General features: G+C 41.5%; 1 protein-coding gene across 2 annotated transcripts; it reads left to right on the top strand.

Moving 5' to 3' along the window:
- The first annotated feature begins 49,627 nt into the window (after window positions 1-49,627).
- On the top strand, window positions 49,628-124,159 carry LOC114648940 (ephrin type-B receptor 4a-like). Of its 2 annotated transcripts, none has more exons than XM_028798295.2 (16): window positions 49,628-50,490; window positions 74,988-75,058; window positions 75,818-76,478; window positions 92,231-92,386; window positions 93,674-94,009; window positions 98,286-98,410; window positions 98,746-98,908; window positions 99,939-100,041; window positions 101,518-101,582; window positions 104,143-104,256; window positions 114,834-115,081; window positions 115,187-115,402; window positions 115,800-115,949; window positions 117,945-118,115; window positions 120,982-121,137; window positions 122,462-124,159. In XM_028798295.2, exons 1-15 carry the CDS (start codon window positions 50,427-50,429, stop codon window positions 121,111-121,113), a joined length of 2,775 nt encoding a protein of 924 aa, XP_028654128.1. In that variant the 5' UTR covers window positions 49,628-50,426; the 3' UTR covers window positions 121,114-121,137; window positions 122,462-124,159. The 2 variants fall into 2 exon arrangements, with proteins under 2 accessions (XP_028654128.1, XP_028654127.1); XM_028798294.2 differs by having other exon boundaries at window positions 117,945-118,138.
- The last annotated feature ends 20,020 nt before the right edge of the window (window positions 124,160-144,179 follow it).

Genomic DNA, 144,179 nt, shown 5'->3' with positions numbered 1-144,179 from the left:
ACGATCTAGATCACAGTCACTCCATGAGCCAAAATGAGTGACGTGCAACACATAGAATCTCTAAAGTTACTTTAATCCAAGTCACTGCATCTCCATGCATCCCATGTACCGGGATATAGATTCTTATTTCAGTGATTGGCTGCCCATGTGGCATTCATCCAGATCACAGTGGCATCATGAGTCTATGAGTGGTCACTATGTGGGCCAGAAAGAAAAGGTTGTGAAATCAAGTGAACCATTTTTTGTTTGACTCTATGCAAGTCGCTTTATCCAGTATGGGGACTATATAAACCTGTTATAGCCAGAGGAAAGATTGTCTCCATTTCCTGGGCTTACCAGTGGCGTATACAATGATGGCAGCCACCATAACAAGGTTCACAGAGCCAGAAAGAGCCTGTGACACATATGGCACATGCAGTTCTTGCAGATGCATACGGTGCATCATGACAGGTGTCACTGAAAATATGCTCACTGACCAAATTATTAGGAACACCTGTACACCTGTTTATCCATGGAATTTTCAGATCAGCTAGTCATGTGGTACCAGCGCAATATGTGAAATTATGCAGATACAAGTAAGGAGCTTCAGCTGATTTTCACTTTAAATACGAATGGCGAAAAATGTGATCCAAGTGTTTTTGACCGTGGCATGATAGATGGTGCCAGACGGGCTGATTTGAAGATTTCTGTTACTACTGATCACCTGGGATTTTCACACACAACAGCCTCTGGGGTTTACTCAGAATGGTGTAGGAAAAAAAAACATCCATTGAACAGCAGTTGTGAAGACAAAAATGCCTTGTTGATGAGAAAGGTCTGAGGAGAATGGCCAGACTGGTTCGAGGCAACAGAAAGGGTAAGAAGAAGCAGAAAAGCATCTCATAGAGCAAAGCACGTCGAACTTTGAGGTAGGTGGGATACAACAGCAGAAGATCATGTTAGGTTCCCCTCCTGTTAGCCAAGACCAGAAAGCTGAGGCTGCAGTGGGCACGGGCTCTGTAAAACTGGACACTTGAAGACTAGAAAAACATGGCCTGATGAATCTTGATTTCTGCTGATGCACTCAGATGGTAGGGTCAGAATTTGGCAATGAAACTCTTTACCCAGAGGTCACTAGGTACTGTATACAGGGGCCTGTCATGGTTGTGGCGCTGGCCCTGACCTTATTGACTATTGTTATCAGGTAACTTTATCACTCCATGTCCTTCAGAGTGACAGGCATGTCACAGATTGAGCAAACAGTTTATAACTGTAATGTCACTGTGTCAGCCTTTGACTTCTTGAGTCCAACACAGGATCGTTCAATGGCCCAGGAGTGAAACCAGATTTACCCCCTCAGGGCTATAGCTCAAACTGCAATCTTGAACAAGTCAATCAGCCCCTTTGTTTATCATCCCTCAGATTGTACCCCCCACCTCCCCTCCAATAGCTAATCTCCACTCAACCCCAGAAGCCCACTGTGTGACAGAAGTAAATCATATCACCTCAGCGTGCTCCAGCTCTTCAGTCATGATGTGAAAATAGGAGGCCTACTGGAAGTGTGGCCGCTGCTAATGCACGGAGTACACATTCATCAGTATGAAGTACTAAAGGATCCCAAAGGAGTGCAGAGCACTATACAAATTTATATCTCATCATTATGTGTAGCATTGTGAGCACTCTCATACATACTTTATGGGGATTTTAATCTGACTTATGTAAGGAGAAAAAATTAAGAGCAAGCCATGGGGGATTTCAAAGCTAAATGAGATCATTCTGCAATGTGTGGGAGAAACAGAAAAGTTCACCTGCAAAATTAGACTCCACTATGTAACATGGATTCACATCAAGCTATGGTTTAAACCAGGGGTTCTCAACGTCAGTCCTGGGGACCCCCTGTGGCTGCGGGTTTTTGTTCCAACTAGCTTCTGTTTTTAATTGGACTCCTGGGCTAATTAAGTGAACTGTTATTTCCCACATTCTGTGTTTTGGGAGCAGTATAGAAATTGGAAAACTGAGTTTGGTAAAAACTATAAATATATATAATAAAATGTGCCCAGCAGTTATATGGAAATAGTATATATTTTTTTCTTTTTAACAATATTTTCATCTTGATGTTCATTCTGTTTTTCCAGGCGTTCTAATTGTTTAATTAATTTATTGTTTTCTAATTAGTGAGTCTGATGCTAACGTAGTCGCAGTCTTTCCTGATTCACTGTCTTTTGCCTGGGTGTCTGCTCTGTTTGTTTTTAATTGTCATTATTAAGATACAATGAAGGGAGTAAGTCACAGAGAAAGGGTAAAATATAATGAAAGCAACAAAAAAGAGTTAAGCATTTAAATCTATAGCAAAAGCAGAAATATTTCTAAATGTCTTATAAATGTAAAAATCATGCCTCTGTGCTGGTAGTGAATGAGCCTACCATTAGAAAGGGGCTTCACAAATTAAACCTACATGGGAAGTGTGCCAGAAGGAAACCAAAAAGAACATCAGGGCAAGGATAAAGTTTGCTAATAAACACCTAGTCAAGACCAAGACCTTTAGAACAATGTGCTCAGGGCAGACAAGGCAAGGATAGAGTTACTTGACCACAGTACCAGAGGACAGGTTTGGAGATAAACAAACACAGCATTTGACCTAAAGAACCTGATATTAAATGCAATGGATGATGTTTTGTTGCATCAGGGCCTGGGTAGCTCAACATCATGGAATCCACTATGAATTCTTTGTTGTACCAGAGGGTGTTGTCACATGACTGAAGCTCAACCAAAAATGGACCTTGCAATTTGACCCTAAATGACCCTAAATATACCAGTAAATCCATCGAGTAATGGCTGTAAAGAAAGAAACTGAGAGTTCAGCAATGGCCAAGTCAAGTTCCTGGATCTGAATCCCATTGAGATGGTGTGGGGAGCATTTGTAATGGGCTATGCACACAAGATACCCCTTAAACATCACACAGCTGATAGAATTCTGCATGAAGGAGTGGAAAAGCTTTCTACCAATCGATTTCAGAGGATGACTGACATTTTAAGGAAATGCCTACTTGAGGGGGCAATACCAGCAGTTAGATCTAAGGATGCACTTACTTTTTCTACAGATGGAAATGGCATATCTGTTCTTTCATTGAATACATTTTTATAGTTTGTACTTTTTTTCAGTTTCAACACCTTTTACTAAGGACACTCTTTAAATGAAGATCAAATCCTGATATATGTGCCCCCATACATTAAAAAAAGAAAAAATAAACATTATATGGGGTGTACTTACTTTCACTTATGGCTATATCCATGTAGATTCTGTAATTTCTCCCAAATCTGCTCAGATACGATGGTTGGTTTAACTAGCAGCTCTAAAACAACACAATTCTGGATGCGTATATGAGCCCTATGATCTAGGACTGGCACTGCCAGGATACATTGTGGTCTACCACCATTCGGCAGCCTGAGAATACAGTGTGTGTATATAGCATCTGTGTAGTGATGGCTTCCCATGTTTAAAATGTAATCTCTGGTTTCCAAATGAAGGAGGTAGGTGCACATGCTTGTTGGTTTCTTGCCATATTGGATTTGAGGAAAAAAAAAGAATAATAAGAGCATGTTTGTTAAAGAGGCATGAATTTGGACCAATCCAAATCTTCACTATTCAGTCTACCATTTTGTTACAATTGATGATACGAGGAATTGATTTTCAAAAGAGTCGGGTCTTATTGACTCTGCATGGCTTGGACTACTAGTGGTACAGTCAGGTCCATAAATATTTGGACACTGATACAATTTTTGTAATTTTGGCTCTACATAATGCCACAATGGATTTGAAATAAATCAATCAAGATCTGTGCACTTTCACCTTTAAGAGGTTTACTTAATATATCATATGAGCCATTTAAGAATGATATTTTTATACATGGTCTCCCTATTTTCAGGGGCTCAAAAGCATTTGGATAAATTAACATAATCATAAATGTAATGATCATTTTCAATATTTGGTTGAAAATCCTTTACAGTCAATGCTAGTCTGAAGTCTGAATCCATTACCATCTCCAAGTGCTGGGTTTCCACCTTAGTGGTGCTTTGTCAGGCTTTTACTGCTGCTGTCTTAAATTGCTGCTTGTTAGTTGAGCTTTCAGCAAGTGAAATGCATGTCTAGTTGGGTTGAGGTCAGTTGATTGACTTGGACTTTGAAGAATCTTCTACTACTTTGTGTTGAAAAGCACAGTATGTTTTGGTTCATTGTTCACCTGTACTGTGAAACATCATTCTATCAGTTTTGCAGTGTTTGGTTGAATCTGAGCAGACAGTATAGCCCTGTATACATCAGAATTCATCCTGCTACTTCTGCCAGCAGTCATGTCATCAATAAATACTAGTGACAGACTTCCATTGATATTCAGTCATCCCCATGCCATAAAACTGCATCCACCGTGTTCCAGAGATGAAGTGGTACTTTTTGGATCACGAGCTGTTTCTTTTCTTCTCCATACTCTTCTCTTTCCATCATTGTCTTTGGTGATATTCCAGACCCCCTGGTGTTGCTGAGCTCACCAGTATGTTCCTTCTTTTTAAGAATGTACAAGATGGTTGATTTAACCATTCCTTGTGATTCTGCTATCTCTCTAAAGGGATTGTTTCATTTTCTCATCCTAATGATGGACTGTTTTTACTTGCATGGACAGCTCTTTGGACCTCATATTGAGAGTTTACACTTCTAAATGCAAAGTCCACATTTGGAATTAACTGCTTAATAGTTAATGAAATACTGTAATGAGGGAACTGTGAGAGCTTTTGAAACGTGTGTAGATGTAAAAAATGGAAAAAGGTATCAATAGCATTGTGTTATTGAAGAATTGAGGCAAAGGTTAAAGGTAAGTTTGTTAAGACAGTAGTAAGACCAGCAATGATCTATGGAGCTGAGACATGGGCAGTAAGAGAAAAAAATTGATATGGCAGAAATGAGAATGTTGAAATGGATGTGTGGAGTTACAAAAAGGGACAGAATAAGAAATGAGACAGGGACAGCAAAAGTAGGAGATATATCCAAGAAAGTACAGGAAAGTAGAGTGAAGTGGTATTGACATAGTGGTATGGAGAGAAAATGATCATGTTGGAAAAAGAGTGATGGGAATGGAAGTACAGGGGAAGAGAAAGTGAGGGAGGCCAGTGGAAGTGAATGGATAAAGTAAAAGGAGATCTGAAGGAAAAGGGCTTGACTGGCAAGGAGATACAGGACCAAGCTGTTTGGAGAAGGCTGATCAAGTGCATCGACTCCACATAGAACTGGGAAAAGAAGAAGAAGAAGAAGAAGAAGAAGAAGAAGAAGAAGAAGAAGAAGAAGAAGAAGAAGAAGAAGAAGAAGAAGAAGAAGAAGAAGAAGAAGAAGAAGAAGAAGAAGAAGAAGAAACATTAGGTCTAGTCATATTTCTGAAGTCTTAGCCAGAGTTCCCCCCTGGCTGGGGCTCAAATTCATGTTTTAGGTCTCTTTTGTTTGTTTATGTTGATTATGTGGACCATTCTTTATGTGTAGTTCTGTCTATGTATACAAGCTACCTTTGATATATTCCATGTGTTTTGTGGGTGGCCACCTCCCAATCTCTGCCAGGAACTGCCCTCCACCCTATAAATCTGAAGGAAGGGTCTTTCACAGTTCCTGCTTGTTCATTGTGAATACACTAGGAAGTTGGTGTGTGTACTTGTGTTTATTATTATTTTTTTTGTGAATTACTGGATCTCTGATCTGCTCTGTGTTTTGACCTTGCAATTGACATCTGTATTGGTACCTGTTTGATTTGGATTGCCTTCATGTTACAGTCAATTCCATTTTGCATTTCTGCTCCATGGTACTTCATTGTGATCGGAATACTTTTTATTTGGAAAATAAATCTTTCATTTTATAAAGATCCAGTGCTTATCCTTTGTAAATATAGAGAGCAGGAGACTCAGAAAGGTTTAGGGATGGGCACCTCATATACTGTAAAATATAGCAAACAAAAATGTGGTTACAACCAAGTTCAAAACAGAACTGAATACAGATGGGAAAACAGAGACATTTATATGGCAGAGACAGGAAGGGGATGGTCCAGGATGGCTGGAAGAGGAAGTAATGGTTTTGGTAGATGGGTTCTGAGAAAGAAGATGTCATCAGGTAAGAACAGAAATGATGTCATCAGAGGGAGGGTTGGTGGTGACGTCTTCTGCTGGCCTGCAGAGGGACAAAAGGAGAGGGGGTCAGATGATAGTGCCAACCCCTGGTGAGGCAGAGAAACAACATTATTTGAGCCCACAAAACCAAGCGCATACGTGTGACACCCTATTACTAGCCAGGGTTTGATGGTGATATCCTACTATTGGGACCATGTGTTTTGGAATTTTTTAGTTCACTGGGACCCCTAGTTTCCGATAATATTACATTTTGTCCTTTTCTGTATTTAAGTTTTGCTGATACTCTAGAATTTACTTTTGTTATTGACGTAATTTTATATTTAACCTTTTGTTTAGGAATTTTTGTGATGTTTTTGAGGTTTGAATTTCTGTTCTTTATGAATTATTTTCATGCACTTTTGAATTTTGAAATTCAAATCAAATCAAATTTTATTTTTCACATACAATTAATTATACACCCAGTGAAAAATGTGGTGGGATGCTTAGTTCCAGACGTTCAACTAATATACAAATATTATAACAAACCCCAACCCTCAAACACACATAAGATCTTCTGGTTTGGATAATAACAGAGCTGCTGTCGTCTGATAACAGGCTTGTAGATGGGAGTGCGATGTAGTCAGATCTTCCCAGTTTTACCACAGGTTTACATTTGAAGACATATATTCTGCACTGGGAACACCAACAAAGTGATTTTAACTCATACCAATAGAAGAAAAAGAACATCACAAAACTGATGGAGAAAGGATGGTCAATTACAATTAGTCCATTTTTCCTACCCACTTTTCTAGTTTAGGGTTGTGGGATGTCATCATTGGAGAAAGGAGTTGTACTCATTGCGATTTTTAAGCTGGTTTGTCTTCTTAAGAGCAAACAGCTGCTGAAAGTATAGAAAGGAACACATCTGAAAAAGAGTCTCTAAGCCACATTATAGAAGGCAGGAAAATATGAAGAGTTCCATCGCAAAATGCTACAAGCACCATATTTGAATTTTAGAAGCATCACCAATGGAGAGTCCCAATCTGTACTAAACTCAAATGTTAGAAAAACAGGATTCTATTGTCTACCATTTTATGATGTATGATTTTATTTTGGAATGTAATAAATGGCACTTCCCTTTAAGCACAATCTGTTATAAATAAATTCAGCCATTCGGGGCACTTGAAACATCCAACATGACAGTACTGAGCTGAAGACTTTATTTATTTGTATTGAGGTATTGATTTGCTTGATGTTAATCATTGTACTCTACTCATATTTGCCTTTTGCCTTTGTGCTCTTTCAGCAGAGACTGCAGTTTAATCGAGACAGACTGCTGTAGGTGACTTGTCAGCTTTTATGAAGTCCCACTTAGGAGCTAATTCATTTGTAACAGTACATGCACTCTAAAACTGAAACACTTATATGGTGCACTGGAACAGCTACATAATACTGTGAAATTCAGACAATGTATACTGAGATTGGCAGCCTCACCACGTCACAATTGTGGCATGCTGAGTGTACGGCTTTAATTGCAACAAATGGAGGAAAGCATTTAGCATTGCGTGCTCTAACATAAAGAACATTTAGTGGCGGACCGTGCATTTCACACATAGGCCTTCAGTAGTGCTCCGTTTGAATCAACCCGCCCCTCAGAACCTAATTTATGGTTATAAAAACCATCTTAATATGCAGAAATACAGTATAAAGAGCCGTTGCATCGCAGATAGATAACTCCTGTAGCCACAATAAATGCCTTTATTGAATAGACAAACCAGGGGTGAGCAAGTTCCTTTCTACTGCAGCTACAGCCGCGACACACATAAAAAACATCAATAATAACTCATAAACTTGCAATATTATTTAGGAAAATCACAACATTTTACTCACCAAAAACTCAGATTATTTGTAAACAGAATCCATCCTCCTCTCTTTCCTCAAAAACAGTTCAATTACTCTGTCATACCGATTATCCAAGCACTTCAGTTCCATCACGAAGTCCCTTTCTATCGCCATCGAAGCTAATATTGAAAGTCGAACCTGCCCTGTCGTATTTCTGGCATAAGTTTTAATTCGCTTTAGGGCTGAAAATGTCCGCTCGACAGAAGCAGTGGACACGGGAATGGTCACTGCCAAACATACCAATGTATAGAGCTGCCCCATGATGCTCTCATTCAGATTTTTCTGATGAAGGAAGTCAAGGAGATCAGTGGGAGATTTTCCTGCAAAATCATCCATGGCATACTTACACCATCCTATCCAATCAACAGGTCTGAATACGGTGACGTTGCTGTATGCCTGCTAGAGGGCCCTAGTGACACCAACTCAAAATCTGAATGGTTGAAGCAACAGTTTAATCGACATCTATTTTGTGTTAGTGGGCCTGCAGAACGGATTGTGAAGGTCTCCAGGCAGACTTCTTTGACTTTGACCCTGCCTGGCAACAAATGATGGCTGAAATGTGATTGGTTAAATGCTTTAATATGAAAATACATGTCTGGAAGCAGCACAACCATCGGAAAAGCTATGAAAGGAAGTGGACAGACTATTTGGAATTATTTAATAAGTATTCATGGAAAAATATAATTAACATCAGTTTGTGATTCAGATATTTTTTTAGGCCAGCAGAGAAGGCTTTGCAGGCCCTGACGGCCCACCACTGAGAACATGGCATATTGTCATCTAGTCTGCATCAGATCTGCCCATATCCGATCATAGGTTAATATCATTTAATGTTAACCTTAACACTCTCCAAAACTACCTTATTTTGCAACATTAAGAATATCCACTTATACCTACTCTTTGCAGTGGAAGTGATAACCTCCCATGTACAGTAGAGACAATATTTTTACAACCGATGAACTGATTTCCTGTTATAATGATGGATAACACAGTCTCCTAGATAATCTTGCCCCTTTTAAAGCTCGGTCTGTTTCTTTGACCTACTCTGCTCCTGGGTACACCCCTGAGCCATGCCAGCTTAAAGCTAAAGGCCGTAGACAGGAACGTTTGTCTGCTCAGACAGGGTTTCCTGAACATAGAAAAATGCAAGGTGATCATTTACTTTTTTATAAGTGTGATCTTTCTATGGGCGGCACGGTAGCGCAGTGGGTAGCGCTGCTGCCTCTCAGTTAGGTGACCCGGGTTCGCTTCCCCGGTCTTCCCTGCATGGAGTTTGCATGTTCTCCCCATGTTTGCGTGGATTTCCTCCCAAAGTCTTGCAGGTTAGGTGGGTTGGCGATTCCAAATTGTCCCGTGTGTGTCCTGTGGTGGGTTGGCACCCTGCCCAGGATTGTTTCCTGCCTTGCGCCCCGTGTTGGCTGGGATTGGCTCCAGCAGACCCCCGTGACCCTGTAGTTAGGATATAGCAGGTTGGATAATGGATGGATGATCTTTCTACTGTCAAATCCGCCTACTATGCAGAAAAGTTTTGGTTAGGTGACGGGAATTCTAGAGCTTTGTTTTCTACTGTTAATAGGGTTCTACAGCTGTGATATCTTTATGCAACTTTTTCATTCAAAAATTAACAATATTCACCAGAAACTGATATCATCGGTATGTATACTCCACCAGGGGTCACCAACTCCGGTCCTGGAAGACCACCATGGCTGCAGGTTTTCATTCTAACCCTTTGTTAATGAGTTCTCTGTTTGTGCTGCTAATTAACATCTTGTGAATTTTTTTCAATTGATTTGTTCCCATGAATTTTTTCATCGTTCCTCTGAATTGCTTCATTCCTTTCCTTAGATGGTACCCAAAGAGAAATGAAATGTGAAGTGAGTGAGCCAACAAAGGACCATCTCAGTCAGGGCCTCAAACTCCAACCAATTTCACTCCAACTAGCTGGTTAATTAGGAGCCGATTTTTGTTGTTAATTAAACCCATTCTTTAATTTCTGTGGCTTGTTGCTGCTTTTGTGGTGCATTAGCAGACATTTCCAAAATTGTTGATTTTCTCTTTTCTAAGAGCACTGATAAAATGTTTTGGGGACCTGAGCAGATCGAAATTTCTGAGACCTTCACCTTTCTTTATTTTCAGATATTGTATGATGGAGACCAGTTGTTTTGGCGCATTTTGTATCTCATTATTGTATGGCTGCTAATTAAGGAAAAAGAAACAATTCAGGGGTCTGAGTCTTCAAGAGCAAGTCGATTCAAATTAGTTCAAAAGAAGTTGATTAGCAGCAAAAACAGGTCACTAATTAAGAAAAGGGTGAGAATGAAAATGTGCAGCCATGGTGGTCCTCCAGGACCGGAGTTGGCAACCCCTGAACTACACAATATTTTTAACTTTGTCTCTGGTAGGTCCTGCTCAAATTCCCTTTCGTCCTTTATACTCCCTACTGTCTCTGAAATCTCTGTTCTCATTTAAAAAATGTAAATCTTCCACTTCTCAGTTAGTTACAATTCCCACTCATTTAGTAAAAGCTTGTCCGCCTTCTATTGTTTCATTAATAACTGATATTGTAAATTCATTGCTTTCTTCTGGTATTGTTCCCTCAGCTCTTAAGAAGGCTGCCAGAGCTCCTGTTTTGAAGAAACTAGGTGCTGACCCTGATAGTCTGAACAATTTCCGAAACATTTCAAACCTGCCATTTTTATCTAAAATACTTGAAAAAACAGTTGCAGCACAGGTACAAGCATATCTAACTAAAAATGATCTATTTGAGCTGTTTCAGTCTGGATTTCGCCCTTTCCATAGTACAGGGATAGCTTTGGTTAAAATCACTAATGATTTGCTAAAGGCCGCTGACTCTGGGCTGCTGACCATTTTTATGTTGCTCAGCCTGAGTGCAGCATTTGATATGATCTCCCATAGTATTTTGTTAGAAAGATTAGTCTCCATTGGAATCTGTGATATTTCTTACACTTGGTTTATATCATACACAGTTTGTTCAACTCAAGAATTTTAGATACCCAGCTACATTTATCTACCAAGCCCGATTCTGCTCAACCTTTCTGACTGCCTTTCTGAAATAAAAACCTGACTCTCTTCTAATTTTCTTAAACTTATTAATAATAAAACTGAGGTTCTCCTCACTGGCACTAAAACTGCTCTCACCAAACTTGTCAGTTTTTCCTTCCCAATTGATGGTTCTATAGTTTCTCCTTCTTCTCAGGTTAACAGCTTGGGTGTCATCCTTGACAACACTTTGTCTTTCAAAACTCACACTAACAATATTACCCGGTCCTCACATTTTCACCTTTGCAATTTAAATTGTCTCTGTCCATTCCTCACGCCTAATGATACTGCTGTTCTTGTACATACTCTTGTAACATCACATATAGATTACTGTAATTCTATATTGGCTGGCCTCCCTCACAAGCTTCCACATAGGCTTCAGCTGGTCCAGAATTCTGCTACTCAAGTTATTACTGGAACAACCTCCATAGAACACATTACCCTGGTTCTTTATCAACCTCACTGGCTCCCTGTTAAATACCGCATTGATTTCAAGATTCTGCTAGTAACATTCAAAGTTATTCATAGCTGGGCACATTGTACTCTTAGATCTTCTTACTTAAATCTCTTGGCTATGCCTTGTGATCGTTTATCTACCATGGGATCTTGATCCTTTAGCTTTGTTGATCCTCGTCTTTGGAACTCCCTTCCTCAAGATATCCGCAGCATTCATTCCCTTCCCATCTTCAAATCCAGACTTTTTAAACTTGCCTACTCTCCTTGATTTTGTCCCTTGATTGTACAGTGTTGCACTTTTATGATCACATATACTGTATATTGTGATGGACAGCTGGTGGTTCAGTCCGGCCTGGACATCCATGAAAGAAAAGAATGGAGGAAGGCAGCCTTTTCAGGGCACTGCATCCCCCGGGACGCTAGGTGGAAGCTCCCCTGGATGGCAACGGTTCCCCGGATTCTCTCAAAGCATCCTGGGACATGGAGTCCGTTTCCTCAGCCCTGTTGAGTGCCGTGGGTGCCGCCAGGGGGAGCTCACAAAGAACCTGGAGACTACTACTGTTACAACAACCCGGAAATACTTTGGAGTCACGAGAACAGAAACCCGCAGTACTTCTGGGCTACGTGAGGAAGAGTGATGTGGCGTTGAACCCAAGGGAAACACTTCCGGGTCATGAACTATTTAAAGGACTGGCAAAGACCCAGCAAAGAGAGCCGGAGTTGGGAGGTGGGGTGACTAAGCTGCTGGGAGTGGAGGATTGTTATTTTATTGATTATTGTTTATTATTATTGAGTATTGGAGAATTGTGGAGTGTGTGGTGCTTTGTGCACTGTATTTGAAGGAAATTATTATTTAATTCTTCTTGGTGCTTTTTATAAGTGTGTCTTGGACATCTGTCTGGTGGGTTTCACAGGGCAACAGCGCCTCTAGCATCCACAATATATAATGTTATTTTAATTGTATATTGTTATTTTTCATTGTTTGGTTTTTTGTTTATTTATTGTTTATTTCTTTCAGTATTTATATTATTTTATTAATCCATTGATTTGGAAAATTTTCTTTTGACTTTTTGTTCTCGAGTGCCTTGAAAGGAACCCTTAAATTAAATGTGTTATTATTATTATTAAATTATTATTATTAAAACATAGTAGTTACATTTACAGCTGATAAGGGAACAGTAAACTTGCAGATTACCTGCTGGCAGCCTTTTGGAGTGTCCATCCTCCAACATGGTGTCGCGTGCATAAGCATGTGCTGACTGCTTCACATTCAACACAGAGCCCTGGCCAAGCGCAAGCATGGAAACAATGGAACTGAAACAGATAGGATTTGGGGGTTTGGGTGGGTGGGTAGGGGGTGGGGTGGTCGCTTTATTGCATGTTGTCATTATTGTTTCATTTTAACATTGTTAGCTTTGGTTATTGGTGGGTTCATGTTTTATGTTTGAGTGAATAGGACTTGTGAGCTTTGTTGGGCTGAATGGCCTGTCCTCTTCAAGATTGTTCTAATGTGTTTGTTTTAGCCTGTGTTACTTTCCATATGAGTTACAGTACTGTGAAGGCAGGATTCTTGACCAGTGAATGAGGGGGAGAGGCAGATCTTAAGTTCAAAAGCATAGAATTATGGGAATGCACCTTCCTTGTTCATCTTCTACACTGAGTTTTCTGGAAGTATGTATTATCAATATTTTAGCAAAAAAATGCATGCATTTTTCAGATTTTGAGCATACGAACAGATGATGAACATGTGTGGATTATGCAACACGATTACTGTAAGAATTTCTTCTCTTTTTTCCATGGACGTTTTTATTCTGTTTACCATTGTCTAAAGCTGACCACCATTGGGTTCCTCTCAATTTGAATCCTTGCTATATCTTTTCTCCACAAAAATATGAGACTAAAACTTTCTATTGGCCACCACTACAAACTACAAGGGATAAATGACATTGTAATATATGAGACAAGACAAGATAAAGATTTGGGGAACCTTGAAGGCAAACCCCGTATACAGTAACTGGATGGAAAATAATCAAAAAAAGGAAAAATAGCAAGAGGTCTTTTCAGACTGGAGTCAAGATAGTGACTGATTCAAAATGGCACCTGTGCCCCTTAAGTAGAAGCCAGGCCAGAAGGAATGGGGCCAAGAGGTCATGACCCACAAGTGATGTCATTTGGTCTGGCAGTCATTTGATCTGTAGGAGAGAAAGGAGGAGAAACATTAAGCAATACCACCAATCCTCGACTTGAGGTGATATTACCATTAGATAAGCTTTCAAGAGGTCTCTCAAGCACACATATAAAATAAAATCTCATATTTTGGGTGGGGTATTCTTTTAAAAGCCAATGGTAGCATTCCTGGTGCATGTAGGGTGCTGAGGCTTTTACATCTGCTTTATAAAGGCTGGGAGAGCCTTAAAAGTGGTTGGTCAAATGATTGATGGAGGACTTGTTGAGAAAGAGTGAGAGCTTCTGTACAAGGTGAAGCTGGATGGCTTAGTGATTAGCTACAAAATAAGGGATGTAGACACTTCTATAAGCAATGAAAGGCCTCTGATTTTTCTTCCTTATTAGATGAGCTTTACCTGATTGCTTTTGGGATATTACGGGGCCCATTCTTTTGTGGATTTGGAGGCTGTTAAAGTGTCCATTTCTTTGTATTTAAGCAAGGTAAGAGCCATTCAGCTTAGGGACATTTAGTTTATTGCATATAGCACAGTGAGGTATTTTTATAGCCTTTCATTTCCCACTTGTGTGTTCTTTTTACTTTTGAATTACACCTTTTTTTTCACTGTAAATGTTTCCACCACAAATCACGAGTCAGTTACCCACTGAAGTAGAGGTGGGTTAGGATTCTTCTAGATGAAGAAGTCTACGTGCCAATAGTGATGTAAAGGCAATCACAGTTTGCTTGTCCTTCTCCACTTTAAGCCCATCTGGAAGTTCACCAAACACAGCTGTTAGAGGATTACCGGGAGGGCATGGGGGGGCTGGGGGGGGTTGACGGGGGGGAGGGGGATGGGGGTTGTGAAACCAAGGCTGTCTGAAAGGCATTTAAAGATTTTGGTCCAGAATGATGTTAATATGGTGCAGGCCCAAAACATGTGGCCCAGTGAGGCCGGAACTTGATTGCAGCGTTCGCAGGTTGGATCTTGCCTCTGAAACATTTTGGACAATTTTAAACGAGACAGATGCGCTCGATATATAATTTTAAGTTGAATAATTGTATGCTTTGTGCATATGGAGCTTGAGTGAATTCTGTGCATTGCTACCTTCCACTCCTTTTCTGAAATGTTGAGTGAAAGATCCTTTTTGCCACTGTACTCTGGGATCTTTGAAAAAGAGGGACTTGTATATGCATACATTTTTGAACTTTAATTGAATTGTCATTAACAGAACTGTGGTGTGCTTCAATGCACTGTCTGTTTTATAACTTTGTGCAATTATTTGTTTAAAAAGTTAGTCCAATTAAAATTATCCACAGAGACACTCTCAGATGTGTGGAAAAGGAACTTTAAGAATATGAAAATTGATTCGCTGAATCCATTACCTTTAAATACTGATTGACACTCGTGATAGCCAATCGAAAGAGCTCTGCTAAAGAAGGTGCAGATGTAAAAGTGAGCAGATGCAGCTATTATCATGTAATTAATAGGGAGACGATAACCTTAAGAAAGGGGGACTAAACAGGAGAGGGCCATCTGGTCACCTGTTTTAGCCCACCATCACCACCACCCCCAGCCCCCCATTTGTTTCACGTGTTTTAGAAGCCTGTTTTACAGCCCAGTTGCTTTAAGCTCCCTTTGGTACTCAGACTGAAATAGGCTCACGCAGAACGTAGAAAGGAGTTCGGAGTCGACAGCTTTCTGAAGGAGCGAGATTATTTTTCACGCCTGATTTTCTTCTCTCAAACCTCTTAAAAGTCTGATGCAATATATTTGCCTTTTTTAAGTAGTGTGAAGGGGGGAAGGCTCGAGTCTTGCTTCTTGATTGCGCACAGAAGGGCGAATGGGGCCACAAGGGGGTCCTGTCTCGTTAATGCGCCTAACAAGCGCGATGCGCACATCCTGCTATTTCGAAGCGTGACGGATCGCAACAAGCCGCTTCTTCTCATCCTGCGAGGCTCGGTTTCAAATTCCATCACCGTGGCAGCCCTGTTGCAGTCAGCTTTGGTCGCAGCGCCTCCGGGGAGGTGGGGAGGGAAAGGACGCCCTGGCTTACTGACGCCAACAGGTGAACGCGCTATGAAATGTTCGCTCCGAACGTCGTGCTCTCCCCGAAGTGATTTATTTTTCATTAGGGTTTGGGAGGCGAAGCGCAGATGCGCTTTCTGGAAAGCTGAGCCTGTGACTAGAGCCGGCTCGTGCTAACATTTTTAAACGGACCTTATTAAATGAGACCGACCCGCAGTGTGGCACAGTCATTAGCAAAGTACTCGTTAACAATCGGGGCGGAACGGGTGGCATGATCGCCTTGTGCAGTTAATACACTTGCAGCACCGAGGACAGAAGCAGGTGTCAGCTGAATAGTGATTAGGGAATCTTCACTATTCGAGATCTCCGATCCGAGAAGAGAAGAGAAGAGAAGAGAAGAGAAGAGAAGAGAAGAGAAGAGAAGAGAGCCAGCCGTCCGCCCGCCTCGCCCCGCACCTCGCAGGCAGCTTCACTTTGAATTGTGTGCCTTCAGCAATCCCACCCGGGCAAACACTGGCGTCTCACAATATTGGCAATAACTTCAGTTTGAAAACAAACGCTCCTTCAGTTGAATTGAAGAAACTCTTCACTTGAGGTTCTCTGCAAGAAAGTAATTTTGAATCTCATACCAGTAATTGATGTAGGAGACTAAAGTGCTGTTTATTTTTTGCTCAAGGTTTTGGGAGATACATTTTACAAAGTATACTGGGCCTCCACCACAAGTGCCTAATTATAATAATAATAATACATTTTATTTATATAGCGCCTTTCCCATACTTAAGGCACTTCACAGAGTTTAAGAAAGAACGGCAGGGTATGCAGTATTGTACTAAACCAAATAAATAAATAAAGAAGAGTAAGATAGTAAATTCAGAGAAAAGCCTAACAGACAACATAATTGATGGTCTAATACACACACACAGGTTACATGAGCAACTTGACATTGAGGTAAACTGAAAGAAGGGTAATAAAGTCAGGTAGAGCTAAAAGCCTTCCTGAACAGATGAGTTTTGAGTTATTTTTAAAATGAATTCATGGAGTCAGCTGACCTGATTAATTTCGGTAGGTCATTCCAGAGTCTGGGCGCTATACAGCTGAAGGCCCTGTCACCCATGGAGTGTAGATTAGTGTGGAGTACAACAAGATAACCAGAATCAGAGGACCTTGGTGGACGGACAGGCACATAGTGATGGAGAAGGTCACTGTTGTAGTTCGGTGCAAGGTCATTTAAGGCTTTGTAGGTTATTAGCAGAATTTTGCCTAATCCTCCTCTTGATCCTATTGGATTAGCTTAAAACATGAACATTTTTATTTTGTTTTTAGTGGTAGGGTGGCATGGTGACACAGAAGTTCCCACTGCTGCTTCACATATCCTTTGTGTTCAAACACCATTTTGGATGATTGTCTGTGTGGATGGCTGGGTCTCCCTGTGTATGTGTGGGTTTTTCTTCACCATCTCTAAAAATGCAGATCTCTACAAAGTGTTCAGAAAGGTTACACATGTTAAACAAATTGATTAAATAAGTATTCACCTCCTTCAAGTCAGCATTTAGTAGATACGTCTTTGGCAACCATGATAGCCTTTAGTCTGTGTGCACAGGTCTCCATCAGCTTTGTACTTATGCACACTGACATTTTTCCCCAATCTTTTTTCCAAAACTACTCAAGCACTGTTAACTTGATGGGTATCATGAACTTTTTTAAGTTCTAGCCATAGATTCTCAACTGGACTGAGTTCTGGACTCTGGCTCAGTCACTCCAGGACATTAATGTTGTTCATTTTTCAGCCATTCCTGTGTGGCTTTGACTTTATGCTTGAGTTTGTTATCTTGATGGAAAGAAAATCTTCTCTCAATGTTCAGGTGTCTGTCAGACTTCATCAGGCTTCCCTCCAGGATTTCCCCAAATTTTGCTGCCTTCATGTTTCCCTCTACCCTCACAAGCCTTCCAGGGCCTTCCAGCATCCATACCACATGCACTTAAGAAGAGGTCGACCACCTGAGGCTAAGCACGTTCGGCCCTGGCCAGTACTTGGATGGGAGTCAAACCAGGAAAACGTGGGTTACTACTGGAAGTGGTGTTGGCAAGGCCAGCGGGGGGATCTTACCCTGGGGTCTGAATGTGAATCCCAGAGCCCCAGTACAGTAATGGGGACACTGTGCTGTAAAGATGGCACCGTCCTTTAGATGAGATGTAAAATTGAGATCTTGACTCTCTGTGGTCATTAAAGATCCCTGGGCATCCTTCATAAAGAGTATGGAGTATCCCGATATTCTGGCTGAATTGCCCACCATGGCCTAATCATTCTGGCTCCCCTATCATCCCCTGTCTTTAAGTATCTACCTCTCTCACCACTTAAGCTAATGTGTGGTAAGTGTACTGGCACAAAATGGCTGCCAACGCTTCATCCAAGTGGGTGCTGCACATTAGTGGTGGTTGAATTGGCTCCCCACTCACTATGTAAAAGCACTTTGTTTAGTGAGAAAAGCACTATATAAATGTAAAGAATTATTTATTATTATTATGATGATGATGCAGAGAAGCATCCCACAGTATGTTCAAGCGTGGCATTTAGTCTGATGTCCAAAAACACAAATTTTGGTTTCATCAGGCCATTGAACTTTCTTCCAGCACGTTTCAGAGTCTCCTACATGCCTTTGGACAAACTCTGAGATGTCATGTGTGTTGTTTCTAACTGTGACTTTCTCTTTGATACATTCCCATAAAGTTGCAACTGGTGAAGCGTTCAGCCAAAAGCTTTCCTCGCTGTCTCTCCAATCTCAATCCCTGCAGCTTGTAACTCCTTCAGACTCCTTCTCACGGGTCTCTTGGTGGCCTTTCTTACTAGTCTTCTTCTGTCATGATCACTCAGTTTTTGTGGATGGCCTGCTCTAGCAGATTTCCAGCTATGTCATACTATGTCTGTATTTTTATGATTGATTTAACTTGACACAAAGGAATATTCAACGACTTGGACATTTTCTTGTCTGTATGCTTTGTCATGTGCTTTTCAGTTGTCATTTCATGGAGTTGCTTGGCGTGTTCTTTTGTCTTTATTGTGTAGGTCAGTCCACCACACAGACTCACCACTAGTTTGACTTTTCAGATACCTACTGGTGCATTTAGACTGTAACCAACTGAGACCACAGACAGGCAACCTCTATTGAACTAATTCTGTGACTTCTAAAGCTGTTGACTGTACCAACGCTGATTCAGGTGTGTCATATTAAGGGGGGTGAATATTTATCTCATCTATTATTTTGTGTTTTATATGTGTATTTAATTTAGATCAATTCACAGAGATCTGCCTTTACTTTAATATTAAAGACTCTTTTTCTGTTGATGTGTATCAAAAAAGCCAACTTAAATCCACTGTGATTCAGTATTGTTTAACAATGAAATGTGGAAACTTCCAAGGGGGTGAATCCTTTTTTATAAGCACTGTATGTACAGTATGTATGTTGGCCCTACAATGGACTGGCACACTCTCTAAGGCTGCCCAGAGTTGTTTGGATAAACCAATACATTCTGTAACCCCAAAATGGATTAAGTGAGCTGAGAATGTTCCGCTTTTTATGGTTATATTGTGAAGTCACCAATACATTTCCTGCATCAGCTTAACCCATGAGTTGTTGGGGGGCTGAAACCCATCCTAGCAGAACTGAACAAAGGGCACAAAATGACCCAAGAGCATAATGCAAGTCTTTCAGTATAACATCTCACCATCTGTAATTAGGTTCCGTTCATTCTGGAAGTACTCTCTGCAGGACTCTTAGGATGTGAACCCGGGTCCAGAACATGCACAAATTGTAGAAAACGGCTGTCTTTGCCAGTCAATCCAAAGGACAGCTCTGCCATCCTAAATAAACTGATTACAAGAGTGTCTTCCATTTGAGCTCAAGTGAACTGTCCCCTCTGAGGTGAAGTACTTCTCATGCTGCCTCTCATTGTAGTGTCTGGGTCTTGGCACCCATGTAACCAGGTGATCTTTGTTCAAGCAGTCCTCCCTTCACAGTGCATCCCACGTTGGGCTCCCAGGATGCAACAGAATGCAACTGTCTTAGTCCGACAAGCCAAAGGAGGACTAACACTGGCTTACCTGACTAACTGGGCCTCTAACTGTCAGGGATTCCATCTTTTTAGATTTGAACTGACTTCTGGCTTTCAAAACTCCAAAAGCTGATTCAGTATATTCATAGTGGAGGATAAGGGTGGAAGTTTAAGGGAAGTGCTTTTAAGACAGACACTACATGGACTACACGTAGGCAGTGACTCGGCTGGGATGTACACATAGAGCTAACTGCTGTGCCGCCTTAATTAACATAATATTCTAAGACCTGCTTTCTCCAGTTAGGGAGCCTCAGAATGTATCCTGGCAGTAATTAGCACAAGGTAGGAGATGTGCCTGGTTAGGGTGCCAATCCATCCCAGGGCCCAGTCATTCTCTCACACACATACTGTGGACACTAGAGGTCGCTGTTGCCCTGTTAAACCCACCAGACAGACGTCCCAGACACATGTGTAAAACACCAAGAAGATTTTAATAATAATTTCTTCATATAAGTTCCCAAAGCACCGAACCTTCCACAATTCTCAATAAACAATAGTACAAATCTTAATACATAATTCGCCTGCCTCCTCACTCACTCACGTCCGTCTGAAGCCGAATGCGCAATCGCCTTCTGCGCAGCTACCCAAAAAACCTTACGAGACCGACATCCAACCTCAACATCGTGGCAGGCGGTGGATTTACGGCCACAAAAATTCAAAGAGAAAGGCGACTTCGATTAAAGCTCTAGAGGCTTGAAAGGTGATTTCGACTACAGCTTGAGGCCTAATTATGCATTCTGATTCAATTACGCATTCATTCAATACACCTATATCAGGTTTATGATGCTTTTACTTATTACTGTTCCATATTGTACTGGAACATTCATCATTCAATAGTATACTATAGGCCTGGAAAATTCATCAACTAACAGTACAAGCCTGTACAGTAATGAGTAAAGCGGACTGCAATCATTGCAAAACAACTTCTTCGTTACTTATCATTTGTTCTTCATACACTGCTGACACAAACTCGTGCCCGTTTCATCTTACGTTGTCAAAATGGGCTCTTTGTCTAGTCAATAATAATCAATAACACAATCCTGCAACTCCCAGCAGCTCTGTCACACTCCCACCCAACTCTGGCTCGATCTGCTGGGGTTTCCCAGAGTCTTTTTAAAGTAGTATTTCTTCTCTGGGTCACCAACACATCTTTCTTTATCAAGCTTCCCGGAAGTCCTGTGGGCTTCTGTTCTTGTGACCCCGAAGCACTTCTGGGCTGATGTCCTCGTAATATCCCCCTGGTTCTTGGTGAGCTCCCCCTTGCGGCACCCACGGCACCCAAAAGGGCTGAGGATATGGACTTCATGTCCCATGCTGCCCTGCGGGAATCCGAGGAGCCATTTCTATCCTGGGGAGCCGCCATCTAGCATTCTGGGGGATGTAGTGTCCTGAAAAGTCTGTTTTCTTGCATGGAGGGACGTCCCGACCGGACTGAAATGCCGGCCGTTCACCACAACAAACACACACACATATTCACACTTTCTGTCTCACAATTTTAACTTTTGAATCACCAATAAACCTAACATGCCCATCTTCGGGGGTGTAGTAGATAATTTCACACAGACACTGTGACATCCACCATATATACAGTTCCTTCTGAAGGTATTCAAAGCTCTTCACCTTTTTACATTTTGTGTGCAGCCTTGTGCTAAAGTCTACGGTTATTTCAATAATTTTTTCCCCTCATTAAAACAACACATTAAATCCAAATCATATTAAGTGATATGATCTACTGTTAAATTCTGCTCCGAACTAAAATTTTTATTTTTATACTGTATTGAGGATTTGTTCTGTTCTGTGTATTGTACTGTATTGTATTGACCCCCTTCTTTTGACACTCACTGCACGCCCAACCTACCTGGAAAGAGGTCTCTCTTTGAACTGCCTTTCCCAAGGTTTCTTCCATTTTTCCCTACAAGGGTTTTTTTGGGAGTTTTTTCTTAAATTCTTAGAGAGTCAAAGCTGGGGTGGGGGGGGGGGGGGCTCGGGGGTTGGGGGTGGTTGTCAAGAGGCAGGGCTAACCATCAACCCCCTGACTGTGAACAAAAATGACAGCAAAGGGGATTTATAATCAAATATTTATTAGCAAGAATAGAAAATTAAGCAAAAATGCTAAACAGAGCAGAAAAAATGCAGTAGTACTTATCTACAGCAAACAAGTCCAAGTATACAATCCAAAAAAAAAGGCAAGAATTCCACATAAAAGAGTAAATCCAAACAGAAACAGCAGTACTCACAAAACTCTACAATGAACAAAGTGATCTCCTGCTCCTGACCCCCCTCAGCTGACTTAAATAGCCAGAGGGAGGGCTCAGGAGTTGTGATGTCAGGTTGGCCCCACCCTCTTGGGTCTCCACCCACAAAGAACTAGGAATAGACTCACATGTAAAAAAGACAACACATAATAATACTCAAAATGGAAAATATTGTAAATGTACGACTCAATAAACCCAAAAGAGATGTAGACATGGTATAATGTAACAGTTTATTTGTGCTTATTCTCAGATTATATAATGTTTTTATGTACAAGAAAACATTTACTGCTAGATAACGCTCTTTAAAAATAATTTTATGGGATGTCCAAGGACTTTTGCACATGTATACGTTTTAATTTGCAGTTTTAATATTGCATTGTAGTTCTGGAATGTTGTTCTCTACAGAAAGCTGCCATACTGACGTTCTGTATTAAATTACTTTTAACCTGCATTCTCAGCACTTGCTCAATTGTGATAGAATTCAAGGTTTTAGTTTCATTTTTTTAAATTAGTTTTTATTTCTATGCTATTTTCACCTGTCATTTCATTTTCATTTAGTTTTATGAACTTCAGAATTATTTTTATTTAAGTTTTTATCTGTGGTGATTTTCCTCAAATACATTTTATTTTGAGATATTCATTTCAATTTAGTTTTAATTTTAGTTTAAAAAATGGCTATTCATTGAAGATTAGGTAACGCATACCATGCCAATATAGACAAAGGGTTTCAGAAACACACAGATATGCCCATAAAGACTTGGTGTGGCTCTTATTGTTCAAGCCAGTATCTTCTGAACTTTTTATAAACCGAGAGTCACCTGCTTTGCAGAACTATCCATGTGCTCACTTTTAAACTTCAAATCAAGAACGTCATGGAGCCTTGCGAAGGCAGGGAGTTCACAGCACCTGCCAGACAGTCATAAATGGCAGTGCCAACACACTTTCTCATCATATGTGTTGTCGTGGATGACCAGGGCCCTTGCCTGATCAGGAACACCTCTAACATGGAAGGACAGGGGGAGCAAGTGTGGACAGAGCACTACCTCCCCCAGAATGCTAGATGGTAGCCACCCTGGGAGGGAGCCGTGCATCAGACTCCCGGAGGGCTTCATGGGAGATGGAGTTGGACACAGCCCTATTGGGATCTGAGGGTGCCGTCAGGGGGTGCTGCAGCTGTTCCTGAGCCTGTATGGGCAGTTTTTTCGCCACACCCGGAAGTGCTGCTGGAAGTGGGGCAACAAGCACTTGAAGGACTTCCAGGTGCCTTATGTAAGGGGCCAGCGGACAGAGTCAGGTGGAAGGTGGATGAAGCTTTCCAAGGAGGAGTGGAGGAGAAAAGAGAGAAGGACAGGATAGAGGAATATTGTGCTTGTGCTTGGGACTGTGTCTTGTGCTTGTGGGAATGGGGAAGGTATTGCCCACGAGTGAAGAAGGAACAAAATAAAATTTGGGTGTTTTATCAGTGTGCCTCCTGCATCTGTCCGTATCAGGTTGGGTGGCTGGCAGGCCCCCTAGTGGTTTTGTCACAGTGTTTGATTGACTTGGTGGACCAAATAGCCAGCTGCTTTCTACAGAGACAAATGCAATTTTTTGACCAAAGCATCCTTTCATTTTATCTTTATTGGTGTCTCATTCCTTACCCTCTTCATAGACTTCATTATGAAAGCAATGTAATGGTGTTCTGAAACTCTTCAGGACTTTCTCTTTAATTGAGTTCCACAAACCAGGTGACCACATCATCGATCCCACCTTTGCTCTTGTTATTGGCAGTGTCCTACTCTTAGTGCTTCCAGACATGACAACAACAACAACAACAGCAGCAACATTTATTTCTATAGCACATTTTCATACAAACAATGTAGCTCACAGTGCTATACAAGATGAAATTAAAAGAAAGATAATATATAAAACATAAACAAACAAGATTAGACAATAATATTATACAGTATGTAACAAAGAAAAAAGTAAGGTAGGATTGTCAGGAGGACAAAAAAAAAAAAACTCCAAGTTAGGCTGGGGAAAAAAAACAAAATCTGCAGGGGTTCCAAGGCCAAAAGACCACCAAGCCTCCATTGAGCATTCTACCTAACACAGATGGTCTGAATCAGTCCTCATGGTTTACAAGCTTCAGAAGAATTTGATAATGGTGATCATGTGGGCATCTGGAACACCCACCATTCAATCCATAAATGTAGGGGACAGCATGGAGCCTTCATCAGGTGGTGGTGGTGCAGATCCCCACCACTTAAGAACTGGAAAAGACAACAGAGAATAGTACAGATTGGTAGGGATTTGCAGATTCCAGAGGAAAATGATAATTCAATGCCCATATAGACTAATAGGGATACAACTAAAATTAACTAAAATACAAAAAAGCTGTTTTAAAATAATGGGATTTTATCAGTTTTTAAATTTTTCCACAGTATTAGCCTGGCGAATTTCTATAAACATAAGTCAGTGTTGTGCTTCACATAAGGGAAGGCAAACAAAATGAATGACCTTCCTGCTTATGACTTACTTTGGCACGTGTCCGTGTTCCAAAGCATGTTCCGTTGTGGCAGGCGGCTAGGGGTGGTACCCAGCCGGGACGCCCAAGAGGACCAGAGGAGGGCTTGCACCTCCTCCAGACCATGAGGGGGCGTCCGCCCAGGTTGTGTTGGGGACCATGGGTACAGGCCTGTGAAGCTCAGCCCTGTAGGGGCCCTTGGTCACCGCCAGGGGGCGCCCCCATGCCTGGACAGCCCTGGACGTCAGCACTTCTGCCACACCCGGAAGTGTTGGGGGGAAGAGGAGCCGAGACACCCGGAGTGCTTCCGGGGATGCAGCCGGCACTTCCACCACACTGGGGTGTGTCGGTGGAAGATTGCCAGAACACATCTGGAGCACATCCGGGATTATTATAAAAGGGGCCGCCTCCCTTCATTCAAGGCTGGAGTCCGGTGGAAGAGAACAAGGTCTGAGAGGAGAGAGAAGGAGGCGGTCTGAAGGAAAAAGGCATACTGTGGTTTTGGCCTGGACTGGGATAAAAGGTGCTATGGCACTGGGGTTTGTGCATATTTAAATAATCATTGTTTGTAAATATTGTAAATAAACGTGTGTTGGGTGACTTACAAACGATGTCCGTCTGTCTGTGTCTGGGGCTCGTTCCACACCGTCCAGACTGGTGACGGCCATCATTTTCATTAAGCCACACAGCCATAGCCATTTAATGAAAATGGAGGAGCAGTCAACATCTAAGGGCCTTGTAAGGGCTGGGTTGATGTTACATTACCATGTGAGCACTAATTACTACTATACAGTATAATCATCTATTTATAAGTAAGAATCTGAAACAATTTGCATTGACTTTATGTTTATTGAAATGATTTGGACACAAACTGTTAATTGTTTCATTCGTGAAGCTGAACAGTTATATTTAATGTTGCTCATGACCAGAGGTTAAAATGCAGAGGGAACTTAACCACATTTTTTTTTCGTTTTAAATAGTGCATTAAAACAAATAAATTGACCATCAATCTATTTAATGTTCTACCACATAATGTTTTCCATTCAATCATCCATTGTCCTGATCCACTTATCCAGGGTAGGCCCTTGGGGCAGCTGGAGTCTATCCAAGCAATTGTTGGGCCCCAGACAGGGCCAGGACACCCATCATCACAGGGTGAACACACACACGTATGGCCAGATTAGCAACACCAAGTCACCTTAACATGCATGTTTTTGGTACATGGAAAGAAACCAGAGCACCCACAGCAAACCCATGCAGACAAAGAAAGCACAACTCATTGCAGGTAGGACCCAGGGTTCAAATCCCAGTTTCCTTAATGGAAGGCAGGGGCACTACCATGACACCAGCATGCTTCCCACCCACTCATTCATTTACATACAATTGAATCACCACAACTGAACCTAACAGCATCAGGGCGCAATGCCAAAATCAAAACCTGGCACACAAATGTAAATTCCCAAAAAATATTAAAATAATACAAGAGACTGAAAAGAAGAGAAAATTCCTATATTTTATCACAGCAAGGCTTTTGGGGACACCACTCCTCAAAACATACACCTTGTGTAGAATCTTTTTAATGTTTACCCCTCAGTGTTTGTTTCAACCTCTGGACTTCACTTCCCAGGCTGCCTTTATAGGACTGGGGGGCGGTCCCTTAATGGTGATAGATGGGTGGCCCCTCCTCTTGGGGATCCACCCACAAAATGCAAGGCACTGAAAAACACACATGGATACTACATAATAGCTAAACAGAATGAAATAAACAGATTCTGCATAATTACACAAGTAATTAATGGACAGAACTATATTAGAAAAAGAAAATGGAAAACAATGACTAATACTGAAAAGTGAATAAAGAAGACTAAAAAAGAGGCCATTTAAACATAAGCCAAGAGAGGAAGCGCATAATACTATCTCTCGAGCTTTTCTCTGATTCTCAAAATTAAATGTCAGGCCTTTCTTCTTATTTGTTGCAATATTTGGTCAGCGAGGTTTCCTTTTTTGTGCTCCACAAACCAGTTACTTTAAAGTTAATAACCTCCAAACTGTGCATGAATAACATAACAGAACATGATGGATGGCAACAAGACAAACTACTTGGGTCACTTTAATGTCAAATTTCAAAGTATTCCCCCATGGGCCTTCAGTGCGAAGTTTTAATAATTGATTACCCAGAGGATGGCTGTTGTGCTGTCCCTCTTTTATAAAAATCCGTCAGGGGAATTTTGCGACTCGCTGCTTTGTGTATTTCTTGAAAATGTGATGTGCTGAAACTTCAGTTGTGTGCGCTGCATGCATGTGCACCTCAGAGGGAATACCAGCTAACTTGAAGCTACATTTTCACCCATTTAATTTTTTTCCAGTTATTTTGAATAACTGGTTTTAATTTCAGTTTAAGTTTTCTTTTTTTCTCAAAGTTTTTATTCAATTTTCATTTTTTTTAATAGAATATTTTTTAATGGTAATAACCTTAAAAGTGATAAGCAGTCATTGTATAACTCCATCCATTATCCAACTCGCTATATCCTAACTACAGGGCCACGGGGGTCTGCTGGAGCCAATCCCAACCAACACAGGGTGCAAGGCAGGAAACAAACCCCGGGCAGGGCGCCAGCCCACCGCAGGGCGCGCACACACACACACACCCACCAAGCACACACTAGAGACAATTTAGAATCGCCAATGCACCTAACCTGCATGTCTTTGGACTGTGGGAGGAAACCCACGCAGACACGGGGAGAACATGCAAACTCCACGCAGGGAGGACCCGGGAAGCGAACCCTGGTCTCCTTACTGCGAGGCAGCAGTGCTACCCACTGTGCCACCGTGCCACCCATTGTATAACTCATTTTGACAATTTGGCCTTTTTGTAACTATAATTTAGTTTTACACTTAATAAATCAGATACTCTTCAATAATTCGGGAATCTTTATTAATCTTTACTTCTCTCTATTCTCTTTTCTGGTTCTTCTGTGCCACCACCACCTGACAGGGCGGTCTTAGCATATGGGCACAATGGGCACTACCCGGTGGCCCACAATTCTTTCTGATGCCTATGTATGTTTTTGTGTTGCTATCAAAACAGGGGCCTCAGCGCCCTACTTTGCCTATGATGCTGCTAAGATGGCTCAGCCCACCTGATCAAAGCCCTGTGTTGCCCCCAACCTGCCACAATATTGAATCCTGTAAGACGAAACCCCCCCCCCCCTCCCAAAAAAAAACAACATTAAGGAGCTATTTAAAAACATCCATATTATGTAGGTTGCCCAGTTGAGGCAGGGTGATCTTTTGGCCTGGAACCCCTACAGATACTTGTTTTTTTCTCCAGTTTTCCAGCCTAATTGGAGTTTTTAATTTTTTTTATGTTCACCCTGGCCAACAGACCTTATCATTGGACAGTCCTTTAGAGACTTAAAAAATGCAATATTTATGTATTGTGGGCAAGAGCAGGAATTACAGAGGACCTCAGAATAATTTGGGGCACCAACCAGGTTGTTTCATTTAAAGAGAGATTAAAAATAAAGAGGACACCCGTCATGGCATTACTCTGTCTTACCTTTTGGCAAAAGAAAATTGACAAAACAAAAGTTTCAAGAATTCAGTCACACTTTGGGAGGTCTGTCTAGCGATGTGTCTTTTTCATAAGTGACACCTCCTTCCGGTAGTCTTCTGGATTTGTGTTTTCAGGACTTGGTGCCCTCACTGTGCTGTGGGGAGAGAAGGAGAAGACAGCATTAGCAGCAGTGCCCCCTCATGGTCTGGCAGGTCATTACATACCTTGACAGAGCCTGTGAGGAAATCCATAGACATGCACGCGTGACAGTATCTATCTATATTATGTATGTGTGCATTATTTATTTTTTGTACACTGTTTATTCATTATTATTTTTATCTAAATTTTAATTTGTTTTTCTTTGAGCTTGGGAAAGGTGCTATATAAATAAAATGTAATATTTTTATTATTATTTGCATGTAATTACTTCTTTGACATCTTGTAAAACACTTTGAACTCCATCGTTTGTATGAAAATGTGCCATAGAAATAAATGTTGTTGATACCATAACATAACCTTTAAAAAATGTTTACTCCTGTTCAGGGTCATGGGGGTTTGGAATCTATCAAGGCAGAACTTAACATAAGGCAGGGCTTGGCCTAAAATGGAGATACTAACCAACAATTAGAAATGTCTTTCATTTTTAAAGCATGGGGAATTCACCCCAAAATACAAGAATACCAATAAGCAGTGTCAGCACCGTTAAATAGAGATAGTGAAAATAAAAACCACTCAAGCAAAAAATTGTAATTTTATTTAGTGTCTTTCACTGTTCACGTTATTACAAAGTATTTTAGAGTAGAGTACAGAAAGGAACAGCTTTCAGGGTCCAATAAAAAAAGATAGAGTCATTAAAATGATAAGTATAAACATCTACGAGGAAGGATAAAAGAGGACAGTTTTAGTTTCCAAGTGTCATATAAAAGAGTTGTGTCTGCAGGCAGGATCTGAACACCCTAACTTTAGGCGTGTGAACTTTCATGTGAGGGGCTTATATACCCCAATATGTCTTAAGGAGAATCTTTGTGACATCGAAAAGATGAACGTGTTGAGATTTCAGTTGATTTCTGAGATTTGAAGGTTGAATAGCTGAGTTTAAAGTGGTTTATAAAATGGAGAAAGGGGTTCATGCAGGGTGAGGGGAGCATGCAGTAGTGTTTGGATACTAAGCAGCCTTTGAAGTCCCCATCTATTGTCAGATATTACTTTTGAATTTTGGAGTCTTTCTTGTTTGAATTGGCTGAAGATACAGCGAATGTACACTCTTTTCAAAACGGTTCAGGTAACTCAACATAAACATATTCTGAACATGAAAAGAAACTGGAACAAACAGTAAAGATTCACGGGATAAAAGCAGGATAAGCAAAACCCACAGAGGTAATGGACTGGTTTGGAACTCAACCCAGATCTTTATAATTATGAAGCTTAGCACTAACCACTGTACTAACGTGCACAATTTGACTTACCTGGATTCTATTTATAATGAATCGTTAAATAGTTTTGTTGGGATACCACAGTGAAAAGTGTTTATCGTTCCATCTGTCACTTTATCAAGCCACTTCATCCAGTTTTAGAGTTAGAGAGAGTTAAAGTCAATCCTGGTAACATGTAAGGCAGAACACAATTGGCGTCAGTGCACCACATGGTACCCTCAGCCAGTCATCAACACTACTTCAGTTAGCCTAACCTGCGTGCAAACTACAAAAAAAAAAAAAACTTCACTAAGTTCAACCCAATATCCTGGAGCTGTGAGTTAGACGTACAAACTGTGCCACCAAACTGCTCATAACATATTCAGATCAATCAGTCCAATTCATCTATGTCTCATCTTTTCCAAGTGCCCTTCAAAAACAACAGGCACTGAGAAATACTTGCAAATATGCATCAGTAAACTGTAGATAGATAGATAGATAGATAGATAGATAGATAGATAGATAGATAGATAGATAGATAGATAGATAGATAGATAGATAGATAGATAGATAGATAGATAGATAGATAGATAGATAGATAGATAGATAGATAGATAGATAGATAGATAGATAGATAGATAGATAGGTCCTGAAAAAAATTGTAAAAGTCACAAATAAGCCATGAAGAAGTTTGGTTAGGAATATAAGTGACATGGTAGTTAATTTTGCAGATGATACCAAACTACAGTAGGTGGATTGTCAGATAATCTTGTGGCACCAGGCTGGGGGTGGTACCCAGCTAGGACGCCCAGGAAGACCAGAGGAGGGCTTGTGCCTCCTCCAGAGCACGAGGGGGCGACCGCCCTGGTTCTTTTGGGGGCCACGAGCCACCACCAGGGGGCGCCCTAATGCCTTGGGGACCCTGGACCTCAGCACTTCCGCCACACCTGGAAGTGCTAGGGGGAGGAGGAGAAGGGACACCCGGAGTGCTTCCGGGGATGCAGTCGGCACTTCTGCCACACTGAGGCGTGTTGGTGGGAGGTTCCCGGAACACACCTGGAGCACATCCGGGTGCTTATAAAAGGGGCCGCCTCCCTTCATACAGAGACGTGAATCGGGTGGAAGACGGATGAGGTCTGGGAGGAGGCAGGAGGTGGCCTGAAGATAAAGTGAAGGCATTGTATGTTGGCCAGGACTTTGGGGTAGTGGGGTTTGTGAGCTTTATTGTGAAATGGAAGACCTCAATAAACGTGTGTGGGGTAATTTTAACATGTCTGCCTGTCTGTGTCCAGGTCATATTCCACAATCTATAATCTGTTATATCATTGCAGAAGAACTTGGACAGTATACAGGCTTGGGCAGATTTGTGTCAGATGAAATTTAATGTCAGTAAATGTAAAGTTTTACACGTAGGAAGTAAAAATGTTAGATTTGAATACATAATGGGATTTCTGAAAATCAAGCGTATACTTTATGAGAAGGATTTAGAAGTCATAGTGGGCTCGTCACTATCAACTTCCAGACAGTTTTCAGCAGCCAGTAAGAAGGCTAACAGAATGCCAGGTTATATGACACAGTGTGTGGAGTACAAGTCCAGAGTTCTGCTCAACCTTTATTACACACTGGTGAGGCCTCATCTGGAGTACTGTGTGCAGTTTTTGTCTCCAGGCTACAAGAAGGACATAGCAGCACTAGAAAAGGTGCAGAGAAGAGCGACTAGGCTGATTACAGGGCTACAGGGGATGAATTAAGGAAAGATTAAAAGAGCTGAGTCTTGTCAGTTTAACCAAAAGAAGATTAAGATGTGCCATGATTGAAGTGTTTAAAATTATGAAGGGAATTAGTACAGTGTATTACAGTACTGTTACTTTAAAATTAGTTCATCAAAAACATGGGGACACAGATGGAAACTTGATAAGATTCAATTTTGCATACACATTAGGAAGTTTTTCTTCACACAGAGAGAACCATCTGAAGTTGTTAAAAGATCCCTGTCTCAGAAACTGCGAATGTGTGTTTATTCCATAGGATGCATATTTGGGTACTATCATTGCATTTTTGTTAAACATGTATTTATACAAAAAAAAATTATAATAAAGATGTATTACATAATAAGAATGTAACACAAAAGACAAACAGTTGTGTTGGGGATCCCCAAGAAGAAATGTTTCATTTTTTTAAGTTTATTACTACTATGTTTTTGGCCTTATCCAACTTGACTTCAAAGATCATATTACATTACAATTATTCATACACCTGTTATCTAAAGTTAGATCATAGGCAAGTCACTGAACAGGCAACTATGGGGTCTCTAGCCCATCATCTTTGCCACCAGGCCATACTGCATACTGCAACATCCAGCAATAAAAGAAAACCTATCACTTGTCAAATAAAATTGCAGACCATTCTGATTCCTGATTAAGCCCAAACAACTCTTCACAAGCTTTTATTATTTAACTAGCTGTGTAAGCCCGTGCTGTTAAAAGCCCAGGCTCCTAGAAACTTTTGAAATCATCAGAAAAAATTAAAATGCAGAGTTGGTGTTTTCATTTTGTGGACGAGCTTGCCCCCCCTTGCCTATCAGCGGCTAAGTGAGTTTCTGTCGCCTCGGAGGTTTCGTTTTGCCGATGTGCTCGCTTCGTTTGTGTATTAGCAGCTAAGCGAGTTTGTCTTTTGTTGGCAGTTTCACTTTGGTGATGTAGTTGCTTTCTTTCAGCTTCATGCTGTAGCCTCGCACTTCTGAGCCAGACAGACAGATAGACACACTTCCACACGTAGATGTTTATATATAAGATTATTTAAATAAGTTTTCCTGCACAAAAATTGGGAAAGTAGCAGTTTAATTTAAATTTCTTTCAGTCCCTCATTCTAAAATGATTTTGGTGTGAGTAGTGGGATTGAAACCCATTTTATAATATAAGATTTTTTGGATTTATTCTTGGGAAAAAGGAGAAAGTGAGTCCTGACTGAATATGTCACACTTCACTTGGTGGTAATTTATTGCCAGATGGATTTTGCTGTGACTGATACCTTAACACAAAATACTCAGACCTTATCATCTTAAGAGCTGACAGGTTGAGCCAAGTAAAGAACATGAATTGAGTTGCAGTTCTGAATTGTTGGTCTCCTCAAGTATGACACAAGTATAAAATGTCTGTGACTGTAGGACATATAACGGCTTAGCAATTCCTGGACAAAGTAGAGCCAAGGATTACATGTAGTAGTCATCTGGCTTGTTACTGCCTAGGAACCTGACTGAGTAAAGCAGAAATAAAACTGGTCAGGGTCACTTTCCACAATACCACCCATTACTTCAGATAAGAGCAGTGTTTATGGATCAGGAATAAAATACTCCACTTGATAAGACTTAGACAAAAATCTGCAAATCTCTCATAAAACTAAAAAAAAAAAATGTTGGAATAATCTGAAATGTGTTTTAGGTCATTTTGCTTCAATTCAGGCGCCTTATCTTATTACTCAACATCAAGTGCTGGATGGCTGCAGTGGCTTCAGGCTTTCTTCCAGCTAACTTTTTAATTAGAAGCCAATTCCTTTGGTTTATGCTACATGCCATTTAATTAGACGTTCTGCTCCTTGAACCGGCGATCATTCTGCTCTATCATAAATTCCTCCCAAACGGTATTGCACTTCTATATACATATATATAAATAAAAATGGATGGAACTAAATAGAACCACTAAATCTCTCAACTTTCTTTCTTTCTTTCTTTCTTTCTTTCTTTCTTTCTTTCTTTCTTTCTTTCTTTCTTTCTTTCTTTCTTTCTTTCTTTCTTTCTTTCTTATTAAAAGCAGTTTTTAATGATGAACACAAAAACAAAAAACATATTTACTGTAGCTTAACTAATAAGCTCTGATAAGTTCCTCCCTATGTTTTAACTGCCTTCTGGTTTAATAATAATTATACCTCAAATTATGAACATAAAAGTTAATTCAATTGAGGAAACAAGAAGGAAAATTAAGAGATGGCTGTGCAGTAAATGTCATTTTCAAAGAGAAACAGAAATCATAACCTCATGTAACATTCTCAAACCCACTTAAGTAAAAGTTGTTGGGACTGAAGCCTATCCCCGAAGTCAGAATATAAGAGCCCACCACAGATGGGGCACCAGGTCATAGTGCCCATTCACAAACACACCCTCAGGATCAGTTCAGAGTTACCAATAAACATGTTTGTGTGGATGTGATAGGGCAACTGGAATACCTGAAGACAAGACCTCTTTATCGATCACTCAAGATAAGAACCTTGGAGTGACAAATGGGCAACAAAATTAAGCAGTTTGATGTGCTGTTTTAAATAGAAAATCGTCCTCTTAGTCAGACATTGTAATATAGATTTCAGGCTCAAATCAGCACAAAAGCCAAGTCCACATCAGAATCCAACGCCACCCTCTGTCATTGCTCTGCCTTTATATTGTGCAGACTGGAAGGGGCGGGGCTTCTTTCAGTCCAGTGTCATCAAGGGGTGATTTCTCATGACAATTAGGGAAGAAGAAGACAAGTCTGCTAGCGGCACGACCCCCTCTCATTTTGGGGTGGTACTACTTACTTTAGGTGAGCCCTTGACGTGCATGCATGACAATATATATATGAGTTGAGAAACAAAAATAACCGGACTGGGTTTGGGGCTTTCCTGGTAAACCGTCTGGAGGTCGGCTATATCCCCTCTTACATGCCCTCTAAAACCACTGACCAGCTAGGTATATCCTGTGAATGGCCCAGTCAGTATTTGCACAACAATCGTTACACGAGTTGCCGCTATAATGTCGGGTGAAAAAATCGAACAGCGAATTAACATCAAATTTCTTGCAAATTTTCTCTTTTTCCATAAAGCACTTTTTGACTGACAAAAACATTCCTATCCTTGATCATCCTCCCTATTCGCCTGATTCAGCTCCCTGTGATTTTTACTTGTTACCGAAAATCAAAAGTGACCTGAAGGGAATACATTTTTCTTTAATGGATGAAGTGAAGACAAAAACGGCAAGTTTGTTGAAGAGCCTCAGGCAAGAAGACTTCCAGCACTGTTTCCAATCAATGGAAGAAATGTATGGAGTGGTGTAGAGATCGGGAGGGGGAGTATATAGAAGGTGACAATGTTTAGAATGCTATAATTCATCAATAAATATGATTTTTGTGTCTCGCCTCGTATACAGTAAGATGACTGACTCACTGACTCACTCACTCAATCATCAACAAAAACACTTTTCTCATTTAACTATGAAGCTGAAATTTTGCAGGATGGAACATGTAGGGCATTGGGCATCCACTAAGAAAGGATATTTCGATATATCAATATTTAGGAGTAAACTTCCCTCCACACTAGAAAACCTAAATACCACAAAATCTCAAAAATGCCTTGACAGATTTGATTGAAATTTGGTGACATTACAAAAAGAAAAGAAAATTAGCCAACATGAGTTTTTTTATTGGTCCATTTTTGTCAGAAATAATGCTTTATAAGTATAAGTAGCGACCGTATCACTTTTTTCAGCTGAGCTCCCAGCAGGAAGGGATAGAAGTCACACAGAGAAGTGGTGAGAAGAGGAGGGGTGAAAGTTCACCAGAGCTCAAAGTAGACATGCCTAGCAAGTCGCCTCCTTGGGTATACACAGTACTCCCTATTCTGTCAGCTTCTTGTTACCCATCACAATGTGCTATAAAATACAGGGTGAGTCAAAATTATGTTAAGATTTGAATGGCGGAAACAATTTATTCACAAAACATTCTTCATATGTGCAAGACGATTTATAGAAATGTCTCAACCTGTTCGCCATCATGTTCAACACATGTACCATATGTGGCACATAAATTGTTCACAAATATTTTATATAAGTATATACATAGCAGTACCATTAGTAACATAATTTTGACCCATCCTGCATATACAAATTTGAAGGCAGGAGATTGTCTCCTATGGATTGTTGTTTCTGCTTACTGTATATTCAGTACATATACTTTGAAAAACTGGGTGGGGGTGAAAGGCCTTTAGTGGTGAAATACGTTCAGTATTACAGAGAACTGGGTAGTACCCTTGGAGGTCAGACTGTGATGTGCCACTGTACTCTGGTTCACAAAGCAGGAACAATTAAGGGCTGGTATGCTGACCAGCCCACTTCGCGCCCCTGGGTACAACACAAGCTGAGAGTGATGGCATGCCTTAGTCACTTTAAATGCTTGATCAGCTCTGTAAAGGAGCCCCCATGGACAGAACATGTAGGTAGGTAGACATTGCAGTGCTTTTTTAGTGGACAAAATCCAGCATACCCCATCCCCCCTGACTGAATGTTAACATAGCCTGACGTTCCAACTACCCCCTTCCCCTTCGACTAATATAATGTCATATAAAGCTGATAATGAAAGGCAAGTAGGATCAAGATGCTGGCTAAACAGAGCACTGCCAGTAATTTGGCTCTTCTTCAAGCACATTGCACATAGTTCATGATCTCATTTCTTTCCATCTCTACTTTTTGTGCAGTGCTAAAAACGTTCAGCTCATTGAATGGCATGTAAACGTCAAAGCCGTAGGTCGTAAGCTGAAGTAAAACTCAATTCAGCTTATATGACTTTTGATGTAAACCCTCTCAAACTCTGCAATGGCACAGGAATACTGAAAAAAGTGTAACATTTAAATCTGACTGAAGTTCCCATTTTTACAGAATCTTCTGCAGGGTGAAATTATATTTTTACCCAATATTCTGATTATTTCTACTAATTATCTCTCAGAATTCAAAAAAAGAAATGGGCAGACCTCAGGTGGTGAGAGCAAGCAATTGCTACTCCAACACTACCACTGTCAACACAGGAGTTCCACAAGGCTGTGTACTGAGTCCTCTGCTGTACTCTCTTCACACATGCAACTGTGTGTCCAAACAGTACCACAACACCATTGTGAAGAGGCCTATCTGGATGAGGTAGAGAGCCTACTAGCATGGTGCCAGGCTCATAACCGTTTATTGAATGTCAGTGAGACTAAGGAGCTAGAGGTGTATTTCAAGTGGAAGCATCAGCAGATCTATAAGTCCCATCGGCATAAGTGGAGTTCCTGTTGAGAGGGTGAATGGCTTCAGACACATGAGTGTGCACATCACCAGGGAACTTTCAGGAATGAAAGACATCACCTTTATCACCTGAAGTGGCTGAGGAAATTCAAGCTCTCCCCACCTTTTCTGAAAACTTTTTACAACAGTGCCATAGAGAGACTCCTAACACAGAGCTGCACATCATGGTGTTGGAACTGCACAGTCCGAGATCGCAAAGCCCTGCAGAGAGTGGTGCTTTCAGCACATCGCATCATAAGGTCAGCACTGCCCACTCTGCAGGATATCTACACCAAGCGCTGCAGGACCAGGTCAATTAAAATAATTATGAACGCTCCCCACCCCAGCAACAGACTGTTCAGCCAGTTCAACTCAGGCAAGTGGCTGCAGAGCCTAATGGCGAAAAATGAAAGACCCAAGAGGAGCTTTTACCCTCAGGCCTTCAGAATCCTGAACTCTGACAGGCCAACAAACATCGAACCTAAAACATATGGCACACTCACTGGAACTTACTGCACAATCACTTTATACTTTTTGTGTTTCAGATTTCAGATTTTAACTTCATTTTAATCTAGTTTAAGTTAATTTAATTTAATATAGTCAATTTTACATAATTTAGTTAATTTTATTATCTTTTTCTTAATGTTCTTAATTATTCTATTGTGCGTTTGCTTTTGTTTTCACACAATCTTGGAGTAGACCAGCTTTTCATTTTATTGCACATCGTACCTGTATAATATGTGTGAGATAAACAAACTCTCTTGAATCTTGAATAATGCAGTTTCCTGTAAGAGTGTGTTTTCCAGTGACCATCAACAAAAGTCAAAGTCAGTCACTAGGAAAAGCAAGAATTAATATATGGCGGGAATGTTTTACTCAAGGGCACTTGTTTGTAGCGTGTTCAAGAGTAAGGAGCTCCAGTGAATTAATATTAGTCAGTCAGTCATTGTCCAACCTGCTATATCCTAACGCAGGGTCACGGGGGTCTGCTGGAGCCAATCCCAGCCAGCACAGGGAGCAAGGCAAGAACAAATCCCAAGCAGGGCGCCAGCCCACCACAGGAATTAATATTAGGCCCTGGTTAAAAAAAAATAATAATAACAAATATCATATACAGAAAAGTGCTCAGTTAGGTACATAGTACTTTGGATACATCCAATTAACAGCATTATAACCGAGGGCTACTGTCTTAGAAAATTTCCCAGGCGAGGCTAGTAATAGCACATACAGTATATATACTTCACTCAACAAGATGGACTTTAATAGTGGAGGAACACTCTTTAGTAAGCGTTTCTCTTTAAGTGCTGCATCTGTGCCCCCTTTCCTGCTTTTATGGCCAGCTTTTCCAGGTAACCCCTTACCTTTTGACAGTCCACAGTCACCTGAGCAATGTTTCAGACCAAGGACATTGCAAGATATATTGTATATGTGTGTACATACTGTATATATTTAGGCACTGCCTATAAAAAGTATTCCCCTTGGAGGATTTCACATTTTATTGTTATATAACATTGAATCAGAGTGGACTTGTCTTCCCTATCTGGAAAGAAAAGGGTGATCACCTGGATTGCGGCAAGTACAGGGGGATAACAGTACTCTTGGTGCTGGGTAAGGTCTTTGCTAGGGTCGTCCTCAGTAGGATCCATGATCACTTGCTCACTTACCAGCAACTGGAGCAGTCTGGTTTTATGCCTAAGAAGTCTACCATCGACTGCATCCTGGCACTAAGTGTTCTCATGGAGTGCAAACTTGAATATTGGCAGAGTTTCTTTGCAGCCTTTATCAATTTTCTTTAAGCGTTCAACTCATTTGATCGAGCTGTCCTGTGGGACATCCTGAGATTTTGTGGGATCCTGTCAAATTTGCTGGGTGTCATGGCTGGCCTATACACTGGTACTGTGATTGCCATGCAGAGTGGAGGCAGAGACCCAGTTGATTCTAAGGTTCGTCAGGGGTGTGTTCTTGCTCCTACTCTGTTCAGTGCTTGCATGGACTGTGTGATGGGCAAGGTTGTGGGGTCCAGTGGCTGTTGGGCATCTCTTGGTGAAGAAAGATTCACGAATCTTCTCAGAGTCAATGTAAGCTCTGATCGGTGCTCTCAAGAGACTGAGCGTAGAGTCTGAGTGTTGGTGCTTGCGAGTGTCCTGGATAAAAACCAAGGTCCAGCCCTTTAATGACCTCTTGGGCACAGCCATCAGCAGTATGTCTGTCTGTGGAGAGAGTGTTGACCTTGTCGAGAGGTTTACTTACCTTGGTAGTGACATTCAGGTCTCTGGTGACTCTTCCTATGAAGTCAGTAAATGGACTGGGAGATCATGGGAGGTCATGAGGTCGCTGGAAAGGTGTGTGTGGCACTCCTGATTTCTTTGCAAAAGGACTAAGGTCCAAGTCTTTAGAGTCCTGGTGTATCCCTGATTTATTATATAGTTGCGAGACATGGACGCTATCCAGTGACCTGAGACGAAGACTGAACTCCTTTGGTACTGTGTCTCTTCAGAGAATCCTTAGGTACCTCTGGCTTGACTTTGTGTCGAGCGAGCAGCTGCTCATGGATTCCTGAATGAGGCACACTAGCTGACTTGTGAGAGAGTGTCAGTTATGGCACTACAGCCATTTGTCACGATTCCCCGAGGATGATCCAACTCGCAGGATCCTCATTGCTGAGAACCCGAGTGGCTGGACCAGGCTGAGGGGATGTCCACGTAACACCTGGCTACAGCAGGTTAGGATGGATCGCGTGTTTGCCTTAGGGGTTGCCAACCAGGATCCTGAGCTGTTTCGCCATGTGATAGGTGCAGCAACGTAATGTCCAGCGCATGCTCCCCAACTTGACCTGACCTGGACTTAATTTGGCTTTTTTGGCTACAGAAAATGACTCATTTCATTAATTATATAACTCTAAATAATTATTGCAAAAGTATTCACACCTTCAAGTCAGTATTTAGAAGGCTCTTTTGACAGCCATGACACACTTCAGTCTGTGTGTTCAGGTCTCTATTAGCTTTGCACATCTGGACACTTCAATTTCTCTAAATTTTCTCTTTTCAAAACATCTCAAGTTCCGTCAGGTTGTATGGAGATCGTGAGTGAACAGCCTTTTTCTAGTCCAGTCACAAATTCCCATTTGGTTTGAGATCTGCACTCTGACTTGGCCACTTTAGGACATTAAAATTGTTAATTTTAAAGCATTCTTCTGTAGCTTTGGCTTTATGCCTGTGGTCATTGTCTTGCTGGAAAACAAATCTTCTCCTAAGGTGTAAGTTTCCTATAAACTATCAGGTTTTCCTTCAGGATTTCCCCCTGTTTTGTTGCATTCATCTTGCCATCACAATCCTTCCAAGGCCTACTGCACACAAGCATTTCCACATTACAATGCTGCCACCATCAAACTTCACATTGCGGATGGTGTGTTTTGATAATGTACAGTGGTTTGGCTTTCACAAAACATGAAACAAATATTAGAACTTTGTGTTGCCACAGACCACTACAAATATGCAGCTGAGAATTGAGCTACTATCTTCAGCCCCATCAGTAAGCATACAGCTGGTTGACACACACAGGGGGATAGTTAAGATAACACCAGTTAGCCTTATTAAGAGCTTTATTTTGGTTTTGAAGCAACCTGGACCCTTTTCATATCCTTGTCTTAGTGGTAACACAGTGCCTGTCCTGGAAGCGTGAGACCAAAGGCAGATATGCCCACTTTAAACAGATTCAGCTCAAGGACTTGGAGTCGCTTGGCGCTCTTGCTGCACAAATACAAGGATCTTGGATCGTGGGAAGAAAACAGCTACAATTAATTTGGGATAATATCGGATTTAAATTTCAAAATTGACTTATAATGATGTTCAGAAAAGATAAGTAGGGTGCAATTTTCCTTGGGGCCCCTGGTGGCTGCTAAAATCCCCTCCTGAAGGGATATGCCTGCTTAGAAGGACACTCGCACAGACAAGAGAAGAAACATGGAAACTGAGTAAGACAAGGTGTGGGATTAGAGTCGATGTGGTGACAGCTCTACCAACCGCACCACCCTGTCTCGAAACAAAAGTCATGTCACTTATCATTTCAGTGACAACAGACAAAATATCTGATTAAACCTGGTCATGTAAAGGGACATAAAGTTAAGAAACTGCTAGGAACAAAACTCTGAAACCATGCAGGTACAGGACTGAGCACCGCCACATACACATCTGGTCAAAAAAAGTGAATGGTGAACAAATCATCTATGCTCAAATTCCTCATTCTTTTCTGATTTTCTTTGACCTCTTTTTAAAGTACCTACATTGTTAATGTTTAAAAGTTTTGCACCATTGAAATATAAACAAGTTTAATCCTATTTATTCACTCGTTAGGTATTCACCAGGGTGTAATGTTGGCTCTGTCACTAAAGGATCTGGGCTGGTAACTTGAATGTTGCCAGTTTGAATCATAGCATTGACAGGAGGAATGCCACTCTGTTGGACCCTTGTGCAAGACCCTTAACCTGCAATTGCTCCAGGGTCGCTGTACAAATAGCTGAACCTGTGCGCTGACCCCAAAACTCTGTGTGTGTCTCTGGAGAGTAAGTTGGCATATGTGAAAAATGACAAATTCCTAATAGAAGAAATTGTATATGCTGATTAAAGGATTAAAAAGCACTTAAAAAAAACATGCCTTTTCTATCTGGAGGACAATGAGGAATCGGAGCACACATCCTTGAAGAATTGGTTGTAAAGCAGAAGCAAGGCATGAAAAATAAATATTACTAATGAACCTTAAAAGAGGTCTATTGTGTTTATATCAACCACTCTATTAGCAACCTTCAGTTCTATGCTGCGAGAGGAATAAAGTGCGGCTTATGATGCGAAAGATTTCAGATTTGAATTGACTTTCTTCTACTTTGATTACATGTCGAATCCACTAGTGGGCGCCAAAGCTCTAAGAAGACGCGTTTAAGGAGCACGGTTACAGTCCATTTCGTATCCAAGACAAGCTTTATGAAGAAGGCTGAATTAACTTCCTCGCCGTTATTATAAGAGCGCTATTTTCTCATAGCTGCCACTACATGGGCTCGACACCGGTTGTCGCACGGAGTCTGGTGTGATCACGCAGGCTTCTTTCCACACCATGTCGTTTTTATTTGTTTCATTAAAATGGCTCGGTTATGAGGAATTGCGTTCCCAGGGATGGACAGCAGTTGATCAGAGCTGTCTGCACTAAGGCATGTCCACAGGCATTTTAATTGATTTTGAATGTATTACTTTCTTAGTTACAGAGTTAATATTCACCACCTTCATAGCACGCCCTGTTCATCTGCATTTTTGTTCATTTTTCCTCGGCTCTGCTTTAAGTACGCGGCACTTTATGCTAATCGGCTTATTTATCCTTCCATTGACATTTGCAGTCCACCTCTTCCAAGACTGGGGCACCGAGAAGAGAAGTCGCAGCCAGAGACGGCAGCATCGGGCGAATATGCTTCTTACCAGATATTGGACGGGAAATCCGCCGCTCCGCGATCATCACACTGCTTTATATATGAACTCACAATACCTCTTAGGCCATCGTGCAAATCGGATTGGGGGGCGACAATTCAAACTACAGAGTGGGCGGCCCAAGAGTCGAAACCAGGTTCTGGAAAACACTGCAAGCTCAGTCTACACGCTTAAAAATAAAGGTGCCAATGTACTTCTTCAGAGTGATTGCCATAGGGAAACCATTTTTGGTTTGCAAAAGAACCATAAAGATTCCAGAAAGAAACGTTAATTAATAAAATCCGCAACGGGTCCTATAAAAAGATTGTAAAATACTAATGGCTTCGTGATTTTAAAGGACTGCTGCATACAATAAGTTCAGTTTTTTATGATCTGGTCGTATACTACTAAGTAGTTTACTTCAAATATAATTACATATTTCTAGTTTGTCCAGATATTTCGACCATTTTCAAAGCCCAAATAATCAATTTCATATGCAATGGTTTTACGAGGAACCACACAACCCAGTAAAGTGCCATTAAAGAACCACAAGAGTGGTCACAATGCAGGAATGAAGTTGATTAAGAAGGTTCAGTAATGGATGAATGAAAATGCAAAACTCTAAGGAGAATAGCAATATAATCTTTACAAAGATACAAAACTACTACTAACGCCTAGAAAACAATTAGGATCGTACACGTGAAGTAAGAGGCACGAGAGTGAGTCAATAATCTGATTTACTAGTCAGTAACGACTGTATTAAAATATATACGCTTTTTGATTCCTCCATTCAAATCAATTCACAGATTGGAAAGGCATGAAAGTGCTTCGATAAATCAACTTTATGAATCCAGGTATCCATTTACAGGACATCGGCTCATTTTAGGTACTCATTCAAGCCCGGTTAAATGTTAACGATTAATATAGAAACCTACAAACTCCACTCATGGCATGGCCCAGTCGGGAATCGAAACGGGCTTCTGGACCTGCATGATAGAAAACGTTAAGCGCTGCACCGCCCACAGTTCTTTGTGACGTCAGAGCACTACTCAGACGAAACTGTAAACGTGACCGAGAGCCCTGCTCAGAAACAGCTCACGTACAGATCGTACATTAGTGAGCCGAGGGGCATCGTGCATCACGCAACATAACCAAACATTAACAAAACGTTTACTCTAACTCAGGTTCATGGAGACCGGAGTCATTGGGTGCAAAAATTGCCCTTTGCGGGTGGCATCGCCCACTCACTCAACAAAAGTTAAATTTGGAATTATCAATCAACCTCACCTGAAAGACCTTGGGAATGTGGGAGGAAATTTTGAGAAAGGTCAAAGAAGCGATACACGCCACACACATCGCCACGCGCGATTCATGGAGCTGCAGAGCTACCCACTGCGCCACCTACACCTTCAAAGTGTCTGTTTCAAGAATACGGCATCAATAACTTCCAACGTCTAGCAATATCTGTGCAGTACGTGGTTTATATACACGCCTGACTGCTGTCAATAAAACGATCGCATTTACAGTTTTATTTTAAGGATGCTGTACAATGTATACAAATGAAAATGTCTTTTTTTTTAGGGGAACTGACATTATTACTTTAATTTTGCACCTAACTTCTCTAAGTTGATAACTGTTTTTTATTTTTTTAGTAATGCCTATATTTACATGTCTTCTATTAAAATGTAGTTTCTTTTCAAAATAATGACCTCCTTATTTGTGTCCCACTTGTCTCGCCATTGGCTGTACCAACGTGATGACAAAGCGCTGCTATCAATTAAAAGGCACAGATCACCTTACAGCATCCTTTGTTAAAGATCGGGAACACGTGTAGGCGATTAATTATTTAGGAAAGTATTGTATTTGGTTAATGGAATGCTGGTTATTAAGGGCCTCCATATCCAAATGGTCTACAGAAATCCTAAATTAGTCAGTTTAACAAATCGAAGTCATTTCGAAATGCTTTCGTCTGCAGTCCCCTTAATGAGCAGAGCGCTTGATTAATTAACTGATAATTAAACGGATGATTTAGGGTTACTTACAGGATTGCCAGAATTGGGGGTTTCTGTGTACATGGCTAGTATGACTTGTGTATGCTTCTTCTTCTTCTTCATTATTAACCCACTCGCTAACACCGATATTGATTTGTTTCATAATTTTTTGAGATAGAGGAATAGGTAATTGTGGGATTTAGCATATAATATGGAAGCACTGTCTACTTTATTGATTACTTGGAAATAAAGATTGCAATAAATAATATTCTGCAGACCTAAAAGAAGCAGACACACCAAAGTCACAATAGAGGTTCATGTCAGTGTTAGGTGGCCCAGCAGTTAAGGCTGAAGCACCTTATTATTTGGTTCTCTGGCCGATGCCTGGTGGAACTGGCATGTTCTGCGTATCTTCAGTGGGGTTTTCCCATGATTCTGTGACCCTCTGACAGTCCAAACACATTTCATTCATTTGGTTTAGGACTTTAAATTGACCCACTGAAAAAGTGAGGTGCATGAGTACGCCTCACAATAAACTCATGTCCCTGTGCAGTCATTTCTGCTGCTCTGTAATTGTATTGTGGAAATGCAGAATCAAAGTATTGATGGATTTAACCCCCAGAAAATGAAATTATGCTATGATTATGTATGAGTAGCAGAATGCTGCTCCACAGATCCAGCATTCTTGGATTAAATCCTGAACCTGGCCATTATCCACATGGAGTCTGTACTGTATGTTCTCACTGAGTCTATTTGTGTGTTTTCCTCCTACAACTCCAGAGGTATGTTGGTTAGATGGATTATGACTTCAAATTGCACCCCCACACACCAGACACACACACATGGGTGGGTGTGTGAGTGGGTCTTGTATGATGTTTCCTTTCCCTGGATGGGTGTGTGGAACCCTGAGATGAACCGATGTCCAGTCCTGGGCTGTTTCCTGTCTTGTGCCTAGGGTGACAGAGTTGAGCCCTTCTTTGATTCTGAATGCGATTGGGGGGCTTTGAAAATGATATTTTGTGTTTATTTATGAAGTGATATATTAGATTAATGTTAGTATGACCAAAAAATGAGAGCACCAGCCCTAGCCAATAGCTTTTATTAAATGCAAGATGAAAGTCAAAAGAGTCACAAGAGAACTTGGATGAATGTAATAAAGTACAGTGAACATAGCTTTAGATTAGAAGATCTTGATTAAATTTTATAAGAAGAGAACACAAGTTGAGTGCAGATTAATGCTTAGAATATGATTATTAGCCACAAATCTGTTAAATCCATGCAAGGCAAATCATTAAAGACCTATGATACAGCAGGTTGTGAAATGGTACTTTAACTTCCCAGACACAGAGATGCCACAGGGCTCACTGCCTTTAGATTTAGCACAGAATACCTGGGTATATGTTAAGTTCATTTTCAGGATGGCGCTAAATATAATCAATCGGAAGTAGACACACCAACTGTATATACAACAGCGTGTACAGAATTAAGGTTTGAAAAGATTAATGGCAAGTTAAGGATATAATAAAGAAAAGTTTTGAATGTGTATATACAAAACATACTACAGGTACTTATACGCACAATCAGGTTTTCTATGGAGCACATAAACTCTATGATATCGACTGAGCAGTGCCATTTGCATTCACAAATTTACACAACCAGCTACCATGCAGTAGAAATTGAAACAGAAGTGGACTGTTGGGCTGCACATTTTGGTCCACAAAACAAATGTCTGTACAGCTACATTTTCAACAATTGGTTGAGTTTAGAAAAATGTATAGTTGAATCAGTAAAACCATAGCTATAGAACATTCCAATAGAGCTACTGCACTTTCTCCATAATTTTAGAGAATTACATTTCAAGAAATGAACAAAGATTGAAGGAGCCTAAACAAAGGGAGGAAAAAGGGGAGTATATATATATATATCCTCTTTAATAAAACCCCTGTGTGCGTCCAGTGTCCGTGTGTGTCTTCTGGTGAAGTGCGCGTGCGCGGGGCACGGTGCGCTGCTTCAAAGGCCGCCTGACATGTCACACAAGACAGAGAGGGCGGGACCTATAAAATATCGCGTGGCAGATCCAATCGGATATAGGTAAATGAGGTAAGACCTAAAACAGAAAACACGAAAAATCCAATCGGGTACTGAGACGCGGAGACCAGCTTCCCCATTGTTGTGCAAGTGTTCACTCTGAGGATGTCAGATTTGCGATTAAGAAAGCGTGGCCCGGTAAAGTGTAAAGTAAAAGTAGATTTATTTTAACGCACATTACATCAGCTGCTGGGGGGAATCTGCTGATTGCCCACTGTTATGACAGAAAATTAAATGCATATTACGGACAGCAAAGCCAGTATTACTGTCAGAGAAAATTACAGGCATTTTACGGAAAAAATGTAATGAAGTAAAAGGTCCCTTGCCATTTAATATAGACTATTCCTACTAATGTTTATGGACTACTGTTCTAGCGCCCGTTATTGTAACGGGCTTAATGTCTAGTATATATATATAAGGCCTCCTCATTCACGCTCCAGCCTTGGGGCGTATCATACATCCACTTAGCTAGCGAACGAGAGAACTACTTAACAGATTTAGATTGAGTTTTTTTCTAGAATTTGCTTGAACATTCTGGTTGATTTTGTGACTTCTCTCATCGCACTAAGAGTCATAGTTTGCTTGCAGGAGTGATTTATTAGCGCTAATCTGAGACAGAGGCTGCAGGCCAAGGGGAGGAGGAAGCGTGATGTCAGGAATAGGGAGTTGGGCAGGGCCCTCCTCACTTACCTGTTTCACTTCTACGTGGGCGAAGCCATGGGGGACAGCTAGTATATATATATATATATATATATATATATATATATAGAGAGAGAGAGAGAGAGAGAGAGAGAGAGAGAGAGAGAGAGAGAGAGAGAGAGAGAGAGAGAGAGAGAGAGAGAGAGAGAGAGAGTGAGAGTCACACTTCATGCAGCAAATGTAATACCAGCCTGGGCCGTGAAAGGGCGCAGTCTTAAACATATTTTTCTCTTTATCTGCAGTCCACAGTACCCAAAATCAAAGACAACAGGCACTTTTGCATCAAGCACCTCCATTTCATGAGTAGAACACACCACCACCACCAGGGGTAATGACCACCCCTAACTGAAGAAGCCAATCTTCTTCATGGATTCATATTTGGAAAACCGATTCCATTTTCTTGTATATATTTTTAGTGCAAATTTATTGTACAATATATGCAGATCACCAGCTGGTGCCCCAACTCTTTATCTGTGTTGTGCCATATTTTTTACAATGCATATGCTATTGTGTGCTTGGTGTGTCCTGCGGTGGGTTGGCACCCTGCCCGGGATTGGTTCCTGCCTTGTGCCCTGTGTTGGCTGGGATTGGCTCCAGCAGTCCCCCGTGACCCTGTGTTTGGATTCAGCGGGTTGGAAAATGGATGGATGGATGGACATTCTGTGACTTGTGAAGTGCTTTGAGATGATACGGTCTGAAATTAACTTTATGAAATTCAGTTTAATTGACATGGAAGCCTGGGGTCCTATCCAGGGTTGGTGCCCACTTTGCACCATAGCTTTCAAAACAAGTCTGGATCTTCAATCCTGAAATGGATATGTGGGTTAGTAAATGAATGACTGTATATTAAATTGATGACATAAAATCCACACAAACCACACATACATCTCAAATCCTTGCCCTGTCAGGGTGTGTGTGTGTGTGAGGGCTCTATGATGGACTGGTGTTTACACCGGAAACGGCATAGATTAAAAAAAATGTTGACTGACTGAATGAATTTTGCTGTGTATGAAGTTATAGTTGGATGCTGGTTGTTAATTTGAACTGCATTCTTCCAAAAGGACTAGAAGCAAAGTCTGGAGCAGGTTAAAAGCAGATTTTGCAGAAGCGTTGGAAAAATATTTCTTGACAAAGAATTATAAAGATAGTGGAGTATTTCCATAGCAGTGTGGTGGAAAGATGCACATTAGGGATTTTCAAATCCCCACCCGATTATTGTGGGCTCACAAGGCATATAAGAACCGGGCTGCAAAGCCCACTTGTTTTTCTTTGTTCTTTTTAATGATGACAGTTTTTAACACTGAAGTAACCACTGTTTGCAATGAGATTTTAGTTAAAGTAACATATATTATTAAGAATACTGGATTTAGGAGGAGCGGAATTCCTGATCGCATTCTCCAAAACGGCTTCTGTATAAAGCGATCAAAGAGCCGCTTTAAACCTCACCCAAAGCCGCGTATGATTAGCGAAGCCGCGGGGTTTTATTAATAAAGCCCCGTGCAGCGCGCTAAAGCTTTCAGTCTGCGGTTTCTTAGTTTCACTTAACTGTCCGCCGCTAGTTGGCGCTAGTAGAGCAGTCAAAAAAACAAAGGGGACGAAACACTCGATTGAAACCAATACCTGTATAAAAGCGACGAAAACCGATCGTTTAGAAAGTGTGAAAATGCAGACGATTAGCGGCTCAACTCCATCAGAGGATCTGATAACCGGTGTTTAACACGTTTCCATTCTGTGCTTAACATGCGAATAAAATCTAGTGAGAAGACTAGTAGCTGCCCATGCCCCTTTCTCTCGCCCCGCTGTATTAATCCTCCTTGCATTTCGGTTGTTATGATGGAAATGGCACGCTAACAAGTCTGCATTTGAAAGTGGGAACAGGGGATTCGGTCTGTAGCCCTCAAGTGGCATTCGAAAGCGCACCGTGCCATGGGGGTCGGCTCAAAGCCTGCGCGTACACCTTACAATTCAGCACGTAAGCCTCTCGATATTCCTGCGTAACCTAACCTCTTTGGTACACGATCATAACATTTCAGAAAATATAGAATATAATGTAAAAATTTAAACAAATCATTAAAAACATGCACATTCACGGCGTAGTGCTAGAACTCTTGTCCGAAGAGGACGACATTCAAAATCACAAATGTAGAAGTTCCTTCGTTGTGCCGACCCTCAGGGGAAACACAGTGGTTAGTCGGGTGCTTGTTCTATCATTGCGTATGTATACTACACGGTTTTTTAGACCGTGCTGTTAAAAACAACTTAATAGTACTGCGAATTACATTTCTTATTCGGCTCTTGATTTTGACGGCATCAACAACTGCCGAAAAACATATACGAGAAAACGCGCAGAGACGCAAAACACTCCATAAAAAAGGAATACCTGTAACTCAAAATACGTACAACAAAAAGCTTTTTGTACTATTGTGACTCGTATGGTAGATATCTATTCCAAGGAAGCGATATTTAAAAAGCACGACTAGCACTGGGGGTTAAATACCAGATCTGTATAAATTTCTAATTTCCAACGTTTCCTCCAGTAGATAGATAGATAGATAGATAGATAGATAGATAGATAGATAGATAGATAGATAGATAGATTCCAGCAGCAGTTGTTCCTCTGGACGAGTCGACACTGGTTCGTATTATTATGCACGCCCTCTTTCAGAGTGGCAGATACATGTTCGAATGAGAGAGTTGCGCTAGGCGCTGGGGGCGGAGCCAAAACGCCTCACTCGTCAAGCATTTGCTTTGCGGCTTAGTGTCTGTTTGCTTTGCGCAGGGAAAGTTTGGTGTGTAACTTTTCGGAACCTTAAACCGAGTAAAAGCAGGAAATATAAACGTTTTCGTCTGAAACTACCTATATTTCTTTGTTGGATATTTTTGGGAGGAGGAAGACACATTACGGAAACAAAGGAATACGAATTGTTTTGTAGTTCTAATTTTGCATGCCGTAAAGCAACAGCCGTTTCGTCGGTAAAGAGAGATGCTGCTGGAGACACCGATAGCGCTCTTAAAAGACTGATATCTGAAGAGTTCCGGTACATTAACGACGGCATTTAAAAATCTTCAGTGATTTTTTTTTAACGTGGAAAGGAGCAAAACCTGCCGTGCTTGATGGTTCACAATTTGGACAAAGCTGGCAAAGCGTGGCCAACATTTTAAAGGAGGTCGTATGAAACTCGGGTCAGTCGTGTTTTTTTTCCCAAGAATTTGGATATCGAAGACTGAAAACGAGGTGTCACGTCAAACAGTAGTGTGAAGGATAGCAAGTGGATAGGTCGCGGAGTGTGCCGCGATCACCCAGTCTCTGAAAGTCTCACACTGCAGTCTGACTACGGAGATTTAAACAAACTTTTTTTCCTCGAAGAAGTAACATTTTACACGGCATATTACTGCATCATCGCTTTTAACTTTGTTGCCAAAACGGGATATTTAATCGTCGTGACTGAGCAAATTATGACCCGGAATAAAAGCTGACAGATTGTCAAGTTTTTATTTCCATTTTTATAAAGCTTTGTGATTTTTATATTTGGCACACTTGCAGGATTATATATTTTTATACTAACACTTCGACGAAATGTTCCAAACCATGTACCTGTGGCTGTTTTTAGGCATCGCCCATGTATCGTTTGCCGTAGAAGGTAAGTAATGAACATTAAAAACGACAAATGCTTGCAAAGGTACACAACTACACTTAATAGTCGGTGTTTAATTTTATGGGTAGTTTACTATTTTTTCCCTAGCTATATGTTTGTAATTTTGATTTTGAATTCAACGTATTAAGGGGACAGATGGGTTTTATTTTTTCAGGGAATGCAATCTTTATTAATTCCTGAAAATACGGCGACCTTAACAATAGCAGTACTTCGACATTGTTGTTGAATTCGCATGTTTCAGTTTAATTCATTTTGGACTAAAAAGGCTGCCCAGTGCATTGTCAGTGTAACCACCCACCCCCACTCTCAAAATTCATTCTTTCTTCCTTTCTTTTTAAGCATTTGTGAGTGTGCAAGCTGACCACTTTCATTCTAGTGGCAGATTTCTTTAAACCGCTTTCAGGACGAAAGCGCAAAAGGGCAGAAGAAATTAACGCCGAGAAATGTAAATCTGCTTTCTAAAGAAACTCAAGGTTTTATTTGCGCTTTAGTTTACCCGACTGCTTCCCCTGCCAGCACTGAGAGGATCTTCCTAAAATCGGATTAAATGGAACCGATTTTATAATAAAGGGATTTGCATTTAAAATTCTCACTCCCCGGATTAGGGTGTTATAGTGCGATCCGTCTAATAAGCCCCGACCAGTGGGGTATAAATGCTCCGCACACAGAAAAAGGAGGTTTTCAGCTCCCGGTTAGATCGTTACTTGAAATCCTCGTCTGTTTCTTCACTTGTTTGTTACTCTTTTTCCTTTGGTGTTAGACGAGCGTCGCGAGTTTGAAACGCGGTGAAGCGTGTGATGTTTTAATTGAATTCACATTCCCCTAGCCTTCTGCTTAAGGATCACGGAATGGGGGGGTATGGGCCATGAGCAGTGCTTGACCCCCACCATGGAGGGGGACATGCTGTGTTTCGATCATTCAGTGCGCGACGGTTAAAGATAGCTTTCCGAAAATAAGGGTGCCGACGTTTGAAGAATAAATAGGACTGAGGAAAAGTTAGCAGTATTTCTACAGGGTCTTCACATATATGTCCCTAATAGAGTTCAAGTACGGGTACATTGTGATTTTAACTTAATGAGCATTTACCACTTACATTTTAAAAGATGCCTTCTGTCGCGCCCTGCACTGTTTACCTAAATTTCTACCAAATATGGTTAAATGTAAAAATAAACTTGTAGTGTGTGCGAATTTTGTAACCTTAGAATGTCAACGATTGAAATTTAAGAAATCGGAAGATCTCGACATTGGTGCTGGTGGCCCCGTGCTACAGGTTCGATTCAGATTTCATTTTGAGAAATGTGGCCTTTCTTAAATTCTCTTTGCGTGCTTCGGTTCGCCACGTTTGTTTAAAAAGACGCGAGGGTGTCCAGCTGTTGGGGGTCTTGTAGTGATGATGTTGGAATTAAAGAAAATGGACTCCAAAGCACAAAACAAGTTGCAATTCCTTGCTTCAGTAAAAAAAAACTGATGTATCAAATACCACCCAAGTTACCTTACGCGAACTGATGTACATACATCAGTTACACGCATTGGCATTGTGGCGTAGTGGTTAAGTCTTTAGAGTCTTTTTAAGTTTGTAGGTTCAAATCCTGCTACTGTGTGACCATGAGCCTGCCTGGAAAAACAAAATAAATGCATTCAAATGCTTTCCCTTGATAAACGCCCCAGCAAAATAAATAAATGTAATGTCTCGAAACTGGGTACGGAACTGCTGCACAGACTGCATCGGCCTCTTTACTGGACAGTTTATTTGAAGCCTTGCCTAACCATTGTTAACCAAACTCCTGCAGTATGGCTTTGGAAGAGGCCAGCACCGTATCAAATCATTACAAATGTACCTGTGTACTTTGGTGAAGTTGTATGTATGTTTGAGATAGGCACGTAGTAAAAACTATTTAACGCGAGCAAGAGATAATGTTACAGTACCACAGGAACCAGTAAAGGAGTTAAATATGATTTATTTCTAATTCAGATTTGATCTGAAAATCTAATCAACGTCTTGAGAAGGACCTTGCAGTATATGAGAATTCATCAGATGGTATGTAAAAATAGACGTGGTCCGACAAATCCACCAGCTCCAGTAAGCTTGCCGAGCTCGTCTAGAAAGCACACTTCATCTTGAAAGCATTCCACATATTGACCTACCTCAGCTTCAAACATGCACGCTTGCGGTTTCAAGTTTGTGACGTTATCATTTTGACCACATCGTATATATTTATTGTGATCTGTGATCCCACAGAGCGGAGGATGTTTGTTTTATATATGCGCACCCTGGGGCAATGTGAGTCTTTATCGTTTAAGACCCTATAGCTAAAGCAAAACAAGTGCTCGCCTATTCTTTTGTTCATATCGTATGCTGTACAGCACCTATAATGCTTAAAGAATAGAAAGTCTGGCAATACATTCAGCTAGGTAAACTTTTTTTCTAAATTGATTTTAACTCTGAATCCATTTCCAGCGAAGCTGCAGTTTATGTCCAGCGCTCGACTGTCCGAAACTAATTGCTTCTGCTTTTATTTCCATAACTGCTGATCCGAGGTTCCTTTACCTGTCGATTGTAGAGATTATTGGTTCAGCGCTAATTGCTGCTTTTCTGCAGTCGATGTGGACATTACGTGGAACGAAAAGGAGCTAGAGGTCGAACTTATTAGCGCTTTAAGGAGAATGTAGCACGTCTCAATTTGCTGCCCAGCCGATTCGATTAGTTTTGTTTTCTGTGGATAAATAAAGCAAGTCTGACTTGGCTGCTGAGTTAATGGTGCACATGTCAGGCTTGTAATTGTCGGAATCCCTGGCGGTGAATCAATTCTGGGGAGGTGGGTTGCGCAGCAAGGCGTGTGTCACTTTATATTACGCTTTTCAAATTGCATTGATTGTGTTGTGGAACAGGAAGTAGGGGGAAAATATCTTAACATTGACTCGAGAAGCAGCAAAAATGCGGAATCGGCGTCTTTTCCGTGTATTGTGTGGATAACTTTTTTTTTTTTACCCCATTGAGATTTTAATTCAAGGCAAAAATTCTTCAGCTTGCTTTGTTCGGCGCCCGGTTTGTTAATCCAGTAGAACTGTCGACTAAAACCCACCGGTGGTGGCTCGGAGAATGCGCGTCTTTTATTGTGAAGTGCGCGGCCAGGCGCTTTCGGCCATCTCGAGACTTGCGTTAATTGGCACGTTCCACTTTGCTCCGTAATTAAACCTCGGCGTTAATAACTACTCGTTCATTATGGGGGAAGCCTATCATTTTACTCGGCTTAGTCTGTGGTTGTTTGGATCTTCCAAAGTTGTAAAAAATATGTTTTTGTCTCCATGCAGTGAGGGTGCATCTTAAGTGTATGATAAACGCTCTACGAAACCCCAAATACCGTATCCTTGTTGCTTATTGAGACTTTCTTCAAGTCAATAATGTCAGGCGCACATTGTGTGGGGTGCTCAATCCCTCTCAGGTTTTGAAACTCCTATCCTCGCTGTAGAGTCGTGCTTTCTAGTGTCTTTTACCAACACTCTTTAGGATGTACGTGCCTATAATAAGGGGGCTCCCGTGGTCCAACTAGTTTTAGCATCAATATGTTAATGACAGGCTTTTGGTCAATTTAGTGCCTCCTTCAAACACTTTTGTAGCCCCTTTAAAGTCTTTGAACTTTCCTCCTTTCCAAGGGTAGATATCACAGACTTTTCAAATAAAGTAAGGCTCCATCCCTACCTACGCTTTTTAGTTCAGTTTATTTTACTTGTCTCTTTCAGGTGGAGCAAACCCTTAATTCCCACTTTGTAAATGTCTGTCCTTTTAAGAAAGTCAATACTATCCACATCATCAGAACCGGTGTACACAATGGAAATTGTTTTCGATGTGTTATTTTTAGAAATGAAGTTTTACTTGTATTGACTCATATCCTAAGTTCCAATTAGAATTAGAATGTGGATGTGTGTGAACTGTGCCCACCTTGCACACCCATTTAGCCTTTTCTCCCAGTGTTCTGAACTGGGTTGAGTGGGTTTAGTAATCGGTGTGTGCGCAGTTCTAAGGGTACAGACTACAGAGTGCCAGAGATGCAGCCTGTCTCTGTTTGGCTCCTGCTTTGAATCCCATGCAGTTTTGTGTAAAGTTCTTGTTATAAATCCCACCAAGGTTTTTTGATATTCTTGTATCATAAAATAATTATTTTATGTGATGGCCTGTTTGCACTGAGCTTCAACTCTCTGTAGCCATTTTCTGAGTAGAACTGGTTCAGGGTTTGGATGGATATACTGGTTAATAATCTGCTGTGAGCCGGTCAACTGTGAAGGGCACCTCATAATTATTTGGCTTTAATTTATGGGAAGGGGCCAACACGTCCCATTTGTTTTATATACATACTCTACATGGCTGATGCATGTGATGCTGTCCGGCTACTCCAGCTGTCAGCAACCCTGAAAAGGACTAAATTGGATGGAAAAACCTTATAATGGTTTCCTAACGGGAATTTACTGGGTTGTGTGGTTCCCCGTAGACTCATTGCTTGGCAGTGAACAATTTCATTTTGTGAAGGCTTCTTCTGGCTTTGAAAAAACTTCATTTGTGGACAAAACAGAAATCTTTAATGTCTAGTAGGTGACCTGCAAGGACACCACAGATCAAGAACACCTGAACCCAGTTTGTGTTATCATACAGTATGAGTCCTTTTAAAATCAGAAACCCACTGGCATTTCACAAATCTTACCTGTCCATGGCTGTTTATGGTATTTCTTATTGAACTAAATAGTTTTTTTTTTCTTTCTTTCTTTCTGGAACCTTCATCTGCATGGTTCTTTTAGCACCCAAAAACAGTTCGTGTATGATGTCGCCCTGAAGAGCCACTTTGGGACCCATTTTTAAGTGTGTGTGTGTGTCTGTATACATATTTAAAATGTGAATGTGCAAATGTAATGGACAGAGAGAGAGGAGAAGTTGTATAATGTTTAACTGAGCCCTCACAGATAGCTGAACCCCTATTCCCTTTAATACCACTTTTATTTGTTTAAAATCCACACTTTGTGAATTTTAACAGTTATGTTAGATTTATGGGGTGGTGGAACTTTACAGTGTGCTGAATTGTCATTTCCATTTTTTAGCACTGTTATCATATTAAGGTATTTGTGTGTGTGTGTTTTAGGTGTGTGCTGTTTTTGTTTTTAAGATGAGGGTGTGTTCACTAGGCTTTATCTTCACCTAAATTAAGGATTATTGAAGATGCACTCCTAAAGCGCCGTCAATGAATGGTTTCAAAAAGACTTTTGAGGGGTGTGGAAATTGACTTTGCAATGAAAAGAATCTGTGTTTGCATACAATAAGCAAGCTTTTGTAGGAATCCATTACATTAAAATCCTCCTTAATACTGACAATTGCTTGCCCACTTTAGTTAACTACAAAGGTTTGAAATGGCCCACAAAGTGTAACATTTTAAATGCTATTGCTCGTTTCCTTCAAGGAGGAGTAGAAGAAGTTGCTCTAATTGCTCTGTAAAACACTTTGTCATTGAGCTTACTTTGAGGGTCATTAAATTAGAGAGGACTTGATCTGATAAATTTTAAAGACATCCTTAATCTTTATGGCAATTTTAGTAGTTTAGTAACAGAAATGTGCCCAGAGCTGATCTATCCTGTCAGTTTATACTGCATGTCCAGAAACGGCCAAGCTAGGCGGAGGTTTGCTGTGTATTTGCATGTAGGTGGCTCCACATGGCTCCTTGAATAATTCTTCTGGCTGAGGTCTAAGCGGTGTGGACTGGGCCAAAGCCTACGGATTTCTCTTGGTGCTGCCAAGAATAAATTATAACAGAATGGAAACTGAATGGTCGAGTGCAACCTTCCTCAAAGTTTTTTTAAACAACGAGTATTTGGAAAATATTATTACTTTCAATGTGTCTTATTACAGACCCGTACCTGTCAGCTCTAATATCTTACATATGTTGGCCATAGGACTAGATTACACTGTGCTGTACTGTGCAGAGAAAAGAACGTCTGAGCAAGAAGACAGATGGATGTTAACTTTAAACATTCTTGGATATTGTGGTTGCATATGTATGTTGGCAGGCGGTATGGTGTAGTGGGGTAATGGACAGCCTTGGAGTAACTCTGTGACCTTGAGTGAGTCAATTAACTTTTCTGTGCTACAAATGGTGACAAAAAAAAAAAAATCTTTGAAAGAATGTTAGAGTGTGAATAATGTGTATGTAATGTATATACGTGTGTGTGTGTGTAAAATATCCAGTCTGTTTATATATGGCAATATAAATGTATGAGAAAGTTAAAGGTTATTTCCACACTGAAACGGAAAGAAGGTTAAAGACACAACATTCCAGCTGTAAAGCCAACATCAGGTGTGGATATAAATGTATAATCTGATATTATATACTTGTGTTAATCCACAGGTAACACAATTTATTAAACAGATTTTCCTTTTTTTTTACCTTTTTTTCTGGCTACTCTGATATTGCTTACTCTAAAGAAATTGACAGCAGATTAATAACTACATGTAACTTGACTTGTGTGGCTAAGTGTGTCCCCTAATGTATCTTTCAATGGGCTGACACCCCAAACCAGGGTTTGCTTTCATCTTCGGGAAGACTTGGGCTTCTCATTATACTGTAATGGACTGAAGTGAGTTCATAAAATGTTTGAATACATGTGTCTCTAGTTTTACTCTTGCATTCTCAAAGTTGTGCTGCTTAGGTTATTCAGTCTGAGTTCAGTTGCAAATTCGTGTGACTTTGAATGGACTGGTCACCTGTCCAATAGTGAGCTGCTTGAATAGGCTCCAGCTCTCTCTGACCCCCCCCCCCCCCCCATTTTATTTTCTATATAAGCATGTTATAATATCTTGTCGCTTATTTATTTATATATGTACACATTATATGGCTATAGAGAGTTATATACACACTGTAAATACACTCAAAGCCATTTTACACACACTCAAATATATGTACAGTGTGTAAAATGCCACTGTGTATGTGTGTGTGTTTATATATATATATATATATATATATATATATATATATATATATATATATATATATAATAAATAAATATAAATAAGTGGAAATATATATCTAAATGTAAAACGTGTATATATAGAATGTGTGTAATCTAGACTGATGAGCACTAAACAAAAAAAAAAGGCATCATTGGTGTTTTGAGTTTATTTTGCTAACAGCCAACTTGTGCCAATATCTTACCTCTCCTCCTTAAGAGCTGCCCTGTCCCCAGTTTGTCTACAAGATGTTGTTTATAGTGTGTCAGTTGCATGCATTAATTGCAGAGCTGCCAAAGTTTGTCTGATGCTCCTTCACCTTATCAGTATTCAAATACTTCACTCTGCCGTCCTTGCCGGTCATGAGATTTCCTGGCTTTCTTGTCTATGTATATTTTAGCCTGCTTGATGACCACTCCATTTATATGGCTGGAGTTTAAACAACGCCTCTTTTGTTGAGAGTTATCAATGTCCAGTCCAATCTTGATCAGACTCCATTGCCTTTGATGGTCACGCTATGGGAATTAATTGTAGAAGCAAGGGGCTCTGGCCCGATGGAAGTTGCTGTTTCTTACAGTATGTGTATTTAGCTGAAATTGCTACTGCCGTAAAGTATTTTTTCGATTTGGTTAAGTGTCTGTTACTATAATATAATATATATTAGTAAAGAGCAGAGCTTTTGTGTGAAATCCTTATCACCGAGGTTAAACTGAACTGTGGAAGTTCAGTGGGTTTCTATACGCGATAGCAGTTGCAGATTTGACTTTGGTGGTGATGCCGAGTCCTCGCCTGTAGAAGAAGATAATCGGCCTTCTCCTGATTGTTCCAATATAATGCATATATATAGCGCGTACGTTCGCTCACCCACATTTGCGCGTGCGCTTTATGTGGTGACCTATGTAGATCGGTGGAAGTCATAACCATTAGTAACATTATACCGCAGCTTTGCCATTACGTTACCCGGGCTGCGCCTTGATTTATTACAGAAGGAGGAGAAATTACAGGGAACGCTATATATTTTTTTTATGTTCACTCGACTGCGATGTAAAAAGCGAATGGAATTTTTAATGGTAGTTGGCACGCAAGCTCTCGGCTCTTTCAGGTTTTTATTAGTTTTTCATCCAGTCTTTGTTCTGTAAACGCAAGAAAGAAATTAATTTAGCCTTCTTGCTGGGAAGTTGGAGTTGCGGGCTTTATCGACTACAGGTGGTGCCTTCTGTGCGTGCGCTGAGTGAAGTGACCTGTGTTGACCGTTTGCTCGAGGCATGTCACCGAAGACGGGTTTTTGAAGATCCCATCTCCTATAAGTTCACGGAGTATCAAATCTAGGAATAAATAGCTAGTCCTAATACGCGATTGTTGAAGATTTGTTTTAAAACGCCCTGCAGCATCCGGCCGACCCCTATGGACCCACGTGTTGGATTCATTGGTAAATCTTTAGTACTAGGGTGTTGTACCGTGTTAGCCATTATGAATGTAGAGAAAAGCCAAGCAAAATGACACCTTTTAAAAGGTGTCATTTTGCTTGGCTTTTCTCTACATTGGTAAATCTTAAATGAGTAGCTGGTGTCTCCAAGGTGCCTAAAGGTGGACTTCTGCCACGCATAGGCGATACGAACCCACAACACTGATTCAATGGAAGGACCGAACCCTGGCCGCAACTGCTTCAGGGATATAGGCTCTCCCCTAGACCCCAATGTTCTAGAGGGTTGATTAGTATGAGCGCCTTCCATTAATTTCATTGATTAAAATAAACTCGGTCTGATACACACATACCGGAATATATGCAGATGTCGTTAATATGCCTAGCGAGCCATAAACCGAAACCCCGAATAGTCGGTTACCCAAGTGTGTTCCGAAGTCCGTTGGTCCTGGTCGGGATGTCAGTTTGCCAAGGGGCATTCTTAAAGGATAAGTCTTGTTTTATATATAAAGTAAAATTGAGTACACCGAACAAACAAACTTAACACACAACGCTACCCGTTGCGATCTGAATCAGGATTTAAGCAGGCGACGTTTTCCCGCAGCGCCTCTGTACAGGTCCAATTGTAGCTCGAACAAGTAATCTTCATTTTATATTAGAGAAACAGGCAGCCCAATCTCTGGTCACTTAGCAAAGCACACACGATCACACAGCAAACTAACAGGAGATAACCAAGCGGAATACAAGACAAATAACCCAAATAAAAGTATTAGGGGGTCCGTCTTTAATTCCGTGTAGGGGTTTTGTCAGAGGGAAAGTGAAGTTTGCATTTCTTCTTTAATGTGCTAGATAAGCCTTGAAGGAAAGGCTGATTGCCTGATTAGTATTTCCAGCCAAACAGTTTCCGATCGATGAGCGCAGCCTGTCGCACAGCAGTCGCGAGTGAATGTGTTCGATCGGGCTGGCAGTCAAAGCGCGCTGCCAGCTCCCCGAGATTGCAGCTCTTGATTGCTGCGCAGCCCGCCGGCTTAATAAGCATAAACGGACATTGGCGTGGACTGGCGGCAGACGGGACACAGCGATCTTAGGTGGTTTCGATATTAAAAAAAAAAAATACAAAAAAGAAGAAAAAAAGCACCTTGGCGTAGTCCGCCTACGTAATTGGCCCGAGTCTGGGAAGTGTCTTTATTTTCGGCTTTGATTCAAAACTGAGCCACTTCGGCTTTTCGAAAACGACATCTTTGCCTTTAGTGGCTCATCCTGGAGCGAATGTTTATCAGCTTTATCTGTCTGGCTTTGTGCCTCTCTCCTCCTCCAATTTGTTTGTACCAGTTTCTTCTATCGCGCGTGACTTTATCTCTGTTTGTATAAACGTTGCACACAGCTTTTTCAGATATTTACTTTTTATAGTTTTCAACTGGAAAAGCTGGCTGTGAATTCCACAAAGTGTTTTTAATTGGTGGAGGGAAATGCATTGGGTATATAATGCACTACTCCACTCTTTAAAAATGAAGTTGCCCAAGTGTGTCTTCAAAGTGATGCCATAGGGGAACCATTTAGATTAGCCTACTGACCAGATGAAGGACCCTTTTAGAAGAGGCCTTTTTATATAGATCTTTAACAAATTCCATAAATAACCATGAATAGGTAGATGATAATAGACTTGTGAAATGCAAGATCATGTAATAAACTTGTGAAAACCCCTTTCCAGATTTAAAGGGTCTTTCTCAAACAAAACATTGAATAGCACAACCCAGTAAAGTGTCATTTTAGATCCAGTAGTTTTAAAAGGGTGGAACCAGAGTTCCCTCTGTCCCAATATGCTGAGTCGCTCACATCTACCAAAGCCCCACTGTGTCCTTACAAATAAGAGATACAGAGTGACATGCAGTCTGTTTTAGTGCCAGCACAATTTGCCATGTCTAATAGAAGAAAGAAGGATGTGTATCAAAAGTTGGTATGGCCACACAGTTAAAAATAAAGGTGCCAAAGTAGTTCTTCAAATCATAATCTGATGATTATTATTTTTTTTTTAATTTAAGTATTGTCAGCAAACAATTATTTAAAGTTAAAGTAACTCCGATTAGATACATAAAGAGAAGACTCCCAACAGTTAATTTGTCTGGGTACAGTAGCACAGGCCAAGTTCAGGTTTTCTTGATCTGTTGTATCCTGTGAGGTAGCCTGCTATGTATTAAAGATTTGTTTTGTCTCCATATTTTGAAGCTTTTCAATGCCCATAGATAGACTGAAATTGTTCTTTGTCAAGTAATGATTCTCTGAAAAGCCACACAACCAAAGAGACGTTATTTTGAAGAGTGCAAATGTGAGTATTTAGTGCGCTGTTATTTTATACAGTGCCTTTACCAGCGCCTGCATGGTATTTTATGGGTCAGAAAGCACTTGAACAAGAGTCCATAAGTTAAAGTTCAGGGCACATCAGAGGTTGAACTAGTGGGGTAGTCTACAGCTGCCTTTGACCCAACACTAGCAACTTTAGGACTAAAGAAAATGAGTAGGAGGATATAAAAATGTATAGAGAGAGGCGGGATGATCAGTAAAAACTAAAATGAGCTGAATACGCTTGAGCTGGCATTAGTGTTTTATAGAAGATTCAGATGTTAAAGAAGTCAATGCAGTAAAAGCAGATCGAAACGCATGGCAAAAATGAAACATTTGAAAATGATCACAATGGCATTCTGACTGTCCCTTTCTGCACTCTGCAAATGCAGGTTCATGCAGTCTGCTCGACTGTAGGGAGCAGAGACTTAAAGAAGAACTGTCAAGTTACTGATGCTTTACACAACCAATATGAAATGTTGCACATCTTTTTTTTTCCCTCAGGTTTAAAGCCATTTTCAGCAATGCTAAGAGACTATATCAATATACACGGATTTATTTGTCCATTCATCCATTGTTAAACCTGTGCTCAGTGCTGAACCTGCTTAAATAGCTGAGAATTGTAACTTATGCAGCACCAGAAGTTGGGAGCAAATCCTGGATGGGCACATTGCTCCATGCATAAGTGATTTAAACATGTGAAAGGTGCTATATAAATCAGGAAGGCAGTGTGAGATAGTGGTTAAGGCTCTGGACTTCAAATCCTGAGGCTGAGAGTTCAAATCCCACTGCTGACACTGTGTGAGCAGGAGCAAGTCACTACAGATGGCAATTGGAAAAACAGAAGAAATACAGCCAATTGTGTCTCAGGTGTTGTAAGCTGCCTTAGGTAAAGGCGTCAGCCAAATATTAAAAGATAACAAGAATGCATTATTATTAAATTGTAAAGACAAAACATAAGAATAAGCAGCCTGCTTAATTAGAACTAAGCAGCCCAGTCTAATTGTGTTTGCTGTCTAGGCTTTATTACAGTAATAGTTGTTTTAGTAAGAGTGCACTCCTAAAAATCCTGGTTCTAATGGCACTTTTTACTGGGGCTTGTTTGCTTAGAAGAGTCCTTTGCGCTCTGAAAAGGTTCCCAATATGTGGACGCAACAGAAATCTTTAATGTCTAGTAGGCTACCTGGCAGGATGCAACAGATCAAGAAATCCTGAATTCAGCCTGGCTTACTGTTTGCCGTGAGGGTCCTTTGAAAATGAGGGACCCTCTGGGCATTTCACAGATCTGTTACCAACTGTTTATGAAACATGTTACAAATCGAAATAAATTAAAGTTCTTTCTGGAACCTTCAAGTCGACGGTTCTTTTTGAAACCATACATGTTATTCCCCCGCCCCAAAGCATCGCTCTGATGAACCACTTTGACGTCTTTATTTTATTTTTTAAGAGTGTATTGTTGTGTGAAATTCTTACTTGAAAGTCTGGGCAGCGTGATGCCATACTGGGTGGGTTTATTTGTGTGTGTTTTTAATGTACTGTTTTTAGGAGAGTTCATCTTCCTCAGGAGCTCCACATTGGCTGCCCCGCATCTTCCTGCCCTTTTCTGTTTCTTTTCCATTACCTCCTCCATCTCAAATTAAACCTTTCTCTCCTTTGCTGAGGATAAGCAGTTCAATTAGAAGTCCATTCACACAGCAGCGCGGATGAAGAAAATTACGTTTTTTTTTTTTTTTTTAGTCCACAACCTTAAAAGAATCCGAGTTCATTAAAAAAGTAAAGCTCAAGGATGGCGGGTTTGTTTATTTTTAACTTCTTTTCTTGCAGTTGATTAGCTGCCGTCCTATTTAAAAAGCGACCCTGTTTAAAACCCCCTTGGCGATTGTTCTGCAGACCAGACTGGCCCGCTTCAAGAGAGGTGTTACTTCCTTTTCCATCACAGGCGCTGGAGGGGCACTTGTCTTGTAAATAGTGGGAGTCATTAGCATAACATTTGGCACCATTTGTTGGCAGTCAAGCGCCTGTTTTCAGCCCGTTGTTGGATCATTAAGAGGGGCCGAGGGAGGCACAAGGTGCATGTGTGCGTCCCCAGCCCCCTCTGCTCTTTCAATGGATTTTTGTCTGAGCCAGAACCCCCCCGGACACCAAACACCGTCTTTAAGGATGGTCTTTTCAGAGCCGTGAATTAATTTGTGAAGTCCTTATAATGAACTCCTTAAGAAATTAAAAAAGGGAAAAGTTGGTCAAAATGTGGCAAAAATGTTTGAGTGCAAAGTAATTAAAAAAAATCCATGAGCAGCTCTCTTGCTTTCTTTTAGGCGGTTTCACATCCAAGCACCTCCCAGAGAATTCAAATAGTTTATCCAGAAGTTCATGGAGTGGTGGAGTGCTTTGTCCTACAGCAGTTGAGAGGAATCCCCCGTGCTTCTAACTAACTGCTGCTGTTGTGCCAGCACGTCAGCCATTAAAGATGCCAGCCGGAGGTCGAGAGGATCTCAGATGTCCGTGGCTGCTGTGCTATGCTGCAAAGCCAGCAGCTGAAAGGTGGTGTGGCTTAGTGCTAAGGCAGTGGACGCCTGACTGTAAGGCTGACACTTCAAACTCTTCTCAGCAATACAATAAAACTTTTATCGTGAACATGCTGGAGGAATATATGCGCTAAAACACAGCTTATAGAATGGGCATCCAGGTGGCACAGTGCAATGGTAGTTTCCTGCGTTGCACCCAGTGCTGCTGGGATTGGCTGTGCCTCCCATGACCCTGAAGTGAATTGAGTACTGTATATGATGTGCTGTACTTCTCAACTTGCAAGGTGTATTGAGATAGCACTCAGTGTTGATTTGTAATTCTGTTAAAATGCTATACAGCATAATTATACTGAAAGGCACTGAATTAATTAGTTTGTTTTATTTGGACTATTTTTATTTTTTTAAACCAGTTCATGATCGTTCATGGAGTAATTTTCAAGATGAACATAATTTCCCAGTACTGTATAAAAGCACTTACATTAACATAAGCAGAATATTTTATATAGTGCCTTTTATGAAGAAAGGTTAAAAGATTAAAATTCACCGATCTGTCCATGCATCCACTTTTTTCTCCAGGGTTAGGGTGGCTGGAGCCTTTTCCAGCAGCATTTTGTTCAAGGTTGGACTAAACTCTGGATCGCACACCTATCCACGGTGGTTTAAAATAAACATCCATGCATTTTCTGAACTGTTTGTGTCTTTTCTGGAAGAAGTGGGTGCCTAACCACCACAATTCAGAACACATCCATCTGTTTTCTAACTTGCTTCTCTCTATAAGAAGGTAACGTATAGCCAGGTTTAGATAGACCAGTTAAACCAGCATGCATGTGTTTGGGATGAAACTGGAGTGCGGACAGTGGCTGGACTGGGATTTGAACCTCATAGCTCTGGAGCTGTAAGGCTATGGTGCTAATGCCATCCTGCAATTTAAAGACATGAGCCATTTGAGTAAAGCTTACAACGTTGTTCTAAGAAGAGCCTGGACCATCCATTGAGCCAATAGATTGTGTGCCGTTGACTTGCGCAGCCTGCTGTAATGTAGTTCTTGGCTCTTTAAGCCTCATGGTGTCGTCTCTTTGATGGCCACACCCAAGAACATTTAGCATTGTGAAAGTTACTTGATTTGCTTAGCCGGGCAGTGCCACCCTGCACTTTTTTTTTTTTTAAAATAATCAATCGCCTTTTAGGAGTAATTTATTTGCATGCCAGGAGTAATATTTATTTGCATGCCCTCTGAAGTAGATCTAATGCAGTTTCCCCAGCTGTCAGTCCTTTGTATGAATCTGCTTAGTCCGTCCAATCCGTGCTGCCCAGACATACTTATTCTGACTTTGCTTTTGAATCTTTCACAACATCGGAGAATCAGACAGCAGGTGCCTTTGAGGATTGTGATTTGGCTCCACTTTGATGCTTCACTGACTTTGTACATTATAGGGAGAACATGCACACTCCACACAGATACAGCCTGAGCCAGTCTCCTGGATCACCGTTTCATTATATGTAAAATGGTGCATGTGTAACAAACAGTGCAATTTGGGGTGAAGTGCCAATCCTAGCAGCACTGGACACAAGGCAGGAACAATGAACCCGCTGAGGTGAACACTCCTGTAAAGTGTCTAGCAAGCTGAAGTCCAAATATTCATGTTGCTTTGAAGTTCTCGGTGAATACTGTTACAAAGACCCTTCAAAAGCAATCCAGGGTCGTCATTCTCTTTTTGTCCCATTTAGTCCAATTCAGGATTACTTGGGGGCTGAATTTTGGGCTGGCATCTTCACAAATAAAATAGACCCCCAGCCTGAATGCTGGTGATTGTGGTGAACTTCTAATATGGGAGCAATGTTAGTAGCCAGTTGTGCAGTTGTTAGCCCTACTGCCTTCCAGTTCTACCATCCTGGGTTCAAGTTTGGCACCCTGTTATTGAATATTTGGGATCTGCTCATTCTGCCAGTGTCTGCAGGAGTATTCTTCTCACATTTCCAGTAATGTATTAGTTAGGTTAACAGGTTTTTCCAAATTGGCACCAGTGTGATTATGAGATTATAATGAACTGGTGCCTTTTACAGGGCTGTTTTTGCCCCCCATGACCTTCAGTTGGATTAAATGGTTGTGAGGATATATTTTATAGTCGTCAATGGAAACCACTGGACACTGGGAGAACATGCAAACCGGGATGGATTTTAAATCCATTACCTTGGTGAGGTGCCACCATACTATCTAGAGCTAATTCAGCTTGCTTTGTATTTTGTGTGTGTAATATATATATATATATATATATATATATATAATGTGTGTGTGTATGTATGTGTATATATATATATATATATATATATATATATATATATATATAATAATTATTTAATATAGCATAGTTTACTGTCAAATAATGCAAAGAGTACGCGACACGTGTTTCGCCCTTATATTGGCTCATCAGGCGTACACACTCTACTGCTCCCTTTGCAGGGATCAGATGTCCGCATCAGAGACGAAGTCCCTTTACGCTGCGCCACGGCATGTAGTTCGTTTATTTGACAGCCTGTAGATCAGAGTAGTTACATTCATTGCATTCGTAGTCTAAGTCCCAAACACGTGTTGCATACTCTTTGCATTATTTGACCGTAAACTATGCAACATTCCACGATCTGCTTCTTGCAACTGAAGAGCGCCCTGTGGCGGATGTTTGCCGAATGGCAGACCAACCACATGCGTTACCTAGCAGGTAACCACCCATACAGTCAGGTCGGGACTCAGACTACAAATGCAATGTGTATATATATATATATATATATATATATATATATATATATATATATATATATATATATATACACGCACACACGCACGCACGCAGAGTACATGTACAGTATATGAATATAGTAAAGGACAAGAGGAACAAATGTTCATGTGTTGGGGCATTTCCTCAGTGACCCCCCCCTTTAATAATCAATAAAGTAAAACGTGTGAATCATTGGCTTTTGCTGTGTCTCTGAAGTTTATTTTCCTACGTGTATAGCTTGGGAGCTCTGTCTCTTCCTATGTCTGTCTTAAATGTGGCTGCCATGTAGTTTTTGCAGCATGTTTTTATAGTGGTATTCCCCGAAAAGAGGCAGCAGTTAGCAGCAATCCCCCTTCTCATCCTGGAGTGCAATCATTTACCTCACAAGAGCCATGCAGGTGACCTCTAAGTACACATGTGACTCTGTTAGCTTTCACCAACTCTGTCATCTAGTTTGTCCTTAGTTCTGAAAAGCTGTCCAGGGATCTTGAGTAACCCCACCCATGGTACACACTATATGCAGACAGCTCCCGAAATGTGGGGTCTCACTCTGACCAGAACTTTATAGAAGACAGAACTCCTGTGTGAATTCAGCCTGACTCCTAACAGGGCCTTTCAATGTTTGAGCTGTTGTCATATTAAAGTATCTATCTATCTATCTCTATCTATCTATTATGTTTTGGTTTTGTTATACAGCCACACACTTAAATTCATTTTTTTTATTGTTATTATTATTACAATTGTTTACTTTCTATGGGGTTTCCCAACTTGTACCCCAACACTTTGATAACTCTTTGTGGTCTGTCTGTCCCTCTAGTAGTCACTGTGTGTGTGTGTGTGTGTGTGTGTGTGTGTTTATATATATATATATATATATATATATATATATATATATATATATATATATATAGTGTTTGTGTATTCACTGTATATTCAGTATGTATGTAGTGTATGTACTGTATGTATTTATGTACTTTGTGTGTATGTATTCATATGAGATGTATTAATGTGTGTGTGTGTATGTCATAGGTTTATAAGGTGGTTACTGTCCCATGTACACAGTACAGTTTTATTCTTACTTGCATTTGTTTATCCATTTGCACATCTGACTTTTCAAGTGATTACATGGGAAAGGCACTATAAGAGTAAAATGTGGTGGTGTTAATAATAATAAGTGAGGTTCAGCAATACTTAGTTGTATGTTTTATAAAGGACCTGTGGTAGCTCTGCCATTGGAATCTATTCACTGTACAAAGGCACTATACAAAATAAAAGCCGCTTGCCAACAAAACTTTGCCAGCTCTTTAGTGCCTTTCAAAGCTCTTAAAACCCAAAAGTGTTCCTTTACTTACTTTGGTTGTTAGATTTTGGAAGTGACGAGGAGAGGAGCTTTTTGCTCTATAGAAGCACTTCAGTTTGCAGGGGGCTGGTTTGGGGGGGGGAGGTGCACATTTTAGAAATATTCTTACTAAACTCTTTACTACAACAAAAGTCTCATTTTCTTTTTTTCCTTTCTAGTTTGTTTTGCCTTGTTTGCTGGTCGAGTGCCAGCCATTTCAAAGCATTCCCTCTCCTTTTCTATTACTGTATTCTTTGCTGTAATTTCTAGCCGATGTCTGATTTGACGAAATCAACTCCTTTTGTAGTGCTGCCGCTTCTGTCTGTGTGTGTAATTATCAGGTCAAATGAAGTTTAAAACGCCTTTCTTTGCTGCGCTTTGGTCTTTCATCACCTAATTGTGCTTCTGCACGCCACATTGGCTCAGGTACCGCACTGACAGGCCTGCACTTTTTGGTGTTTGCCACTGCCAGGTGATTAGCCTCAATCCCTGTCCAGAAATGTGCGGTGAGTGTCAGTGGGTTTGATCAGTGCCCATGTGACTGCTGCTCCTTTGTACCACTGCCCACTTCAGCTCCTCACTTTGCCCATCTTTCATGTATTAATGACCCCCCCCCCCCCAATATAAAAATCTGTTTGCCTCTACTCACTGTAGTACAAAGGGCAGCACACTACTGTTACTCCACTCATTCCCTCTTTCTGCTACTTGATGCCAGCTCTCCATCTGCCTTGTGCTGCCCACTGTTCACCCCACTCATTCTCCCCTTCTACTGCTTAATGCCAGCTCTCCATCTGGGCCTTTTACCCCGGTACCCTCCACCCACCATTACAACCTTCCTGCTCGCCTTCTAGCGCTGGCCTATTAGTTTCTGCCGATTTACTTCTTTTAGATTGCAGCCGCGTGCGCCAACTGGAGATCCGTGTCTAAATCGGGCCCATTGTCTCCGAGTCACCCTTGCCCTCGTCGCCAGACACTCTCCATCTGGTTCTGACTTTCTTTCAGTTTTTTTTTTTTTTTTTTTTTTTTTCCTCCTCTGGCTCACATGCCAATTTTTTTTTTTTTTTTTATGATAAAGCTCCCATCCTGTTGCAGCCTGTTCCTTTGTATTCAAATTCCTCATTTTCTCTGGGCGGCCGTCTCTGTAAACATTCTTTGCAGGGAAATCTCCTTTCTTTCAAGCCAATGTCGGTAATGTCTCCGACTTGAGATTGCTCAGGCTTTTGTTTTCACATGCGGCTTCAGCACAGATTTTATTGTAGGGTGTGCCATACGCACCGTCTCAACTCATTTGTAAATTGGTTCAGTTTCTATGTTTGATTAAAGCAGAATCTGGAAGAAAGAATAGAATTCTGAGCTGTCCGTCCATCTGGTAATCCAGTTCCTAAGCTGTGGCCAAGTCTAAATTAATCAATATTTATATAGTGCCTTTGAAAGGGCAGTCCATCACAGTTTGCCAGCCTAGCATTCATCTCTACAGGGCCAGTGAAGTTTAACCAATCTTCATTTTATACAGTGCCTTTAAAATGTTGGGCCATTACAGAATGCCAGTCTATCACAGAGTACACTGCACACTCACTCATTTAGGGCTAATCAAGAGTGACCAATCCTAAATTAATTAACCTTTACTTTTATATAGTGCCTTTCAAAGGGAAGACCATCACAGTGTACCAGTCCTGCATAAGGTACACAGATTCACAAACTCACTCATCCAGGGCCAATTAAGAGTGACTGATTAAACCATCATTATTTTACAAAAGCATTCCAAAGGGAGATCATCTCAGTGTGCCAGTCCAATATAAGGGTACCCTTGCACACCCACACTTACCTGTATACAGGACTAGTTAAAATTTAAGCTGATCTTTGCCATATATAGTCTAAAGCTATGCCCACTGTTTTAGTGCCAATTTAGAGTGAGTAAATCTATTCTTTGTATAATGCCTTGCAGAAAGCACATTATCATAGGGTTAGTCTAAATTAGCACATCCAGACTTGTATACAGCCATTTTAAGCCATCTAATTAAAGTCTAAATCAGTCAACCTTTAGTTTATGTAGCACCTTTCAAAGAACGCATCATCAAAAGATGCTACAAAGCAGAAGAGCACACTTATTCCAAAATCACTCGGACGCTGTCAATTTAGAATGACCAAAGAAATAACAAATCATTCACTTTTTCTTAATATGTTGCCTTTCAAAACACACAACCTTTCTAAAGTGATGCCCTCTTTCTTAGTGCCAATTTTAAAGTGGTCACATCTAAATTAATCAGTCTGTATTTTGTATTGTTCCTTAAAATAGAACACTACCCCAAAGTGCCAGTCTAATGAAGGGCACTGTTGCTTATGCAGAACCCTTTTAGAGTGTCTAGTTAAATTCTAAACAAGTCAACTTCTAGTTTATGTAGCGCCTTTCGTAGAGCTCACCATCACAATGTACTTAAGGAAACAATGTCAGAAATTGCTTTTCTGGTGACAAAACAATCTAATTGTAATTCTTTGGAATAAAATAAATAGGAGAGAAATGTTGATCTTTCACTGGATTTCGCTGGGCTGCGGTCCATTTCACAGCAACGCTTCCATCCAGTTTCTGCCCCCAATTTGTTGGCTATGTGGCTATGAGAAGCCTATCGGGGTCCCTGTATGGAGTGCCAGTCCATGTCAGGACAGTCACACTCAAGGCGCCTTCAATCTCTCTGAATGGGGACTGACTTGGGACTCGATCCCAGGTCCTTAGAGCTGTGAGGCGGTAACACAAACCCACTGTGCCCCTTCTGACCAGAATCCAACTAAATAGATTTTTTATTACGAGAGTCTGTATTTTATATAGTATCTTTCACCGTGAAGATTATTGCTGCCTAGTTGTATGTAGTGCCTTGTACCAGCCTGAATGCGTTTCACCTTAAGAATGGAGAGCCAGCTTCAGTTTTTATAGATTGTTCATGACTCATCTAAGACTTGATTTATCATCATTATTATTGTTTAAATGGAGCATGCCAAGTGTGGGGTGCTGATATTTGTTCAGTTTATGTACGTTATTGGCATGCTTCATTTATGCTGTTTACAAAACGCTCCAACTCGGTTCATACCCTTGGCCTTCAGGTAAGCAGGTGCTGGCGATGCCATGCTGCCTGGAGCGATTGTTTGAACCTTAGCAGACGTACCTGGAGTTCCAGGAATCTTTCCCAGTAACATTGCTGCAATTTTGTTATTGTAGGTAGAGTAACCCCCTTCTAGTTTCAAGTGGACATTTAGGCCCCTGGCACCTCTTAATGGATGTCTCTTTTACTGTTGCCTTTTTTTACTTCGGGCCAGGCAGACCAGCCCTCGTAATTCCTTGCAGTGGTCTCTGATTTGAATGAAAGGTGAAGTCTCTCGGGTTTATTGTTACCCTCTCCACAGGAGGAGTGCTGCCCAAGCCACCTTGGCATATTCCTCATAATCCAGAGAAGCAGTGACCTCATGGATATCCTCGTCCAGCAGGGGGCATCCTTGAGAAGCCGACCTGCTGCTGGCATGTGTTAGTATAGCCCACCTGTTTGGTTATGTGTGTTTTATATAAGTATGGTCACACGTGCATGTATGTCATGCAGATATTCATAGTAACAGTAACATACAAATATGGCAACCAAGGGGTCTTTGTAAAGGTTTGACTGACGACAAAATGCTCATCAGTGAAGAACTAGAGGGGGGCTGATGTTAGTTTATTATTATCATTACAAATAGTATTATAATTATAACTTGGAGCGGCACAGTGCTGCAGTGGTAGATAGGCAGTAAGGAGACCAGGGTTCATGTTCTGGGTTCTCCTTTGTGTCCTCTCAGTTTTCTGGTTTTCTTCCACAGTCCAAAGACTGGTCTGAGTGTGTGTGTGTGTTCACCCTGCAGTAGACTGGCACCCTGTCCAGGGATTGTTCCTGCCTTGTGCCCTATGCTTGCCCAGATAGGTTCTGGCTGCCCCAGAACAGTGCTCAGAATAAAGCAGGTTTAGAGGATGGATGGATGGATGGATGGATGGATGGAAGGGTAATGATCTGCAAGTGGCACAATGATACAATAGTTAGAACTGCTGCAGCTCAACTCCAGAGTCCTGGGTTTGAAAATCCTGGTCAGTATTGGGTTAGCAGGTTCTTCCCACCACTGGTGGGTTCCCTCAGATTCTCCTGATTTCCTTCCACATTGCAAAGATGTGCACTTCAGGTTAACTTGTTGCCTGAATTTGAAGCCATGTGATGGACGGGTGTCTTGTCTGGTGTGCTTGCTAATTTGTGCCAGATGCCTCTTGCGGAGTCTGATTTTATTGTCCTTTTTATGGTTTTAAATGGAGTGTGCCCATCGGTGAGTTGTAATATTTGCTGTATGGGTGCGTGTTTATGAAACGATCATGAGAGCTTTGTCAACTACTCAGAGCTAGTACTTTAAATCTGGAGTACTGCGTATGCTTTCAGTGAATATGTGAACGTCGCATACAGACTGCATATGTCAGACTGTACCTACTCTGTGCCCTTAGTGTGTATTATACCCACGGTGTACTACATATACTATACATGCATACAAAATAAGCAAGATCTCTGATACTCTGTGCAGAGATTACTGTACTAAACTTTAAATGCATTAGTGATAGCACATGCATTAGGCATATAGACATATAATGTATTCTAATAGGTTGTACACATGCAGCGATCAAAATGGTTTAACCTGAACCTGAAAGCGGTATTTTCTAGTGGTGACCAGGATATTAAATTTCTACCACGAGAGAACAACACACCTTCACAGATTCATTCTCTCCCAGTCCCCCTTTTTTATATCCGGGCAGGAATCGATGCTTGATTTGGCAGTTTTAGGCATTCATGTTGACGTGGATCTGAAACAAGAACCTGATAAACAACAAAACTTGCGGAAACTTGTTAGCTCCTTAGTATTGAAAAGTGTGAATTACGTTTACAGCAGTATACCTTAAATAGATATAAATGTGCGAGTGTATATTTAGGTTATATACATGTGCAGTGCACACATTGTATACATGTACTGTACTTAGTGTATAGCTTTGCACACAGAGGCAGTGTGTAAATATGTATGCAGATAATGGTGCACTCTGTAAATGCAATCATTCTAAACAATACAACTATTATTGGTTGTCTTGTATTGTCCTTTGAGCCTTTATCTGTGTATTCTATATTTTGTGTTGCTGTGACATTAATAATAGTGTATCCAATCGAATCGTTATTTTGCACATTCCATGTACATGCATGCTGCATATGTATTATACGTAAATATTTAAAATGTTCACATGTAGGCTATAACAGCTATATCGTACATACTTAAGCTGTAAATGTCATTATACTTAAAAGACAGTGTGTAAAGCTACACAGTTTATTGTCTATATAAAATATGCCAGAAATGCATTTAACACACGTTGCACAAACCCAACGTATTACATACCCACGTGCAGTGCACAAATGCAGGGGGTTTGGCATTGTATGTTTGCCAGGCGACTATAGAGTAAGATGCCACAATATTTAATTCAAAGCACGTAAGAGGGCTTCACAGTTCACTTGGGTACCTTTGTGTGTCTGATTGTCTGCAGTCACCTTCTGGCTTCTCTGGGCTCATCCCTAACATGTTTACCCTGCTGGGTTTACGTCAATTTTCCTTTCTGTCTCTCTGCCTCACTTCAGGTTGAGTTTTACACTCAAGGCGTCACATATTTTGCTATTGGCCTCTGTTTGTAGCCTCAGGGTGGAACCTTCATGCTACATTGTGGATGAGCTCACAGGTGTGGATCTCACCGCCGCTGCCCTTGGTGACTGGCATTGTCAACCTCATATCTCTGAGGGTGTATGTCACTCTTGTAGGGGCGTGTGTTGAGATGGTGCTCGCCAAAGTTGATTGAATTTGTCTTTCCCTTCTCCTCCTTTTCTGGAAATTGCAGCCTGAAGGCATGAGCGATGCCATGCACGTAGCTTCAGTAAATAAATAAATAGATAAGACACGCTTGCTTAATCGGATTTGCATAAAAAATGAAAGGTGCAAGTTGGGCAGCTGCTCGTTTAGGCCTCGTGTATCCCAACTCCAGAATCTAAATGCTACAAAGACATGGGCCTCTGGTTAGTGACCTGACCAAGTAGGTCTGAACTTATACTGGAATGCCATTTAAAGGGGACATGGGGAGCCTGAAATTAATCCCTGAGCTTCTACTGCACATTGAAGTCTGAAGTGAGGTGAGGTGGCGTGACTGCTTGAATTAAAGGCACCATGAAAGAATTAACATTTTGAATGTGCTGTTCAGGAGCCTCAGTCCCATGGTACAGTCTGTACTGGGCACACATTTTTCATGTGGGCAACGCCTCCCTGTGTCTCCTAACCGGTCTGCTAAGGCACCATATACTTAACAAGGGTCCCTGTCCTCAAAAGTTCTTGTCAAGTCACCATAGTCCCACTCTCCTGTTGGCTAGTAATGCACATTCACTGGAGTCAGGAGGTCTTTTTGAAGGACCCTCTAATATATGAGGTATTCTGCCCTGTGTCTGTCTCTCTCCAAAGCTTGAGAATGAGCCACAGGGATCACTTGCATGGTCATTGAAAATGGCAGGCTTTGTAAACCTGCGGTGTGCCAATTGGAGTTTCCTAGTTCTCAGATCAACTCCCAGACTCCATGCCAGTTGCACTTGTTACCAAAAACCTTGCACAGTAACCATCTGGAGGAGAAGCGGGTGGTCTAGTGGTGCTGGTGATTTGAACCCTTTGGGCTCCCAGATTCAGTCTCAATTTTGGCCCCTTTTTTCTGTGTTGGGGTGCTATTAAAACAGATGGTCCAGAATTCAAGTTTGGGGATGCTGCTCTTTCAAGTACCTCTTTAGCGCCTTCACTAGTCCAGCAATGTTGCTTTACCCAGTGTCCTCCTGGCTCTCCTTTTTAGATGGTTCTGTGTCTAAGTGTATCAGAGAAAATACAATTTGATAAATATGATGTGCAAAGCGGTGCCAACATAACAGACACTTGACCAGTAGGACAATGAGAGCACAATTTGGTCAGTAGGAAGTGAGCAGGACAATGTTCTGTCATGCAGATGGCATCACCTTTTTCCATTTTTTTTTCACAGAAACTCTCCTGAACACCAAGCAAGAAACCTCAGATCTGAAGTGGACCATCTATCCGAAGGCTGATGCACAGGTGAGCACAGGAACCCATGATGCACCCTTTGAAATTGGTGGGCAACACAACTGGCATCCTTGATCCCAGTTATCATACGATTATGAAGTACCTAATGTAAAATGTACTAAATATGTGGTGGTGTGTGAACTAAGTGGTTCAGCAAAGGGACACGTGGGTCTAGATCATCATTGGCTAGTCTCTCTCTGGCTAAGTCCAGCAGTCAAACGTGTGTAGGCCAGCTTGGTAACCTGGATGTCCATGGCCCAGACTAGGGGAAGCCATACCTATGTGGCTTTGATGGAAACCAGAGATGTGGAAATTTCACCTCTCACCATGACCACGATATAAGAGTGTGAGGAATGGTGGCATCATTTTATAATTTGTGTCTCATCTTGTCTTGTGTTTTTAGTGAGTAAATTGAAATGGTACAAGATACTTTTTGTTTGGTTAGATTCTTTTTAGCATTTGGTGGCACCAGATCTTTAGGAGCCAGGGCCTACCTTTCATTTATTTAGTGCCTTTTTATTGTTAACACCAGTAGAAGTGCAGCTATATAATGGGCAAGGGGCTGAGCTGGTAGCCTTGTTGTTGACAATACAGTGCAGTTCTCACAAGACTACATTGTATGCTGATAATTTTGCTAATAACTTTGGTAAATGTGAGAATATTATAAATTAATTTTTTCTAGCATCTCTGTCATGGTGGATGGAGCATTAAGAGCAAAGCAGGTCACTCCTGGTTTTTTTTAATATGAATCTCTTCCTCTTTTTTTGATAGTGGGAAGAGGTGAGTGGACTCGATGAGGAAGGCAACAGTGTACGCACATATCAGATCTGCAGCCTGGAGGGCAACCAAAACAACTGGCTGAGGACCACTTTCATCCCCCGTCGGGGGGCTTCCTACATCTATGTGGAGATCAGGTTCACCATCATGGAATGCTCATTTCTCCAAAGCAGCCAGGGCTGCAAGGAGACCTTCAACCTCTTCTACTTTGAGGAAAACTCAAATGTGGCCAATGACGTTTACCCAGCTTGGATGGAAAATCCATACGTCAAGGTGGACACTGTTGCGGCTGACTACCTCCTCCGCAAGGGCTCTCCTGGAAAGTTCAACACCAAAACACTTAAGCTGGGCCCCCTGACCAAAAATGGCTTCTACCTAGCCTTTCAGGCACATGGCACTTGCATGGCCCTCCTTTCAGTGCGTGTGTTCTTCAAGAAATGCCCAGCTGTGACAGTGAACTTTACCCACTTTGAGGAAACTGTGCCCCACAACCTGGTGGAGGAAGCAGTGGGACAGTGCGTGCCAAATGCCCACTTGGACACCACTGTGCCGAGGATGTTCTGTGGGGAGAATGGCCAGTGGGTAGACCAAGTAACCTCGAGCTGTTTGTGTAATGAAGGGTATGAGCCATCGGAGAAGAACACCATGTGCAGAGGTAAGAGAACTTTGGCAGTTGTATTAATGTTTTCCATTTGGTAAATGTCATTCATTTTTTTAGTAAACAAAGGAACATCACAAATAAAATTAATGCTGCTTATTCTTCATGTGGTATTTGAATGTTATCCACACTCAGAACTGAACTTCTGCTAGTTATTGCTATACCATGTCCCACAGATCTATTTCCAGCTCTAAACAATTCTCTAATTGGCATCTCTTAGATGACAAGACCTTAGATGAATATAAGTTGTGGTAAATTGGCAATAAAACTGTTTGACCACAGTCGCTCCACTCTAGGCTTTCATCTCCCATGGGGGACTGAAATATCATTCATGAAGCTGCCGTCACCATAGTGTTTGTGCCAGTCTGTGTTAATTAGCCTGACCCATTCTCCTCTATTTCAAAATGGCCCTTCTGTTGGATCTCTTGGCTGGAATTAAAAAAGCCTGACAATCACCTTCTCCCCTTTTACTTTTCATATGTACTTGAAGTGTCATCTCTTTTCACCCTTTGTACTTATGATTTGGACCGTGGCCTCACACAAACATGTTGGCAATATATGCTTTTGCTTGCTCAATGGCCACCCCTTGGCCATTAACCCACGAGATTTGTTTCCCCCCCCCAATTAAATAGTGAATTGCTTATATAATTGTGGGGAATACATTCAAAATGAAATCCACTTCTTGACACAATGAGTTGTGAGGATGTGGAATAAGCAAGTTAACAGCTTACCTGGAGGAGATGTGGAGACCACTGAGCTAGCATCCAACTGGCCAGCTCGAGGGATGGAATGGCTGCCTCTCATTTATCTTGCTTCTTTTAGTGCAAGTCGAAGCCCACATTACTACATTATTTGTTTAACTCTTTTAGGGCTAATTTTTTTTTTTGTTTCTTTTCTCCCAGGGCTGAATATTTTTCCAAAAACTATCTTTTTTTAAAAAAAGAACACAAAGCAATTGAAATCAACAAAAAATATTTACTTTTGACAAATGTTACTGTCTTGCATGTTGTATGAGCCTGCATACTCTGATTTCACATACATATCACATACATTTTACACAGCAAAGTCTGATCTCGCTCAAAGCAGCCAATTTCAGTCATTGCCACATTGCACTGCTTACAATATGTGTTGCTTTGGTGCTTACTTTTCAATTGTCTGTTGCTGCACTTTCTCACATATATTGTTAGTGTGTACTGTAGAGAGACAAGTCACCCATTTGCCATCGTGCCATGCCACTGCCACCAAGTTATTCGCCCGCATAAAAACCGTATTGTCACCTCTTTTCATCTTCAGCCTGTCTGGCTTCAACTGTGAAGCCATGTGTCTCCTGTTCACCCTCACTGTGCCACAAGCTCCAATTCCTCTGCTCTGTAGCTCCATGAACAATTCTGGGCATGTATAAAAATTGTCCATGTACACAACATGACCCAGATGTTCATAGCCCTGAAGCAGCTCCAGCACAACCTGACTTGTCAAGGGACAGTTCTCTATTTGAAACAAATACTTTCCTGTATATGTAATTACTTCAGGCAGAAACCAGTGTTTGCTTCTGCCAGTGCAAAATCCTTTATGCCATACTTTGTGGGCTTGTCTGGCATATATTTGCAGAAAAAAAGGTGTCCCTTTTATTTTATCATAGATTCATGCACAGACAAATCACAGCCAGGCTGTTAAAATCGTTTCTATATTGGTTCCACAATGTCAAGCAGGGGCTGAACTTTATGCATGACGTTATAGCCTGGCTCACCCCATGGGATTTGCTTCTGTTTATTACAGAAGTGAATAAAACTTTGCAGCATCACGTACCTATCATCACACTGCATAACCTGTCCAAAGCCACCAGGGGACAAATCACATTTGGACCAATGCTCCCTGAAATTATATCACCAGTTCTGTCCCATCTCTATTTGTAATGCCACAGCGAGCTTCATCTCGTCTTTTGTTGTGTGTTTCCACTTTGAAAAATGAGAATGCGATGCAAGCGCAGCCCGCGATTCAAAAATTTCTCTGCCTACCTGTTTGTCTCGTCTGACAGTAGCTGAAAAGCAGTATCGGGAGAGAGCAGCCTGAAGTAGTTCAGCAGCTGGTGATCTGTTGTGTCCAACAGCAAGCCATGCCGTCTTGTGAAGTCCGGTAGCCAGTTCGGCTCCCACGGATCAATGTCTGTGTATTCCTCCCACGCAAACCTTGCCGTAGATGCATCAGCTGTGCAGATGCGCTCAGCTGGCAGTGGATCAGCTGGCGCGGCATCGGCTGGTGTCCGATCAGCTGATGCTGGCTTCTCACTCTCTTGTTCGATCTCCTGATCACTGTCAATAAAATCCGATTCTGAAAAATCAGAGTCCGACTCCGTGATAATGCGCAAAACATTGTCTGCCGAGTGTTTTCTTTTCTGCACTCGCTTCGCTCCCTTGTGACATGTCGATGCCATCTTGCCATTTGTTTACATTTCGCAACTCACGCACATGCAAGGATTAGTTGCAGAGTCAACGAGTCTAGCATTCCTCCAAGCACAGAGGGAATGCCTGCGACGTGACAGGGAGTTTTGTCACCGTTAACAGCTGAATGTTGCCCTCTATCCTTGGATGTCGACTTTTGTCGACATTCGCCCTCAACCCCTCCTGTCGACAAAAGTCGACATCCGCCCTAAAAGAGTTAAAAACACAGATATTAGTATTGTAAACAAAAAGGTGAAATCTGGGACTTTTGAAAATGCTCTCCAGAGACGTATACTTCTAAAAACGCCAGTGGCAAAGTGGACAGGTCAAAATGTAGACTTTTAAAAATGCTGACGCCAGTCACACTCTGATTTGCTCATGCTTATTATGTAGCCCTTACCTGATTGGGTCTTGCTTATTACGACATGTCATTCCCTAATTGGTCACCCTTCATAGAAGAAGTGTAAATTCCCACTAAGCGGTCGTATAGTTGCTTTCCAGGGCGCTGCTAGAGTTGCTTACCTGTATGCATCTAATTTGTGTTCCATACTCTTTTGAATGCTGCATACAAGCACAAAAGGCAAATAATTTACTGGTCCTGATGTTTTGCAATGAATTCCGTGGTCAACGGCAGTACCACCCCTTTAAGGATTTTTTTTTTCTGATGTGCACAAGCCTAGTGTAGGTGTATGTCTACATTATATGCGAGTTTGGTGATTTTAGTGTGGACTTTTGTAAATGATTTGAAAACACTGGTGTGGACTGAGATTATTTTGGTTTAATAACACCATTTACAAATGAATGGAAGTAATGTGGCTCATTGCTATTCAGACCAATTAGTGCTTATCTAATCTGTTTCACTACTCTATAGCCACACCTCTACCACCCATATTAGTCACATGTTCATTTGTGGAGAATTTTTCCCATTTTCTTTCATTAGCACTCTAATGTACGTCCTGTTTCTCATTTGTGAGGACAGTTCTGGTCAATCACTTCACAAAGTTTCTATTTCGAACATCGCTTTCATTTTTTCGGCCCCTCTGTTGACAGTAATTTGATGCTGCACAGGGAGCCATTGTAGGGCAGCATGACAAGGGGTTACATGGTCTGTTTGTTTTCTGTCTGAACTCTGGTAGCAGCATTCTGATCCCCTGTAAACACGTTGGTGTTTCAGTTTGGAGTCTACATCACTTTGTTAGAAATTATTTTCTTGACCATTGTCCACCAATAAATCATCAGTTCCTCCTGTAAAATATTTTGGGAGCGGTTGACATGAATATTTTGCTGCTGAATGGGGCCTGACAATTAGTGACTTTGTGATCTTTGACACTAACTTCTTGGAGTGTAAAGGGCTATACATTTTGAAAGAAAAATCGTGTTGCCAGTTCTTTGCTTGAGCAATTAGAATTTAAAGTTGGCGTCATAGATTGATTTAGTGGTTTGTTGAGAATTCAGACCCATCTGTAGCACACAGTTGATGCATTAGGGCCATTTAAAAGGAGAATTGCAGCGGTCCAATCCATTCAAACCACAATTTTGCCGAATGCCCACTTTATGTTGATACAACCCCGATTCCAATGAAGTTGGGACGTTTTGTAAAACATAAATAAAAACAATACAATGATTTGCAAATCCTTTTCAACCTATATTCAATTGAATACATTACGAAGACAAGATATCGAACGTTCAAACTTTATTGTTGTTTTGCAAATCTTCACTCATTTTGAATTTGATGCCTGCAACACGTTCCAAAAAAGCTGGGACGGGGCAGCAAAAGACTGGGAAAGTTGAGGAATGTTCAAAAAACACCTGTTTTGAACATTCCACAGGTGAACAGGTTAATTGGAAACAGGTGTTTGTCATGATTGGGTATATAAGGAGCATCCCCTAAAGGCTCAGTCGTTCACAAGCAAGGATGGGGCGAGGTTCACCACTTTGTGAACAACTGCGTGGGCAAATAGTCCAGCAGTTTAAGAACAACGTTTCTCAACGTACAATTGCAAGGAATCTAGGGATTTCATCATCTACTGTCCATAATATCATCAAAAGATTCAGAGAATATGGAGAAATCTCCGCATGTAATCGGCAAGGCCGAATACCAACACTGAATGCCCATGACTTCGATCCCTCATGCGGCACTGCATTAAAAACCGACTTTATTCTGTAAAGGATATTACCACGTGGGCTCAAGAATACTTCAGAAAACCATTGTCAGTTAACAGTTCGTCGCTACATCTACAAGTGCAAGTTAAAACTCTAGCATGCAAAGCGAAAGCCATATATCAACAACACCCAGAAACGCCGCCGGCTTCTCTGGGCCCGAGCTCATCTGAGATGGACTGACGCAAAGTGGAAAAGTGTGCTGTGGTCTGACGAGTCCACCTTTCAAATTGTTTTTGGAAATCATGGACGTCGTGCCCTCCGGGCCAAAGAGGAAAAGGACCTTCCGGATTGTTATCAGCGCAAAGTTCAAAAGCCAGCAACTGTGATGATATGGGGGGGTGTTAGTGCCCATGGCATGGGTAACTTGCACATCTGTGAAGGCACCATTAATGAGGAAAGGTACATACAGGTTTTGGAGCAACATATGCTGCCATCCAAGCGACGTCTTTTTTCAGGGAAGTCCCTGCTTATTTCAGCAGGACAATGCAAAGCCACATTCTGCATGTGTTATAACAGCGTGGCTTCGTAGTAAAAGAGTGCAGGTACTAGACTGGCCTGCCTGCAGTCCAGACCTGTCTCCCATTGAAAATCTGTGGCGCATTATGAACCACAAAATACGACAACGGAGACCCCGGACTGTTAAGCAACTGAAGTTGTACATCAAGCAAGAATGGGAAAGAATTCCACCTACACAGCTTCAACAATTAGTGTCCTCAGTTCCCAAACGCTTATTGAGTGTTGTTAAAAGGAAAGGTGATATAACACAGTGGTAAACATGCCCCTGTCCCAGCTTTTTTGGAATGTGTTGCATGCATCAAATTCAAAATGAGTGAAGATTTGCAAAACAACAATAAAGTTTATCAGTTTGAACATTCGATATCTTGTCTTTGTAGTGTATTCAGTTGAATATAGGTTGAAAAGGATTTGCAAATCATTGTATTCTGTTTTTATTTACGTTTATACAACGTTCCAAGTTCATTGGAATTGGGGTTGTAGATTGGCTTGTTGGTATTCCTTATTGCCGCCCATGCAATACAAATAAACTGGACCACTAATTACACCACCATTGTTCATCCCCTTCTCTTTTACAGTTCTACAGTTACCATGATCTGGCTGTAAAGGTGCCATCCCTAGTACCCAGTTTCTTATGGCTATTCAGCCCAGAATGGTTTGTCCTTCTGTCTTTGCATCTCTAAGCACATTTTTCATTTGTCTTTTGCCTTTGCTAGTTTGCGTTTGGCTAAAGTGCAACCTGCTTTCCCCCCCTTGTAGTTTTGGCCAGTCACTTAATGTACTCTTGATGCGGACCTCCTAATTTTCCTTGTCCCCCTGCCAGTTGGATCTTTTGGACCATCCCTGTTTTGCACGCTTAGCTCTTTGCTCATTCTTGAAGTGTGTTTTTTATTTGTTTGTTCATTTTAGTCCTCTCTCCTGAGTGCAATGCCAGAGTGCAAAAACTCAGGCAGACAGGAGATGCTTAGCAGATGAATAAAAATTATACTTTTTGTTGCTTTTCCCAATTGGATCCTTTACCGTTCTCTTTGATTGGCTTTGATTACATTTGCCCACCTCTTGTCAAGGTTCATAACCTGCTGCTTCTGTGCCCCCCCAAAATTGAGCTCCCACCTCTCATCATGGCCTTGGTTTTTCAGTTTATTATGGTTGTTTGCTGAGGCCTGCCAACTTGTACGACTTGGAGCATAGTGGGCCTTTTAACAGCAGCCAGTGTGCCCAGGCTGACACATGTTATATAGCCCTGGGCAGACCTGAAAACACTTCAAAGAAATTTACAGGAGAAAAATGAACGTAATCTGGCGAGGGAAGATTACCCCTCGGCATATGTGCAATTGTTGTTGCATCTATATTTTTTCTCTCTCACACGTGAGGGGAAAGTGTAGAAAGGTGACAGGAATGTCACGCGCGAAAGGATCAGAGCGGCTGGTTCTGTAACATGCCGAGTAGGCTGTGCCTCAGCTGGAAAGCTTTAGCCCGCTTTGGTAGAGGCATATACGGTTGCCATCTGGCACCGGTTTCCTTGCATTGAGCTTTGCTTTGTTCATTAATCGGTTTTGGTCTGTGCCCATTAATTGATGCCCATCTAATTGGTTCCCCTGTGTTTTTTTGCAGGCTTAACTTTACATTATCCCTTAAAAGTTCATTAATGCTGCAGGCATACATATCCGTCACTGTTACACCTTTTCTTTACGATGGACTAGACCCCCACAATCTAGAGGCAGAAGTGTCAGTTGTCACTGGGATAACTTGTGAGCCCCCTTGCATTTCTTGTTTCGGACTGAGAATTTAAAATGTCTTGGTTGTGGCTTTCCTTCTGTATGACATTTAGTAAATGTGAGTTCTGGTAATAAAAGTTGATTCCTTCTCCTTCATAGACGTGTTAAAGAAATACTTCATCCACTTTTTTTTTTTGTTCTTTTTTTTTTTTTTTTTTTTGTTCTGTGATAATTACCCCATGTAGTTTGTAATGGTGGTCGAGATAAATTTTAATCTCATGTCTTCATACAGAATTGAGCTTTCTAACTTTATACAATAGGCATCTCTGGTGCCAACACTGGACAATGGCAAACAGTATCAAAAATGTCCATGGGAGGAAAAAAAAAAAACTTCACGTTACCCATATCACATAATCCAAATGTCCTGTCATCCAGTGAGCAGAACTGACTTCTGGCTCAGCCAGTCAGTGCCTGGATTAGTAAATCCCATTAATATGTCATAGGAGTGTCACTGAAGTATGGACTTAGGGATTGTCAATATGCTCACAGTATACCACAGATGTATTTTTACTACAATGTTCTTAAATTAACCATCTCTGGAAATGCTCTTGTGAATAAAATACGAACAAGCATTTCAGTTGTAGACCCACCTGGCGTTGTTACATTTATAGTACCTTGGGATTATTTACTGACATTCTGGGAAACAAGTATGAGGTATATTCTCTTCTTGATAATCTCACCACTCACTTTTAAAAATTTTTAATCTTTAGAGTTACTCGCCTCTCAGTGTGTCCTTTTTGTTTATCACATGAAGTACAACGTTAGTCGGTGAAAAAGCTGTCACTGGATTGGACTCCTGATCAGTGGGTGAGGTGGGGAGGCAGGTCTTCAATTCAAATGGTTGATCACATCTGCACGCATTCCATTTTTTGTTCATGAAGACTTTTTTCAGAAGTGGTTCATTTAACAATGTTTTAGCAAAAAATGCAGGCATTTTGCACATTGTGAGCAAAATGACAACAACATTTATTTATATAGCACATTTTCACTCAAACAATATATCTTAAAGTGCTTCCCAAGATGTCCAAGAAAAGACTTGTGGATTATGCGACAGGTTTTACATAATTTTTTCCCATGTAATTCTTAAATGTTGTCCAGTGTTGCTCAAAGATGCCTATTCCACCAGAAACTTTATCACTGTTCTGCATGAAAACACGTGATTAAAAATTTTGGCCATCCGTATGAACCACATAGAGTAAGTAACATATAAAAAAAATTGTGTGTCACAAAAATTGTGACGTTCATCAACAAATATTTTCAAAATCACCAGAGACGTGCTACAACATTCTCCTAAACTGGATAAAAGTATCTGCTAAGCCTTTCTATAACTGATTTCCTTTGTTTGAAAACTCGGTGAACAAAATCACTGCATGCTGTACATAAAAACAGAATGGAAGTCACCCAAATGTTCCCTTTTCTGTTGACCTCGGTATAAAAAAAGTTTTCAAAATGTCCCAATTTCCAACAATGCTGATGCAAAAAAAAAATCTCCTTTCCCGCTGTCTTTGATGGAAAATAGGTAATACTATATGTCCCCATTTCCATTGACTCCTATGCTACAGATCCCCAGAATGTTGATCTTTTAATTTAACCTGAGACAGAAATTGCTCAGCTATCCCTGTTTCTGTTGACTTTGAAATAAGACCACCACTCCTGTGCCCAGCAGAATACTTTTAGTGGAAGTTACTATTAATTGATCATCTCGCACTGCTGTGGGAGTACAGACATACTTGGGCACCTTCAAGTTAACATAGTCAACTCTACGTGCTAATTAGGGACAGGCCTTCCTACCTGGGTATGATGTTTATGGTCCAAAGAAAATGGTCTAATGAGGGCAGAAGTGGGTTTGACAATTCTTCCAATTTTTTTGGTGGTGTTTTTAAAAAAAAAAAAAAAAAAAAAAAAACCTCACTAACTCAAAGTTGCCAATTTAAGTAAAAATCTGTTGGTGCAACCACCTCCAAAAAGTGTGGAGGGGGGCATTAGGATAAAGGCTTATGGACCCTTGGAGTAAATCAGTATTCACAAGGGCCAAGTGGTGGTCATCACTCCTTCCTTTAATTGTGAGTCGGGCTACAAAGATGACCTGTGGCCACTGTCCATACACTGAGCTGAGTAACCTTGGACTGTGAGATCATTTGTAGTCCTCAATCTGAGCTCACATTAAATGGAGAGTTCAATGAGGCACAAATTAGCCGTTGGTTAGAAGACAGACCAGAATTAAAAGCTCTGGTCACTGTGGCTTGTCATGAACTTAGAAGTCTTTCACAGTCCTCAGTTTGAGCTTGGAAACCACGGAACAAACCGTCCAGTTAAACGCAGAGTTCAAAGAGACACATAAATTAGTTGCTGATAAAGGGAGAGGATAAAAAATAAATCTGCCGCCGTCATGGAACCGAGTTGAGTAGCCCTGATCTATGAGTTCATTCACAATCCTCTCATATTGAGGTTGGAGTTGTGGGGGGGGGGGTGGACAATAAGTCCAGCTAGATGCGGAGTTCAAAGGGACACACAAATTACCCACTGATTATGCGATTGGCTACAATGGAAACCTGTGTCCACTCTGACCCTCCAGCTGATTCATGAGAAATTAGAGCATTGGGCAGATTGACATATGGGTCAGCCAATCAGTCCTTGGGTGAGTGAATCTCATTAATATGCTGTAGGAGTGCCTCCAGAGTATGGAGGAGGGGATTGAGTACTGAAACAATTCAGTGAAATAAGGGGACATAACAAAGCCCCTTGACACACTGTTAGCCCCGGTGCAAGCTTAAGCCACACGATAAATGCCCAGTAGCGTGAGGAGGTGATTCACACATCAACTTGATTATATGTCTGAGACCAACTCATTTAAGACTGAGGAAAGTAGCACACAGAAGGGCGGAGGTTGACTATTCGTTTGAACTGGTGAGCCATCTGCTTGGTCATGAATGTCGGGTCATACAGGTGGTTCCTTGGTAGCCCCTAGAAGCCTTTGTGGGAAGCCACAACCGTTTCATTTGTAAGACATGGCAATCTGAAAATACAGTTTTCCAAGAAACGAGCACAAGCTTGTGCGTGTAGAGATGCTTATGTATGCATAAAGCGCCTGCTCCAACCTACTGATTAAGCCAGCGTCTGGCACACTATAGCAGCAATTAAAAACTTCATTAGCTCACCAGAATGCAATGGCGAGCTCCAGCAAGGCATGTCTCTTCTAGTTTAGTTAGCCCAGCTGTGTCTGCGGATCACCCAAGCCTTCAAGCTGCCTCTTAATGAGGCTGCTGAGGAGAAGCGTCTAATCCATCATTCTGGATGGACACTCGGTGTGGAGGCATAGAATAGGCTGGGGGGTGGGTGGAGTCTCTGAACAATGCACACCCCATAAAGTGTGTTTATGTGGAATGAAAGTTTGATGCAACTTGGAGAAGTTCTCAGAACTTGGCCTCTCCTTCAAAGGCACATTTATGAGGGTGACGCCTTCTGGAACGCAAATGATATTTGGCCATTGGGCTGTAGCTTAGAGTTATTGGGCAGGGTAGTAGCAGTAGTAGCACTGGTACCGTCACATGTCTGGAGTATAGTGAAATTCTTACTTGCTTATAAGGAACGCTTTGGCCCTGTTGAATTTGTGCCACAGCATTTCTTGGTGCACATCTCTTTTGGACAAAATATCTTGTGGTCCTCCTGGATCATGTGTGGATGGTTGGTAATGGGTATTGATTCTTTCTGGACCATACTTTGTTCACTGACAGGAGAGTTTCTGGTTCACTTAGCTTAAACACAGGTTGTCGGTGATAATTATTGGTATCAGTAGTCTTTGGTCTTCTGGGTGAAGCACGGAGTATATTCTACAGCTTTTGGCCTGCTTGAGTCTATCAGGTTTTGCCCAGCTAGGTCAAACCTTGGTTGACTGCAGCAATCTGTGGTGATCCAGAGTGTTGTTTGTGGTGGTGCCAGAAGCCCCTTGGTCTTCTGGATCAAGAGCAGAGTTAATCTGGCAGGTTTTGGCCCTCTTGTGCTTGTATCAGTTTGACAGTAGGTGTTGACCAACTAGGTCAAAACTGGGTTGACTGCCTCAATTCTTGGTATTCTGGAGTCATTCTTGTGTTGTTGAAAGTGGACATTGGTCCTTCTGATTTGAAATCTGGTTAGAGGTGCACCCACTTTTGTAAAACCTGGTTTGGCCCCATTAGTTCTTGGTACTCCTGAGTCATGTTTGTGGTGATGCCAGTAGGCCTTGGTCACTGGAGGTAGTGGATCTAAACTTTCTGAAGTCAAACATATGAGGAGGGTAGTACTGGATCTTATTGGTGAAAAGGCCTCTTCTACTCACAGGCCCCTGGGTACGTATATAAAATGCCCAGATGGTAGATATGCCCCTGGCCTGCAGGTATTGGTGGTTCTTTATCCATAACTTCTGAAGCATTTATTTTTTTAAATTTATTCAGCCATCTAAGAATCACATACTCCAGTTATGGGATTGCATGGACCAGCACCCTTTCATATCATCACTGGGTGTAAGCCACAAACAGATTCTGAATTGAATGGCAATCCTTCATAGGGCGTACTCACTCGTACCAGGTGGCAAGAGAATCGTCAACTAACAGATGTGTTGAAGGAAATCTTGAGAAACTTGGAAAATCCAACCCAGTCATAGGGAGAATGTGTCAACTTTGCATAAACTGTGACGAGACTAGGAATTTAAGTGGACACTTGGAGCTGTGAGGTAGCAGCACTCAACTCTGTGGCACAGTGACACCCTCATCCCATTTATGTGATTTATACACTGAGTTTTATGTCCAGGGTCCTGGCTTTATTTTAGAGGGTCTCTTGCAAGACATTGGGGACTTCAGTCAGCGCTGAAATGGACACACAGTGGGCCAAGGGGCAACTGAAGACAGGCCTAAATTGACTCCTCTAGGCCATGTTGGGTGGGCAACTGTATGTCCCCAGAAGGTTGCATTTACTTGACATCCAGTCATTGGGAAGCTAGAGAGCCACACAGCAGCTTGATCCCATACTGAGATGAGATTTGTAGGAGTGTAGTTATCATATGCTTGCTTTAAGGCAGAGCAAAGCCCAGACATTGAAATAAAAGGTTGACACATGAATGTCAATGTGACACAAGTCTGAGTAAGTGCTTGTGTTACCTTTCTGCTCCGGATGCTTTACAGGGGCATAGGTGAGATGTGTAGAGGCCACTTATAGCTGGTTAGTAAAAATGAATCTTTGCAGCTAGTTAAATGGGGATGTGTAAGTGGAGTGGCAGGGTTGTCGATTAACACCATGAGTGAAGCCAGCGGAGAGGCCTAACGTGGCAACAGGCTGCTCAGCCTGGGCGGGAACGGCACGGACTAACTCTCTCGCTTTTGGCTGTGTCATGCGTCACCCGCTGCTGAGCCAATTTGTAGCTTTCGCCGTCTCCGCCTCAGCAGCTCTTCTGCTAATTGGTCTTCATTCTTTGCACCGAGGCCCCACAATACGCATTCTCAACAAACTTCTCTTTGCTTCTCAGACAAAGGCCTTTGTCTGCCTTGGAGGGGCTCTGAGAGCAAGCCACAGGCCAGAGGTCGCACTGGGGTCACATTCCAGATTGCGGATTTGCTGCTGCGGACAGCTCAATGGCCAAGTTCTCCCGCAGCGTCGAGGTGATGAGGCTCGTGAGAAAAGACGGGTGCTTTGAACAGCCGGGAGTGAGGGGCAGGAGGGAAAGAGACCCCATTGCTCTATCTCTCAAATGCATGCTTTTCAGTGCCTCTTACCGAACGCCAGTCATGCCACTTCACTCTGGCCTACAGACAGACATCTCGGTATTCACTGAAGGATGCCTTCCTGCATGTGGAGCTTGTCTGCACTAATCAGTCTGAAGTGACAGAGAAGATTATTTTCTGCCTCTGTGTCCTGCAGCATGCCAATATGAGTCTGTAGAACATCGATCAGTAAATGTCGTCTGGCATGTACTGTCAGTTAATGGATCCAGAATGGAGGAGGAATAGACATTTGAGAGTGTCACTGTTGATCTGCCGTGTGAGAATGTGACGAGTGTGGCTGGTTCATAGCTCGAGCATCTTGGGTTCAAACCCAGCTTGATCACTACACTGCGCATTCTCTCTGTATCCATACAGGGTTCTCCGTCTTCCTTTTGACATCTCAGAGTGGTACATTTTAGATTAGTTGGAGACTCGTGTAAGTGACACCCCATCCAGAGTAAGCAGGTTCAGTGCCGGATGAATAGATTATAAAAGTAAGCTGTTTTAGTTACAGTATATTCAAATGTACTCTTGAACAAGAGGAGCTCGGGGTGTTAGTCCAAGTGCTCTGCTGCTTTAAAATGTCCAAAGATGGCCCCAGACACTTAGGCTTAGAATGTATGCAGCAACTATACACCATAACCAATTGACCTGGCTAAGGAAGAGCACGAACAACCGATAAATCAGTGAGTTTTGAAATCTTCTGGTTTTCCGCTTGCTGTCAGGTGGCTGATCTTTCTTGGTGAACACTAGCTATGCATTCACCTCAAAACTGCCTGCACGACATGTCCTGCCACATATTGTTAAATATGTTTTAATGTATCCCAGGCTAGCATTTGTCCTCCACTTTGCCCCTTTTAGCATCAGACTGTTGATAGTTAACCTCTCCATCCTAGATTCTCCACACACCAATTTTCTGGAATGAATGGTTCTTGCATTTTTTGATTTATTCTTCTCAACAGTATTGAAAATAAATAAAACTAATGAGTAGCCCATCTTAGAAATGGTGTGTAAAGTCCCAGAAACACTCTGCAGCCCCGGATACAGAATACAAGCTACAGATACCCTTAAGGTTTAGCTACTGTTTACAGTCTCAAAGGCACCCTAATAGATGACATGGCTACTAGCCCAGAGGTCAAGCTTGAGTTCACTGGCCCCTCCAAGGCACACTTAGACTTAAACTGGCATAGATTGCCCTTAAAGTGACCCAAAGTTCAAGCTTGAGTATACAGGCCCAGAAACATCCCCTAGGGTTTCATTTTAGTGAAAACTGTCATAAGGCATGACATGGACACTACAGGCCCAGACATCAGACTTGAGGTCACTGGCTCAGAGGGGTCCTTTGATTAAACTGGTATACATGAGTGCAGAGATTCCACAAGATTCCAGCTTTTGTATACAGCTCAAACATTGTTTTGTCTCTGGGTTTGTATACTCCGGTTTGATCCTTGGGTCAAGACTGGGTCTATAGTCGCCATGTCATTTCTTATGGGCAATCTGGCATTTATGCAGAAGCTAATTCATAAGGGTCATTTAGAGTTGTGCCAAAGCTTAGCATGAACCTGCGCATGGGCCTGATACTCCTGTTTCCTTAAATCTGTTCTTGCCAGAGGTGTTAGATCATTAGAACATAAGACAAATTTGACAAGAACAGGCCATTCAGCCTAATAAACCTCAGTTATCCTATCCACTTGATTACTCCAAAACAATATAATTCTAGTTTTGACAATTCTATAAGTCTTACGTTCTACCACACTACTTGGTAACGTATCCATGTATCTATAGTTCTCTGGGTGAAGAACAACTTCCTAATGTTACCCTTAAGTTTCCAACTGGGTCCCTGTGTTTTTGATCAACTTGCTTTAAAATAACAGTCTCAATCCACTGGAATAATTCCCTTCATAATTTTAAATACTTCAATCATGTCACCTGTTAGTCTCTGTTTGATATAACTGAAAAGCTTTAACACCTTGAAACTCCTCATAACTCACCCCCTGCAGTTCTGGAATCCACCTATTTGCTCTTCTCTGGACTTTTTCTAGTGCTGCTATGTCCTTTTTGTAGCCTGAAGACCAAAACTACACACAGTACTCCAGATGAGGTCTCACCAGTGCATTATAAAGCTTGAGCAGAACCTCCTTGGACTTGTTCTCTACTCACAGTGCTATATAAGCTAATATTCTGTTCACTGTCAGTTGAGTCCACTATGACTCCTAAATCCTTCTCATAAGGTGTACTTTCTATTTTCAGAAATCCTATTGTGTATTCAAACCTAACTATTTTTACTTCCTACTTGTAATATTTTACATTTACTTGCATTAAATTTCATCTGCCAGCAATCTGCCCAAGCCTGTGTGTTGTCCACGTCCCCCTGTAATGATTCAACAGATTTGAGATTATCTGCCAGTCTATGTATGTCTTAAAGGGTAAGCCAACATATTCAGGTCCAGAGATGGACAAGAGTCCTACAGGTGTAAACAGCACCTAGGCTATTAAAATGATGAACTGGAGTATACATTCCTTAGAGATGTTGGTTCATACAAAGTCAGAGACGTAGAAAGGCTCAGGTAATTTGTGCACATCTTTTGTGATGTCTGGTGTCCATATATAGGCCTTTGGTGCCCGTTTGATGAAATGAAGGTCAGAACTACAGAATAGGTTCTCCAAGGTGTCTGAAGGTTAGTGGAATTAGGCCCTCAAGGCCCAGCCAGCTGCGTGATGTTGAAAGCACTTTGGGCGTTATCAGCTGTCTCAGGGTTACTTTCCCTTTGAACTTTTTGTCTCTCTCGCGTGCTTGCTTGTGCTGAATGAATGAGGCGACCCTTTCCTGGTCCTCCTGAATGGAACCGCGGGACTCGGCTACTGCCTGAATGAGCCGTCAGCCTCTGAGCTCTATCTCCCATTCTCTAGTGCTTTAAAGCCATCTGGAGGAGCTTTTATTTGTGTTCCTGGGTGTCTGAAGTGGAGGACTCTGGGTATGTTCATTTGGTGTGAGGGGGTTTGGGCCCTCACAAAGAGTAGGCACTGACAGGAATTTCAAGTGGCAGACATGCTTTGTTATTTGGGGGCTGGTGGTGGTACTGCATCCTGACTGATTTTCTCTTTTCTTCTTCTTCCCTTCCCAGCTTGTCCACTTAAGTACTTCAAAGCTGTCAGCGGGTCCAAATCCTGTCAGCTCTGCCCACCAAACAGCTATTCCTCTTCAACAGGATCCAGAGTGTGCATCTGCCGCAATGGCTTCTTCCGGGCCTCAACGGACCCTCCTCAGGCGCCCTGCACCAGTAAGTAAAAACCTTCTGACTTTATCCTTTTGTTCTAGATTGGTGAACAGGTATATAATGCAGGCAGTGTGGTGTAGTAGTTAAGGTTTTGGATTTCAGACCCTGAGGTTGTGGGTTCAAATCCCACTAGTGACACCGTGTGACCAAATCACTTCACCTGCCTGTACTCCAGTTGGAAAAAACAAAATAAATGTTACTAGCTATTGTAATTTGCGCTGGATGAATGCATCAACATAATATGTACATGTAATGATGTACCCCTGTTATGGCTGTTCACAGATTGGCCACCCATATGGGTAAAAGAAGGTTGATCTTCATGGAAAATATTAAAGGTGACCACATTGCAGCTTATGGCACTGGTGTGCCAGCCTTACATTTGGCCATTGGGTTTGGGTTGCCTTAAACCAGTCTTTATCTCCCCTTACGCTCTCTGCTTTGGCCTTTTTCATGCCAGTAGGTTTGACGTCTCTTGAGTGTGTGACTTAGAAAGAAAGTATTGGCATACATACTCCACCTCATTTAGAAGCTAAAATAGACAACCACAACACTCAGACCCCCAGATTATGATGATCTTCATATGGTGATGCACCCACTGCACCCCATCTGCATGTTCAGTTAATATAAACTCTATGTTCAGTGTTTGCCAGCTCTTTTCCCTGTTGATTTGGGTTTGGGGCATGCTCTACTTAACCCCCATGCCAACCTTAACTGGCACTTATTTTGAGTATATAAAGTTAACTTTGTGCCCATACTTGGTTAAGCCTTTTAATTTGGGAAAGATTTGATGTTAATATATTGAGGCACCAAGTCCTTAGTCTGCCATGTTTCAAGGGCAATTATTATGGTACACTTTACGGTCCTATCTGCCCAAATTCCTTGTGCTTGACACTGCAGGGGTGCCCTGCATCTGCCAGTTCTGAAGGCCATTGCCTTCTGAGATTGCCCATGGGTTGGTTGATAATTGTGGACAACTCAGTGTGCAGCTTGCCAAGTTCCATGACTTGATGGTTTGATGAGTGCTTTTACGAGCGCCTCTTTTTCAGAATATCAGGAAGCAGTGAGGTTCGGGACATCAGTTTTTTTTTTTTTTATTAAAAAATTCAAAAACCGTTCAATGCTAAATTCAAACATTATGTAAAAGTAGCAGTTGTGGTCAGAGTAAGGCAAAAACCAAATGCTGGATTTCCTACATTCTGTCGTCTTATTGGCGCCTGAGTGGCAGCCAGCTCTGCTGTTGAGCTTCATCTTGATTTTTTTTATTTTAATTTATTTTTTTTCTCCTCTCAGCTACACCCACAGCGCCTCGCAGGATTGAGACACAGATCAATGACACATCGGTCATTCTTCAATGGAGCGAGCCTCTAGAAACTGGCAACCGCGTGGACCTCGGCTACAATGTCATCTGCCAGAGGTGTATGGGTTCTCTGGGTTCTTGTGGAAGCTGCGAGGAAAGTGTCTCCTACAGACCCCAGCAGAGGGGACTCACGAAGGGCATGGTCACCATCTGGGGGTTGTCTCCTTACACGACCTACAGCTTCGAGGTCCAGGCAGTAAATGGAGTATCCGATCAGAGTCCCTCGGCTCCACAGTCTCAGACGGTTAACATCACCACCAACAGAAACAGTGAGTGTCTCCCTTGGTCACAAGGGCGTAACGAGTGTGCAGGGACTCTACATACTGATTGGCTAATGAGCTGGAAAGCCATCTTGGGCCTTCTCTACAGCTTCTGTGGCTGTAGTGGGCTGAAAGTATCTTGTGCGGGTAGCAGTCACCGTCCTGTCCTGGGTGTTACCGTGGACCAAAGCATTAAAGCATAAAAAGCTGCCACCGCCCCTGAGTACTAGCAAATGTAAAGCAGACGGGACACGGAAGTCGCAACTGTGTAAAATCATCAGTAATCGTCTGTAGCTTGTTGGAATTGCTTTAAGAATAATCTTAGCCATTTTCATTTCAGCATAACCCAGCTGCAGGCTTGCTCATGCGTATTGGAGACTGGGTGTGCAGGAAGGAATGCATTTTGAGGGTTGTTAATTAAAAATGACAATACAAAAATGGGTAAATAATGATAAAAATCAGCTTCTCTCCTGGTACTCTAAGATGAATTGGTGACATCAATCAGGCAAACTGCAGTTTTAATCCTTTGGTCATTTCATGTCTGCCTCTGGTTACATACAGTGTAATATTGCATAAACAATATTTTGTTGAACTGTTTGCGTTTCCTTTAGTCACATAAAAACATAAGCAGAAAAATGTAAAATAAAAATGTAAAAAAATATATATATAATATTAACATAAGTAGATACAGTATCAGAATCATACTATTATTGTCATAATCTCATATTTAATGGCTAATGTTTCAGGTTTAGACCTGTTATACCCCCAACAGATCCTTGTCCTCTTTATCAAGAGTTTCAGAATCTGACTAGGATAAGAATTTGTCCTACCTCAGAGTAACGTGAGAACTGTTTATGAGGTGTCCCTAACCCACTCCCAGCTAGGAGTGCGAGTTCACGTCATGAGAATGAGTGATGTCATGATCTTATGAGGTTCAAAATGACACTCATGAAGGGGATTTTCTAGTTTCCTTGAAAATCATGGTACCATTCCATAGATTTCTGATACTAATGCTACAGCTTCACCACAAAGAAAATCGTGGTGTGTGATAGTTTTCACATACCCCTTGCTATCAGAGCACAGGGTCAGCCATTGTACAGTGCCCCTGGAGCAATTGCAGGTTAAGGGCCTTGCTCAAGGGCTCAGCAGAGTAAGATCTCCTTTGGCAGTAAAGGGATTCGAACTGGCAACCTTCTGGATACCTGCGCAGATGTGTAGCCTCAGAGCCACTGCTCCGACTTTAGTGTGGGAATAATTTTTCCTTTTACTGACACATGCTTGTGCAGGGCTTTACTAACTACAAAAATCAGTTACTTTGACATTTATTGGGGTGTGTATGTAGAGATGTACTAAATTTATGTTAAATATTGGTGTATATGCACCGTATACACTCTGTATAGGTATATGTATCTTATATGTATGTCAGTCACTGTCTAACCGGGTCCTGGAGCCTATGCCAGCTAGCATAGGGCACAAGGCAGGAACAAACCCTGGACAAGGTGGCAGTCCATCGTAGGGCTTATATGTATTTACTGTATGTATATAATTTATACACACATATATGTATTTATTTTCAAATTCTAATATTGTGCCTCCAATATTTATAATTATCTTTTCAAGGGTGTTGCTTTTTCTGCTCCCTGCTAGGTAATTGGCATATTTTGAAAGTAGCAGTCGTTGTCCATCCTGCCCCGTTTTCTCCATATAATGCTGAACAGGAATTATTTAAGAACTAGGCCTAATCTCACCCCTCATATATGAAATATATTTGGAAATCCTATAACAAGAAGAGATCATCCTGTATCGCCCCTTAATTTGCTAATAGTTGTTAAGTGCACATGGTGTGAGTGTGCGTTGTGCGTGTATGTCATGTTTTGTACGCGCATGTTATAATGCCTCCTCTGTGTTCATTCATTAAACATCGCTGGACTGTATGCACGCAGGCCCGCATTGCTCGAGTGCTTCACTTTTTACTAAATAATTACTCTGTGTGACCAGTTTCCAGTGTCACAATATTTGATTTGACTGGTTTGGCAGCCGCTATTGATTCAAGGCCAAGCGCTTAGCTTTAATCAATCCCCCCGAGGTGCTTGTGTGCTCAGGCTTGCGCACTCTCTTGCAAACATACACAGACACTCTGATATCCCCTCACCCACCCACATGCACCCTCATTCGGAGACTTTTTTTTTTTTTTTTTTTCACACAGCAAATGCATGTGTGTGAAGTTTAAAGACTTGTTTTCTTTCCCCTCCAAGCAGCACATTTTGTTCCGACGCTGCTGTGTGAGCGCCTGCCTATAAACATCTCGATTTGTATGTCAGGTCTGTGCAGTGTGTGTGTGTGTGTGTGTGTGTGTGTGAATCGTATATGTTTAATTTTAATTGCACTGCATATTGGGTTTCTTTTTCGGTGTCTTCCACTGGAGCCTGTTCCCATGTCCCGGGGTCCCTCTCTGTTTGTTCATGTTATTGCTAGCTTTTGTTATCTAATCCAGATCAGATATCCCATGATTGACAGATTAATTGCATCCCCCTGACTAATGGATTTTCTCGGGCAGCTTCAAGAGCTCTTCATATGACATTCAGCGCACGCAGAGTCTGTGGCTGCAAGCACTGTGCTGTCCAAGGTCCCACCTTCAGCTTCAGGGCTCAAAGAGCTAGAAGGGATTTGCACTTCTCTATTAGTTTGTTATACGTCTTTATCCAAAGTAACTAACAAATCACAGGTACACACTACAGTTTCTCCCATATTCCTAGAGTGTGAACTTTAGTCAGTCAAGTGATTTGAATGAGAATGATCATGGCATCTTTCCTTTAAGTCCATACTGTCTTTAGGTAGGTACCTTTCTACAAGACCCCCGCCACTGTAGATTTGATTAAGTGCTGTGGGAGTGTGTTATGTTATCATCCAATCAGCTGCCTCTCTGTCCAAAGTGAGTTCCTGCCTTGCACCCATTGAATTAAGAGGCTTGAGAATATGTTCTGTTAACATCTAGCCAAGTGGTGCCCGCTTTTGTTTTGGTCTCTGCCTACCACCCAATCAGCACAGGCTCCTGTGACCCTTAATTGGTTTAAATGGCTTTGGTTCTGACTATAAGACAGGAACCAACTATACATCATCACGTACATATTAGCAAGTTAGGTAGATAACAGTCCCAATAATGGTAATTATGGACCCCAAAAACATCCCGAAGATGTTAGGAAACCCAAATTGGCATGGAAAAATGTTTGATAGATAGATGCTTTATTGATGCTAAAGTAAATTTAAGAAATGCAAGTGTCACACAGATAGTGCAAAGGCTGGAAACTCAACCCAGCTTCTTGGAACTACCTGGAGATTCCACCGTGAAGAAATTATTATTCATAATGTTCACATGGAGGATGGGATGTTAGGTGCACTTTGGCTGTATGTGTAATTTTCTGCCATGAACACTGGGCTAATGTCCCCACCACTGTGGAAAAAGTCAGTAGGTCACCTCTAACAACTGAGCACAGCTTGAGTTACCAAAAACCGCATCAAAGTCGTCTGATTCCTGAAGTTCATTTCACAATCTTCATACAGCTACACTGACTAACATGACGTGGATCAGCACTGTGCCACAGCCATTCACAGCCCCCCAACCACCACCACAATTCTCTAGATCATCACACTTTGAGACCACCTGCTGGCTTTTCAAATGAGCATTCAATTTTTAAATTTAGTGACGCCTTGTTTGCTTCTCTGCACCTTCTAGCTGTTACACTCACGTCGTTGTCCATGAGGTAAACGATTTGGAATGGTCAGCTCTTCTTTATTTGTTTTTTGAGTCATCCTTTTTACTTCTTGGGTTACTGCTTATTCTCTTGCTCCTGCTATGCTCTTTGCCATTCTGTACCACCCTGCCACCTTGTCTGGACAGCACCGATAGCATGTGTCAGCCCCACCTCCCAGCAGCCTGGGCTCTGCCATGCATGGTGGTGTGTGCCTAAGCTCGGGCTCCCTGGCCAAGTGCAACCACAACAAGGAGGGGCACAGCTTGTGGCCTGGTGCCTGCTTTCTGCGGCCAGGGTGCCAGCTTGATGTGGCCTTTTTTTTTCCCTTTTTAATTCTTTATAAATCTGCTTTCCATTATTGCTCTCTTGGATTTTTTGGCTACAACTTTACATTTTTTTTTTTTTTTTTTTGTTGTTGTTTGGGTGGAAAAATCGTGCATTGAGATATAAGCCAAAACAAATCAGTAAGTCAGGAAGCTTAATGAAAACAAAGTTGTGTGGTGGGTTAACCTGTAGTCTCTGTGCTCATGCAGTGCCTGCTCCAGATTTCAAGATTCGGCCGAAGGAGGTGACAAGTCGCAGTATGACACTTTGTTGGACAGCTCCTAGTCGACCCAGCTATACCATTTTGGATTATGAAGTCAAGTACTACGAGAAGGTGCTTTTTTCATTTTGTTCACTCTTTTGTCTTTATTTTATACATATGAACTTTGACCTTTTTTAGAAAGTTGTTGATGGGACCGCACTGTGCCCATCTTGTTTCAGTGTTTGTATTTTACTACAAAGTAACCTGAACGTGAATACCTACCTCAAATTTCTCATCATAGACACATGGCATCAACTACCATGTAGTGTGGTAGCAAGTAGAATTTTAGGGACCTTCATATCTCAAGCTTGGTGTTAGTTTGGAGTATCTGGCTAAATAGGATTTATGAGTTTGTTTGGCTGAATGGCCTGTTCTCATCTCAACTGTTCTGATTTTCTAATCTATAGGATCAAGGCGAGGCTGGGGCCCTGTATGTTAAAACCACAGAGAACATGGTGGTGCATAGTGATCTGAAGCCTGGGACTGTTTATATGGTGCAGGTGCGGGCACGGACGGAGGCCGGCTATGGAAGCTTCAGTAAGAGTGTGGCCTTCAGCACTGAACCTGAAGGTAAGCAGAAGACATTTCAAGATGAGTCAATCCCGAGCGATTCTGACTGTTTTCACTACTCGGTCTATGAGTTCTTTACTGTGCATTTGGTTGGTTGGCCGGCCGCTCCCTTGCATTTGGTCAGTCGGCCCACTTTCCATATCTGTCTGTCTGTGTAATAAATACCTCCCGCAGTACTACTTTCATTCATGTTCTTCTCCCTGTCCTTTCTGCTTGGTTAAATAAACTTGAACATCTGTCCTGGTGATCTCTTTTTCTGTCTTTTTCTTTAAAGGAGTCCGTAGTACTAGGGTGTTCTACCGTATTAGCCATTGTGAAATGTAATGAGAAGTCAATTCCCTAAGAAGGTGCCTGAATTGCCTTGAAAGCTAGCATACTGTAATCTTTTTAGTTAGCCAATAAAAGGTGTCATTTTCCTTCTCACACATTTAGAGGAGTCCGTAAAGATATTAAAAATTGAAATGCTACAAGTTATTTGTTAGATACCATTTAGTTGTGCTCTTTCTCCTTCTCCTTTCACTTGACACTCGGCCCTTGACCTGCAGTGTTTTTTTTTTTAACTTTGCCTCCATCCCTTTGCTGCTTCACCTTCCCCACTGTTTCCACTGTGTGGCTCGATATGAGGGGCCACAATTCACTCAAGGATACCTCAGACGGGGGCTGCTGTGACAAGAGCAGAGTGGTGCGCACAAGGAAGTAGCTTCAATTGAATATCCTGAAGCTCCTTTCAGAGAAGGCAGCCAACAACAAAGCCAGACAGACGAGTATCAGGCAGAAATATCAAATAACAGCTGTATCCCTTGACTACATACGGATGACTAGGATCTGAAACTGTGCCGACCAAATTGGAAACAGATATGACGGCCGTGAAGTTTGGGAAAAGTGATTCCATTCTGAAGTGCACCCACCTAACCGCACCCCTCTGTTCCTTTATAACGCTGGATTGTGTTCAGTTTGTTTAATTTTTTCTTGCTCTCATATTGATTTTCTTGTCTTGTATTCCTCCCCCACCCCCCCACCCCATGTCCAGAACACGTCATGAAGGATCAGCAGGTGATGCTAATTGCAGGGACAGTAACTTTTGCAATCCTGGTAGTGATAGTGGCCATCATTGTGACGATCATCTTCATCAGGTAAGAAACATGTCACGTTGAGGACCGGTGATTCAATTCTGAATCCTTTGTTCGTCAGTGAGAGACTTTAGCTGGTTGTTATGATTTTTTTTATTTTTATTTTTATTTATTTATTTTTTATATAATTACATCATTAGAATATAGCAAAGGGTAATAGCATCTTTCATAAGAGAGGAAAAACTCTGATGCACAGTTCAAATTCTATAGATTTGTGTTCATGCATTTGGAGGGTAGGTCTTGCTCAGACCTTTTATTTCTCCTTATCCAATATTCTACTAAATGAGGACTGGACTTCTGCATGTCCGGTAACTTGTAATCCCATATCCAGATGGTATGAGTCCTCTGAGAAGTGCCACAAATCGCTGGGTCCTTAAATAACTGCTGACTGATATTCACCCTATGCCCATCTGAAGGTTTCTATGAGAAATGTTCTCTCCTCTGAGCTCTGAGTGGGGCAGAGAAGTTCATCACATCAGGCTAGAACTGCTAGTATTTACTGCTAGTCTACATACACATTGATGGTCACAAGGAGGCCATTTAGATGGTTATTCTAATTGGATTCTTTAACTCTGTTGATGTAAAGATGTCTGCTTGCTGCCAATAATGTCTCTTCTTACAGAAAGCTAGAGCTGGGCAGACTGTTGTAGGTCATCACCAGTGCGTTTACTGCCAGTGTGCCCAGGTTTTCTCATTTCTAGTTGCATTTCCACTTACTGATGTTACCAGTGAGTTCTTCTCTACTGTGTGAAGTCCCTATGTGTGTTTTGAGACTCTGCAAGTATGGGGTGGGTTGACTAATATTGAGTATAACATCAAGGATACATTTGTCAATTTGCTGACCTTTCTCAGTCCAAATCAGGGTGGTGGACAACATTGGGCACAAGTCGAGAAGTAAACCTTGCATGAAGTGCCAGTCCATCAGAGCACATTTGTACATACTGGGCAGAATGAGACGCCAAGCAAACTAACAGTGATATGGGTGAAAAACAAGAGTGTACAGACAGTGACGAGGCCATGATTTGAATCTACATCCATGGAGCTGTGAGGCAGCACCACTAACCAGTGGCCCAAACAAAATCTGCAATATTTCTTTTAATGTATTGTGTAGATTGTGCTGACCATTATGAGATACTGACAAAGTGATGAATCCAAGTTTCATTTAAACAAAAAGGTAGTAATTCCCAATTGCCAGCCATTTTCTGTAATAAGAAAGTAAGTTGCAGCAGTAATGACATATACAGTAAGTGTTATTGTGCGGGTGGTGATAATTTGAAAAGTCCAAGGCACTCATCCACATGTGGCATATGTGGGCTCACTGCTGGTCGACTGTCCATCATAAATGTTTTTTTTTTTTTTTTTTTTTTTTGATTGTAGAACAATTGTGGCCATACTTCGTCATAGACAATAGGGAACTAATGATCATAACACATCAGCGCCCCATATCACACTAACGGGTGGCTAATTTATTTTTGGCAGGAAACATGGCAGCTCCAAAGATCCAGAGTACTCGGATAAGCATGGGCAGTACCTCATTGGTCACGGTGAGTTAAATATTTTTTTGTGAACATCAGTGTGCCTTACAAAAACAATTTGAGTAATTTCAGGGTCCTGTAATGAAGCGATAGAAAGCCGCCTTTCAAGCAGGGCACAAAAGGCCTAACACTGCAGTTAGTCCCAAGGTTAGAAAAAACCTTACCTAAACGGGTGTGATAGTTGACTGGGTCACTACAGCTGCAGATATCCCAGAGGAGAGCAATGGGATAAAAGGTCTAAGCCATCTCATTATGCTTCACAACATGGTGTGTCTTCATGAGACACCTGAACATCAGCAGATGTCGACCATGGCCTAAGAACGAGAACTGGCACTGGGACGGGCAGACAGACCAAAGTAGAATGGAGATTTATTGTAGTAAAACATGGAGAGACTGGAGGTGTTGAGACTGGGAGACCAATAACCTCGGGTTCCTCTTTATCCCCAGCATTCTGGTGTTGGACTTATTGTCAGCTTGAGAACTCCACAGCACTTAAATACAGCATTTGGAAATGTTGCAGTGCATTTTGTAGTATACTGTTATTTTAAAAAGTCTGCTGAAATATTGCCATATATAGTGCCTGTCACAATTGGTTGCCTGTTTCCCCCCCCCCCCCCTATTCACATTGCATAAAAGTTCGGGTGCCTTCCTGAAACATTTTGCATAAACAGCATGACACCATTTATAGGAGATATTTAGCAGTTTACCTAAAGAGATGGAAGGATTAGGGGTTCAGAATGAGCCAGTTGTGATTTCAGAAATGGACATTGTGATGCCAAGTCCACCACTCACCTACAAACCCTTAATCGGTTCAACTCACTTATTTATTTATTAACTGCTACTTTGCTCGCTTGCAATTGTCTGGCTCACTTCATTCATCCTTTTCTCCCTCACCGCATATTCTATTGCTTCACTCATTTATGTTCTCACTCTCCCTACACTCACTCACTCATACACTCTACTTATTTCCTACAGACACTCTGTCATGTTGATATGGATATTCTGTTTTATCATTGATCAGCCTTCCTTTGCAATAGAACCTTTAGCTGCAAGAGCCATTCTGTACCACTGAACGTGCCCTTTCGGACACTGCCTTGTTGCCGTGCTTGCATTGCACGGATTTGTGGTGATGCGGGTAGCCTGCTGTTGACACTTGAATGTCATATATCATGTTTAATAGGCACCACATCTTCTTGGACGTTTTTTATAGCTGATGATCGCCTAGTGAGGACCCTTCAACCTTAGGGGTCTTAGTGTTTTTGGGAAACTGTTGTGTATTTGACAATTAATGGGCGAAGGCCCTTAGTGGGATGCCTGTATACATCCTGAATGGTCTCATGCTCGCTTATGCCAGTCCAGCTAGGCATTGCTAGTAAAACTAAATGTGTGTATTGTGTATTTTAAATGTAAAAAGAGACCAAAGTATCTAAGGAAAACCCAAACTGAGAACATGCGAACTCCACACTGGCATTGTTTGTGATAATAAGTGGCAAGACTTAATGATTTCTGGTGCATGTGCCACTGTGGTGTTACTCTTGTAATCTCATGAAACTTTCAAACATACTTGATCTGATTCAGGCTTGAAGTGGCAGGGCTTACCCTACAACATGTCACACAAGGCTGAATCCAGTCTTTGATGGGGATGCCTGTGCTTCCAAGGGGCCACTCGCATGCACACTGAGCTGATTTAGAGCTGGCAGTTAATGTAACACACCAATCTTTGAGGTGTCCTTCAAGTGTTGTGCTAATTATTCATTCACACCTAGATTAATAGAAGTTGGACTGACAAGACTAGTCTCATCAAAATGTTTCTTGTGGTCTTGTTCTGTTTCTGATCACCCCCTAGTAATATTTAAACCTTTCATTTTGGTAGCAGTGGTATTGTCACACATACAATGATTCGTACTTGCATGTCTATCAAACATGCAACATATGTCCATTCTCTAGCACCATGATGAATAAAAATGTATTATCTTCCTTGCTTTGAATGCATTGAGTGGTTCTGTTGGGTTCTATTGTTGGCCTCCATTGGCAGGGGCACCTCCATTGGTTTAATAGTAATGCTGGCATACTTGGTTATAGTCCTGGCATAAGAGGTCTTAAATCCTGAAGACTCCTGTTGTAAGGCTTGATGTCCTTAGTGGACCTCAGATTTATTTAGGGTTGTACCTCTAAGACAACAGGTTATGCTGTTCTTGATGATTCAGAAGAAAAATGGCCAAGTGTGTCCTTTAAACTACTCCGCCGCATCCTGTGGTGGTGTCATTGATTGCTACCTTGACATGATACAGTATGCAGTGGGTTTGATGATTTAATTGGCTTTTGACCAGGGCCTGATTTCATCACTCCAACTTGTAGGCTACAGGGTCATTATTATATGTTCAATGTTGATGCTACACTTTATTTTAATCACTATGGAGATAGAAACCATGTATTGAAGCCCTAATAACCAGAGGTCCTTCATGCTACTAATGTGAAGTTAATTTTCAATTTTATATTTTGTTAAAAGATTTTTACTTTTTTTTTTTTTTCTTCCTCTCCCTCATTGTGATCCCCAACCATCATTCAGGGACAAAGGTCTACATTGATCCCTTCACTTATGAGGACCCCAACGAAGCTGTCCGCGAGTTTGCAAAGGAAATCGACGTCTCCTGCGTGAAGATTGAGGAGGTGATTGGGGCTGGTAGGTGTCTGAAGGCTTCAATCAATGTTTTGGTCAATATCTCATCAGTCCTGGCCCTTAAACAAACATTAGCACCTATCAAATATTCATAGGCATACGCCTCCAAGGGCTTACAAATTCAATACTGTTCACAATTCATTTCTGCATATATATATTTCTCAGTTTGCGATGAATAGGGTTTAGCAATCTGTCCTTTGTGATGGCTGGCTTCATTTTTCTGCAGTATTTTTGTTACAAACTCTGGTATAGTGTACAAAATAGTCTTGTGCTGATTCTGAAGTATATTTTTATGAACCTCTGATCATCTGTGAGTAAATCTGTTTAACAAAGTTTTTATTTATATATATATAATATACAGTACTGTGCATAAGTTTTAGGAAGGTGTGAAAAAATGCTGTAAACAAAGAATGCTTTCAGAAATATAAATAATGATTGTTTATTGTTATCAATTTACAAAATGCAAAGTGAGCGAACAAAAGAAAAATCGAAATCAAATCGATATTTGGTGTTACTACCTTTTACCTTCAAACCAGCATCAATTCTTATAGGTTCACTTGCACAAAGTCAGGGATTTTGTAGAATTACAGTCAGGTGTATGATCAACCAATTCTACCAAGCAGGTGCTAATGATCATTAATGTCACACGTAGGTTGAAACACAGTCATTAACTGAAACAGAAACAGCTGTGTAGGAGGCTTAAAACTGGGTGAGGAACAGCCAAACTCTGCTACCAAGGTGAGGTTGTGGAAGACAGTTTCATGTCTTGGCAAGATTGAGCACAGCAACAAGACACAAGGTAGTTACACTGCATCAGCAAGGTCTCTCCCAGACAAAGAATTCAAAGCAGACTGGGGTTTTAAGATGTGCTGTTCCAGCTCTTTAGAAGAAGCACAAAGAAACGGGCAACGTTGAGGATCGTAGACGAAGTGGTCGGCCAAGGAAACTTAGTGCAGCAGATGAAAGACACATCAAGCTTATTACCCTTTGAAACTGGAAGATGTCCAGCAGTGCCATCAGCTCAGAACTGGCAGAAACCAGTGGGACCCAGGTACACCCATCTACTGTCTGGAGAAGTCTGGCCAGAAGTAGTCTTCATGGAAGAGTTGCAGCCAAAAAGCCATACCTCCGACGTGAAAACAAGGCCAAGCGACTCAAGTATGCACGAAAACATAGGAACTGGGGTGCAGAAAAATGGCAGCAGGTGCTCTGAACTGATGAGTCAAAATTTTGAAATATTTGGCTGTAGCAGAAGGCAGTTTGTTCATCGAAGGGCTGGAGAGTGGTACAATAATGAGTGTCTGCAGGCAACAGTGAAGCATGGTGGAGGTTCCTTGAACGTTTGGGGCTGCATTTCTGCAAATGGAGTTGGAGATTTGGTCAGGATTAATGGTGTTCTCAATGCTGAGAAATACAGGGAGATACTTATCCATCTTACAATACCATCAGGGAGGCGTATGATTGGTCCCAAATTTATTCTGCAGTAGGACCCCAAACATACAGCCAAAGTCATTAAGAACTATCTTCAACGTAAGGAAGAACAAGAAGTCCTGGAAGTGATGGTATGGCCCCCACAGAGCCCTGATCTCAACATCATCAAGTCTGTCTGGGAACATATGAAGAGACAGAAGGATGCGAGTCATCCACAGAAGATATGTGGTTAGTTCTCCAAGATGTTTGGAACAAACTACCAGCAGAGTTCCTTCAAAAACTGTGTACAAGTATACCTAGAAGAATTGATGCGGTTTTGAAGGCAAAGGGTGGTCACACCAAATATTGATTTGATTTAGATTTTTCTTTTGTTCATTCACTGCATTTTGTTGATTGATGAAAATAAATGATTAACTCTTCCATTTTTGAAAGCATTCTTTGTTTACAGCATTTTTTTCACACCTGCCTAAAACTTTTGCATAGTACTGTGTGTATATATAATATGTATGTATGTATGTATGTATGTATACACACGGTATATACAGTGCACCCAGAAAGTATTCACAGCGCATCACTTTTTCCACCTTTTGTTATGTTACAGCCTTATTCCAAAATGGATTAAATTCATTTTTTTCCTCAGAATTCTGCACACAACACCCCATAATGACAACGTGAAAAAAGTTTACTTGAGGTTTTAGCAACTTTATTAAAAATAAAAAAACTGAGAAATCACATGTACATAAGTATTCACAGTCTTTGCTCAGTACTTTGTCGAGGCACCTTTGGCAGCAATTACAGCCCCAAGTCTTGTTGAATATGATGCCACAAGCTTGGCACACCTATCCTTGGCCAATTTCACCCATTCCTCTTTGCAGCACCTCTCAAGCTCCATCAGGTTGGATGGGAAGCATCAGTGCACAGCCATTTTAAGATCTCTCCAGAGATGTTCAATCGGATTCAAGTCTGGGCTCTGGCTGGGCCACTCAAGGACATTCACAGAGTTGTCCTGAAACCACTCCTTTGATATCTTGGCTGTGTGCTTAGGGTCGTTGTCCTGCTGAAAGATGAACCGTCACCCCAGTCTGAGGTCAAGAGTGCTCTGGAGCAGGTTTTCATCCAGGATGTCTCTGTACATTGCTGCAGTCATCTTTCCCTTTATCCTGACTAGTCTCCCAGTTCCTGCCGCTGAAAAACATCACCACAGCATGATGCTGCCACCACCATGCTTCACTGTAGGGATGGTGCCAGGTTTCCTCCAAACATGACGCATGGCATTCACACCAAAGAGTTCAATCTTTGTCTCATCAAACTAGAGAATTTTCTTTCTCATGGTCTGAGAGTCCTTCAGGTGCCTTTTGGCAAACTCCAAGCGGGCTGCCATGTGCCTTTTACTAAGGAGTGGCTTCCTTCTGGCCACTCTACCATACAGGCCTGATTGGTGGATTGCTGCAGAGATGGTTGTCCTTCTGGAAGCTTCTCCTCTCTCCACAGAGGACCTCTGGAGCTCTGACAGAGTGACCATCTGGTTCTTGGTCACCTCCCTGACTAAGGCCCTTCTCCCCCGATCGCTCAGTTTAGATGGCCGGCCAGCTCTAGGAAGAGTCCTGGTGGTTTCGAACTTCTTCCACTTACGGATGATGGAGGCCACTGTGCTCATTGGGACCTTCAAAGCAGCAGAAATTTTTCTTTAACCTTCCCCAGATATGTGCCTCCAGACAATCCTGTCTCGGAGGTCTACAGACAATTTCTTTGACTTCATGCTTGGTTTGTACTCTGACATGAACTGTCAACTGTGGGACCTTATATAGACAGGTGTGTGCCTTTCCTAATCATGTCCAGTCAACTGAATTTACCACAGGTGGACTCCAATTAAGCTGCAGAAACATCTCAAGGATGATCAGGGGAAACAGGATGCACCTGAGCTCAATTTCGATCTTCACGGCAAAGGCTGTGAATACTTATGTACATGTGCTTTCTCATTTTTTTTTATTTTTAATAAATTTGCAAAAACCTCAAGTAAACTTTTTTCACATTGTCATTATGGGTGTTGCGTGTAGAATTCTGAGGAAAAAAATGAATTTACTCCATTTTGGAATAAGGCTGTAACATAACAAAATGTGGAAAAAGTGATGCACTGTGAATACTTTCCGGATGCACTGTGTGTGTGCATATATGTATGTATATATATGTATGTATATGTGTATATGTATATATGTGTATACAGTTAGGTCCATAAATATTTGGACAGAGACAACTTTTTTCTAATTTTGGTTCTGTACATTACCACAATGAATTTTAAATGAAACAACTCTGATGCAGTTGAAGTGCAGACTTTCAGCTTTAATTCAGTGGGGTGAACAAAACGATTGCATAAAAATGTAAGCAACTAAAGCATTTTTTAACACAATCCCTTCATTTCAGGGGCTCAAAAGTAATTGGACAATTGACTCAAAGGCTATTTCATGGGCAGGTGTGGGCAAGTCCGTCGTTGTTATTATCAATTAAGCAGATAAAAGGCCTGGAGTTGATTTGAGGTGTGGTGCTTGCATGTGGAAGATTTTTCTGTGAACAGATAACATGCGGTGAAAGGAGCTCTCCATGTAGGTGAAAGAAGCCATCCTTAAGCTGCGAAAACAGAAAAAACCCATCCGAGAAATTGCTACAATATTACGAGTGGCAAAATCTACAGTTTGGTACATCCTGAGAAAGAAAGCAAGCACTGGTGAACTCAGCAACGCAAAAAGACCTGGACGTCCACGAAAGACAACAGTGGTAGATGATCGCAGAATCATTTCCATAGTGAAGAGAAACCCCTTCACAACAGCCAACCAAGTGAACAACAGTCTCCAGGGGGTAGATGTATCGATATCTAAGTCTACCATAAAGAGAAGACTTAATGAAAGTAAATACAGAGGGTGCACTGCAAGATGCAAGCCACTCATGAGCCTCAAGAATAGAAAGGCTAGATTGGACTTTGCTAAAGAACATCTGAAAAAGCCAGCACAGTTCTGGAAAAACATTCTTTGGACAGATGAAACCAAGATCAACCTCTGCCAGAATGATGGCAAGAAAAAATAATGGAGAAGGCATGGAACAGCTCGTTATCCAAAGCATACCACATCATCTGTAAAACACGGTGGAGGCAGTGTGATGGCTTGGGCGTGCATGGCTGCCAGTGGCACTGGGACACTTTTGTTTATTGATGATGTGACACAGGACAGAAGCAGCCGAATGAATTCTGAGGTGTTCAGAGACATACTGTCTGCTCAAATCCAGCTAAATGCAATCAAATTAATTGGGCGGCGTTTCATGATACAGATGGACAGTGTCCCAAAACATACAGCCAAAGCAACCCAGGAATTTATTAAAGTAAAGAAGTGGAAAATTCTTGAATGGCCAAGTCAGTCACCTGATCTTAACCCAATTGAGCATGCATTTCACTTGTTGAAGACTAAACTTCGGACAGAAAGTCCCACAAACAAACAGCAACTGAAAGCCGCTGCAGTAAAGGCCTGGCAGAGCATTAAAAAGGAGGAAACTGGTGATGTCCATGAGTTCAAGACTTCAAGCTGTTATTGCCAGCAAAGGGTTTTCAACCAAGCATTAGAAATGAACATTTTATTTCCAGATATTTAATTTGTCCAATTACTTTTGAGCCCCTGAAATGAAGGGATTGTGTTAAAAAAAATGCTTCAGTTGCCTCACATTTTTATGCAATCGTTTTGTTCACCCCACTGAATTAAAGCTGAAAGTCTGCACTTCAACTGCATCTGAGTTGTTTCATTTAAAATTCATTGTGGTAATGTACAGAACCAAAATTAGAAAAATCTCATCTCTGTCCAAATATTTATGCACCTAACTGTATGTATATATGTGTATGTCTATATATGTGTATATATGTATATGTAATATATAGATATATATAAAAATTAATTAATCCTCGCATTAATCGTTTAATGACCTCTTGGGCACAGCCATCAGCAGCATGTCTGTCTTTGGAGAGTGTCGACTACATTGAGAGGTTTACTTACCTCAGCAACAACGTTCCTGTTTCTGGTGACTCTTCCTATGAAGTCAGTAGACAGATTGGGAGACCGTGGGGGGATCATGAGGTCGCTGGAAAGGTGTGTGTGGCACTCTCCATCTATGCCAAAGAATAAAGGTCCAAGTCTTTAGAGTCCTGGTCCTTCCTGTTTTGCTTTATGGTTGTGAGACATGGACGCTATCCAGTGACCTGAGATGAAGACTAGACTCCTTCGTTACTGTGTCTCTCCGGAGAATCCTTGGGTACCACTGGTTTAACTTTGTGGCACATTACCAGAATTGTGAGGGAGTGTCAGTTACGGCACTACAGCCATGTGATGCGATTCTCTGAGCGTGATCCAGCTCACAGAATCCTCATTGTTGAAGACCCAAATGGCTAGACCAGGCCAAGGGGACGTCCATGTAACACCTGGCTGCGGCAGATAGGTAAATGGTCATTGCTTGGGGTGAGACTGGACCGCGTGTCTGCCTGGTGGGTTACCAACCAGGATCCCGAGCTGTTTCGTCATGTGGTGGGTGTGGCAACGTGCCATGCCAGTGCATGCTCCCCAACTGGACCTGACCTGACATGTACAGCCTGACTGGAGTCAGTCATATTTAACCTTTCAAACTATTCCTTCAGTTGCATATGCCAGACTATTATCAGAGAATAGTGGCTGACCTTCATCCCAGGGTCTGCTGGAGTCATGTTGACATCACACAGCTTCACTTTTACTAGTTGGTGGATAAAACCAAAACAGAGGTAGATTGTGGTAAACCAAGGTTACCAATGAAAATCCAGAAACATTAATTTTGATCTCCATCTTGTTCCTACTGTTTTGCCACATGCAGACCCTGACTCCTGTGTAAGAGTAACAGTCTGAATGAAAGGTGCTTAAAGCTTTTGCAAGTCTGGCTATTAGCCCTCTGACTGCTAGTTTGCACCTTTCAGAGTTGAGGTCCACAGATAATATAATAGCAGTATTGCAAAAGGCTTTGAGTGTAACACATTTGGCTAGAGGCCATGCTGCTCTTTTATTTGCCTAGAATACACCAAAGCTTGAACCTCTAATCTCATTACAATGTGTGTGAGATCCTGGGTTCAAAACCCCTGATAGGTTCTGCTGGCTTCCTGACTGTTTAGGTTTTTGTTGTATTCTGGAGTCTAGGTTTTGCTTTCTTTGCTCATTATAAGAAAATGATGGCTGCACACTGACATAGATTTTTATTTTTTGTGAAAGTGGGAACCTGCAGTACAGCAAAAATGGGGAAGAATGTTTGTGAATTGCCGGGTGTGAAAAGCTCGGTGAATACATGCTGTAGTGTGAAAAGCCCTTTAATCTGCTCACCATCTGTCGGCTCTCATCCCTTCTCTCTCAAGAATTAAAGGCAACTGAATGCTGAAGATAGTGTCTGCTCAAGTCTGACATTGTCCATTTTTTATGTTATATTTGGATGAGTAGAGCATTATGGACCTTTGTGATTGTCACCAGCATGCAAACAGTCTTACAGTGTGCTATAATGTTAGATGTCCACTTAAAATTTCAAGAGAGAAAGGCATTATGATTACCAGATGTCAAGTTGGATTGAATTGACAATGAGATTGATGGTTTAATTTCCATCAGTGACCTGGCATGGCTCCAGGGCTCCAGCTATAACACTGTAAAGGCAGTTGTGCTCTACTTGTCGGATTTCTTAAGACTGTATGGAAAGACACTATATAAAGCCAGCTAATAACTTTAATTTAACAATATTCTGGCTCCTGCCTTGTGCCCATTGCTGCAGTGATAAGCTCCTGTTCTTCTCAACCCTAAATTGAATTAAAGTGTCTGAGAATGTTGTGTTAGTGTCAGACCTGCAAAACCAGTTCAGGGCTGAGAGACTTAGGAGCAAATCTTGGTGCAGCCAGTGCCCATTTCTACACACAAACACACAGAGGACCCCCCAGTGAGTCTAACAAACGTGGACGTATCAAGACAAAAAACTGCACAGTTGTGAGGAGGACATGCAAATGTCACACCGACGGTTCTCACACACCTGATCGTAGCCCATGACACTGTGAGGCATTGTGTGCTGTCCCATTTAAAAAGCATATTTAATGCAATTCATTTAACAGCTAAAATTGCTCTTTTCTAAATATATACTTGCATTACAGAACCCCAGAGGGGCGTTGCTTTTTTTTTTTTCTGGAAAACGATCTACTTTCAGAAGAGCGGCAGATACTATTGTGTGTGCCTTGCATCATATACAGTTATCACAATTCACTGCTAACTATCTATGTTTACAGCTACACTCTTAAATCTTTGTTAATATAATAATAATAATAATTAATTACATTAATATAGTGCTTTTCTCATTACTCGAAGGACTTTACATTAAGAGTTGGGAGCCATTTCGACCACCGCTAACGGGCAACGTCTACCTGGATGATGCAGTAGCAGCCATTTTGCTCCAGTATGCCCACCACCCATTAGCTGTTAGGTGGTGAAGGGGTGGGAGATAATTAGCCAATTAGAGACAGGGGATGATTAGGAGGCTGGAATGACTAGTCTATGAAGGGCAATCTAGTCAGGCTATTCGGATACACTCTGCTCTTTACATACAGTAGAATGCTCAGGAATCTTTTATGACCACAGAGTCAGGACCTCAGTTTTACGTCTCCTCCAAATGACAGCACCATTTTTACAACACAGCAACATCCCAAGCTTTTCCTGGTTGGTCTCCCATCCAAGTATTGGCCAGACTCAAATATACTCTACAAAAATGGATGCTGACAAGTTTAGAAGAGTAAACCTTCAAACTCCGGTTACTGGGTCTACGAAACAGCAGCACTAATCACTGTGCCATTGTGTAGTAAAAGGTAATTAAATTGGTTATCTAACTACTCACAGCTGCTTATTACCTTGCAGCCAGCTTATTATTCACACACAGCATATGGGAGCCAATCATGTTCCACATTTTCATTGCATGTATATTGTTGCCCAGTCAAGTGCAGATACACTTGATAATCTACAGCCGCGGACTGTGGAGATTACCATGCACCCCAAAGGGTTAAATAACATTGTAATTGTCATTGTTGTTACAATAAGACAAAATTTGCTTGGTCAAATCCACTGGCACACTGGGTCAACCACTGCGCCATATAGAGTGAATTGCAACATTTAAATTGCATATTGTGAACATCATAGTCTGACCTGTGCAGAAGATATTTCTGGGAAAAGTGATTTTATTACCTTTCACTACATGGTAGTGCAGTGGTTAGCATTGCTGACAATATCCATTATTTTAGAGTGTAACTGTGTGCACAGCATCAAGCTATTAAATATTGCATTCTGTTAACAGAAAGTGATGCATAGGTGCATGTCATAGTATCTAGTTCTCATCTGAAAATCTAAGGTGTGCACCACAGTTCTCTCCAGAAAGCAAAATGTTGCTCAGTGTCCTCTCAGGGGCGCCGTCTCTATATAATATTATCAAACCCAATTAATCTGATTCATCGTCATGGGGGGAGCCTGAGGCTATCTTGTCAGCCAGTAGTGCAATGCAGCAAACACCACTTAGTCCGTTAGAGGGCACATTCGCTCACACTTTAGTGTCGCCAGATACTCTGCCCTGCAAGTCTTTTTGATGTGGGTGGAAACCCGGGATCTGGTCTTCTCCGAACGTTCAAGCTCCACTTGAACAATAGCTATGCCCGGACACTGAATCTGGGAGGTGGCGCCATGAACCACTGCACCACTCTGTCGCCGTCTAAGTAGATAATAAAAAAATAAACTGCCTTTATATGTTTCATTGTATCCGGTGTTGATTTTTGTTTTTGATTTAAAAAACAGATGGATGGAGACAGATTTTCTTTTCTTTTATTATGGGGTGAAACTGCATCATTAGCCAAGTGGTTATGAAATGTCTAAATCAGCTAATGATGAAGCTTTGGGGCAAATTGTTGCATTGATTCTACTGCGGAAAGTTCTAACAAAATAACATTTTTGACATATTTCTTGTTTTGCCCACAAAAAAAAAAAAAAAAAAAAAACACTGAAAGGGGAAAATATTGAAAGCAGATGTGGTTGAAATTGCTTAGATTTGACTCAAAAAGAGGGTTGTGAGTAGGTCTGATTTAGTGTGTTTGTGGCTGTGTCTCTCTGGACTGCTGGTCGATGTTTCCACATCTCTCCTCTGGTTGGGTGAAGATACACCAACTGGTTAGTTCAACCCTGCCAGTCACAGGCCCAATTTGGGCCATGGGCTTCAAGGGCTCATTAGTAAAATAAACTCCACGTGTCCTACGGAGACGCAAGTATGGAAGAACTCTTCACTCGGAATTTTCCGTGATCATATTGCAGAAAATTCGTTTGCTTTGTTTCCTTTTTCTTTGGTAATGCGAAAAACGCCCAGTTTGTCCTCAGTAATGTGCAATCAACAATATCTGGAAGTCATTTAGCAGAAATCTTTAACTCATTTACAGTGAGCTCAGATTGTATTCCATTTGTTGTGAAACACATTAACCTTTAGCCATCAGAGATGTCAATGCTGTGCCCCCTGGGCTGGGAAATGCCACTGTCATTTGTCATCGCTTTTCTTTATTGAGGGATGAGAATGAGGTAGTTATTACTTTACTTTACGAGAGGCACTCTTTATGTAGAGCAGGTGCCACTTGGCTGTTTTATCAGGTTGTCACGTTTACTCGGGATGTGGCACATTGTTGTGGGGTCACCTAGAAAAGGACCAGAGTTTAAAGAGATGAGAAATGTAGATTTGGGTGACGCTTTTCCATCTTAGAGCCTCTTTTAATGGCTTGGGCTGCCAAGTTCAGGTAAAGATTTGGATGTTTTTGCCTTGTACCTCTGTCTTGGTGGAATCTCTCTGTCAGAAACTTGGTTAGTTAGGTCCTGAACAAAAGATCATTGATAAGTGACTGGCAGAAGACCAGGCTGCAAGTAATGAAAGCCTGGTGAAATGTTCTTGTATTATGGCCCAAGATCTTTCGATAAGGTCGTACCGCGTATCTAGCAGCAGAATACACCAAAAGTGTAATCGTATTAAGTAGCCCATTCCTCTTCAGTTTTATCTGAATAAATTTTGTCTTGTGCATCCCATTTGAACTGAACATGATTTTGGACTTTTAGGTGAATTTGGTGAGGTGTGTCGTGGCCGTTTGAAGGTCCCCGGGAAGAAAGAGAACTATGTGGCCATCAAGACCCTCAAAGGAGGCTACACAGAAAAGCAAAGGAGAGACTTCCTAAGCGAAGCGAGCATCATGGGCCAGTTTGATCACCCTAACATCATCCGGTTGGAGGGAGTCATCACAAACAGCTGCCCAGTCATGATCATCACAGAGTACATGGAGAATGGCGCTCTGGATTCTTTCCTGCGGGTAAGACCCTAGTGCTGGGATTCGGTTATCTTAGTCTAAAAGGGTTTTGATTACTCTGGGGGGCACTTGAAGGCTAATGGAATGTAATACTTTTCTTGGTTTCAGCTCAACGATGGGCAGTTTACCCCAATCCAGCTGGTTGGAATGTTGCGTGGGATTGCTTCTGGGATGAAGTATCTCTCAGAAATGAGCTATGTCCATCGTGATCTGGCCGCCCGTAACATCTTGGTGAACAGCAACCTGGTGTGCAAGGTGTCTGACTTTGGGTTGTCACGCTTCTTAGAAGAGAATTCCTCAGACCCCACCTATACAAGCTCTCTGGTAAGCCTGAACCCCTGGCCTAAATGTTGAGCTCTCACCTGGAGAGACTCGATGTCCTCTTCTCTGTCATAACAATGTTTCTGTCTTTTTTGACCCCTGTTTAAAGTAGCCGTCTGGGAAGACTTGACCTCTGACCATTTCCCCAGGCAGTGTTGCCCTGCTTTCTAAATTTTTTGCTTTGCTTTTTGTCAAATGCTGACCTCTGAATGCCAGCCTAACAAAACCCTTCCTTCCTTAATCGTATTAATCCCACCCCATAGTCCTCTAAGCAGGTGACCTCTGAACTCTACACAGACATCTGCCTGATCCCATACTCATATCAAATGTCTTCTACTTACCCCGAATCCCAGCCCTACCTTGGTCCTGAAATATTTACTAATTTATCATCTTATTCTAGGGTGGCAAGATCCCAATACGGTGGACGGCTCCAGAGGCCATTGCATTCCGCAAGTTCACCTCCTCAAGCGATGTGTGGAGTTATGGAATTGTCATGTGGGAAGTGATGTCATTTGGTGAAAGGCCTTACTGGGACATGTCTAACCAAGATGTACGTATCCATTTTGCTGCAGCTCTTTTATTATAAAAATATCAGAGGATTCTTGTGGAATAGAATATGTTCACGTGGTGGGGCGTTGGGTCACAGCGCTTTGACCTGACGTTTAATGCCTAGTTAGAGCGCCTATTGTCTGGGGTTTGCATGTTTGGTTCATGCCCTCAAGAGCTTTGCTCAGGTTACAGCCAAAGATGGGCATGCTAGCTTAAATGGCAACTTTAAATTTGCCTGGAGGTGTGTGAGTAATGGAATGATGCCCTGTTCAGGGTGGATTCCCAACTTATTCTCCAAGAACCACTTTGGAAGAGCAACTTAATGATCCATTAGTGACTCGCTAAAAAATGCCAGTTAACTTTGCATTTTGCCTTTAAAACCCTTGGATGGGGGCATTTTTGGTGTTTGATGGGGCTTTGCCTCCTCGTCAGTGTATTATTCCACCTCGAGATGTGGTTTATACTTTTCAGAACTTCATATATGGCATACATATGATGTTGCCAAAAGCAAGGGGAGGTTGCATTACTCTTTTGGGAGAAGGGTTTGGGGCTTTGAGATCAAGGGCTATGTACAATAGAAGCCCCTGAAACTCCCAGAAGTGCCACTGCCCCAGTCAAAACAAGACAGATGAATCATCAACTGAATTAGAATAGGGTCATACCTTTCTGAAACCAGTGAGTTTCCATTAGACCAACACAGTTTTGTTGTACGCACCAAGGCCATTCCACCACATTCAGTTCCTCTTATGGAGACAATATATGTCTAGTGCTCCCAAGTAGTGGAGGAGAGTGGAGCATTTGGTGGATCTAAGATTACTTTTTCAAGAAATTTGGCAGCCTAAGGCCTTGAGTTTAGGTGTGATGGGTACTTCTTTGGAGACAGCTGGCAGAGGGAGACTTGAAATGATGTGGGTTTTTAACTGCCTTGAGTCAATCTGGTATCCTTTAAGAGAGCCACCTAGATGTACAGTAAATGTAGATATTTGGACACAGTAGGGTGTTTTCAAACCTGGTTAATCCATTCCCGAGTTTTGTGTGTGTTCCACTCTTCTTCCTACAAATGTTAAACATGTTAGGTTAACTGGTAATTACAATGTGCAGGTGTTGATGCCTCACCCAGGGCTGGCTGTGACGCTGCTGCCAAGTCAGGATCTGGCTCATTGTAAGTTTCAAATGGATTTAGCACATCAGTTAACAGGCAATATCTGAAGATTGTCTCTCAATACCAGATTACCAGGTCGTGCGCAACCTTAGTGGTAGGAATGTGAAGTGAGGATATGCCTAGTATTAAACTCAGTTAGACAATTAACAGCTAATTACCCCATTAACCCTTTGTTACTCACCCCGGGGTTTCTAACTAGACAATGGTGAGCCACTGTAGGCGATGCCTTACATTTTAATCACCTGTCATTTGGGGTCGGAGTGGTTGACTAGAAATATATGGTGAAGGTTGGAATTTCAGATGCTCTATTTTCATTGTGGTCCATAATTACTCATCCTTTTCTTCTTGGTCACTCCCACTCTAGACACCATTTAAGCCATGTAGACATGCCCTGAGTTTCACTAGCAAATCAGATTGTTGGTATTTCCATCTGGGAAGAGGAACAGTTGTCAGAAAAGACTGAACTTGTCAGAATTGGTGTGAATCTTTTCATTTTGGTCGACCCTTTGTTTGTCATTCTTTGGTTGCTCCCAGAGTGAATGAACAGTGATGCGTCTTATCAGGCGGTGCCCTGAATTTCACTCAACATTTATAGGAAGGCTTTTTCCCTTAGGGGTGAAGTAATGAAACAGATCAACTTGGTCAGGTGTAGCATTGACACTTTACCTATGTGAAGATACTGAGTAGTAAAGACCTTTTCAATAAATGAGGTACAAGTTAGCGTACATGGTGGGATGAATTAAAAGCAAATGTTTTTTTGAAATGCATTTATATCTGCGTGTTTTAAAATTGGTATTTGTCTCCACTCCACACCCTCCCTGCACCCTACTACAGGTCATCAATGCCATCGAACAAGATTACCGGCTGCCTCCGCCACCTGACTGTCCCACATCTCTACACCAACTCATGCTGGACTGTTGGCAGAAGGAGCGAAACGCCCGGCCACGCTTCACGCAGATTGTCAGCGCCCTGGATAAGCTGATCCGTAACCCTGCGAGCCTCAAGGTTGTGTCACGTGAGGGAGGAGGGTATGCATCTTTTTACCTTTAGGGACAGTTTCAGATTTTTCTCTAACAAACTTGGGCATTTTTGACCTTGCGGAACTGTCCCAGTTTGTGGTGGATAGTAGTCCGTCAAAAAAGGGACTATAAAAATCTTTCCATTTAGATCCTGAAACATAAAAGTTGGTTTTGCTGTCACCATACATGGAGCTGCCAGTGTGGTGCAGCAACTACAAGCTTGCTGGTTCAGTTGCAGACCCCAAGTGACTGTCAGCCTGACTTACTTGGGGAGGGTGTCTTGAATTTATGAACCATTTGACGCTGGCAGGACCAAATTCAGTGCCCAAGTGTCACCTATGTTATCATTCTATAGGTTGGACAGCCAACATGTAGTCAAATCCCAGCTTGTTTGTTGTCTTTTGTGGAGTCTGCATGTTCATCCTTGTGCTGTGTGGGTTTTTGTCACCTATAACGTTTTTGCCGGCTCCTTTGCGCCAATAGCAGCATAGGTGAGTTCAGTATATGGATTGGCGTTTATTTTATGGTAGTCTTTTAATGGTACTGGCCTGCTAATGTGGGTTTGTTTCAAACGGAGCAAAGCTGACAAGCACAGCCCATTTCACAGCCCCCTTGGTGCATTAAGAGACTCTGCTGTTTCATCTAGAGATTGCAAGCTGTAAAAACTCAAGGACAGGGCAGTGGGCAAAAGCAAAGGGTCACGGCTGTAAAAGCCCAGGCTTATCCTTGGCAAAGCCAGTTTGTGTAAACTTAGGAATCCATGTTATCTAGCAGTTAAAAAAAAAAAAGGGCTTATCTGCAAGCAAACAAAAAGCAAAACAAACATCCAGGATGCTTGCGTGTGCACACCCCCCCAAAAAAAGGCCCAAATCACTCTGAAGCGTAATCCCTTAATGGCTTTTTAAAGTACTGCCAGTTCTCTTAATTGGAACAAGGACATGCAAATCCAGTTTTAGTGTCAGACCTTGAGTATGTAATTTAGGGTCGGGGTTAATTGAGCGAGATTGCACCAGGGCAGCTGTTCTGGCAAAAGAAGGCTAGCATACCTTAGGGAGATGAGGTGTCCTGATAAGCATCTCGTCTCGAGACAGTAAGCAGCAATGACACGCAAAGAGCCCGAGGGACCGAAACCTGGCCGCAACAAATCTGGCGTCCTACCCTCACTTGGCTTTTCCTGGGTAAAGGAAGAGAATTGTACCATCCAAAAGGGTGGCACAAAAGACCACTCGGCTTTCTTGATAAACCTGCACCTCTGGCACCTTGTGGGCATCCTGCCGTCTCCTACAATTTGAGACACCTCAGGGCTCAGTCCGCTCTCTGCTTTTGATTTGCGTCAATTAGGACTGGCTTGAGGTTTGCAGTTTTGTGTTTTTGTTTTTACTACTTTCAGCCTTAAGGGCAGTATGTCCAATTCAAGAAATCAACAGGAATAATTAGACTCCTGCTTTATATTTAATGTAAAACACTTGAAATGTACAATACGTCACACAGACAACTTAAAAAAAAAAAAAAATAAATAAAATAAAATAGTAGTGACTCTTGGGATCAAGCCTGAGCTGATCCAATCCACCAATGACATGTACTGTATGTACTGTAAATATGTCTTGATATAGGTGAAAGAAATGAGGGAAAATGTTTCGGGCATTGGGTTGCTATTGTTTTGTTTAATGTTGGCCTTGACATCATAACTGTAAATGTGCATAATATTGTATTATATTGCATAACATTATTTATTCTATATGTGCTTGTATATGTAGTGTACTGTATTTGTATATACTGTATACTCCTATAGAATAATAGTAGTAGAAGTTCATTGTTAGTGTTAATAGTTTTAGTATTGTTTGTGTCATTAGTTGTAACATTAGTATTCTTACTATGATATCACTTTTATTATTATGTGTTTTTAAAATAATATTTATGGGCATTCTCCATTCATTCACTTTCTGACCTCACAAATTTCAGTTTGATTCCATACAAACAGAAGACTGGAACTAAAATTGTATGGGTCTGTTCTCCATTGTAGGACATCCTCTTGCACACACTCAAACAGCTGTGTGATTCAAAATTTATTAGCAAATGTAGTAATTTATATGTTGTATACGTGTATATGTATGTGTGGTATGTAGGTATTTACATGTAATGCATGTGTATGCTTCCTGGATGTATCGGTGTATGTTTGTTTAGATAATTCATGCACAAATACTGTGTGCAGGTGTGTATAAGTGTGTGTGTGTGTATATATGCATGTGTGTGTGTGTGTATAATATGTGTGTGTGTGTATGTATATGTATACTCTCATATCCAGTAAATACACATAGGTATACACAGTTTTATAAAGCCATTATTGTTGCATGTATAGAGGAGGTGGTTGGGGGCGTGCACTGATACAGCACATTGCCACACCGACCACACAATGTACCACATCAGGATCCTAAATTAGGACCCGAGTACAGTCATGCAATTTGTGACACCTCAGCACCACGCTAGTTTAAATAGACGTTGAAATGCTTATCTGCATATGCTAATCAACATGTGATGAATAGTCGTACATACTTTATGTAATATTTATTTAAATATTTTAAAAGATCTATATGCAAGAAGCATTTGCATGTGTACATAGAGTGCAGACTCCTTATCCTGTATATTTAAAAGTAAAAGAACTAATTACATAGATAAGATTAAGTCCACTTGTTTCTGTTCTTAAATGTTTAAAAAGCTGTGCTGTAATTGGATGCCTGAAGTGTGGGGCTCACCTTACTAAAGCAGGGGCTTTTCCTCCCCAGCTGTTAACACATCCCCTTAAAGTTCCTTTAACCCCTCATGACTAACCTACTTGCTTGTCTGTCCCTTAGGCCTTCCCATCCACTCCTGGACCAGCGCCTTCCCCCGTTCTCTTCATTCAGCTCAGTGGGCGAATGGCTACGAGCGATCAAAATGGGACGCTACGAGGAGAGCTTTGTCCAGGCAGGGTTCAGCAACTTTGATTTAGTCAGCCAAATTTCCACAGAGTGAGTATTGCCTCCAGTCTTCTCGTTTGCTGCTACCGCATTCAGTTCCTCTGGTGTGTAATAATGTTGCTGTAAAGTGAATGTTGTCTACCAGCAAAATTTCACAGGGGACAAACCTGTCATTTTTTTGGTTGGTGGAGGTCTGATTTAAATGTATTAATGGATTTTCTTTTTTTTTATTATTAAATGGAGTTGTTTGCCATCTGTTAGTACCCATTTAATTTTGTTTTATTTTGATAGTCACTCTCATTCTGGTCTCAGTTCTGCTTATTTTAGGCATACTGTTCTATAGGATATCATGAAGAATACACCCAAATCTGTACATTTAATATTACTCATACCAGATACACAGGAGATTAAAAACACCAATTTCTTAGTTGGCTTCATAAAGTAGTGTTGGTAGGCTTTCATAAAGATCACATCACCAATAACGTGCACCTGTGTGTACCTGATGAGCTGATGTGCAATGCTCTGCCTCTTCTTCGAACATAACATTCAGAAGTTGACAAACAAGAGGATGTCATTCAATCCATCAAGCCCGTTTGTTTAGCTAATAGCTTAGCTGTCCAGATATCTCATCCAGATTCTTAAAAGTTGTCAAGGTTTCTGCTTCAACTTCATGTCTCGATAGTTTGTTTCAGATTCCCACGACTCTTTGCATAAAGAAGTGCTTCCTGGCTTCAGTCTTAAATGCATGTCTATCAATTTCCAGTGGTGTACTCAAGTATGTGATCCACCATTAAGTTGAAAGAATTCTGCTGGATCTCACTTGTCAATGCCAAGGAGAGTTTTGAAGACCTGGATTAGGTCTCCACACAGTCACATCTGTTTGAGACTAAACAGGTTTAATTCTGCGAGTCTGTGGGATTAGGACATGTCTGTAAGTCCTGGGATACTCCTGGCTGCTCTGCTCTGTGCTGCTCTCTTTCCAGTGGTGTGGTGCCCAGAACTGCACACAGTACTCCAGAAGTGGTCTCACTAGTGCCTTATACAGTATAGTCGGAGAATAATGTCCCAGATTTATATTCAACAGTTTTTATGCTATAACCTAACATTTTATTTTCTTTTTTAATTGCTTCTGCTCATTGCTTAGATGATATGAATGTTGTGTAAACTTAATCCCATTAATCCTTTTCAGAGGTTGCGTCCTGTAGGACACCATCCCCCAATTTGTATTTATAATTAACGATCCAATTGCCACCATGTATTACTTTACACTTTTCTTTCCCTCAAGAAACCCTCCTCCATTTTCGTCGTATTGCATTTTGGGTTTCACGTGTCTTTAAATTAACAGTCCTCTCCTTTCTTATTATCTGTCTTACAGAGACTTGCTGCGGATTGGGGTGACCTTAGCCGGCCACCAGAAGAAAATCCTAGCCAGCATTCAGAACATGAGGGTACAAATGAAAAATCCACACCCTGGCCACTTCTGACGGACACTGCTCCATCCTCTTCTTTAACGGACGTCCGGCCTGGCTGGGACCACTCTCGTAGTCTTACAAACTCCCAGGAGTGCTTTACTGGGAACTCTGGTGCTATGTGGGGCTATGAGAGGTGTTGCACTTTGCGTTTTACTCGCCTTCCTTTCTGGAGCAACAATCGGTAGATGACTTATTGTCCTGAAATCCCTGTTCCCTTGAAGTCACAAGAGTCGCTGTACATTTCAGTTTATCCCGAATTTATCGGGTTTACCATGTCCAGGACAATGACGCCATTTTAAAGACCCCTTGTTCATTACCTTGACATTTTTTTTCCCCTTTCTCCTGCGGATCATGCCTACTTGAATGAATTGGTGGAAACCAACAAACTGTTACTTTCAAGGCCTTGCCTGACCAGAGCACATACCTCTGCTCTAAAGACTGCTTCATTGGTCACGTCTGCAGGGAATCCACAATGGGGGCTGAAAGGACTGCAGGGGCACAGCTGCTTTGAACCCCATTCCACGCACTCTGCCAGTGCTGTCTATCTCTTGTTCGTTTTTTTTTTTTGTTTTACTTGGAGAATCTTGTCCTGCAACCACCAATGTTACAAGCCAAACTTCATCTGGAATTTTTTTTTTGAAGGACGTGGCTGGTGAAGTCTTCCAGTGCCTGACCAGTTGGCGATCTCCACACACCGCTGCTTCTCTGCCTGCCATTCAGTCCTTCAGTAAACTTCAATAAAGGCTTTGACGCCTTTTCAGTTTGACTCGCACTGTGATAAAGCCGAGCCTGACCCTAAAGTCCCATGGAAGTGGGACAGGGAGACGCACATATGGGGGTGCCTAGAGACTGGACTGGACTTGCCACTTCCGTTGCCTCACTGAAAGAAGCTCTTCAGAGAGTACAAGCCATAGAGTGAGCGTTGACCTTTGACTCTGAAACGTCACTGTGAGCAGGGCAGCAATCATTTAGACCCCGCAGTAATCGCAGGATTCATGGGAATGTATATGAGATCTTCATATTGAAGATATTGAAAATAATAATAATACTTAAACATGGTATCTTTTATATATCTCTGTATAATTATATATAAACACATTGGGATCGGGATAAAGCCTTTTCAGTGCTGTCTAAGTTTTAATATGCTTTATTACAGGCACTCCGGCAAACAGACTTTTGAAAGTGGCTGAATTTGTTAGTTTGTTTCAGTGAACTTATTTGACATTTCTTTCACTGCATATAAATGTTCCAATGATTTTTAAACTTAATATTGAAAACTTACTCAAAACCCAATTTTTTTTTTTTTTTACTGTGAGTTTGAATTTAGTTCTTGATAGGTGCTCTTTTTATTTTTATATTTTTTTTTACTTTTAAATCTTAAAAAAATGACAAGCAGTCTTTACAGACACCACACAGTTGCCAATCAATGTGTGAAAATGTACAAATTCTGTGAAAATGTGCTTCAGAAAAGGCAACTGGGTCAGGGCTAAAGCACATATAAATAAAGAAAAAGTAGATACAGAGTCATACAGAAAAAGCATTGCAATGCGATTACAAAGGCAACCAAAAGAATAGATAAAAAATACAGCAGAGGAAAAGAATACGATGAGAGAGAGAATACATAAACGACAAAAGTGGAACCAGGAGGGGAGGAAATCAAAGCACCCTTTAAATAGAAAACACCAAGCAGCTGAGTACACCACCATGTAGGAAGAAGGCGGTGAGCTCAGCTGTGAGCTTAAGAAAATCAAGAATCCCATCCAGGAACGAATCAACCCCCAAATTAGAGAGCGCCGAACAATGCAAGCATCAAAGTGAAAACGGGAATGCGATTACCGCGGACTGTAAAGCCAGGGCCACACAACTTCTTTGGGTACGTGTCACTGTAATTATCATCGGAGGGCACGTTTGATGTTATTTTCAACAACTTTTTTTTTTTTTTAAGCACTATTTGTCTCTGTTTACATGTAAAGCAACTGAAATATTGAAAAATGTACACGACAGTGTGCGGGTAGTCTGCCCAGCCAGGCAGAGTCGGGTTCTCAGATCTGACGGTATCTGTGCCCTGCTCTTGTGCTGATTGTTCAGTATTTCCCTTCATGCCTTGTGTTTGTTTTCCTTTTAAGGACTGAATTACATCCCCCAATGAACAAATTTAAAGTAAGTCCACAGAACTGATGAAATGGTATCAAAGAAGTGGTGGTCGCTTAGATGGTAATTATTTGTATATTGTTGTAGTTTGGAACAAATTTAGCATGGCACTGGACCTCCTTATTCATAAAGCGCACAGGTGAAATGTATACATCTACATATGTAGAGTATAACTCACGCAAACATAAATACAGTATACAAATGGACGGGTATGTATGTATTGTGTGTGTGTGAATGTGTAGATTTAAAATCTATATATCTAGAGTAGTAATACATGCAAACACAAGAACGGTATACAAATAGATGTGTGAGTGTAAAGAGTGAGACTTATGTGGATGCTTATCAAATTATACATTATATATGAGATATGTGTATATATATATATATAATATACACACACACGTACAAATTTGTGTGTGTATATCTGTCTCTTTATCCATATATTAAATGTGTATGTGTGTGTATATACAGTATAATATGTATATGTAGTGTGTGTAGAGAGATTTACACACATATATATATATATATATATATATATATATATATATATATATATATAAATCCATCCATCCATCCATCCATTTTCCAACCCGCTGAATCCGAACACAGGGTCACGGGTCTGCTGGAGCCAATCCCAGCCAACACAGGGCACAAGGCAGGAAACAATCCTGGGCAGGGTGCCAACCCACCGCAGTATATATAAATCTGTTCCTATAAAATATAATTCATGCAAATACAAAAATACAGAGATGTGTGTAAAGAGATTTATGCCGGACGCTTGTCATATCTGTGTGTCGTGAGTGTGTAGAATGAGAGTTTGCTCGTACAAAGAGATTTATGTGCATAAATATAAAGTGTGTGTGTGTGTGTGTGAACAAATATAGACATATATCTGTGCAAACACACAGGTGCCCATTAATTTTTGTGTAAGTATAGATATATATGTGCATACAACTTATAAATTTTTAGATATTTTGTCCCACTAAGCGAGTAGCTGAAAGCAAATATAGCATCAACATTTCTATTTGATTCGATTGACATTGTCATTTAAAACGAACCCAGGTTTTGAAGTGCTTTTTTCTTTTATTGTCATCTCTCTCTCCCTTTCTTTTTTGTTTTTTTGTTTTATGAATCATCTACACGTCCGCCACTTTAAGTCTGATTTATGGTAATTCCCCTCTAGTTGACTCTTCCCAGCTCTTTAAAGTTGTGCCTGTTGCATTGTCTTTATTTATTATTTTATTTTATCGACAAGGAATGAGCCATTACAGTCCTGGCTTTCTGGGAAATCATGATGAAAATAAAAAAAATGATTCTGTAGTGGGAGTCGGGTGACTGCAGTTGAGTTACATTTGTGCCAATCAAGGGAGATGAAAGCTGGTTAGAGGTAACTAGAGGGAAGCCTTGCTGGGTGCCTGTTTAAAGAGTAATAATACGTAATGACAGAAGACATGGGGCTGATCCAAAAAAGAGTGCACGTTTAAAGGTCCTGGCCTTTAAATCCCCATTAGTCAACTCTGACTAACAGGAGGGGAAAACGAGGCAGGAGGCGTCAGCCTGTACAAAGCGTCGGAGCACAGTTATAATAATTATAATTGTTCTGGACCTGCTGAGGTGGGTCACTCTGTCCCGGTCTCAAGGTGTGATACCAAGCCCACTTTTCTTTTATTCCATTGTACTCTTGATTTTTTTTCCTTTTGTCCCCCCCACTCAATGTTGATTCTGGAGTTGATGTTATTAACTCCAAAAGAGTTTTGGGGAGAAAAGGTTTGTCATTGAAGGTTTTTTTTTTATTATTATTATTATTTTGATTTTGTTCATTAAAAAAACAAACAAAAAAAAAAAGAATCTGCAGTTCTGTGTTTATTCTAAGCATTACTGATGCCTGCCGTATTTCACATCCCTGCCTCCTCCCAGGTCGGTCTTAACTTAATTGCCATTTGATGAAATTGGGTGCTGGGTGATTGGCACCCCCTCCTGGGTCGGTGCCCACCATATACTTGAGGCACAAGATAAGGGCGCAGTTTGGTATCTTGGGGGGGGGGGGGGGGGGGGGGGATCATTAAAGCAAAATAAAAATGAAAACATTTTTAAAAATTTCATATACAATTTTTGAATAAACAATATTCAGTATTTCTATATATAATTGCATGATGTTCATTTTTATATAAAATATTCATTTTAAATAACATCTAATATTTTTAAATAAAAAATAATCCATTTTATATAAATGTTTTCAAAAATGTAATATATACAGCATGAAGTATTTATGTTTGTCACATTTCATGTCTTCATTTTTTATCAGTTTTCATTTCTTTGTGATTTTTAACCTTTTTCCCAGATACTAAACAGTTTCCTTATCTAGTACTGTGTGTTCATCACAGCTACTTTTTGAAATATAAGATGACTTTTTTTGGTAATATTGCTCCCAGTATTGCTAGGACCCTTAACTATTATAAGGGGTTTTGAAAACTTATTAAAGCAGGGGGTGTCCAAGTCCGGTCCTGGAGGGCCGCAGTGCCTGCAGGTTTTCATTCCAACTCTTTTCTTTATTAGTGACCCATTTTTGCTGCTCATTTGCTGCTTTTGCCTTCATTTAAATTGACTCGTTATTTAAGACTCGGCCCCTTAATTAGCAGACAAACAAAACGAGCCAACATGTGACCCGCTCACCAGTGTCCACTATCACATACACATACACTGTCTGAAAATAAAGAAAGCTGAAGGTCTCAGTCATGTTGATCTGCTCAGGTCCCCAAAAACACCCCGACGGTGCTCTTAGAAAGAAAATGATCTGTTCTGGAAATGAGAATGAGAGCCGCAACCAGCCATGGAATTAAATAACGGGGTTTAATTAACAGCAGGAATTGGGTTCTCATTAAGAAAGTGGTTGAAGTGAAGTTAGTTGAGATTTAAAACCCACAACTTAGCTGGTCAGCTGTTTTCTCGCTTCACTCCTTATTTTTGTTTGGCTGTCATTTAAAGAAAAAAAAGTTCAGAAGACTGAAGTCTTAAAACACAAGGCAAATAAAATGAAAGGTGTAAAGAAGTCAACAGAAGAGTTTGGTCACAGATTAAGACAGCGCCAGGAAGTAAAACCTGCAGTTCTCCAGGATCGGAAAATGCCACCCAAATTTTTTTTTTTTTTTAATGTTACCCCATGTAGTGTGTAGCAGTGGCCAAGAAAAATTTTGAACCTTGGGTTTTACAGTCATGGCCAAAATTATCGGTACCCCTGGAATTTTCCCAGAAACTGCACCATTTCTCCCAGAAAATGGTTGCAATACAAATGTTTTTGTATACACGTTTATTTCCTTTATGTGCATTGGAACAACACAAAAAAACAGAGAAAAAAAGCCAAATCTGACGACATGTCACACAGAACTCCAAAAATGGGCTGGACAAAATTGTTGGCAGCCTCAACTTAATATTTGGTTGCACGCCCTTTGGAAAAAATAACTGAAATCAAGCACTTCCTATAACCATCCACAAGCTTGTTACACCGCTCAACTGGAATTTCCGACCACTCTTCTTTTGCAAACTGCTCAAGGTCTCTCAGATTTGAAGGGCACCTTCTCCCAACAGTAATTTTGAGATCTCTCCTTAAGTGTTCGATCGGATTTAGATCCGGACTCATTGCTGGCCACTTCAGAACTCTCCAGCGCTTTGTCTTCAACCATTTCTGGGTGCTTTTAGAAGTATGTTTAGGGTCATTGTCCTGCTGGAACACCCATGACCTCTGACGCAGACCCAGCTTTCTGACACTGGGCCCTACATTGCGCCCCAATATCTTTTGGTAGTCTTCAGATTTCATGATGCCTTGCACACAGTCAAGGCATCCAGTGCTAGACTCGGCAAAATATCCCCAAAGCATCTTAGAACCTCCACCATGTTTGACTGTAGGTACTGTCTTCTTTTCTTCGTAGGCCTCATTCCGTTTTCTGTAAACAGTAGAATGATGAGCTTTACCAAAAAGCTCTACCTTGGTCTCATCTGTCCACAAGACGTTCGCCCAGAAGGATTTTGGCTTCCTCAAGTACATTTTGGCAAACTCCAGTCTGGCTTTTTTATGTTTCTGTGTCAGCAGTGGGGTCCTCCTGGCTCTCCTGCCATAACGTTTCATTTCGTTCAGATGTCGACAGATAGTTCAAGCTGACACTGTTGCACCCTGAGTCTGCAGAACAGCTTGAATATGTTTTGAAGTTGGCTGGGGTTGTTTATCCACCGTTCGGACTATCCTTCGTTGCAGTCTTTTAATTTTTCTCTTCCGTCCACGTCCAGGGAGATCAGCTACAGTTACCATGTGTTGTGAACTTCTTGATTATGTTGCGCACAGTGGACAAAGGAACATGAAGATCTCTGGAGATGGACTTGTAGCCTTGAGATTGTTGATATTTTTCCACAATTTTTGTTCTCAAGTCCACAGACAATTCTCTGCTCTTCTTTCTGTTCTCCATGCTTAGTGTGGCTCACTCAGACACACAACAAAAAGGTTGAGTCAACTTTTCTCCATTTTAACTGGCTTCAGGTGTGATTGCTGTATTGCCAACACCTGTTTCTTGCCACAGGTGAGTTCAAACGAGCATCATATGCTTGAAATAAAACGATTTACCCACAATTTTGAAAAGGTGCCAATAATTTTGTCCGGCCCATTTTTTGAGTCTTGTGTGACATGTCAGATTTGGCTCTTTTTTTTTGTTTTTTTGTGTTGTTCCAATGCACATAAAGGAAATAAACATGTACAGTGATCCCTCGCTATATTGCGCTTCGCCTTTCGTGGCTTCACTCTATCGCGGATTTTATATGTAAGCATATTTAAATATATATCGCGGATTTTTTGCTGGTTCGCGGATTTCTGAGGACAATGGGTCTTTTAATTTCTGGTACATGCTTCCTCAGTTGGTTTGCCCAGTTGATTTCATACAAGGGACGCTAGTGGCAGATGGCTGAGAAGCTACCCAACTTACTTTTCTCTCTCTTTCTCTTGCGCTGACTTTCTCTGATCCTGATGTAGGGGGTGTGAGCAGGGGGGCTGTTCGCACACCTAGACGATACGGACACTCGTCTAAAAATGCTGAAAGATTATCTTCACGTTGCTACCTTCTGCGTGCAGCTGCTTCGTGAAGCGACATGCTGCACGGTGCTTCGCATACTTAAAAGCTCAAAGGGCACGTATTGATTTTTCACTGTTTGTTTCTCTCTCTCTCTCTCTCTCTCTCTCTCTCTCTCTCTCTCTCTCTCTCTCTCTCTCTGCTCCTGACGGAGGGGGTGTGAGCTGCCGCCTTCAACAGCTTTGTACCGGCGGTGCTTTGCATACTTAAAAGCCAAACAGCCCTATTGATTTGTTTGCTTTCCTCTCTGTTTCTGACAGGCTGTGCTCCTGACGTGCACTCCTTTGAAGAGGAAGATGTGTTTGCATTCTTTTAATTGTGAGACAGAACTGTCATCTCTGTCTTGTCATGGAGCACAGTTTAAACTTTTGAAAAAGAGACAAATGTTTGTTTGCAGTGTTTGAATAATGTTCCTGTCTCTCTACAACCTCCTGTGTTTCTGCGCAAATCTGTGACCCAAGCATGACAATATAAAAATAACCATATAAACATATGGTTTCTACTTCGCGGATTTTCTTATTTCGTGGGTGGCTCTGGAACGCAACCCCCGCGATGGAGGAGGGATTACTATATACAAAAACATTTGTAATTGCAACAATTTTCTGGGAAAATTCCAGGGATGCCGATAATTTCGGCTATGACTGTATGTGCTTTTGAAATGAAAACCCACCTCTCCCCGTCTTTCATTGGTCAAGAGTCCGGTCTTTAATTCAAAAGCTCAGTCCCGTCTGTCGGCACTTCCTGTTTGTGGACTAGTTTCATTGTCTGGACGTGTTTATTTACCAATATTAAAAATAAAATGTATGTGTTTTTTGCATGCTGTGAGCACATGATTGGATGATTTGACATGCGGGTTATGTGACACAAGTAACATCAGATTTTGTTCATTGGGCGGTCACCACGGGCCCATTTCTATCATAATCTTTATCTCTTTGTTTTTTTTCACTACAAACCACATGGGGCAAGTAACATCCATTCATCCACTTCTAACTAGCTAATCCAGGACAAGGCTTCAGAGGAGTGGGAGCCTATCCCTGTAAGCTTGGGGTGCAAGACAGGAACAACACCTGGACAGGGTGCCAGGCTTTTGTAGGGTGAATACATAAAAAAAAACACACAGTTGCCCACCTTGCATTCCTTTGGATTCTGGGAGGAAACCCACACAGACGGGGAGCACCAAGGGAATGGACCCCAGTATCCCTATGGCGTGGTAGAAGTTCTACCTCTGCCCCACTGTTCTGTCCGGGTAAGTAATATATAAAGCAAATGACATTTTTTGGGTGGAGTATTCCTTTAATGGCTTCAGATTGCTAATCTATTCCTTTTTACGACGGGTACATATCCAAGCCGATCCTCTCTGAATGATTTCCACCACGAGAGCTGTGGTACTTGTATTAATGGAGAGCTACCTTTTGTATAAAAATGATACAAGTGACTTGGTGGCTCTCGCTAAGCCCACATTCAATTCTTTAATTATGAATGAATACCAAGAGTTTAAGAGGCCCCTGGAGCTCTGACCATTTGAAGAACAAAAGAAGTGTGACAAACATGATGTGGGCATCTGGTCCAACAAGCTCAACTGGGTAGCTAATGCCTGTGTTGCCCTGGTGTCACATGCAGTTGCTTTTTCATTTTTAAAGCAGATAAGCATATTTGCTTCAACTTCATGACTCATTAGTTTGTTCCAGACTTACTTTTTGAGTGCAGAAGAGGAGTTTTGTGTCTTCATTTACAAACATTGACTTCATACCAGGGACATGACGGTGTGCTGGCTAGTATCGCTGACCCACGGCTCAAGTATGTGAGCTTTAGAGTGTGTGTGTGTCTTAAATGGCCTTCTAATGGCAGCAAGTTCTTTTGGTTTTTAGGGTATTCTCTCCCACCCCACCCCCCACCCCCCCTTATGTCTCAGGTTAGTACACCCTACAGCAGGGGTCCCTAACTTCGGTCCTGGAGGGTTGCAGGTTTTCATTCCAACCCTGTTCTTAAGTGGTGACCTGTTTTTGCTGCTAGTTATCTACTTCTGATTTAATTGTAATTGATTTGAAGACTCAGACCCCTTACTTGTAATTGTAATTGACTTGAAGACTCAGACTCTTTAATTGTTTCTTTTTCCTAAATTAGCAGCCAAAGCAATAATGAGATACAAAATGAGCCAAAACATAACCAGCAAACTGAGTCCATCACACAATATCTGAAAGTAAAGAAAGGTGAAGGTCTCGGGAATGTTGAGCTGCTCAGGACCCCCAAACCATCTGACCAGAGCTCTTAGAAAAGAGAAAATCAGCAATTTCAGAAATGTCTGCTATTGCACAATGAGAGCAGCAACAAGTCATAGAATTAAAGATTGGGTTTAATTAACAACAAAACTCTGCACCTCATTAAGCAACTGGTTGGAGTTTGAGGCCCTGACTTGTATATTGTAGTAGTTGGTCTTCTGTTGGCTCACTGACTTCACATTTCATTTCTGTTTGGGTGCCATTTAAGGAAAGAAATTAAGCAACTCAGAGGAACGATAAAGAAATTCAGAGGAACAAATCTTTAAAAACAATTCAATTAAAATTAATTCAAAAGAAGTTAATTGGCTACAAAAACTTGTCACTAATTAAGAAAAGGGTGAGAATGAAAAGCCACTGCGGCCCTCCAGGATCGGAGTTGAAGACCCCTGCCCCACAGTGTACTGTTACTCCATTCTAGGATTCCACTCATTGATGCAGATAATGTCTGTCTTTCCATGACCATATGATGTACTCCTAATTTTTATCACTACAATTCTTCTTAAACACAGTTTTGTGTAAGAGCCTTTTATTTTGTGCAGTTAAAAAGTAATGCATTGGGGCTAAAATAAATGTACTCTAAACAAGAGAAATATCCCCTTCCTAAAAACATGTTGACCTAAGAATGATGTGGAGAGTCACATTCTGGAACAGGCCACACTGCGGCCATTAGGACAGAAGAGAGCTGCTCCGTGTGGCAATGTGTCCAGCATAAAGTGCCACCACAGACGACAATTTGAGAAGGATAATGAAAACATGTAGCAATGGTGAATCAAAAAGGATTAAGCACAATCTAGGAGAGCAATGTGCGGAGCCTTAAAGGTAGCTCTAGTGGTCCTGAGCTGTGCAAGAAGTGACCTATGGGGGGCTCTTCAAACAGGGGCTGATACTGTAAATCATTCCCGTGATCTGGAGCCCTATAGGTGTAGGCACTGCTTCCTGCCTTAGTGTTCTTTATCCTTGGGTTTCTGAGCAGACCTTCATCTTGAAATAAACTGCTCAAAAAAAATTAAAGGAACACTTTGAAAACATATCCTGCTGGATATCTCTACTGATATGGACTGAGTGATGTGTTAGGAACGAAAGGATGCCACATCATTTGATGGAAATGAAAATTATCAACCTACAGAGGGCTGAATTCAAAGACACCCCGAAAATCAAAGTGAAAAACCGATGTGGCAGGCTAGTCCATTTTGCCAAAATTTCATTGCAGCAACTCCAAATCGTACTCAGTAGTTTGTATGGCCCCCACGTGCTTGTTTGCATGCCTGACAACATCGGGTGGGGGGGCATGCTCCTAATGAGACGATGGATGGTGTCTTGGGGGAACTCCTCCCAGATCTGGACCACAGCATCACCGAGCTCCTGGACAGTCTGAGGTGCAACCTGACAGCATTGGATGGACTGAAGCATAATGTCCCAGAGGTGTTCTATTGGATTTAGGTCAAGCGAACATGGAGGCCAGTCAATGGTATCAATTCCTTCATCCTGCAGGAACTGCCTGTATACTCTCGCCACATGAGGCCGGGCATTGTCATACACCAGGAGGAACACAGGACAGACTGCACCAGCACAGGGTCTGACAAAGGGTCCAAGGATTCCATCTAAATACCTAATGGCAGTCAAGGTGTCGTTGTCTAGACTGTAGAGGTCTGTGTGTCCCTCCACGGATATGCCTTCCCAGATCATCACTGACCCATCACCAAACTGGTCATGCTGAACGATGTTACAGGCAGCATAACGTTCTCCATGGCTTCGCCAGACCCTTTCACGTCTGTCACATGTGCTCAGGGTGAACCTGCTCTCATCTGTGCAAAGCACAGGGCACCAGTGGTGGACCTGCCAGTTCTGGTATTCTATGGCAAATGCCAATCGGGCTCCAGAGTGCCGGGCAGTGAGCACAGGACCCACTAGAAGACGTCGGACCCTCAGGCCACCTTCATGAAGTCTGTTTCTGATTGTTTGGTCAGAGACATTCACACCAGTGACCTACTGAAGGCCATTTTGTAAGGCTCTGGCAGTGCTCAACCTGTTCCTCCTTGCCCAAAGGAGCAGATACCAGTCCTGCGGATGGGTTAAGGATTTTCTACGGCCCTGTCCAGGTCTCCTAGAGTAACTGCCTGTCTCCTGGAATCTCCTCCATGACCTTGAGACTATGCTGGGAGACACAGCAAACCTTCTGGCAATGTCACATATTGATGTGCCATCCTGGAGAAGTTGGACTACCTGTGCAACCTCGGTAGGGTCCAGGTATCACCTCATGCTACCAGTAGTGACACTGGCCGTAACCAAATGCAAAACTGCTGAAAAAACAGTCAGAAAAGATGAGGAGGGGAAAATGTCAGTGGCCTCCACCTGTTAAACCATTCATTCCTGTTTTGGGGGTCATCTCATTGTTGCCCCTCTGGTCCACCTGTTGGTAATTTCATTAACACCAAAGCAGCTGAAACTGATTCCCTCTGCTACTTAACTGACCAGATCAATATCCGTCATTGACTTGATGCTATAGTCCGATTAGAAAGTGTTCCTTTAATTTTTGAGCAGTATAGTTGTGAACATCCTGGAATAAAGAAAACAGAGCATTGTCTTCCATGTTCAAGTGTGGAGTGTTGCAACCCACCACAAAACTCACTTCAGCCTTGCTTCTTCTGTTATAATTTGGTGCCCCTCTCGCTTCAGTTCCTTTCCAATTAACAAAACTGTCATGGTCTCATGGGGAAAAAAAGAAAAAAACAAAATGCGTTGTGCCCACCCTGGTCCTCTGCCCCCTCACAATTTTATAAAGCTGACTTCAGAATTGGGTCTTTAAAAATTTGATCATTTTAACTTCTCCTAGATCTCCGCTTCACCAGTTTGCAAACTTAAACTTATATATTTGGTCTTTAAAACGGGGGCCCATGGTGCATAGCTGCCTCTGTTCTGTTTAGCAGGACTAAAATCAGTCTGGCGCTCCTGTCTTCAGTTATAAATGTCACTTTAGCCCTCTGCTGCTTCTCTGTTTTAAATCCACAAAATCAACTCCAGACTTGCACCTTTGAGAACTGAAGAAATCCTGGGGATCCGGTTTAGGAAAAGTCTTCAGGTTTATAATCGAAGATTTGGCTGCCTATTGTGTGGTTGAGGGCCTCCTGCTGCTTTGCCCCTTTTCTGTTTATTCAAGCGGTCATTAGGCTGCTGTCTTCAGTAATAAAAGTGGATTTGATCCATTAAAAAGAATTGCTCCGACCCTTTTAAATATTATAAAATCTGCAGTTGGCTCATTTTTCAGAATTAAAGGAACTTTGGAAACGTTGTACTCCTTCACTTTATTTTTCCAAAAATGAGGTCAAACTCGGTGTGATTTTTGTAGACCTGTTATGTCCTGTGTGTGTTTACTGTGTGTGTGTGTATTGCAATAAGCAAAAAGCACAAAAACACAGGTTAAGTGTTGGGGAGCCTCCCAGTATACTGGTTTCAGGTTCCAATACAGTCAAATGGTCACAAATCAACTCGAACATTCGACAAAGCAACAGAAAATCCTTTGACTTATATGGAGGCTATACAGGAAGTACAAGTCAAGTCAAAAAAAAAAAAAAGGGGCGGAGTGGTGGCTCTGAGGCTAAGGACCTGCGCTGGTATCCCGAAGGGTGCCGGTTAGAATCCCTGTCACTGACAAAAGAGATCCTACTCTGCTGGGCCCTTGAGCAAGACCCTTAACCTGTAATTGCTCCAGGGGCGCTGTACAATGGCTGACCCTGCACTCTGACCCCAAGGGGTATGCGAAAACGAACAAATTCCTCATACAAGAAATTGTATAAGGCGAAATAAAGAACAAAAAAAAAAAAAAAAGGTGGGGCATACACTGGTACAGTGCGTTGTCGCACCCACTACGCGACGAAACAACTTGGGATCCCGGTTTGCAACCCCCCAGGCAGACACGCGGTGGTCCAGTCCCACCCTCTGGAAATGACCTTCTATCTGCTGCAGCCAAGTGTTATGTGGGCGACCCCTTGGCCACAGGGGTCCCCAACAATGAGGATCTTATGAGCTGGATCACCCTCGGGAAACGCACCAACTGACTAACTGAGGTAATGTGCCTCATTTGGGACTCCATGAGCAACCACTAATTTGACACAAAGTCAAACCAATGGTACCCAAGTATTATCCGGAGAGACACAGCACCACAGGAGTCCAGTCTTTATCTCAGGTCACTGGATAGCGTCCACATCTCACAACCATATAACAAGACAGGAAGCACCAGGACTCTATTAAGATTTGGACCTTCGTCCTTTTGCATAGATATCGGGAGCGCCACACACCCCTCTCCAGCGACCTCATGACCCCCCCATGCTCTCCCAATCCGTCTACTGACTTCATAGGAAGAGTCACCAGAGACATGAAAATCACTGCCAATTGCACAGGAAGTACAATTAAAAAAAGCAAGTGAGATCAGCAGCTGCTGCCGTAGAAGGCAGTGGCCACAGGTGACATCAGTAGCAGAGGGACGGAACTGAGGACATCGAAAGGGGACCACAAGTGAGGTATTTTCTTGGAGCCGGAAGAGGAGTCTTCTTATTTCATCGTGATGGCGGTGGAAATTGGAGCATTAGGTCGGGTAGGAATGTTTTTATTCTGACATTTTTCTGTGAATGAAAGGAGAGAAAAGCATTAGTGCCTCGTTCCAGTTCCTCCTCTCTTGGTCTTTCATGCACCATCAAGTCTTTTGACTGTCCCCTAATTTGCGCATGTGTGACAGTATTTATTTATGCACTGTATGGTCAAAAGGAGGTGGACATCCCACCATATTGTTGAGTTCACATGCACTATTAACTGGTGCATAAAATCAAACACACAGCCATGTAACGTCCACTGGCAGTATGATGGGTCTTACCGAAGAGCTCAGTGACTTTAAACATGGCACTGTCAGAAGACGCCACCTTTGCTACAAGTTGTCCTGATCGGCTTGATCTGCCATGGTGTAATAGGTGTATATGTTTAATATGTCACGGTGCTCTGTACAAATATTTTATTAATCTACTTTTCTTTCTACTCACATGTACAGCTATTGTAACACAAAGCCAGCTTTAGCACACAGGAGTTCACCATATAAGAACTGCTAGACAAGCATTAGAAGACAAGACAGGGACAACTGCGAAAATGGGCATTTCTGTGTCACAGAGTCAGCATGACATTGGATCTTCTTTTCCTTGTTTGGAATGGCATGATTTACCTAAGTGCACATGGAGAAAGAGTATAAAGCCTTGGAACATTGCCTTTGAAGCTGACGGACGGATGGGAGATAACATCATCTGATCCTGAAAATCCTTCCAGCGCAATGACGAAAATGGCAGACTCTACACATCGGGACCCCACTCTCGAAGGTCTTGTCATGGCTTCCTTTGTCTGTTATGCTGCGTAAACCGTCATTAAAGAAAGCTAAGTTATTTCTCTTATGTGATTTCTTACCGCTGTATCACTAAGGGAGGGGTATCGCCTTTTCATGTTATATCTATATAGTTTCGGGTTATGTAACATGCCGCAATTAAAAAAGAACTCATTCCAACAAGAGAGCCAGCGCCCCCTGCTGGATACACATGGTCAACGGAGTGGTGGCTCTGATGCTAGGGATCTGCACTGGCAATCGGAAGGTTGCCGGTTCGAATCCCGTAAATGCCAATAGGAACTCTGCTCTGTTGGGCCCTTGAGCAAGGCTCTTAACCTCCAATTGCTAAGCACTTTGAGTAGTGAGAAAAGCGCTATATAAATGCAAAGAATTATTATTATTATTATTAACTGTAAGTGCTATTATTTCAACATCTAGATCACGGGTGGGCAAAGTCAGTCCTGGAGGGCCGCAGAGGCTACAGGCTTTTGTTCCAACCCAGTTGCTTAATTAAAAACCAATCCTTGTCAATTATTTAATTTCATGGCTTGCTAGTACTTTAACTCTGTCATGTCAGGTCATTCTAATATCGTGGATTTTTTTTCCTTTATAAGGATATCATCCAAATGATTTGAAGTCTAAAACAGACGAGTTATTCTCAGTGCTTCACTTTTTCTCTTCACTTTCCTTCCAAGTATTTCATTAAATCCAATAGTGCATGAGAAATACACACAGGTGTAAATGAAAACAAGCTAAATAGAGAACTGCTGGCGTCTTTTGTCATTTACATTTTATTGCTAATAAGGAGCAATTAAAAACCTCGACTACAGCTGTTTAAGACTAAAATAAGCAATAAGAGTTCAACGTCTTAACAAACGAGACAACTTAAAGGAAGCAGAAGTGTTACTTGAGCACTAAGCACTTCTTATTAAGCAACTGGGTTGGAACAAAAACCTGCAGCAACTGCGGCCCTCCAGGACTGACTTTGCTCACCCCTGATCTAGCAGCAAGAACAGCTCCCCCATGACGTGATAGACCACTCAAACTCACAGAGTGGAGCCACCGCAAGCTGAAGTGCATAGCATGTAAAAATCACCTGTCCTCCATTCCATCACCCATCACTCACAATAAAGTTCAAACTGCCTCTGGAAGCATCATCAGCACTAGAAATGTGAGCCCAAAGTTTCATGGAATTGGTTTCTATGGCACAGTAGGTGAACACAAGTCTAAGATCACAATGCTGGAGTGGTGGACACGTGTTCTCTGGAGTGAGGAGTCACGCTTCAGCATCTGGCAGTCTCATATACAGCTGGGTTTGGCCAATGCCAGTAGGGTGCCACCTTCTAGACTGCATAGTGTCTACTGTAAAGTATAGTGGTGGAGGGATAATGGCGTGGGACTGTTCTCTGGGGTCTGGGCTCCAGTAAAGGTTAAAGTTAATGCTGCAGCATACAAAGGCATTTTAAACAATTGTGTGCTTCCAACTTTGTGGACACGGTTTGGGATAAGCCTTTTTGCTCTGGCTTGACTGTGCCCCCGTACACAAAGCCAGGTTCATAAAAGACATGGAGAAAATCGAGTGGCCTGCACAGAGCCCTGACCTCATCAATATTAAATACCTTTGGGATGAACTGGAATGCCAGTTGTGAATCTGGTCTTCTTGTTCAACATCATTAACTAACCTCACAGATGCAATTTTGGCTGAATCGGCACTCCAGAGTCTTGTGGAAAGCCTTTCAGGCTGTTATAGCCATTAAGAGGGGCAGCGCCATATTAAGGCTCATGGTTTTGGAATAGACTGTCCAACAAGATCATATAGGAGTAATGGTCAAGTGTCTACAAATGTTTGGCCTTATAGTATGTGTGTGTATGAATACCCACTATGTGTACACACACAGTATATATCTGTGTTTCTTAACCTTTCTGGTGTCGTGACCCAGTTTATCCCATGTAATTGTCTTTGTAATCCACCTTTGGGTCAAGCATGATCCTCAGAGCAGCGACCCACCGTGATCCTCTATCATTATAGATAATAGCAACCTGTGACCCACTGGCAGCAGCGTGCAACCGACCTAGTGGGGTAGAAACACTGGTGCATACTGGATATATATGTATGTGTGTGTATACAGTATATACGAGGGGCAGTCAAAAAGTTCATGGAATTGTGATATAGCTGGAGAGTAAGAGATCTGAATAGGCACACATTGCTCAGGAGGGGAGCGCAGCACGTCTGTAGACCAGTTACAACAGGTCTGGATTGGTTTTGGTGTGTAGTATTGTTTTAATTACCATTTGAGTTAGACATGTGCATAGTCACTCGATGGAATATCACAGTTCGAAGAACGTGATAACATCAAGTTTATGTGCAGCTTCAGATACGTTAGCAGCACTGCAGCACTATATACTATATATATATATATATACAGTGGGACCTCGGGTCACGACCATAATTTGTTCCAAAACACTGGTTGTAGATAGATAGATAGATAGATAGATAGATAGATAGATAGATAGATAGATAGATAGATAGATAGATAGATAGATAGATAGATAGATAGATAGATAGAAAAGGCACTATATTAGATAGATAGATAGATAGATAGATAGATAGATAGATAGATAGATAGATAGATAGATAGATAGATAGATAGATAGATAGATAGATAGATAGATAGATAGATAGATAGATAGATAGATACTTTATTAATCCCAAGGGGAAATTCACATACATTTGTAACCCGATTTGGTCGTGACCCAAAGTAATTTCCCCCATAGGATTGTATGTAAATACAATTAATCCTTTCCAGACCGTACGAACCGTATGTAAATATATTTTTTTAAAGATTTTTAAGTACATAAATAGTTAATTATACCATAGAATGCACAGTGTAATAGTAAACTAATGTAAAAACATTGAATAACACTGAGAAAACCTTGAACAGAGAAAAGTAACATTGCAACAATGCACGTTATGAACTGATCGCTGTAAACACTTTTTTTAATGAGTTTTAAGAACAGGGAAAAACATGAACATTTGAAAAATCCGTAATTTAATAAACAACCAAGAAAAGTAACATTGCAACAATGCGCGCTACGAACCGATCGCTGTAAACAGAAGTGAAGTGGAGGTTAAAATCCAATAGAAAAAGTCTTCATTAAATACAACGAGGTTAAAACAATGCTGGAATCAGTCTCTTTAAAAACAAGTCCAGTGCATTCTTTAACTGCCTTCTCGGCCTTATGCGGCCAGCCCTCTCTCTCTCTCTCGCTCTCGCTTGCTGTGCTCTGTCTCTCTCTCTCTCTCTTGCTCGCTCACGCGCTCTCTCTCTCTCTCTCTCGCTCGCTCGCTGCACAGGGAATGCACAGGGAGAGACTGAACACGTGCGGAAATAATCGGCGCATACGAACCGGAAGGGAAATTGGCTTGTTCATCACCCAAGTGTGTGGTCGTGAACAGATGCAAAAGTTTGGCGAACTTTTTGGTCATAACCCGATTTGTACATGGGCTGAGACATTCGTGATCCGAAGTTCCACTGTATATGTATATATATATATATATATATATATATATATATATATATATATATATATATATATATATATATATATATATATATATATATATATATATATATATATATTCATTGCATTCGCAGTCTGTGTCACAATCTGATTGTATGGGTGGTTACCTACCAGGTAACGCTTGTGTTTGGTCAGCAAGTCAGCTAACATCCGTCACGGTGCCCTCATTTCAGTTGCGAGAAGCAGATCATAGAATGGTTGAAATAGTTTACTGTCAAATAATGCAAAGAGTACGCGACACGTGTTTCACCCTAATTCTGGGCTCATCAGGCGTACACACTCACTGCACCCCCCTCTTGGGGAATTGAACCTCGGACGTCAGCGCTAGAGGCGAAGCCTGTAACGTTGCGCCACGGCGTGTGGTTCATTCATTTGACAGTATATATATACACAGTTTATAGTGCTACAGATATATATATCTTATATATAAATGACTACACATAGAAGTGTGTGTATCCGAAAAGAAAGAAAGCGACTCTGTCGCCAAAGTGAAACCGCCGAGGAAAGACAAACGAGAGAGAAACTCGATTAACCACCGATAGATAAGAGGGACGGGCACGTCCACAGAATGAAACCGGCAACTCTACATTTCAATCTTTTTCTGAGAATTTCAATAGTTTCTAGGTGGCTTTTTACAGCATGGGCTTAAACAGCTAGGATATATATAAGGCTTAGTCCCAGAAAATTATTCCAGACTTGCGTCTTGGAGAATAAAAGAAATGGTTGGGTTCCTGGTGCTCCATGCCTTTAATTTTACAAACCTGTTATATCTACTGAAACAGGACATGTTCAACCATAATGCTCCACCCTCTCAATTTTTCAAGTAAGACAGTTGAGGGTCCTGCCATTTTGTTTTCTTAATTCCTTTAGGGCTAATTTTTTTTTGTTTCTTTTCTCTTAACATATCAAATCAACAAAAAATATTTATTTTTGACAAATGTTACTGTCTTGCATGTTGTATGAGCCTTTATACTCTGTGATTTCACATACATATTACATACATGTTACACAACAAAGTCCAGCAAAGTATAATATCGCTCGAAGCAGCCAATTTCAGTCATTGCCACATTGCACTGCTTACAATATGTGTTGCTTTGGTGCCTTCTTTTCAATTGACTGTTGCTGCACTTTCTCACATATATTGTTAGTGTGTACTGTAGAGAGACAAGTCATCCGTTTGACATCATGCCATGCCACTGCCACCAAGTTTTCCGCCTGCATGAAAACCGGATTGTCGCCTCTTTTCCTGTCTGGCTTCAACTGTGAAGGCCTGTGTCTCCTGTTCACCCTCACTGTGCCACAAGCTCCAATTCTCCTGCTATGTAGCTCCGTGAACAATTCTGGGCATGTATAAAAATTGTCCATGTACACAACATGACCCAAATGTTCATAGCCCTGAAGCAGCTCTAGCACAGTCTGACTTGTCAAGGACAGTTATCTCTTTGAAAGGAATAATTTCCTGTATATGTAATTACTTTCAGACAGAAACCAGTGTTTGCTTCTGTCAGTACAAAATCCTTTATGCCATACTTTGTGGGCTTGTCTGGCATACATTGTCAGAAAAAAAGGTGTATCTTATATTTTATCATAGATTCATGCACAGACAAATCACGGCCAGGCTGATAAAATTATTTCTATGTTGGTTCCACAATGTCAAGCAGGGGCTGAACTTTATACATGGGGTTATAGCCTGGCTCACCCCTTGGGATTTGCTTCTGGTTATCACAGAATTGAATAAAACTTTGCAGGAGCACGTACCTATCACGCGGCATAAGCTGTCCAAAGCCATCAGGGGACAAAGCACATTTGGACCAATGCTCCCTGAAGTTATATTGCCAGTCTAGTCCCATCTCTATTTGTAATGCCACAGCGCGCTTCATCTCATCTTTTGTTGTGGGTTTCCACTTTGAAAAATGAGAATGCGGTGCAAGCGCAGCCCGCAATTCAAAAAATTGCTCTGCATACCTGTTTGTCTCGTCTGACAGTAGCTGAAAAGCAGCATCAGGAGAGAGCAGCCTGAAGTAGTCCAGTGGCTGGTGATCTGTCGTGTCCAACAGCAAGCCATGCTGTCTTGTGAAGTCCAGTAGCCAGTTTGGCTCCCACATATCAATGTCTGGGTATTCCTCCCATGCGAACCTTGCTGTAGGTGTGTCGGCAGTGCGAATGCGCTCAGCTGGCAGCCGATCAGCTGATGCCAGTTCCTCACTTTCTTGTTCGATCTCCTGATCACTGTCAAGAAAATCAGATTCTGAAAAATCAGAGTCCGACTCAGCGATAATGCACAAAACATCATCTGCTGAGTATTTTGTTTTCTGCACTCGCTTTGCTCCCTCATGAGATGTCGATGCCATCTTGCCTTTGTTTACACTTTGCAACTCATGCACACACAAGGATTAGATGCCGAGTCAATGAGTCTAACATTCTTATAAGCAGAAAGGGAATGCCTGTAATGTAACAGTGAGTTTTGTCGCCATTAACAGCTGATTGTCGCCCTCTACCCCTGGATGTCGACTTTTGTCAACATGCGTCCTCAACTCCTCCTGTCAACAAAAGACGACATCCACCCTAATCTTAAATCACATATTTAATAATAAAATGTGGTGCCCATAATCTCCACCCCTCCATTAGAACATTAGAACACTCTAGATGAGAACAGGCCATTCAGCCCAACAAAGCTCGCCAGTCCTATCCACTTATTTCTTCCAAAAAACATCAAGTCAAGTTTTGAAGTCCCTAAAGTCTTACTGTCTACCACACAACTTAGTAGCTTATTCCAAGTGTCTATGATTCTCTGTGTAAAGAAAAACGTCCAAATGTTTGTGCAAAATTTACCCTTAACAAGTTTCCAACTGTATCTCTGTGTTCTTGTCCCCATGTCCCCGTGTTCCTTTGCACAAACTACAAAGACTCAGCTCTTTTAATCTTTCTTCATAACTCATCCCCTGTAGCCCTGTGATCAGCCTAGTTGCTCTTCTCTGGACCTTTTCTAGCTCTGCTATATCCTTCTTGTAGCCTGGAGACCAAAACTACACACAGTACTCCAGATGAGGCCTCACCAGTGTGTTATAAAACTTGAGCAGAACCTCCTTGGACTTGTACATCTTTGGATTTGTGTCTTTGAGAAATTTTAAAGCACCTG

This window comes from Erpetoichthys calabaricus, chromosome 3 (assembly GCF_900747795.2).
Source record: "Erpetoichthys calabaricus chromosome 3, fErpCal1.3, whole genome shotgun sequence".
Taxonomy (NCBI): domain Eukaryota; kingdom Metazoa; phylum Chordata; class Cladistia; order Polypteriformes; family Polypteridae; genus Erpetoichthys; species Erpetoichthys calabaricus.
This window is presented reverse-complemented; position numbering and strand designations above follow the sequence as displayed.

Excerpts from the sequence above, each read along its gene's own strand:
- LOC114648940 (XM_028798294.2), top strand. The coding sequence starts at position 50,427 with ATGTTCCAAACCATGTACCTGTGGCTGTTTTTAGGCATCGCCCATGTA. Across the intron at positions 101,583-104,142 it reads GCAGTACCTCATTGGTCACG|GGACAAAGGTCTACATTGAT; the intron begins GTGAGTTAAATA and ends ACCATCATTCAG. Across the intron at positions 115,082-115,186 it reads CTCTGGATTCTTTCCTGCGG|CTCAACGATGGGCAGTTTAC; the intron begins GTAAGACCCTAG and ends TCTTGGTTTCAG.